Source organism: Mesoplodon bidens (assembly GCF_964165515.1).
Source record: "Mesoplodon bidens genome assembly, chromosome: 9".
Taxonomy (NCBI): domain Eukaryota; kingdom Metazoa; phylum Chordata; class Mammalia; order Artiodactyla; family Ziphiidae; genus Mesoplodon; species Mesoplodon bidens.
The window spans coordinates 6,070,594-6,214,772 of record NC_138166.1 but is presented as its reverse complement, the minus strand read 5'-3'; the positions used below and the strand labels follow the sequence as shown (position 1 = coordinate 6,214,772).

General features: G+C 38.1%; 1 protein-coding gene across 3 annotated transcripts; it reads left to right on the top strand.

Moving 5' to 3' along the window:
• Positions 1-50,907: 50,907 nt before the first annotated feature.
• GNAI1 (G protein subunit alpha i1) lies at positions 50,908-141,399 on the top strand. Of its 3 annotated transcripts, none has more exons than XM_081243986.1 (9): positions 50,908-51,029; positions 51,541-51,705; positions 105,763-105,805; positions 105,900-106,041; positions 115,612-115,769; positions 119,241-119,369; positions 125,691-125,820; positions 126,870-127,023; positions 139,323-141,399. In XM_081243986.1, the coding sequence occupies exons 2-9, from the start codon at positions 51,588-51,590 to the stop codon at positions 139,511-139,513; spliced, it is 1,065 nt and encodes a 354-aa protein (XP_081100112.1). In that variant the 5' UTR covers positions 50,908-51,029; positions 51,541-51,587; the 3' UTR covers positions 139,514-141,399. The 3 variants fall into 3 exon arrangements, with proteins under 3 accessions (XP_081100112.1, XP_081100113.1, XP_081100111.1); XM_081243987.1 differs by lacking the exon at positions 50,908-51,029 and adding an exon at positions 51,298-51,437; XM_081243985.1 differs by lacking the exon at positions 50,908-51,029 and having other exon boundaries at positions 51,299-51,705.
• Positions 141,400-144,179: the final 2,780 nt, after the last annotated feature.

The window sequence follows — 144,179 nt, the reverse complement described above, 5'->3', positions numbered from 1 at the left end:
CTGCAGAAATGACTCCGCCTCTGCTCTGGATCAAGCTTCTCCCTCTCCACATGCTCTGAGTTTTCACTCCATCCGTTTGTTTTCTCCCTCTAGGACCTTCAGTCTCTGCCTCTCCTGACTTTTCCTCAAGAGGTAGTGGTTAAACGTGATGACTCTTGAGTCAAACTGCCTGGGTTTGAATCCTGGCTCTAACTCTTTCTAGTCAGTTAATTTAGGCAAGTGTCTTAAACTTTCTGTACTTTCCGTGGCTTCTGTCAATAACAAAGGTAGTTATATCTCATCGATGTTTCGTGTTTGTAAAGTGCTAGCACAACGTCTGATAAATAGTTAGTCCTTGATAAAAATTGTAAATAAAATAATATTTAGGGTTCTCTTACCTAAAAATATGAAATGTCCCCAACCTTATATTTCCCTTCAAAAATCAAGCTTTTTTTTTTTTTCCAGAGGTAATTACTCCTGATTTGGGGGTCCTTATTTCCATTCTATGCATTTGAATGGGATAATTCTCTGCGTGCTGCTTTGTAACTTTTTATATTTATTAATATTTTATGAATGTTCTGAATGTCTGAATATTCTTAAACATTCTATGTAATATATAATATAAAGAACATTTTAATGGATGCATATTATTTTATCTCATGGATATACTATAAATTATTTAAACAAAGCCATATTGTTAAACATTTTGGGTTGTTCTTTTTTTTTTTTTTTTGGCTGGGTTGGGTCTTCGTTGCTGCACACGGGCTTTCTCCAGTTGCATCCAGTGGGGGCTACTCTTAGTTGTGGTGCACGGGCTTCTCACTGCAGTGGCTTCTCTTGTTGCAGAGCATGGGCTCTAGGCATGCAGGCTTCAGTAGTTGTGGCGCATGGGCTCAGTAGTTGCGGCATGAGGGCTCTAGGGTTCACAGGCTTCAGTAGTTGTGGCTCACAGGCTCTAGAGTGCAGGCTCAGTAGTTGTGGCTCATGGGCTTAGTTGCTCTGAGTCACGTGGGATCTTCCCGGACTAGGGATCGAACCCATGTCCCCTGCATTGGCAGGTGTATTCTTAACCACTGCACCACCAGGGAAGTCCTTGTTGTTGTTATTCTTAAGCAAGATTGATGTAACGAACCACCATGTACCCATGACCCAGCTACAACAATGATCAACTCATGGTCAGTCTTATTTCATCCATACTCTCACTCATTCTCCAATCTACCTTTAAAAACTTTAAAAGATAAGAGCTTTTTTTTTTTATTAATTAATTTATTCAGTTTTTTGGCTGTGTTGGGTCTTCGTTTTGTGCAAAGGCTTTCTCCAGTTGTGGAAAGCGGGGGCCATTCTTCATCGTGGTGCGCGGGCCTCTCACTATCGCGGCCTCTCTTGCTGTGGAGCACAGGCTCCAGACACACAGGCTCAGTAGTTGTGGCTCACGGGCCCAGTTGCTCCGCGGCATGTGGGATCTTCCCAGACCAGGGCTCGAACCCGTGTCCCCTGCACTGGCAGGCAGATTCTCAACCACTGCACCACCAGGGAAGCCCCAGGGAAGCCCGATAAGAGCTTTTTTAAAAGCATAATCACAATTATATTATCACACCTCAAAAAATTTAAAGTAATTCTTTCATATCATCAAATATCTAAGCAATGTTCAAATATCCTTGATATTCTCCCTTTCTCTCTCCCACTTCCTCTCCCTCCTCCTCCTCCTCTTCTCCTCCCCCTTTCCCTCTCTTCAAATTGTTCACATCAACATCCATATAAGATCCATACACAGCAAATAATCAGTAAGTCTCTTTTAATCAATAGATTCCTCTCCATTTCTCTTTTTATTTATTCCTTTGCAATTTATTTGTTGGGGAAAGAAAGACAAAGAAAATAATAGGTCAATGGATCTACAGTATTTCTCATGTCCTGGATTTGCTGATTGCATCATTATTGGTGCCACTTAACATGTTCTTCTATCAACTGTAAATAAGTACTTAGATCTAGAATTTGTTCAGATTGTTTCCATGTTTTGACAGTAATATCTCACAGGTGGTACAGTGTGCTGTTCTCATATGGTACATAAAATTAGATTGTCTGTCTTTTTTCTGATGTTATCAGCCATTGATGATCAATGCCTACATCTATTAATTTATCAGCATTATAAAATGATGATATACTAATTACAGCAGTTTTGCTAATATAAATAGTATACAGTAGCTAAAACCTCACAGTTAAGTATTTGTTCACATCAGTGTGCTTTTTTAATATTTAAGAAAAAATTCTAAAAATTAAATACCTGAATCAAAATAAATTTACATTTGAAAATTTACATTACATACATATTTATTTTTTTATTTTTTATTTTTTGTTTATTTTTGACTGTGTTGTGTCTTCGTTGCTGCACACGAGCTTTCTCTAGTTGCGCCGAGTGGGGGCTACTCTTTGTTGTGGTGCACAGGCTTCTTATTATGGTGGCTTCTCTTGTTGCGGAGCATGGGCTCTAGGCTCGTGGGCTTCAGTAGTTGTGGCTCGTGGGCTCTAGAGTGCAGGCTCAGTAGTTGTGGCACACGGGCTTAGTTGCTCCGCGGCATGTGGGATCTTCCCGGACCAGGGCTCGAACCTGTGTCGCCTGCATTGGTAGACGTATTCTTAACCACTGCACCACCAGGGAAGTCCTACATTTACCATACATATTGCCCAATTACCCTCCAGGAAAGTTATACTGACTTGCCTCCCAATGTTGGGTTATCATTGTATTAAACATTTCTATTCATTGTTTGCTAAAAATGAGAAATTCATTGTGGTTTACTTTATAATATTTTGCTTACCAATAGGATTAAGCATTCTTTCCTTAAATTTATTTATTTAGTTGGTTAGTTTATGTATTTTATTTTCTTTTTATTTTTTGGCTGCGTTGGGTCTTCTTTGCTGCACGTGGGCTTTCTCTAGTTGGCGGCGAGCGGGGGCTACTCTTCGTTGTGGTGCACAGGCTTCTCATTGCAGTGGCTTCTCTTGTTATGGAGCATAGGCTCTAGGCACGTGGGCTTCAATAGTTGTGGCTTGAGGGCTCAGTAGTTGTGGCTCACGGGCTGTAGAGCACAGGCTCAGTAGTTGTGGCACACAGGCTTAGTTGCTCTGCGGCATGTGGGATCTTCCCAGACCAGAGCTCAAACCCGTGTCCCCTGCATTGGCAGGCGGATTCTTAATCACTGCGCCACCAGGGAAGCCTGCTTTCCTTAAATTTAAATTTGTATTTCTTCTTTTGTGAATTTTCAGCTCTTGTTCTTTGACCATTTTTCTGATGGATGTCTATCTTTTCTTTTTTCCTTGTTTCTTCAATATATTTAGTTAAGTATTATGGAAACGTGATCTCTGATGAGTAACCCTACTGTAATAAATAGTCACCACATATGTGTAACATCCAACTGTTTACTCTTTTGCAGAAGTGGTCCTAATAAATTCCAATACTCTTTTTTGCCTCCACCATTCCAATGAACTGCTTCTCACCAGGGCCTCTGATGACCTAATTTTCAATGCCAAGGAAAATAGTTCAATTCTTACATTTCTTGAGTGTATTGCTGCATTTTTCCCCGTGAATTATTAAATCCACCTGAAACTCTATTCTCTCATACTATTTGTGCAAATAATATATTTTGATTTTTCTTCTCCTCTTTGATTAGTCTCGGTAGCCTTTGTTGTTGTCGGTCTCCTAGGTCCTTTTGCTTCTGTCAAAGATTGTTGGGGCTTCCCTGGTGGTGCAGTGGTTGAGAGTCTGCCTGTGGTTGCAGGGGACACAGGTTTGTGCCCCGGTCCGGGAGGATCCCACATGCCACGGAGCGGCTGGGCCCGTGAGCCATGGCCACTGAGCCTGCACGTCTGGAGCCTGTGCTCCGCAACGGGAGAGGCCACAACAGTGAGAGGCCCGTGTACCGAAAAAAAAAAAAAAAAAGATTGTTATTGTCCAAATTTCTGTCTAGGTTCTCTTCTCTTATCATTCTTTTCCCTGTGACTGAAATCTTAGGTGAATGACTCTAACTATATATCTGCATCCGGAGTATGTATCTTTTGATCTTGGGAGTTGCATGTACAAATGCCTTCTGTACATATCTAACTGGATAAGTCACAAGTACCTCAAACTCATCATATGCAGAAGTCTACTCGTCACCTTTTACCTCCACCAATTTTGCATGCCTTTATTAATGGTCCCATCATTTATCTAAATGGTCATGTCAGAAATCTGATAGGCCTATTGTTGCTTTCATAATTTTGGAGGAACTATGGTAGAAGGAAAAGTGTATACTTTGCAGCCAAAACAACCTGGCTTAATTCTAGCCCTTCCACTACTTAGTTGGTAATCTTTGGGCATGTAAAAAATATTCTTTGATCTTCACGTTTCTCTTCTGTCAAAATGGGGGCAACACTAGATTCTCAGATTTGTAGGTGTGAGTAAATGGTAACATATGTAAAAGTACCTAGCATGAAACACATAGTAGACCTTCAAAAAGTACTGATTTTCCCTTCCTCTCTCTTCATTCACCACACATCCAATTCATCACTTCCTCAATCTCCTCCCTATATCTTTTCAAATCCATTCCTTCTTTTCCATATTTATTACCACTGCCTCAGATTAGTCTTTCATTGTTGCTTGCTTGGATTGGCAATATCTTCAACTAGTCTTCCAATTTCCAGTCTAAACGTTCTCCAGTTTATTTTCTGACCAGAATGTGCTTTGGAAAATTTATGCCTGATTATATCATGCCATTGCTTTAAAATCATCAATAGTCCCTGATAACCTTCAGTAAAGTAAATCCAAGCCTTCTTACCATGCAATTGAAGACATATTATATATTTTTTTCTTTTCCATTATGGTTTATTATAGGATATTGAATATAGTTCCCTGGGCTATACAGTAGGACCTTGTTGTTTATCCATGCTTTATTTAATAGTTTGCAAGAGCTAATCCCAAACTCCCAATCCATCCCCCAACCCCCTGCACACCCTGCCCCTTGGCGATCACAAGTCTGTTTTCTGTTCCATAGATAAGTTCATTTGTATCATATTTTAGATTCCACATATAAGTGATATCATATGGTATTTGTCTTTCTCTTTCTGACTTACTTCACTCAGTATGATAATCTCTAGGTCTATCCATGTAGTTGCAAATGGCATTATTTCATTCTTTTTTATAGCTTTTTTATGGCCAAGAAGTATTCCATTGTATATATAAACTGCTTCTTCTTTATCCATTCCTCTGTCGATGGACATTTAGGTTGTTTCCATATCTCGGCTATTGTGAATAGTGCTGCTATGAAGACATATGATATTTTAGTCTCTGCTTATTTCTTCTGTCTCACCTCTTGCCACAACCTGCTCCCAATCTGTGCCCCCCACCTCCAGCTTTCCCTATTTTTTGCACTAATCATAGCCCTGAAATGCATATTCCTAAATCTAAATAAAACTACTTAACCTATAAAGCAGTATTCTCACAGGGTGGGAGAAAATTATCTTCAGAATCGAGGATACTCCTCTGAGAGGAGGAATCTTTTCCAGCTGACCCCTCCCCACTTGGAGATTATGTTTCATTGCCTATAGGATGACACATCATCCCACACACTTAAATGAGAATCATCATAATAGAAAACCACTGCCATAGAAAGAGAATGCATTGCATCCTTCAAATGAGCTGGGGCAGAAAATAGTGTGAGAACCATTAAGATGAAGATTCAATATCAAATTGAGTTAACCTATCTTAACCTCTCCACCCTCTTAGATCCTTTTACGTACCTCCATCATGTCATAGCGGAAATGAAATTATCTTTTAAAGTGTTATCTTTTGTTAGATTGTGAGTTTCTGGAGTGTAAACCAGCTTATGGCCCAGTGCCTAGTATATGATGGATACTTAATATCAATTTCAGAAGTGAAAGTTGACTCCAATAGACATATTTATCAAAAGTTCAGTCAAAACTAATTGAAATTATAATAAATCCTGGTATGATAAATTCTAAAAGATATTGTGAATTTTCACTAAATCATACTTTCATTCTAGTTCCATTGCTATAGTCATAATGAAGATCTCCCAGGAATGGGAGCAAAAGAGAGTGCCCGCCCAACTTCCCAGACTTTTTGCAGATGAAAATAGTAACCGCATGTAATAGAGAAAAAGGAGAGCTTGTTAAATTCATGACACAAACAAGTTCCTGGTTCTTATGTGAGTATTGTTCTTTCCATGGACCTCCTTCAGGAGTAGTCAAGAAGGAGCTCATGTACTTGAAGACTCTTCCTCTGTAGTTTGCCCTTGACAATGGTCAAAGGATGCTGGATGCCCTGTGCTCAAGGTAGGACTGCTTCACTGCCCAGCAGCAGGCTTCCTTCTACAGAATTCAAGAGGGATAGATTGCCCTGGGAGGAAGACCCTAGTCTGCAGAGCTCTGTGCTTCCATGTCAGGAGTAAAATGGGAGCCCAGAAGTAGCCATAGTCCTCCTAAGACCGTCCACCCTCCAACTCCTTCCACTCACGGCCTGGCTGACACTCTCTGCCTTGGAAATATTAGGACTAAAGTCATTACTTTTCTTATACCAGTTGATGTCAATCACCAGAAGAAACCTAAGATTCCTAGATTACCTGGGTTATAATACGGCCCATACGGTGCCTTTTCTGACCCCATATTCCACTCTTTGCATCTTTTCTCACTGTGGCCACTGAAACTCATGCTAGGTTATTAATAAAGCCTCTTCTGTGAGGCTTCATTGTATCCTGTTGCTTTAATGGAAACCTGTTTTCTTCCTGAGGACTTTCCCTTTTTATAGCCTTCTCAAATGATGACTGATTTCTTTTCCACTCTCTTCTTAAAGTAGGGCTAGAAAAGTAGTTGGTATCTTCCTCACTCTTTGCTGCTTCCAGCCCATTTCCCTGTTTTCTTCCCTAAAAGTTCCCAGCTTTCAAACTTGTGTCATCAGTTTGTGTTTCCCACTATCTGTCCTTTGTGCAGTCATCTCTAACTCCCAAGGTCAGCTCATCCTCCCCTTATCTTAAATAAAGATCATTGGCTGTTTAGATCATTGTCAAGCTCTCCAGCATTACTTCTGTCAGTTTTTTTGTTGATTGCAACATCCATGCAGATAATCCTTTCCATTCCCTGGCCTTTTAATTCCTGGACCTTCTCTCAGCCAGTGGTCTCTTGCACCCTCCTCAGCCACTCACTACTATGACTTTATCAATACCAATAATTACAACCTCCTATAGGTAATCTTTACCCCTCCCTCCAATATTACCCCAAATCTTTCCTGATCACTCCCTAAACACCAACATTATTTTCATACTGAGAATACCACCCTCTCACTCTTCTTCTCCCACCTCCCGTGTGTCTTTACTCCTCTTATTTACCTAGCTTAAATCTTATGTTCGTTCATTATAATTACTCCCTTGACTATATTCAATTCTCTATCCCTTTCTCATTTGTTTTACTTGTATGGCTAATCCATACCCCTAGTTAAAACCAATGATCTGTCTACTCCTTGCATGTAATTCCGTAGCTGAGCATAACTAGAGAAAAATATACAGTCATACTTACATGTGTCATTTCAAATTCATGAACACTAACCCAAATCATTTTTAATGCCGATGATTACTATATCATCAATTCATAGACCATTCATTCTCTTATTCGCCTAGACACTGTTCCTTCCTTTCTGCTCTATTCTCAAACTTTCAGCAATTCTTTTTTGATTCTTGCTCTCAACTATTGATTTGACTTCCTATTTAATTAAGAAAATAGAAGCAACCAGAAAAGATGGAGCATAGGCTCACAAGACTAAAGTATAAAGCTATCTGAATCTTTGAATTCATTCCTATTACTATGGGTGAACTGTTCAGTTAGTTATTATGGGCCAGTTTTCAATTGTCCACTAGATACCATCTCCTCTCATGCCCTCAAGGGCATTGCACTGACAGTTCTCCTCTTTCTCCCTTGAATCATCCATGTTTCCTTCTCTTCTGGATCATTCCCTTCAGTATAAAACCATACTATTCTTTCAAAGTTATCTTTGGAAAAAAAATTCTCCCGTAACCTCATTGTCTCCTCCTGCTGCCATCTCATTTCTTTCTTTTCCTCTGTATCAAAATCTCTTCAATGAGCTGTCTATACACCCACATTTCCTCCTCCCATATTCTCTTGAATCTATTCTAATCAACTTTTCATTCCCTTCACTGTATCCAATCTGTATTCTCAGTTCTTTTTTTTTTCCCTTGACTTGTCAATATAATTTAACCCATTAGCTGACTTTCTCCCCCTTGAAACGTTCTTTTTTTCTCTTAACATCCAAAACATCACACTCTCTGAGTTTTTCTCCTACCTCTCTGGACAATTTCTCAGTCTCTTTGCTGTTCTCTCTTTATTTCCTGACCTCCAGATGTAGGAATTTTCTAGGGTTTGTTCCTTTGGGATCATCTGCCTATATCAATGTTCAGTCCTTAGGAAACCTCATCCAATCTCATCGTGTGATATACCATCTATATGCTACAATTCCCACATTTATACCTCCATCCTGGACCTCTCTTCCAAATTCCAGACTTATGACCAACAGCCTTCTCTTTATCCCTACTTGGGTATCCAATAGTCACCTCAAATTTAAATGTTCAAAACTAAACTACTAATATTTCTCCTCCATCACCACCAAAACAAAAAATGTTTTCCACAGACTTTCTATCCCCCCAAATGCTAACTCTATGAAGGTAATTTGAAGAATGTGGAGGTTGCCTTGTAGATGTAGTTAAATATTAAAGCTATAGCTATTCCATTTCACTATTAAAGATATCATTTTTATGGATTAAATTTAATAATACATTATTTCCTTATATAACTTGAACTCAAGGAAACCCTGTCTAAGTTTGGGTCCTTTAAAGAAGAAAAAAAAAAAAAAAAGCCTGAGAGAATACCCTCATGTTAATTAGTTAGGAGTACAATCCCAGGGCACCAAGAGTGAGAGGAAAAGGAAGTGAGGTAAAGAGAGTTGGAAAGGAAATGCAGGTGAGCCTTGAAAAGACGTGCATGGAAAGCCTGTGTAATGGAACAGTCCATTTGCAGGAAGAATAGAGAGCAAATGTATCTGCTGTTGTCTCTGTGTCTCTTGCCAACCGTTGGTCAAAGTTTTCCCCATGAGAAAACTTTACCCTGCACTTCTGTGTTGTGTTACCTGGTCTCTATGACGGCCTCTAGGGCAGGCTGATCCCGTATTTTGCAGTGCTGGCTGTGGGTGGGGCAAGCAGCCCAGGCTCTGAAAGCTTGGTAAGGCCAGGAAACTCAGAGGAGAAGTGTGAAAAGTGTTTGATAAACCCCATATAACTGCATCAGTAAATTTGATAGTTAGTGTCCCCTAAACACCCGTACCATCTATGCGTCAATACTTTAGAGTAATTTTAGGTAATTTTTTAATTAAAAGAGGGTAAGCCATATAGCAGTACTATCTTAGTTATTTTAAAAATGACTGACGAATTTATATGTGGCTTATAATTGTGAAATAGTTTGAAAATAAATAGGCATTTCAGATTATCAGCTTATCATTTTATGAATATTTACAGCTCAGAGTTCTTTAATTATTTCCTAAAATATTTTTCCCAAATTACTATATTTTCTTCTAATTATACCTCTCAATCTGTTTGATGTTTAGAATGTTGATGACTAAAATGAATTATGTGACTTTTTAATATTTAATCATAAAGCAATATTTTCCTCATAAAGTTTTCAGTTTGAACTCCTCCAGCTCCAGCAAGGATTCTTTTCATTTCTATCTTTTCTATTTTTGGTACCAACTGCACAAAATAATATTTTTATATGAATTAGTTGTGAGATCTGCAGATTTACAAATAAAATATTACTATTAAAGAAACTTATTTTGGCTACTACTGAGTGGTAATGTTAACTTGCTTAAAGGTACCTCAAGAATAAATGAACCTATCTAAGTAATTTAAAACCTCAAACTTTGGTCACAATCTAGTGTTAACTAAATAAATAATTCTAAATCCTAGGGATGGGTTAATGTTAAAAGATCTATAAGTTATTTTCCATGTAAATAATTGAGTTATTCTCCTTAAGTAAAGTATAAAAATAAACATTAAATATCTTTTTAAATTATATTGATAAGGAAAATTTGATATTAATTTAAAAAAGAGATTGCAATAATTCTTTTAATTAAAAAATTGGCCTCCATTAGGCCTGCAAGTTTCAAACAATACTCACACTGTCAAGAACTTTCCTAAAAAACATGATCCATTTTCAGCTCCCTTAGTTTTTTTAATGTAAATTTTATTTGTATATAATATGTGTTATACATAATTGCATATACAAATCATAAGTATAGAGCTCAATGAATTTACACCAAGTGTAACTAGCCTCCAGATCAAGAAAGAGAATATTACAGAGTCCCTCCTTGTTTTGTAAAGTAAACGTGAAACTAGATGCAAATCTGAATTTGTTTAAATTAACAGTTGCCATCTAACTGCTTCTGAGTTTATTTCCAGTCAGAATTATTTAAAATCATTTTTATAGTTAGAGCACAGTGATAGTGAGATCTGAGTTTCACATGTAATGGTCATATGAGTGAACAGACGTTCTCAAACAAAAATGGAACACCTGCATTTAAAAGCATATATGTGCGGGCTTCCCTGGTAGCGCAGTGGTTGGGAGTCCGCCTGCCAATGCAGGGGACATGGGTTCGTGCCCCGATCCGGGAGGATCCCACATGCCGTGGAGCGGCTGGGCCGTGGGCCATGGCCGCTGGGCCTGCGCGTCCGGAGCCTGTGCTCCGCAGCGGGAGAGGCCACAGAGGTGAGAGGCCCGCGTACTGCAAAAAAAAAAAAAAAAAAAGCATATATGTGAGTATGTGTGTGTGTGTTTGTGTCACTTTGATAGAAAAACATATACTATTCTTATTCATTGATTTATTTACATAAAGAAGACAGTATTTTATTTGTCTTTTCTAAATCAACTTGGTGTACACCATACTTGGTCGTAATAAATAGAAGATAATGACATCTTTCTTCTGAAGAATATTCGAGAAAGTTCAAAACACAGACATGTTGTGGTCAGGTTTACAGACTGCTAGGCAATAGGTGAAAGAATATTTATTATATATTAATACAAAGTGGCGATAAAATAGCTTACATTACTCTTTTCTGCTATAGAAATAGAGAGGCAAATTTTATAACTTCCAAAGGTGAATCTCTTTTTATAGCTCTTTGTAATAAGGTAGTCTTTTGTTTGATGTTTCAAAAGTAAGTTATCTGTTTTAAGTAGCAGTAAGTCATTACCACCATCTACATATAAAGCTCTATATTAGAATAACTTCTTTAGTAAGAAAAATAGCACTGTGGACATTAGGCTAAGCACCCAACTGCTAAATAAAAGATTGATTTAATATTGCAAAGGTTTGAATCTGTAAAGCAGGTGATCTTCAGTAAACCTCAATGGCAATTGAACCATTAGGCAACTAATGCGAGATGTAAACTAATAACAAAGACAAGTTAGAAGCAGCTATGAGGAGCACTTGTATAGCCACTAGGTGCCAGTGTTTTGTGGAAAACTCATTAAATGATATAACTGATTTCTAATTTATTCCTTTCTTTTTTTTTAAGTCACATATTGAATTGGGCTATTGGCATATCATATTTCTAAAATGAGTATATTTCTTTGTCTTGGATTAGTCAAACTCACACCAAAATAAAATAATGCAATATTTGAAAGAAGTGATAAAGCAAAAAAAATTACCATTATCAATATAAATCTTTGGCTGTTAGAACTGAATCATCATTGATCAATAATCAAAGGTTTTATGAACTGAAAACTTAAGTAATTTGAATATATGTGATAAGATAGCTGCATAAGAATTTTTAAACTGAGACATATTGCTTGGTTCCAAAATACTTTCTTTTCCTACATGATAGCTTACAGAAAATTAGAAATGGGATCACGTATAAGTTAATGTAGGAAAATTATTTTTAAGGAAACTCTCCTTAATCTATCAATTGGCATTGACCCAAAGTTGGATATAAATAGGCCCACATCAAAACTAAAAAAGGTAGAGATTATCTTCAGAAGTAACCAACTCATTGATAGCCAAATACAGAAGACCTTTTTCTTATAAATATGCTGTTATAAGGGCTGATTCTATTTGTTCCTCAAAATATACCTAAATAAAATCACTACTGTAATCCCTTAGTGTCAGGTAGAGTTGGTGCCCCTTTGCTTTGGCATAGAACATGGTATTTGAATATATATTGAAGTTTGGTGGAAAGTTGTAAATAGATGAGTTTTTTATACTTTCCGAATAACTCTAAAGTCCAGTCTAAGATATAGATCAAGTGTGTCTTAAAGTTACTTAAAGGTTTTCCAAAACTGATGTTAACTATTAAGCTATCATCTGATTATTAGACAACTAATTTAATTTTTGAATATTCAAGGTAATATTGTCCAAGGCAAGGATAATGATTTCATGGTGTCTATAAAGAGAAACAGTGAGTTGATTCTGTCATTGTATGTTCATACTATCCAGGCAGTTTCCTTTACTAACAGAAGTAAATAGGTGACTTAGGATATAATAGCTTAATGACATTGTTTCTGAAATTACTCAACTCTCTCTACCATGACTCTATATTACATACAAATAATAATCTTGGCAAAGTGATGGTCTATTTCAAGCCTATCTAAATATATGCCTTTTATCTGAATAATACTAAAATTCCTACTGAAAGCTCTTAAAATGAGTGTTTATCAGCTTTATTTCTTAGTAAACTAGAATGTGAGGGAGATCTGGCTGTGTTATCCTTTGTTTTGTGATTAATTCCATTGATTGGAATGTTTTTCACCCTTTGGGGGGTGCCTTCCCAAGCTGTAACCTGGATGGAAGCAGATAATATTTCCAGAATGTGCCAATTAAAACTTCTATTTTTTTCCTCTCTGGTTATTCATATGAAATAATTTCCTCAAATCCTAATAATCTCTGAGTAACCTGATAAAATTGTGACTTTGGCATATAATAGATACACAATAGCTCTGTGGAATGACTGACTAAACATGCAAACCTGAGGACCAATTTAACCTTACATACCCAGCTTCCATATCTTTTAAAGGACCTTTACCATCCTTTTAAAAACATCCTCTATGCTTTTTGTTTGTTTGAGAGTTGCTATAATTTTAGAGGATATCTCACTTTCTTTCTTTCTTTTGTTCTTTCTTTCTTTCTCTCTTTCTTTCTTTTATATAGCAGGTTCTTATTAGTCATCAATTTTATACACATCAGTGTACACATGTCAATCCTAATCGCCCAATTCATCCCACCACCACCACAACCTCCCTGGCCCCTTTTCCCCCCTTGGTGTCCATACGTTTATTTGCTACATCTTTGTCTTTATTTCTGCCCTGCAAACTGGTTCATCTGTAACATTTTTCTAGGTTCCACATATATGCATTAATATACGATATTCGTTTTTCTCTTTCTCACTTACTTCACTCTGTATGACAGTCTCTAGGTCCATCCATGTCTCAACAAATAACCCAATTTCATTCCTTTTTAGGGTGAGTAATATTCCACTGTATATATGTACCACATCTTCTTTATCCATCCGTCTGCTGATGGGCATTTAGGTTGCTTCCATGACCTGGCTATAGTAAATAGTGCTGCAATGAACATTGGGGTGCATGTGTCTTTTTGAATGATGGTTTTCTCTGGGTATATGCCCAGTAGTGGGATTGCTGGATCATATGGTAATTCTATTTTTAGTTTTTTAAGGAACCTCCATACTGTTCTCCATAATGGCTGTGTCAATTTACATTCCCACCAACAGTGCAAGAGGGTTCCCTTTTCTCCACACCCTCTCCAGCATTTGTTGTTTGTAGATATTCTGAAGATGCCCATTCTAACTGGTGTGAGGTGATAACCTCATTGTAGTTTTGATTTGCATTTCTCTAATAATTAGTGATGTTGAGCAGCTTTTCATGTACTTCTTGGCCATTTGTATGCCTTCTTTGGAGAAATGTCTATTTAGGTCTTCTGCCCATTTTTGGATTGGGTTGTTTGTTTTTTTAATATTGAGCTGCATGAACTGTTTATATATTTTGGAGATTAATCCTTTGTCCGTTGATTTGTTTGCAAATATTTTCTCCCATTCTGAGGGTTGTCTTTTCATCTCGTTTATGGTTTCCTTTGCTGTGCAAAAGCTTTTAAGTTTCATTAGGTCCCATTTGTTTATTTTTGCTTTTATTTCCATTACTTTAGGAGGTGGATCAAAAAATATCTTGCTATGGGGGCTTCCCTGGTGGCGCAGTGGTTGAGAGTCCACCTGCAGGGGACACGGTTTCGTGCCCCGGTCCAGGAAGATCCCACATGCCGCGGAGCGGCTGGGCCCGTGAGCCATGGCCGCTGAGCCTGCGCGTCTGGAGCCTGTGCTCCACAATGGGAGAGGCCACAACAGTGAGAGGCCCGCGTACCACAAAAAAAAAAAAAAAAAAAAAAACCCAAAAAATATCTTGCTATGATTTATGTCAAAGAGTATGCTTCCTATGTTTTCTTCTAAGAGTTTTGTACTGTCCGGTCTTACGTTTAGGTCTCTAATCCATTTTGAGTTTATTTTTGTGTATGGTGTTAGGGAGTGTTCTAATTTCATTCTTTTACATGTAGCTGTCCAGTTTTCCCAGCATCACTTATTGAAGAGACTGTCTTTTCTCCATTGTATATCCTTGCCTCCTTTGTCATAGATTAGCTGACCATAGGTGTGTGGGTTTATCTCTGGGCTTTATATCTTGTTCCATTGATCTATGTTTCTCTTTTTGTGCCAGTAGCATATTGTCTTGATTACTGTAGCTTTGTAGTATTGTCTGAAGTGAGGGAGTCTGATTCTTCCAGCTTCGCTTTTTTCCCTCAAGACTGCTTTGGCTATTTGGGGTCTCTTGTGTCTCCATACAGAGTTTAAGATTTTTTGTTCTAGTTCCATAAAAAATGCCATTGGTAGTTTGATAGGGATTGCACTGAATCTGTAGATTGCTTTGGGTAGTATAGTCATTTTCACAATGACTTGTGAAAATGATTGATTCTTCCAATCCAAGAACATGGTATATCTCTCCATCTGTTGGTATCATCCTTAATTTCTTTCATCAGTGTCTTACAGTTTTCCGCATACAGGTCTTTTTTCTCCCTAGGTAGGTTTATTCCTAGGTATTTTATTCTTTTTCTTGCAATGGTAAATGGGAGTGTTTCCTTAATTTCTCTTTCAGATTTTTCTTCATTAGTATATAGGAATGCAAGAGATTTCTGTGCATTAATTTTGTGTCCTGCAACTTTACCAGATTCACTGATTAGCTCTAGTTGTTTTCTGGTGGCATCTTTAGGATTCTCTATGTATAGTATCATGTCATCTGCAAACAGTGACAGTTTTACTTCTTCTTTTTCAATTTGTATTCCTTTTATTTCTTTTTCTTCTTTGATTGCCATGCCTAGGACTTCCAAAACTATGTTGAATAAACGTGGTGAGAGTGGATATCCTTGTCTTGTTCCTGATCTTAGGGGAAATGCTTTCAGTTTTTCACCATTGAGAATGATGTTTGCTGTGTGTTTGTTGTATATGGCCTTTATTATGTTCAGGTAGGTTCCCTCTATGCCCACACTCTGGAGAGTTTTTATCAGAAATGGGTGTTGAATTTTGTCAAAAGCTTTTTCTGCACCTATTGAGATGATCATATGGTTTTTATTCTTCAATTTGTTAATATGGTGTATCACATTGATTGACTTGCATATATTGAAGAATCCTTGCATCCCTGGGATAAATCCCACTTGATCATGGTCCAAGGATTATAATCCTTTTAATGTGTTGTTGGATTCTGTTTGCTAGCATGTTTTTGAGGATTTTTGCATCTATATTCATCAGTGATATTGGTCTGTGATTTTCTTTTTTTGTAGTAACTTTGTCCGGTTTTGGTATCAGGGTGATGGTGGCCTCATAGAATGAGTTTGGGAGTGTTCCTTCCTGTGCACTTTTTTGGAAGAGTTTGAGAAGGATGGGTGTTAGCTTTTCTCTAAATGTTTGATAGAATTCACCTGTGAAGCCATCTGGTCCTGGACTTTTGTTTGTTGGAAGATTTTTAATCACAGTTTCAATGTCATTACTTGTGATTGGTCTGTTCATATTTTCGATTTCTTCCTGGTTCAGTCTTGTAAGGTTATACCTTTCTAAGAATTTGTCCATTGCTTCCAGGTTGTCGATTTTATTGGCATAGAGTTGCTTGTAGTAGTCTCTTAGGATGCTTTGTATTTCTGTGGTGTCTTTTGTGACTTCTCCTTTTTCATTTCTAATTATATTGATTTGAGTCCTCTCCCTCGTTTTCTTGATGAGTCTGGCTAATGGTTTATCAATTTTGTTTATCTTCTCAAAGAACCACCTTTTAGTTTTATTGATCTTTGCTATTGTTTCTATTTCATTTATTTCTGCTCTGATCTTTATGATTTCTTTCCTTCTGCTAACTTTGGGTTTTGTTTGTTCTTCTTTCTCTAGTTCCTTTAGGTGTAAGGTTAGATTGTTTATTTGTGATTTTTCTTGTTTCTTGAGTTAGGCTTGTATAGCTATAAACTTCCCTCTTAGAACTGCTTTTGCTACATCCCATAGGTTTTGGATCATTGTGTTTTTGTTGTCATTTGTCCCTAGGTGGTTTTTGATTTCCTCTTTGATTTCTTCAGTGATCTCTTGGTTATTCAGTAAGTATTGTTCGGCCTCCATGTGTTTGTGTTTCTTATGTTTTTCTCCCTGTAATTCATTTCTAATCTCATAGCATTGTGGTCAGAAAAGATGCTTGATATGATTTCAATTTTCTTAAATTTACTGAGGCTTGATGTGTGATCCAAGATGTGATCTATCCTGGAGAATGTTCTGTGTGCACTTGAGAAGGAAGTGTAATCTGCTGATTTGGGATGGAATGTCCTATAAATATCAATTAAATCTATCTGGTCTATTGTGTAATTTAAAGCTTCTGTTTCCTTCTTTATTTTCGTTGTGGATGATCTGTCCGTTTGTGTAAGTGAGGTGTTAAAGTCCCCCACTATTATTGTGTTACTGTCGATTTCCTCTTTTACAGCTGTTAGCAGTTGCCTTATGTATTGAGGTGCTCCTATGTTGGGTGCATATATATTTAGAATTGTTATATCTTCTTCTTGGGTTGATCCCTTGATCATTATGTAGTGTCCTTCCTTGTCTCTTATAACATTCTTTATTTTAAAGTCTATTTTATCTGACATGAGAATTGCTACTCCAGCTTTGTTTTGATTTCCATTTGCATGGAATATCTTTTTCCATCCCCTCACTTTCAGTCTGTTTGTATCCCTAGGTCTGAAGTGGGTCTGTTGTAGATAGCATATATATGGGTCTTGTTTTTGTATCCATTCAGCAAGCCTATGTCTTTCTGTTGAAGCCTTTAATCCATTCACGTTTAAGGTAAAAAAAATATGTATGTTCCTATGAACATTTTCTTAATTGTTTTGGGTTTGTTTTTGTACGTCCTTTTCTTCTATTGTGCTTCCAAGTTAGAGAAGTTCCTTTAGCATTTGTTGTAGAGCTGGTTTGGTGGTGCTGAATTCTCTTAGCTTTTGCTTGTCTGTAAAGCTTTTGATTTCTTCATCAAGTCTGAATGAGATCCTTGCCGGGTGGAGTAATCTTGGTTGTAGGTTCTTCCCTTTCATCATTTTAAATATATCATGCCACTCCCTTCTGGCTTGTAGTGTTTCTGCTGAGAAATCAGCTGATAACCTTATGGGAGTTCCCTTGTATATTATTTGTCATTTTCCCCTTGCTGCTTTCAATAATTTTTCTTTGTCTTAACTTTTGCCAATTTGATTATTATGTGTCTTGGCGTGTTTCTCCTTGAGTTTATCCTGTATGGGACTCTCTGCGCTTCCTGGACTTGGGTGGCTATTTCCTTTCCCATGTTAGGAAGTTTTCGACTATAATCTCTTCAAATATTTTCTCTGGTCCTCTCTCTCTCTCCTCCTTCTGGGACCCCTATAATGTGAACGTTGTTTTATTTAATGTTGTCCCAGAGGTCTCTTAGGCTGTCTTCATTTCTTTTCATTCTTTTTTCTTTATTCTGTTCCACAGCAGTGAATTCCACCATTCTGTCTTCCAGGTCACTTATCTGTTCTTCTGCCTCAGTTATTCTGCTATTGATTCCTTGTCATATAGTTTTCATTTCAGTTATTGTATTTTTCATCTCTGTTTGTTTGTTCTTTAATTCTTCTAGGTCTTTGTTAAACATTTCTTGCATCTTCTCGATCTTTGCCTCCATTCTTTTTCCAAGGTCCTGGAACATGTTCACTATCATTATTCTGAATTCTTTTTCTGGAAGGTTGCCTAGCTCCACTTCATTTAGTTGTTTTTCTGGGGTTTTATCTTGTTCCTTCATCTGGTACATAGCCCTCTGCCTTTTCATCTTGTCTTTCCGTTAATGTGGTTTTTGTTCCACAGGCTGCAGGTTTGTTGTTCTTCTTGCTTCTGCTGTCTGCCCTCTCAAGGATATCTTACTTTAAATATCTAGTTTTCCCAGTAGCCCTTCTAGCACACAGTATGAATATGGGAGGTGTGGGGGGTAGTTCTGTGGCTTCCCATGGAGAGGTATAGGCCTAAAGGGATGACATTTGAACCTACTAGATAATGTAACTTGTTTCCTGGTGGTTATAAATTTCATAGAACTAAACTGGTTAAGGGTGAGAGAGACCAGCACTGTCCCTGTGGTCCTTGCTGCCTTTGTCTAAGCCAGTTATGGCAGGTTTGTACCCAAAGTTAGCAAATTCTAGCCAGGTTCAGACCAGAGCTAGGATATCAGAATCAGACTAGTGAGGCAAAACACAGTGGAAGAGACAGAATTTACAAAGACAAATTTTTAAAAAAGGAGACAGTGGGGAGTGAGGGGGATATGAATGAAGCTGTGCTAATTATACACAGGAAAAACACGTACACATAAAGAGGGCTGCCCTACTTTTGTGTGTGTGTATGTGTAAGTTTCAGGTATAAAGCATTACAGGTCAACATCTGTATATAATCCAGAGTGATCAACACCATAAATCTAGTTACCATCTATCACCACACAGTTGACCTTTATCCATTTTGCTCACCTCCAGCCCCCTTCCCTTCTGGTAACCACTAATCGGTTCTCTGTATCTATGTGTTTGTTTTTGTTTTATTTTATTTGTTCCTTTGTTTTCTTTTGTTCGATTCCACACACGAATAAAATCATATGGTATTTGTCTTTCTCTATCTGACTGGTTAAGATCTATTTCTTTGTCTTCGAGTTTGCTGATTTGTGTTCCTACTTCATCCCTTCTGCTGTTGAACCCCCTCTAGTGCATTTTTCAGTTCACTTATATTCTCTTTTTGGTACTTTATTATAGTTTGTCTCTACTGAAGTTCTCACTATGTTCATCCGTTCTTCTCCTATGATTGGTGAGCATGGTTACGACATTAATTTAAACTCTTTATCAGGTAGGTTATTTATCTCCATAGGTCTTTTTTTCTGGGAATTTGTTATATTCCTCCATCTCCTCATTTTATCTGACTCTCTGTGTTTTTCTATATATATTAAGCAAAACATCTACCTTTCCGAGTCTTGAAGGAGTAGTCTGGAAGTGTAGGAGTGTAGGAGATGATCTGTGATGGCTGGAAGTGCTGTCTTCCCTGCCCTCCAGAGCCAGGTGCTCAAGAGGAATCCCTTTGTGGACTGTCCTGTGGCCTCAGCTGCTGCATAGGGAGGGCAGGGTGTGATGCAGTCTCCCTGTGCAGATGTGGCATGGCTGTGGCACAGGGAAGTTAGAGTACAGTCTGCATACCTGGCCTTGTTGTGGTATGGCTGCTGTGCCAGGTGGGTTGGGTGCAGGGTGCTTGCCCAGCTGCAGCCCTGCTAGTGTGTGGGGAGGGCAGGGCATGGTGCACTTGCCCAGTTTTGTTGTGTCATGGCTGCTGTGTGGGGAGGGTGGGGCATGGAGGATGCCTGCCATGCTAGCAGGTGAGAGGGAGGTACCAAAAATAGCTCCTGCCAGCTCTGTCAACAGCAAGTTAGAATGAGATTGCAAAAATGGTACCCACGAGCATTTTCATCCCTGGAGAAAGTCACTTCAGTTGTCTGCCTCTCTGACAGACACTTTGGGATTAGTAACTGGGTCTCCCTCACATACTGTCTGGGTGTTTTTCAAACTGTTGCTTTTTGATGGATCTCAGGGCAAGTTGGCCTGCGGTTGAGCCCTTTAAGAGTGGGTTCTCGGCAGCTGCGTGGTTGGGTGTTGTGCAGAGAATGCCCACTGGCGCTAGCAGGCTAGAGGGAGGGCTCCAAAAATAATGCCCACTGGCCTTTGTGTCCCCAGAGAAAGTCACTGCACGTTCCTGCCTCTCCAGGGCTACCATTCTTTTGGGAAGAAGGTGGAATCTTTGTGTCATTTCACAGCCACTTCAAGGACTGACAGAGGTACATGCTCCTTCCCTGGCTGTCCTGAAGTTGCCTCCTCTTCTTAGAAGCAACTAGAAAGAGATTATGTCACTATTCACTGTAGGTAAAGACTCTGAAAAGTAAAATTATTTTACTTTGACTGGGTCCCAGGTGATAAACTGACAATATCAGCTTTGAAAAAAATAAGAAGCCACTGAAGAAACTGATATCATTCTCTTCATTATTTTTTAAAATAAAAAAAAAACACAATTAGCAGTATCAAGGGTGATTTCTGAAAACACACACATACCAACACATATAATTTACAGTCCTAATTATGCTGTTGCTGACTATGGGAATATAAATTGTGTAACCAATTTGTAAGCTTCAGTTTCTTCCTCAATGAAGAATGCGTACCTCACAAAGTTACCTTATATATTGTTTCATATTTTATTTTATTTTATATACATTGCATAATATTTTTTCTGTGTGCTTCCATGGAAAACTGTGCATCTTCTGTAGTATACCCTTCTAGGTTATCATATTCCAGCCCTGTTACTTTTCTTTGAGCTAATTTGCAACTCTGTAGGTTGTAGGTAACTGAGAGATAAGTAAATTGTCTTGTCTGGTAGTGATTTAACTGACTTTCTCCCCTCTGTGGAAAACTAATTTTGTCTCCATTTGCAATTCATCTGAACATTCCTCTATTCCTTAATAATTTATGCTGTTCTGACTTTTCCTTTGAACCAAGAACCCCTGACAGTAAGTGTCCATTTTCCTCATCCAGTGTGGACTGGTTGCCCACCAGGCTAGCTGCACAGTACTGGTACTTCCCTTCATTGTCATCCTCAAAAATTTGGTCATTTTTCTAGGTTTTATCCACTGTTGACTGTATACTATATCTGTCTCTTTGCTGAATTTGCATTTGCCTTTGTTCAGAGATATCCTCTAGTAGTAGCTTCCCATTAATGAATGACTGAACAGTGTGTATGTATATATATATATGTGTGTGTGTATGTGTGTATATATTTATCCTTGCATTCCTAAAAATGTCCTCATTTTAATCTCTTTCTCTTTTGTCGCACCATGCGGTTTGCAGGATCTTACTTTCCCAGCCAGGTATTGAACCTATGCCCTGGGCAGTGAGAGCATGGAGTCCTAACCACTGGACCGCCAGGGAATTCCCTTTACTCTCATTCTTGAACATTAGCTTGTCTTGAGTATAGAACTGTTCACTAAATACCATTTTTGTTAAAACTTTTGAAGACATTGCTCCAAAGTGTCTTAACAAGTGGATTCTAAACCCCCATAGACTTATCTACTTATTTTCTTTTCTCTACTTCCTGTCTTTCACTTCTTTGTGTTTTGTTTTACTTTGGGTCCTGGATTTATCTTTCAATTATTTTAGAATGTTATTTATTTCTATTATTTTTGTGCTCTGATTTTTTTCCATTTCATAGCATCCTATTCGTATATCTATTGAAAAATATACACATTGAGAAATAGTATTTCCACATTGAAAAATAGTATTCCCTATGTTATCTCTGTTTCCAGTGGATTTTATCTCTTATGGTATTTTTTTATTGCTTTATTCCTTTACTAGTATTTTAGTAAGGTTTGCAAAGGAAGAAAAGTAACATGTGATCAGTCATTTGGTTAAAAAAAGAAATTCCTTTTTAATTTTCCAGAATACTAATTTTTGGTTTTTTATTTGTATTGGGTTGAATAGTGTCTCTCCAAAACACATGTCGAACCAGTGAATGTGGCCTTATTTGGAAATAGGGTCTTTGCACATGTAATCAACTTAAGATGAGGTCATACTGGGTAGTGTGGGTCCTAAATCCAATGTCTGGTGTCCTTATAAGAAGAGGAACATTTGGGCACAGAGACACACACAGGAGAAAAGGGATGTGAAGACAAGAGGCAGATATTGGACTGATACATGTATGAGCTAGGGACCACCAAGGATTTCTGGCAACCACCAGAAGCTGGAAGAGATAAGAAAGAAAGGATTCTTCCCTAGAGGCTTCAGAGGGAGTATGGCTTGCTGACCCCCTGATTTTGAACTATTGATACTAACCTGTAGAATTATGAGAGAATAAATTTCTGTTAAGTCATCTGGTTTCTGTACTTTGTTACAGCAGCCCTAGAAAACGAATACATCTTTCCCCATTAAGATGAATTTATAATTTAGCAAAAACAGATTAAGTTGCTTTTGAAAAACTTGTCTCAGCTTAGTACCCTTTAAACCTTCCTTTTTGAGAAACAGAACATGCAGACAGTTGAGAATCTAAAACTTCTTCCCTATAATCATACAATGTTCAAGGACTTAGTGTTGATTTTTCCTCCTTAGCGGTTTCTCCTGGTTGGGTCAGCTCAAGCACCCAGTGATAAGTGCATAGAATAAAACAGTTTTTCCTATGCTGATAACTGAAGATAAAATTCCAGTTTTATACATTTAGCTAATTAGAAGTGTAGATGATGACTGCTTTCCATACATAATTTTAGGGCCTGGGCAATTTGATACCTTTTTCTGTACAATGAGATTGGCATTTTTTTTTCTTTTATACCTAAGAATTTGTTAAGCTCTACACATAGTTTTATTTAAATATATTTGGTTCAAGACTAGTGAGAGATAGAAGGAAATGTATAAACAAAAAAGACAAGCCAAGAAAGGGATGTGTTCAAGAAGAGAAGAGTCAACTCTATCGAATGCCACAGACTCCAAGAAAATACCATTGGGAAACTGTTTTGTGCGGAGGAAGTTATTGACATCTTTGGTGCCTTGAGGGGTTCTCTGAGCAGAGACCAAATTGCAGTAAGCTTGTGATTGAATTAGAGGTAAGGAAATGAAGTAGGGAGTGCTCTTTTCTTTTCTATGGAAAAGTTTGGTTTTGCAAGGAAGGGAAAAGGGGGGCATAGGATATTATTTTTAGAACAAGAGACTTGGAGTGTTATATTTAGAAGGGAAAGAGTTTGAAAGGAAAAGCAGCTGGAGCTGAAGAAGTTGAAATACTAGAGAGAGGGAAAGATAGAGATGAGATAGAGATAAGGACAGGGAGGTGGGGGGTGGAGGGGAGAGAGAGAAAGAGAGAGAGAGAGGGAGGGAGAGAGAGAGAGAGAGAGGGAGAGGGAGGGAGGGAGGGAGGGAGGGAGAGAGGTAGAATGAGAGGTCAGGGGAGAAGATAATTATATATTTTCTTGAGCAGAAGGGGACACTAATATCCAGACAACGATATATATTAGCACTAGCTTTGGACATAAGCACAGCCCCTGAGACTAAAAAGAAAAATAATTTGTTTTCAGAGAGTTAAATGGGGGAGGGGACAAGAAATTGAGAGCTCTTGACTTTCTGTGAAGTTAGAAAGCAATATCACGTGCTAAAAATATTTATAGAAAGAAACTAAATTGAATAAGCTAAAATTATTATTTTATTTCAAAGGGGAAATACAAAAAAATGACTACACAAGTGCTCTGAGAGCTCTCTTTAAAACAACGTGGAAGGAGGATCACTGAATAACAAGAGTCCTAAACCCATGGCTTCTTAGGCCATTAACAGAAATTATGGATTTCACACAGCCCATCAACTTTGTATATTTAGTTGATTTACAAAACAATAAATGACAAGTACAGACTGTGGTTTCAGCTAAGAGATGGGTAGGTTCTGCTATTTTATCTCTAAAGGCTCTAAGTGTCCTGTTTCGATTTTAAAAAAAAGTGCTTCCTCTAAAAAACATCCACTGAGGATGTGGCTTTATGACACACTTTGACTTTATTTGCCTAAGTGCTTGCTTCTCAGGGTATAAGGAAAAGCTGCATGGAAATTTTATTTGATTTCATTTGGTAACACTTCCTTATTTTAGGAAAAAAAAAAACTGTTAATTAAATATGTAGCCCCTATAGATAAACTGTAAGTTCCTGACACAAATTTCAAAATCAGTCAAATATAGATAAGTGACTGACTGAAGTATTTTATGCCAATCTGCTTATTTAGAAAAGAAAGCGATTTCATCAGCTAAGCATATAATTTATTCAATTCTCTCAATTAAATGAACACATTCATAATTAAACATGACACAAATGTTTGCTGGAATGCCAAGAGACACGCAGAAAAAGACTCTTGTTTGGAAAAAAAAAAAGTTGTATAGAGATATTTGTGAAGCACACAAACTCAAGGAAAAATTGTGTATGTATTTTAGTATTGCTGTTCACATTCGTGCCTTTTCTCTTTGCTTTTATCATTACGTTTATATAATCTAGACCAAAAAGGAGAGTAATAGCACAGGTATTCTTTCTGTATTCAGCTCAGGCACATGACTGCTTGTAGCTGGTTCCACTTCCAAGTGAAATCACACAGTATTTGGTATGAGCCAGTCCAAACTTGAATGAAAATGATGTCTCTTTCTAGCAAATTAATTAATCCTGCCCTTATGGTGAACTACTTTGTGATGCTTTTCTTCCTGCCCATTGGGTTAATGATGAAAGAGCAGAGAAGCATTGAATGTGGAGCCTGTCTTCTTGGTTTTTACTTTTTTACCAAAGATTTTTTTTTCTGAATGGATTTTAGTTTTGCAAATTATAGCACACTGTCGGGTTCAAGAAGATTAAGGAAAGAGAAAAAATACAGAATTATGGAAATGGTCCTAGCCACACTTAAAAACGTTTATTGTACTCATGTAAATGAGACTTCTTTAACTCAAAAATCAGATAGAAATTGAGGGTTCTGATTACTATAGAAATAGAATAACTGAGTTCGTTTAGTGCCTCTTTTCTTAATACAGCAAGGCATTTCAAGGTTTACTGAGAGGTAGAAGAAACAGTATGTCGTCAGAAAGATCTTATATATACTTCATTCAACATATAATTAATTGATAATAAAACATTACATTCATGATATTTTATATTTTGTACTTGTATACTGGATTTGTTATTTTCCTATGAAATGATGAAAGTTATTTTTTTAAAAACATTTATGTTATACAATAGAAATTTTCTTTTAAATATACAATAATTCAACCAAGGGGGAAAGTAACAAATATTAATAATGATATGTTAAATAGTTTGTAATAGAATAAGAGCACACACATAGGATGTGAATAATGCTCTTTTTCTCAAATTCTTGATTATTTTTCATGTTTAAAAAAGTTTCCACAAGTATGGTGTGCAAACTGAGTTTTGTGTTTGCAGCTAAGAAACCGAGACAAGCTATAAATTTGTCAGTTTTACTGATTAACCTAAATCAGTGCATACCTAAATATTAACCTAAATTGTACATGCCTAAATATCTGATAATACATAGAATGATTAACTTACTGGTTTGTAGTAATTTGGGTGAACTCTCAGTTTTTAAAACAAAAAGCTCATTTCTATGGTTCTGCATCTCTGGACGTTGCTGGGCCTAAGGCTTAGACCCTCAGGACACACCAGTGTATATTACCAAGATTGTTTATCATAATTTGCATATGTTTTTATTTGTAAGAATTCTCTTTATAAAACATTGCAAGTTATTTGTATCTTGGTCTGTCTTTTAGGGCCTTATTATTCAAATGTGGTCCCTGGGATCAGCAGTATCCACGTCTCCTGGAAATTTGTCAGAAATGTAGATGCTCAGGCTCCACCTCAGACCTGCTGAATCAGAATTTTAATTTAATGAGATTCTCAGATGCTTTGCATGCACATTAGAATTTGAGCAGAATGCTTGAGGGAGTAAAAACCTAGTATGCTGGAAGGTTTAAAGGTCCCAGGTGGTGTGGAAAGAAAATACATTTCAAAGAAATGTAGCTCAAATCATATTCAACTTTACTATTTCACATCTTGGGTTTTCTTTATAATCAATAAATTATAAGTGAGCCATTGAAATGAGTCCGTTTAAACAAATGGGTATAGTTCAGAATTGAGTAGAAACAAGAGATTTTATTTGCATAGTACTCTAAGTTGGAAACTTTTTTAAAAAATAGAAAAACATATCAAGTAATTATTAGTGATATATTTTTCTGGCTAATTTCTTCATTATTTTAAATGATAATTTCAATAATATTTAATATGTCACTGAACTAAATATAAATATCCTTAAGTAGTCAAGTGATTGAGCATTCTGTTCACTTTCCTTGCATGACTTGAAAAGATTTCCAAATCTAAAGAAGCTGTAATAGGGAAAGTGCACCTGACTTGGTCCTGTTTTAACAGTTCACTAAATGGATAGCTAGAAGGATTCCTCCCTTTGCACTGAGCCCTCTACAAACATTTGTTGAATGAATGAATCAGTGTTAGAGACAAAGACTATTCTTTCAAGAATAGACTGTACCAGAAAAGGATATAGGGCAATATCCAAAAGGAAGATACATTCAAAGTGTTTTTGTTTGACTGTTTACAAAAGCAGAAAAGCAATTTGTTAAAGATAAGAATTACATTATCAAGAAGAAAGGATACCCACGTGTGCTGATCAGCACATTCTCTTCCTGGGACGACTATGTGTGGGAAGCAATATTATAATCAGAAAGTTATTGTGAGCCAAAGACATTAGATGGGTGATTACAGTGGCTTGTGCCATCAAGCCTGAAAAACGGATACATAGTTTTTTACCATTAGAATATACTAAACCCACAGAATGGATATGTGATTGTCTGGGTTCGGGTTAAATCATCATCTGATTAGTACAAGGGACACTTTATTACTATTTGCCCTGCCTATTCTTCCTTTTCTTCTTTTCTTTCTTTTGGAGAAATGCTTTGAATGGCAGGAAGAGTGGATTGAGGGAACCCAGTCCTATTAGGAACCCATTGACCCACTGTATGTGTGTTTACGTGTGTATGTGTGCATCTCTGTCCCAGTTTGGCTGGAACAGGCCTCATTTACACCTACTTGGCATTTGTTCAGAACTTTTTATTTTTCTTAAAGTATTAGTATTTATATTAAAATAATCAGGGATGAGTTTGTTAGATCTACTCTTTGTGTTTCCAGGTCTGTCATTGTCTGTCAGGAACATGGTTATACCTGTACAATAACTTTTAATAACCACCTACCTTTTCCTGAGTCTGTTCAGATTCAGTATAACAAGCCCCTCCCTTTCAAGAAGAGCATACAGTATGCACACTGATAAAACCAAGTACACTTGGGCATGAAAGGCTAGGGGTAGTTAACTTTTCAGTTTCAGGTCCTGACAGGAGATGGTTTTGAAGTTGCAGCCTCTGCCAGACATTTGGTAAACTAGTCAACTGTTTGGTGGCACGTGTCACAGTCTGGCAGATCCATGAAGCCACCAGTCAATAGGGTCAGTGGGAAATATGGAATATTAAAGGTTAGATGCATACAGTACTTCTGCAGTATAGTGTACTTTAAAATCTCTTAAGGTAGTAGTTTGGTCATTTATTAAATGCTGTAAATTACAAATATTTATTTTATTGTTTGGTAAAGCTTTTTAAATTTTGCAATAGTCTCTGGGCAACAATGAACTCAAAATATGAAGAGCATGTTTAATGAAAACTTTAGTACTAAACATCTACTTTTCAAACAAGTAGATATAATGTGAACTTGCACAGAAAGCTTATCAATGGATACCATTCATCCCAGGAACCAGAGTAAATCTAATACTCACTACAAAGCAAGAAAACACAATCTCTGAAGAAACATCATCTATTTGAAAAGTTAATACTTATTTTAAGAAGAATGTTCCCAAAGACAACAATTTAATATGTACAGCTAATACATTTCATTCTTGAGAAGCATGAGTTTTCATTTGGATCAAATGAGTATCCTTCTAAATAGCTGAATTTATTTTCAATCCCAATTCTTCTTGGACACATGTGTAAAGTGAAGCAGTAGCTCTGATGTCAGTTTCATATGTGTCATTATATGCTTCAAATAAGAATCCATTTAAGTTAATTCCAATAATGCTTCAGATTTTTTCCACCAGCTCATGCAAGCAAAGGAAAAATCTTGGAGGTAAAACATCTGACATTTACAACATTACATAAAAGTTGTAAATTCAATTAAAAAGTTCAACATTTAAGATACAATTATTTATTTGTACAATGATAAAATGAATACAAATTTTGGTGGAGCAAGCATTGTGATAGAAACAATGTTGTGGCTAATTTAAGAAACCTATTTTATCAATTGGCTATTGCCACATTAATGCTGCTTAATAAATCATCCCAAAATTCAGTGGCTTAAAACAAAAATTATTTATTTGCATGGATATATGATTAGCTGACTGTAAGAAGACCAGCTAATAGATGAATTCAGTAATCAAGAGTGAGATGATGGTGGCTCAGGCTAGGATGATAGGAGTGAGGACTTCGGGAGTGATAAGAAGTGACTGAATTTAAATACATGGGTCAGCTTTGCGTCAACTGATCTGGGCTATACTCAGCTGCCACTTTATTCTATGTCTGTCTCATCCTTCCTGTGGACCCAATGGAATAGACAAGGACCTGTTCTTCCCATGGTTATGGCAAAAGCCCTGGAGAGCAAGCAGAAATGCTGCAGACTTCTTAAAGCCAGAGGTCAGAACTAGCACACTATCAAGTCTATCCACATGCCGCTGGCCAAAATAAGCCAAGGGGTGGGAAGTAGATTCTGCTCAGGATGATAAGGGTGTGGATACAAAAAAGGATGCAAAGATTTGGGCCAGTCATTCAATCTACAAACCCTTTTGGGAGCAATAACTCTTAAACAGATAAGCTTGGAATTGGCTGTGCTCATACATAATTGACTGCATCCCATAAAGTACTGTGCTCTATAGTCAAAACAGGATGTAGATGTCAGAATTTACACCTTTTAATATGTTTGCAGAGTAAACTACAAAATTTGGAGGAATAAAGCTGATGTTAAATAAACAAACACACTTCGGCTTTGAAATATGTGCTTTCTCTCTTCGCTGCTCATCATCAATTTGATTTTTAAAAGTATCTGAGACTTGGAAGACACAGTTTTGTAAAACAACCTAAAAGGCTTACAGTGGAATTGAACTTCTTAAAAAAAAATGAGGCTTGTAAATTGTGGTTGCATTTTGTTGAAACAAAATTTTTTTTTTAATTTATGTATTTTAGTCTGTGTTGGGTCTTTGTTGCTGCACACTGGCTTTCTCTAGTTGTGGTGAGCGGGGGCTATTCTTCGTTGCAGTGCCTGGGCTTCTCATTGTGGTGGCTTCTCTCGTGGAGCACAGGCTCTAGGCGCGCGGGCTTCAGTAGTTGCGGCACGCGGGCTCAGTAGTTGTGGCTCACGGGCTCTAGAACGCACGCTCAGTAGTTGTGGCACATGGGCTTAGTTGCTCCGCGGCATGTGGGATCTTCCCAGACCAGGGAGCGAACCCGTGTCCCCAGCATTAGCAGGCAGATTCTTAACCAATGTGCCACCAGGGAAGCCCTTGTTCAAAATTAAAGTTGAAAATGTTTAACCAAAATTTTCTGCAAATGAAACAATAAAAAACTTACTTTTAGAAAAGAAAAATTATTTAAAACAATGCTAAAATCAGGAAGGCATTAAAATATATCTGTTTAAAAGCAAAGGAGAAATTGAATAAATTAAAGGATGAGAGCTCCAACGGGGTACACAATCTAATTTTTGAATTCTAAAATTGCACTTTGGAATATCGCAAGTTGTGGGATGAATCTTTTGACAGAGGCCTTATTTTTAATGGATAAATTTATAATTTCCACAAAAATTGAATAAAAGACCTACAATTATAAATATGGTAAAACATCAAAAAATAATAGAAAGAGATAACTGACAGGTTTTTTTTCTTATAAAATATACATCAAAGAAAGGTTTCCTCAATGGAGGCAAAAAGAAAGCATGTCAAAATATTTAGGTGAAATATTTGCACAGCTGAATGGCAAAAAGAAGAACTGACAATATCATCCTTTTAGCAAAATTTGCTCAGATCTTACCAGACATCTTAACATCTATAGAGAGATTGTTTATTTAATTAAAAATACAGTGGTCCACAGAGGAATATTTATATAAATTGTCAACAATTTCAAATGTAGTAAACATAAAATACAACCTCAAAGAATATTGCAGGTAATTGTATGAAAACAAAATAATTAAGACATTTTTAAGAAAAAATGTTGAAAAAATACATTCTTAAGAAAAGCACCAGGGCTTCCCTGGTGGCGCAGTGGTTGAGAGTCCGCCTGCCGATGCAGGGGACACGGGTTCGTGCCCCGGTCTGGGAAGATCCCACATGCCGCAGAGCGGCTGGGCCCGTGAGCCATGGCTGCTGAGCCTGCGCATCCGGAGCCTGTGCTCTGCAAGGGGAGAGGCCACAACAGTGAGAGGCCCGCCTACCGCAAAAAAAAAAAAAAAAAAAAAAAAAAAAAGAAAAGCACCAGTGACCTTATGTAAAAAACCGATTAAAGAACATGAATAAGTGCCAAAATCAATTATTCTGCTTATATTTTTTAAAGTTTATATAATCAATATAAATAATTGTTAAAATTTTTGCTTTGATGAACATGGATATATGCTACTTTTATTTTTAGAAATCTTTGCATAGTTTCAGCATTATAATAAACTAATTTGAGGAGTAAAGAGATAAACATTTCAAAAAACAATGTAATTTTTTTGTGTCTCTAGTTAAATTCTTTTTTTAAAATTTTATTGATGTATAGTTGATTTACAATGTTACATTAGTTTCAGGTTTTTATAGCAAAGTGATTCAGTTATACATCTACATATATTCATTCTCTTTCAGATTTTTTTTTCTCATATAAGTTATTATGGAGTATTGAGTAGTGTTCCCTGTGCTATACAGTAGGTCCTTGTTGGTTATCTATTTTATATGTTGTAGTGTGTGTGTGTTAATCCCAAACTTCTGATTTCTCTCTCCCTGCCATGTTTCCCCTTTGTTAACCATAAGTTTGTTTTTGATATCTGTGAGTCTGTTTCTGTTTTGTAAATAAGTTCATTTTTATCATTTTTTAAAATTAGATTCCACATATGAGTGATATTATATGATATTTGTCTTTGACTTACTTCACTTAGTATGATCATCTCCAGGTCCATCCATATTGCTACAAATGGCATTATTTCATTCTTTTTTATGGCTGAGTAATATTCCATCATATATATGTACCACATCTTTATCCATTCCAGGGTTGATAGACATTTAGGTTGCTTCCATGTCTTGGCTACTGTAAATAGTGCTGCAAGGAACATTGGGGTCCACGTATCTTTTCGAATTATGGTTTTCTCCAGATATATGCCTAGGAGTAGGATTGCTGGATCAATCATATGGTAGCTCTATTCTTAGTTTTTGAAGGAACTTCCCTACTCTTCTCCATAGTGGCTGTTACCAATTTACATTCCCACCAACAGTGCAAGAGGGTTCCCTTTTCTCCACAGCCACTCCAGCATTTATTGTTTGTAGACTCTTTGATAGTCGCCATTCTGACCCTTGTAAGGTGATACCTCACTGTAGTCTTGATTTGCATTTCTCTGATAATTAGTGATGTTGAGCATCTTTTCATATGCTTTTTGGCCACCTGTATGTCTTCTTTGGAGAAATGTCTATTTAGACCTTCTGCCTGCTTTTCGATTGAGTTGTTTGTTTTTTTGACATAGCTGCATGAGCTCTTTGTATATTTTGGAGATTAATCCCTTGTCGGTCACTTCATTTGCAAATATTTTCTCCCATTCTATGGGTTGTCTTCTCATTTTAAAACTATGTAATGTAATTTGACTCTTTCATTCTCAAAATTATCCCAGACTGAAATTTAAAGCAAATAGTCAAAACTATATGTCAGTAGTATAGGCATGACTACGTAGATGGTAGTTGCCAGAGAGAAATGTGGATAGAGTTTAATTATATTTAATTAAAATTAATAGGAGCTGAAGTAGACATCTCTAGGTTGTATATTGTGATTAGTGGAACTAGTTAGTATAGTTAGTTGTTTAGTGGAAGTCATCTGTTAATAGATGGTATTGACCTTCATGGGATTAAAAAAAAAGAAAAGATAAAGATACAGTTTGGTAGGAGACTGTTTTCAAGTAGGGAGGATCAAGAGACATTGGGTCTCTCTTTTTTTTTTTTTTTTTTCTTTTTGCGGTATGCGGGCCTCTCACTGTTGTGGCCTCTCCCATTGCGGAGCACAGGCTCCGGATGCGCAGGCCCAGCGGCCATGGCTCACGGGCCCAGCCGCTCCGTGGCATATGGGATCCTCCCAGACCGGGGCACGAACCCGCATCCCCTGCATCGGCAGGCGGACTCTCAACCACTGCGCCACCAGGGAGGCCCGACATTGGGTCTCTTGATGGTGGGCTGAAGCCTCGGACATGAGGTTTTGATACAAACTGAAGGGCAATATCTTTCCTAATGACCATATCAAAGGCATGTCTCCTACCAAAGGTACTGAGTTTTGTTCATTTGAAGCCTCTGAATGTAGTTATTTTAGGTGTTTTAAAACAGTATTAGGATAAAAAAAATACATTTTCTGTATTTACGTTGGTATGACAGACTACTCACAAGTTAATAAACATGAAAGAAAAAAATACTGTTGTTACATATTAATTTTGTGTGAGACCTAGTCAAATCAATTGAGTCCAGTAAGATAATATAGAGAAAGGTAATTTTATATTTTCATTTACCCAGTAAACACAATGCATAATTCAATAAAAAATAAATCTATTGGAGTTCAGTGCACTAAGGAAATTAAAAATTAAAATATTTACATTCTCTATTGATTTATTTTACTACTCGTGAAAAAAATAGTTTTGCTATGTACAAATGTACATGCACATACATATACTGAATCACAACTCATATACTACCCCAGTTGAAAATGTACAGATACATAAAAAGATGGGGCAATTTGGTGTTTTAAAGTGTTAAAAAAGACTATTTTAAATTTTAATCTGGTTAATTTGTCTGATTATTAAGATACTAGATATTGCTTTAGTTTGTATTCGATTTTTTATTTATGTAATCTTATTATGGTTACTAAAATCCATGTTTTTGTGATTTCTGTCCTTTAGTATCTCAGATTATTTTATAGTTTATCTTATTCATTTATTTGAATATTTTTAAAGGAATTTTCATGTGTGTGCATATGTACATATTTTAGAAAATCCTTGTGGAAAATAGGATATAGAATTCTTCAATAATATAAAATATGATGTAGAATCCTTCAATAATACTACACTAAATGGTAGTTCTAAGACTTGTCATTACATCTCAGGGACTCTATTTAAACATCACTCTATTGAAGACAGACGTTTAGTCTGGTCAGGTGTCAGTAAATACAGATAATCAAGTGCTTCCCAGATCACTAAAAATGGAACAGAAAATAAGTCACCTAAATGGAGACAGAATTAATTGATTCTAACAAATATTAGAAAGCTAATGCTAAAATTTACATGGGACCTTATTTTCCTGAACCTTTAAAAACATGTCAGTCATATTACTTGATGCACTCATCCTTCATGTCTTGAAAAGTAACCCATTCATTATGACATTAAAACGCAACAGAAACATCCCCTCCTTAATGAGAATGCTGCCTCCTCACCCCACCCCCAGTTCACTGTTCCTCGCGTTGTCCATTTCCTTGGTACTTGCCTTCCCTCTCCCACAGTCTTTAACTCTCAGCTGATGCACACCCCACCCCATCATTCACTGAGAAAAGTTACTGCAGAGGAACTCCCTCACGTTCCCAGCAGCAAATCTATTCATTTTCTCTGCACTCCTACTTAGAGTAGGAACGAGTGTCCTATCAAGTCTATTCTTGCATGCACTGGCCTCCATGCCCTCTTGCCTTATCAAGAACTTCACTCCTCAGCCATGCCTCCTCTCCCCTACCTCCTCAATCTGTTCATCTCTCCATCATCAGTCTCTTCCTCTGTATTGGCATAATTCTATCAGCATACAGATATTCTCTACTAGTTCTATTTTAAAATCCCTAACGTAACCCCTCATTTCCTCCTGTTACTGTTCTATTTTTCTACTCCTCTTCCCAGAAAACATTCTTTATTTAGCGGCTTTACTGACTCTCCCCAACTTCATTTCTCCAACTCATACATCAAACTACACATATATGACTTCATTCTCTTTTCAACTGACTCTATTCTTTTCAAGGTCACCAACTACTTCCGAGTTGCCAATTCCAAGAGGAATTTCTCTGTGTTTAACCTACTTGGCCTCTTGACGGTATTCACCATGTTGGAAATGTTGTTCCTCTAGAAACCGTCCCTTCTGGATTCCTTGACCTAATAGTTTCAGGCTTTTCCTCCTACCTCACAGTCTTCTCAAAGTCTGTTTCTGATTTAGATCTTCCTAAATGCCTTCCTAGTATGCCTCCTTCTCTTTATTATCCACATCTTCTTCCTAGGTTGCCTTTTCTTTCTCATAGCTTTAGATACTATTCCTGTTCTCCCACATTCCATGTCTATTTCTCCATGTCAGACCTATCCTCTAGGTCTGAATCCTGGCTCATGAAGTCGAGACTCATGTATTCACCTGCCTATCTGACATCATCTCTCAGATACCTAATTGGTAAGAAATGTTCAAACATAGCTGATTATTCTCTCCACTAACCTATTTATTTCCCTATTTTCCCATGTTATGCAATGGCTCTGCCAGTTACTCAAGACAAAAACAAACAAACAAATCTAAAAATCATGCTTGATTCCTTTCTGTTCTACACCATCATCCCTAAATCCAATTGATCATCAAGTCCTCCTGGTCTAATTAATTCTAAAATATGTCTTGACTTTATCTAAAAGATGTCAATTGTGATTCTGAACTGCACCAGCCCTGTTCTAAGTTATCTTCCCTGTGTTGCCTAAAATATTACAAAAACTTCTTAATTATAATCCCTGCTCTCATGAACAATTCTTCCATTCTCCAAACTATATTAAGAGTGATGTTCTAAAATAAATAAGATCATATCACTTATCTGTTTATTCTCCTCTAATTGTTCCCCATGGAGTCTTTCCATCATCAAGCTCCTATGTACCTCTGCAAATACAGGTCCTCTGTGTCACCTCTGCCTTACATTCCATTCTTCAGCCACCTGGTCTTCATACTGCCCTTCCTGTATCCACGTTGCCTTTCTCTGCTTGAAATGATCTTCCTCCCACTCCTACCTTCATCTGGCTCATTCTCATCCTTTATATTTCAGCTCAAATGTCTCCTTTTTGCAGTCCTCCTCTCTACCCAAACCATTTAAAGTAGCTTCTGCCTACGACTCTTTATCTTCTCACTCTGTTTACTTTGCCCTACACCTATCTAACACCACCTGAAAACATCCGACTTTTTGGCCGCCCTGTACAGCATGCGGGATCTTAGTTCCCTGACTAGGGATCAGATCTGCACCCCCTGCATTGGGAGTGCGGAGTCTTAACCACTGGACCACCAGGGAAGTCCCCTGATTTGGTTTCTTGCTCACTCTTTATCCATTTGAATGCTCACTTGAATGGAAGCTTCTGGAGAACAGGGACATTATCTCTCTGGATCAGTTTTTGTTTTTTTTTAAAGCCCAGGCCAACGTCTGCCCTGTATAGCACTTGATAGGTAATTGTTGAATAAATATATGACTAAATGAATAGATTATTTATAAAGTATGTTTATTATATGAAAAAGGTCAAGGAGTGTGAAATTGGATGACATCACAATCTAACCCAAACTAAGTGGTCAATACCCTCAGTTGTCTAGAAAATTCAGAAAATGTAAATAATCCAAGAACATATGGAGCAACAGTACAGCTGAGAGAACAAAAAATAAACATACTAAGTTTAAAGGGACACATTTTTCCTTTTTGAAAAGTTACAAAGAAATGTATATATAATTGCATAAATCTTAGAAAATATTATAAGGAAAAATAATCTAGGAATACCTGCTATCCTATCAACTGGTCAAAACCTCAATTAATGTTTTATTACATAATTTCCAGATTTTTCCCATGGAGATCTACATATGGTCATTGAGCACTTGAAACATGGCTAGTGCAAATGAGGAACTGAATTTTTAGTTTACTTATTTACTTATTTATTTTTAATAAAACTAAAATTAAAATTGAGGCAGTATAAAATATTTTTTTCCAAACACCACTTTATTATTTGGCATGACTACATTTTGCTTTATTGAAAATACAATGTCTGAATTGAGATGTGCTGTAAATGTGAAATATACACTGCATTTAAAAGACAATATAAAAACTCCAAAAATCTTAGTAATAACTCTTTTATGGATTACATGTTGAAATGTTAATATTTTGGATACAGTGGGTTAAGCAGAATTTTTTTTTTTTTTTCAGTACGCGGGCCTCTCACTGCTGTGGCCTCTCCCGTTGCGGAGCACAGGCTCCGGACGCGCAGGCTCAGCGGCCATGGCTCACGGGCCTAGCTGCTCCGCGGCATGTGGGATCTTCCCGGACCGGGGCACGAACCCATGTCCCCTGCATCGGCAGGCGGACTCTCAACCACTGCACCACCAGGGAAGCCCTAGTGCTAAATTTTAAAGCAATTAAAGAAGGCAAGGAGAAATTTTTCAATAATCATTGAAGTAATGAAAGTAATGGAAAACAAAAGTAGTGGATTCCTATGCATAATTGTGAAAGAATGGATGGAGAATCAGTCACAGTGGGTTCCAGGAGGAACACAAGTGGTGGCAAGAAGAGTTTTCAATGGCAGTGGGAGCAGTAACAAGCAGAAGACAGAAGTGGCTAAAATCAAGGGCATCAAGGGTATCTGAATACATTTGGTCCAAATGACCTTACCCAACTCCTACACATATTGTTCTAATAGAATCATGTCCCTACAAATAAAAAATAAGAGATTTTATATGTTTCATACCTTCTGCTTATTAAGACAGAAAGTAAATAACATGAAGATTTCTATCAACAACAGTTAAATTCTTTTTTTAAATTCTATTTAAGACAGTTCTAATTTTCGGGAAAAATATGTTATATGATGATTTCATCTCTCTGAGAACACTTTAAAAAATAATTTTAGATAAATGATATACTGCTATTTTTAAAAACAGAATACAAGCTCATGGATATAAGAGGCTGAATGCTCTGGCCGATATCTGTGATTTTTGCCTGACTCTAGAAGATGCTGTGAGTACAACGTCAGAAGACAAAGAGCCTGCATGGACAGGTACTCTGGTCCAGCCCTCCTGAGAACACATCAGAATTTACCCATCTAGGCCAACCTCAGGGGTTTGCCAAGGGATGTGGAATGGAATGGTTCTCAGACCACTTCAGGGAGGCCTTTATCCTTTGGGCTCCAAAATGTCAGATCAGCTCCAGGTGTCCAGAATAGGTAACAATATTGTCTCCAGAGAACTTCTAATGCATTCCACATTAGGGGAGATAAACAGAGTAGGACTGTCTTGATTTTCCAAGAGGTTTGAGTCCAGTATATGCTCAGTGTTTCAGTATTGTGTGAGTTACAAATTCCAGTGTTGTCAGGCCACTGGTAGGTTCCTAGACAGAAAAGATTGAAATTTAATATAGAGAAAATTACAGATACAGAAGAAAAAATATTTTATGGTATTATATGGAAATAAAATATAATACCATATTTAGCATTGCTAGAAAAAGTCTCTTAAAATTTGAATCTGTTATGCTACTTACCCCATAAATAAAATCATAGGACTTTCTTGGTTAAGAGCAGTACAATTGAGTCTTTTTCATCCATTTATTTCAGCAGTAAGGGTTTTGCCTCCTATGTCCCACATTTCACGCAAGTTAAATAGATAATATGTAGGACCTAGACATTGTTAAATTTCTAACAGTTACACCTTTTATATAAACACATTGTAATTCAGTTAGGAGCCACTCCTCTCTGCATCATTCCTATAGTGTCATAGAAGCACCAGAAAGAAGGTCTGTCCTCTATTTCTGGCTCTGCCAGTTACTGATTTTTAGCAAGGGTAGGTCAGTTAATCTCTGAAAGTTAATTTCCTCATATATAATATGGGGACAGTACATCTTGTGCTACCTACTTCACAGGGTTGTCATGAGAATCAAATGAGGTAAAACATAAATACATTTTGTAAACAAAAAGAGACATTATTCTTGGAAGCTTAGAAAAATTTCATTAGTAATAACAATGACAAGTCCTCATTTTGTAAGTATTTCTTTTATTAGGAATCTTCTGATTGCAAGCAAAAGAAATCAACTCAAAGAAGTTTAAGGGGGGCAAAACATGAAGAGAGGTTTGTAATATAAGGATGCAAAATCACCTCTTGGTATATGAAACCAGGAGCACATCAAGATCTTAGGAAAAAAACTGAAACCAGCTACTTCTCTCTTCTCTTCTATTTGCCTGAAGCTTTTTTTTTTTAATCTAAAGATAGATTTCTTCTGCTTTTCCATGAATGAAAATGTGGCTACCCACAGATCCAGAGCATATATTTTACAGATCCAGCCACCTAAAGACACTGATCTCTTTCATTTCCAACTACAAATTCATGGGGAATCTGGTTATGCTTGGATGACGTGCCCATCCATGCCCTATATTGTGAGCAATGATCAAGGACAAGACAAACGATATGGCTGTTCAGTGAATACTGCTATTCTCCAATAGACTGGAAAGATAGACCCTTTTTCCTTCCCTAGAAAAGGGGCTGTCAGACATCAAATCCCTTAGGTATCCACTATTCCCCTTTACTTTTGAAAGCATTTTTGCATGTGAGTGAGGTGAAAAAATGTCTTAATACACAACAGATAGAATTCTCTGAGGGATGAAACTATTTTTGTTGAGGAGAAAAAAATACTTTGGCAAGCTATTCGAAAGAAATGTGAGATCTTGAGGGTGTGGTTACCACCTGAGTCCCAAGAACAAAAGAGTGGTTGAGGGTTCTCTGTTCCAGAAAATGAAAGGCATCGGATTCAGCTCTTAAGGCAACTGGGGAGGAAAAAGAAGAAAGGAGACAGCGAGGCCAAGAGTCCAAGAAATGCTGTGCATCAAAGCAGCATGGAGTAAAGAAGTTGTAAAAATCTCCCTGGTGGTAGAATAAGCCTCAGCCTCCATCTAACCCAAAAAAGCCCTTTAAGGAGGAAAATAACTCAGTGTGGTTTTTAATTGATTCTGTGTAATTTGGGTTATATGTCTGCTCTGTAGACATTATGTAAATGAGGTAAGTGTGTGTGTGTGTGTGTGTGTAACTTAAGTTTGTCTGGACCAAATCAGTAAGGAAGAGAAGAAATGTATGCAGAAACGAAAAGCCCCTTGCTTATGAGAGGCACAGCATACACCACCCAGGATCTCAAGGGCAGCGAGGCAACAGCTGAGTAAGGGCTATACATGTATTATTCCCTATGATCTGCCCAACAACATGTCAAGTAGTTAAAACACATCATTAGTGTTTGACAGATGAGGAAACTAAAACTCATTTACCCAGAGTCTTATGGCCAATTCGTCTTAGAGCAGGACCGAAGCCTCTATGTTTCCTCACTCCTGGGCTCATGTTACTGCACTCAATTTTCTTTATTTCCTTCAAATGTTACGACTCTGATAGAACAGGGGTAGCATACCTTAGTGGCAAGAATCAAGACGACATTGCTTTTCACACAATGCTTTTACTGTTTTCTAAAGGCTTTTAATGAAACCACTAAGATTACCTCTTATTCATTCATCTACTCATTTAATATATATTTGTTGAATTCCTATTCTGTGACCAGCACTGTAGTAGGTGACAGCCCCTTGCTTCTGAGCAAGAATAGTTTGACCAAAGTGAATCTTAAAATTGTAAAACAAAAAGACTAAATAGTAATGGAGGACCATGCAGTTCACGGTGTTCCTGATTTTTTTTAAGTACTCTTTGAAATCGCAGTGTCACACAAAGCCTGATCCGGTTTCAGCAGCGGAACTGAATAGTTAAGATTCTGAAACTAACCTCATCAACCTTCATACATTGCTGGTGGGAATGTAATGGTGCAGACACTTTGGAAAACAGCTTGGCACATCCTCAAAAAATTAAACATAGAGTTACCATATGACCCGGCAATTCCACTCCTAGTATATGCCCAAGATAAATGAAAACATGTATTCAAACAAATACTTATGCACAAATGTTCATATCAGCACTATTCACAATAGCCCCAAAGTGGAAACAACCCAAATGTCTACCAACTGATGAATGGAAAAACAAAATGTGGCATATCCATACAATGGAATAATATTATCAGCAATAAAAAGAAAGGAAGACTCATACAGGCTACACCATGGATGAAACTTAAAAACAATATGCTAAATAAAAGAAGCCAGACACAAAGGGCCATATATAGTATGAATCCATTTACATGAAATGTCTAGAATAGGCAAATCCATAGAGTCAAAAAGTAGATTAGTAGTTGCCAAGGGCTGGGGTGGGTAGGGAGTTGGGAATGATTGCTAAAGTGTATGAGATCTCTTTTTTGGAGTGATAAAAGTGTCTTGGAATTAGTGGTAATGGTTGCACAATCTTATAAATTTATTAAAAATCATTGAATTGTACACTTTAAAATGGTGAATTTTATACATGGATTATATCCCAATTTAAAAAAAACTAACAACATCACATTTCTAATTGTGTATAAATTCAGGATAATAAAATCATTCTGAAAATGAACACTAACTCCACTGCAATCGCTACTTCCATTGCTACATTTTCCTTTTCATTGTTTTCCTATGCTCGCCAAAATTCTCTCAACCACTATATGTTAAAAAGGAGTCTGAATAATCTGATGAACTTCTGAAAAAGAGCCAGTGCCCTTTTTTACCTTACCTTCCTCAATATTCTGGCTCTGTTTTGTGATTTTTAGATACTGTTCTCAGCATAAACTTCTTGTTGTTGAAAAAGCAATTGCTAGTGACTCAACATAGGATAGATCAGTTGTCTCTCTGCTTTGAGAATTTTAGAAGCTAAGGGTAAAGCTTTGATAATTATTTAAAATTTTACTTTCTAGGACCAAGAAGGGCCTGGAAGGTGCTCCACCAACATGGACACTCTTGCTCACCCAGGTCTTCGAAAGGAGCTGTTTAGGAAAGGAACAGGAGCACATTGTGAATCAGAGCACCACTCTGTCGGCAGCTGTGCAGCACCAGGTGTCTGAAGCAGAGCTTTGGTAAAAGGATGAGGGTGAACTTGTGGCTGAAGCCTGAGGGCTAAGCAGCACTTCCCAGTCAACACATATGAAACATTTGTGGGCCAACACACTCAGCATGCTTGTGAAAAACAGTGTACCCCAGGCAGGCCTTGAGCCCATGCACCTACCCAGAGCGCATCAAAGGGCAGAGAGAAGCTCCTCCGAGGCCAGGCCTCCGTCTGCTCACCCCACGGGAATTAGAAGCAGGATATGCAAGGAGAGCATGGATCCCAGGCGGAAACCAATGTATGTACCAGCACCCATGCCATGTTCCTGAGTTATTGAATTGCTCTAACTGGGTGTTAAGGGTAGAGTACGAGTGAGCTGGGAATAGAGGGCGCAAGGATAGGCCAGGCCCAGGGCAGGGTGACCAGAGATTTTCTGCCAATACATACATTTTACCCCAGTCGCTATTCTCATAGAAGATTTAAGGTCTGCTCTTCAGCATTTGACTGATTGACTCTCTATTTTCCTGTGGTTGAGTAAAATAGTCAATTAGTGGTTTAGGACTGTGGTTCTTTTTCAAGGAAAACCTTGAAAATTTCATGCCTTGAAGTTCCTCATACGGGGTTTTTTTTCCCCATTCAGTGACCCTGAACTCTTACAAAGAACTCATTTCTTAATAACTGAATATAAAACATAATTCTGTCCCTTTTAGCCCCTAATCCATACATAGACTAATAAGGTGTTGATAATCAACAAATGCTTGCTAAACTCCTTACTACCATGATCTGGAATAATATTGCCAATACTGGTAATTAGGACAGAAAAGCAGAAAGTGCTTCCCTGAATTCCCTTGGCCTGAATCCTAATTCCAGTCCTTATCAGCCCTTCTGTTGCAGTTCCTGCTGAGCTGAACAAGAGACGCACATGCCAGTTTCCCAGTTTAAAGAGAGAGCTACAGAAGAACAGCTGAGCCAGCAGGAAGCATAAACGGCGGGGAAGGTGTCAATATACCTATTTTTTTAAATCCAGTGTAGTAAATAAACACATAGACTTTAATAAAGCCAGGTAGCTCTTTCCCTGAGAAGTTAGCTTATGCTTCAAGCTCGGCCCAAGGTTTGCTTGATCCTTTTTTGGAACAGCGTTTTGAAATTTTGGCAAGGTCAAACAAATAAATGGGAGGAAAAAAAAAAAAAAAGACATGACCTTATTCTTAGGCTTATTCCCTCACAAAGAGAAGCAGGATGTTTAAGAACCAGGAAAAGAGAAGGTAACTAGGAATCCCAAAAACATTCAAAATTTTTAGCGTTGTCCATCACGATACAAATAGATAGTATATCATCAATTTGACTATTACGTAATTTCTCCTCTCTGGATCTTATCCAAACCCTTCATCTTGGCCCTCAGTGCCCTTAGTTGTCCTCTTCACCTTAATCTCTTCTCTCTCCTATTTTGCGTAAAAGTAACATACTTAAACTCTTGGATCTGACGAAGCAGAAAGAAAAAGTGCTATAATTAGGAGCACATGATGTGCCAGGAACTGTGTTACACTTGATGTTATTTAATCATGCAAACGCATCTGCTGAGATATCCAGTTTTGTAGAAGAAACTGAGGCTTACACCTTCCAATTTAGCATAAAGTTAGAATAAATTCTGAGCACCTGAGGATGGCCTGCCCGGCTCTACAGGGTCTGCCCCGCCTCCCTGGCAGCCCTCTCCTTTCTCATTCCCACCACCCTCTTCTTCACTATTACGCTTCAGCCAGACCAACCTGCGGGTTCCCTGATTAGGCCAACCTCAGTTCTATCCTGGGGACTTGGCACCAGCACTTTGCAATGAGAGAGATTGGAATCCTCTGCCCCCACATCTGGTTCCTTCTTCTCCTCCAATTCTCAGTTCAAAAGTGTCCCCTCCTCAGCCTGATCTCCCTGAATCCTCAGTTGAAAGCAATTCTTCCCTCAGAGTAACTCCCTGTTGTAGCCGTGAAAGCGTTTCACTACGATCCCACTTTAGGGGAGTGTAGTTGGCTGACCGCCTCCAACTGCCCCGTCTTTAGATCCACGGCAGTGTTCACATCTGAGGCTGCCCAGAGTCCACCACTGAGCATCATGGGGGTACTAGACCCAGGCCGTTTCTGCCCAAGGCAGGACCCGTCTAATGAGCAGTATTTCCTCAGGAGTCAGGGAAGGGAGCCCGATTGGCCCGGCCAAGACTTTCTCAGAGTCGTACCAGAGTCTGAGACTCTTCCTTAGCCAATTCTTCTTTCCTCCTCTCCTCCCCCAGGTGTCAGAGCTTCGTCCCCTTGGAAGGTCCTCCCCATCTCTCCCTGCTCTCATCTATCCTTCACAGGCATTTCCCCCAATAAACCTCTTGCACGTCTAATTCTGTCTTGGGGTTTGCTTCTCAGAAGACGTGAACTGGTACACTCTTTTTGTAAAACTCTTTATCTTCATAGCACTTACAACTATTTTTAATTGTATCCTGTTTAATGGATCCACTTACCTGCTTATTTAACATCTCTCTTCTACCACTGCTGCATCCCAACAAAGTAAGTCTTATTCACCCCCTCATTTCCAGTGCTAAGAACATGGCCTGACTCATGTCAGGTCTTTAATTAATATTGTTGAATGAATGAATGAATGGTATGGAAGACTAGATTTATATTCTAAATCCAGCTCCTTCCCTTTATTTATTTAATATGGGTATCGACTGTGCTAGCGATTGGAGATAAAACAGTAAACAAAAGAGACAAATTCTCTGCTCGTTTGAATTTATGTTCAAGCGAGCGAAGACAGGCAGTAAACAAATCACAAAAATAAGTGTGTGATATGATAAGAGTTATAAAGAAATGGCAGCGCATAGTAAGGGAATGAAGGGTGACATGTGGGTGGTTAAGCAATATACGTCCCTGATAAGGTGGCATTTAACTGAGATGTTGTAACAGAGTCAACCAAGCAGCTATCTGGAGGAAGAGTGTTCCAGGCAGGGAGAACATAAGTACAAAGGTCCCATGACAAGCATGTCGGGCAAGTTCAAAGAAGAGCATGCAGGTCAGTGAGGCTGAACCACTGAGAGCAAGGAGAATGGTAGGAAGTAATATTTAGGGTGAAAGAAGTGAACTTGGTAAACCAGGTAAATCCTTGTATGTCATCGTAAGAACTTTAGGTGGGGTTTTTCTCTAAGTAAGATGGAAAGTAAATGGATATGTAGTTCTTAGTCAAGGGGTGACAATTCTAAAAGGATGACTCTGGTTGCCAGATAGAAAATAGGAGGGGATAATGGTGGAGACAGAGGGACAAGACAGCAGGCTATTGTGATATTCCATCAATATCTCAAACTAGGATATATCAATGGATGGTGATATTTGGCCAAATTCTGAATATATCTGAAGGCAGAGTGAACAGGATTTCCTCAAGGGGTTGAGGGAAAGGGAGGAATCAAAGAGGATGCCAGCTTTCTGGCCTGAGCAAATGGAAGGATAGAATTACTGAGTACTGTGTTTTCCTCCGGTCAAGCTCAGTTTTACAGGTTCAGACACAGATAGGCCAAGAGTTGATTTAACCAAATTTGAGGTTTTTCTGTTGAATACAATGGTGGGGATGTTTTGAGGGTATCTGCAAAAGAATGATTATCCTGGTACAAGATGCATAAGTTGCTTAAGGAGAGAGATTATCACATGACAGGGCATGAGGGACAGGGAAAAGGCATATGGTCAATGGATGGAAGATCTCTGTGGATTGAAGAATTGATGGTGATGAGGTTTCAGAGGGTGTGAGATGGAAAAATCAGAGGTAGAGGTCAGAGAGTGGGGCAGCCATGTTCTTTCCTTAGCATAATAACAACTTCCTTTTCTACCCCTGCCTAATACTTGGGAAGAAGAGTCATGGCTAAAATGAAACAACAACAAATCCCAAACCCACTTCTCCGTCTGCCATCCCATGTGTCTACCACTTTCCATGGTTAAAAATTCTAGAAAATTTCCTCATTAATCTCTGCATGCTCAGCACTTACTTACTCCTTAATTTTACATGGTATGGCTTCCATTCACAGCAGTATATCAAAGTTCTTTGGTATATTTGCCAACCATCTACTGTTTTTTTTTTCTTTTTTTTTTCCAAAGTTCTTAATAAATACATAGAGCAAAGTGGTTTTTAAACATTTTTTTATTTTAAACATTTTATCAAGAAGGCACTTTTTTTTATACAGCAGGTTCTTATTAGTCATCAATTTTATACACATCAGTGTACACACGTCAATCCCAATCGCCCAATTCTTCACCCCCCCCCACCGCCCACGGCTTTCCCCCTTTGGTGTCCATACATTTGTTCTCTACATCTGTGTCTCAATTTCTGCCCTGCAAACCAGTTCATCTGTACCAACCATCTACTGTTGACATGACAGACTCAAAGGAATTCAGAATTATTGGGATCTTGCCGATGATCTAATTCAACACACTTTTATAGGTAGGGATATTGCAGTTTATATAAGTTAAGGGACTTTCAAAGACAGATATGCAGTTGAAAATAGAGCTTTGAATTGCTCCAAGGTTATTTGATTACCTGCTTAGAGCTTCTTCTACCATAATACTATTTCCAATTCTCTTTTGTTTATACTTGTCCCTGGGAGTATTTTTGATGCGTTTGAAATAATATATTACCTTTTTTTTTTCTTAAACATCTCCCTCCTTTACTTATGTACTGTTATATTCCTCAATGCCCCCTGGCCTCATGGACAATGACTTCAAGATTTACCTGCTTCAGCAGGAAATTGGCATCATATTCACATGAGCTCGCAAACCAGTCTGATGGTTGAAGTCACTGCCTAATACTTTACATGTTTTTCCTCTTCTTTTCCAGTTCTCTTCTGTCATGGCTGCTGTCTGTGAAGCTAAATGAGGGAGACTGAGCATTGCCAGGGGTGCAGTGTCCATCAGGAGCATGTAAGTGTCCATACTCAAGGGCTGTCTCTGTATGTTTTCAGTCCACCAGCATGCTGGTGCCTGGGTGGTGGTATGCTCCATGCAGAGATGATGGCCTTTATGTTATCTCTGCCCCACAGTGTTGTAACTTGCAAACCAAAGGGTGCTGCTTGTCTTTTAAAGTCTTTCAGTAATAATTCAATGAGCTTTTGTATTTCAACCTTTGCCCAGAATCTCACAACATCTCTAATAAAAATGGTTTTGGTTTGGGACCTTTCTAACTATAGACAGGTACGGATGCCATGCTAGCCCCGCTATTCTCCAATTATTTATAGGCTCTCCCCAAACCAGACTCTCTCCTTCTTACTTAGAGAGCAAAACCCTCAATGTAGACAATGGAAAGGTGTCCGCATGTTACATCTGCTCCCAACTTAGCCAAAGACACACACTGCCCATCGGTTGTCTCTCTGTGTGCGTGTGTACACGTCTGGTTGTCCTGACTCTCTCTTCTCTGGTTCATCCTTATCCCCACACTAATCCATCAATACACCAAGCCAACCACGTCTCACGTAAACTCTCCTTTCCCACTTCTGCTTGTATATCTCATAGCAGGATGAGTAAGAAAAGGGTTGAAGACCAGAAGGAGTTTCTGGATTTTAATATCATTTCTCACACTAATCCCATTTGGCTTCTGACTGATATAGAATCTCAAGGTTGTAAGGGATCCCAAAAGTTCATCGATCTCTAGATCCTTCCCAATATATGATCATCCAGTCCAGAGTTTTACAACTTAGTCAAGAATAAACGAGTTTCTGAGGTTCCCTATTTCCTTCGGGGGAAATTGTACACTTTTTTTTTTTTCACTTCAAGGTAAAATTTGTTGGCTATAGCTTTCTTCCAATAGGTCTGAAATCCACCACCTTGAATCCAGACAGAAGATGTCTATTCCCTCTGATTTATGATATCTCTTCAACCATTTATAAATAGCTATCATGTCACTTTGTATCTTCTCATTCCTGCATTAAATATCCCTAGTTTCTTCAATTATTCCTTATGACATGGTTTGGAGTTACTTTAAGACCTAGATGCTCTCAGCTGAATGTGTCTCAATTTGTCTTTTAACATGTCTCTAACTTTCTTAACATATGATGCTCAGTATTATTCAGCAGCAAAAAGAAACGAAGTACTATATGTGCCACAACATGGATGAACCTTGAAAATTCTACGCTAAGTGAAAGAAGGCATAGACAAAAGACCACATACATGGTTCCTTTTATATAAAATGTCCAGAATGCGTAAATCTATAGAGACAGAAAGTAGGTTATTGGTTGCCTAGGACTGGGCGTAGCAGGGAAGGTGGAAAGATTGGGGGAATAATGGCTATAGGGTATGGGGTTTCTTTTGCAGGTAATGATAATGTTCGAGAATTGATTGTTGTGATGGTCACACAACTCTGTGAATATACTAGAAACCATTGAATTTTATACTTTCAATGGATAAATAATATGGTATGTGAATTATATCTCAATATAGTTGCTTAAAACATATCATGTCCAGAAGGGAAAACAGTACTCTGAGGTAGATTGCTTCAACATCTGTATATCAATTTCACTCTCTATAAAATAGATGAGTTAATACTATTTTTTCCACCTGCTTAACAAGGTTGTTGAATCATATCTTTCAACATCATAATTATGTAAATTGTTAATTATTTGAATGATTCTCACCACCTCATATCTGGACTATTAACACAATCCACTTGCTGGTAACACCACTTGTTCTGTTGGGTAAAAGCTTTTTTTTTTTACATCTATTACCCAGCTCAGGAGAATGTAGGGAACACTTAGTGCCTGTTGTAAAAACAAATCCACCTCTTCACCTTAACATTTAAAGCTCTCTTTCAACTTTGTGCCATACTTCCTATCATTCTTTACAACCAAACTACATTTTGATTATAAAACTGTTATTTCCATCATGTACTTTGCTTTTAACCCTTTTAGCTGGTTATTCCTCTTAAAATATACCCTGTTATGAAGTGAATGTTTGTGCCCCCCTCCCAACCCCATTCATTTGTTGAAGCCCTCACTCCAGTATGATGGAATTTGGAGGTGGGGCCTTTGGCAGGTAATTAGGTTTGGATGAGGTTATGACGGTGGGGCCCCCATGATGGCATTAGTGTCCTTATAAGAAGAGTGAGAGAGATTAGAGCTCTTTCTCTCCACACAGTGAGAGCACATCGAGAAGGTAGCCATCTGAAAGCCAGGAGGAGAGTCCTCACTGGGAAACTAAATTGGCTCATACTTTGATCTTGGACTTCTCAGCATCCAGAACTGTGAGAAATAAATTCCTATTGTTTAAGTCACCCAGCCTGTGGTATTTGTTATGGCAGCCTGAGTTGACCAACACAAAGTCCTGGAAACTCCCCATCAATCCCCACTCATGGCTTCCTTCTAAAGTTTTTTCAAAACTTTCTCCTCTTGTAATTTCCCCTCAAACTGCTCACTCCATTATTCTGCATCCTCTCAGAAGTTTAGCTTCATAATAAAGCTAATTTTCAGTTCTTATTCATCCATACATTGTATTTTAACTCCTCACCTTCTTGACAAATGAGAGGGGTAATGTGTTATCATTCTGTTCAGCTTTCTTTTCTCCAAAACAAGTTTTGTAGTCATCTCCACTAGTACTCAGTCATGATTGCTTGCTCTTTTCTTGCAATTGGTGGTCCCATACTCCATATGGCGTGAAAGCTTATAGGAAAGACTCACAGATAATCCAAAGTGGTAATATGTAAACACTATGTTGAAAGCTCACTCTGTCAAGTTTAATTCCAGAGTTTCTGATGAACATCAGCATTTAGACTGCCAAGAAATACAAAGAGGGTAGGAGGTGATTAAATACAATTTAAAGCTTGTTCCTTTTTGTTGGTATATTACAAAAGGCCATAGGAAAAGTTGAGGCAGTTCTTGAAATTGCAGCTCTTGAGCCCAGCAGGTTTGACTATTGCAGGAGAACAGGAAAGGGCATGTCCAGTAAGGAGGAAACTGGCAACCTCTGCTAGCCCACAGGCCTTGCTTAGGAGACCCACTCTAAGGCTGTTCTTCCTGGAGCATCAGCTCAGCCTTACCTTCTTGGAAAACTCAAGCCCAGTTTTTACGAATGTTTTTTTAGAAAATAAGACTTCCAGATGGTTGCTCTTTGGTTTCCATCAGAGCAATTTCCTAATTTTTGAACACATCAAAGAAGGTGTTTTTCTTTGCTACCAACCCCATCTTATAATCAGTCAACATTTCCTGCGATGTCTATAAGGGAAAAGTGTAGTCGTACAAGCGACAGGGAGAGACCAGACCCTATGCTCATTCATATTGTGCTGGGTGAAATGCCAACAAGGGCCACAGAAGTTATTTCCCCCAGACCAGGTAGAGCTGGAAGGATGGAGGATGGTCTGGATCAACTCCATCTCATTTCATGGGTGAGGAAGCCAAGGCCTGCAATAAGGAATGACATGCCCAGTGGCTTATGATTTACTAACATGGTCATAAATATTGGTTCAGAACTTGGCCTGGAAGCTTCCATGTCGCCCCAGAGGAGGTCAGTTAAGGTGTGGAGATTTGTTTGTGTGGGTGTGTTGTTTGGTCTTACTCAAAAATATGCTCTTTTTTAAAGCTTATCCATTCGAAAATATAATTACCCTGGTACTGTAGAGAAAGTAAAACGTTTCTATTGTTTCAATCCTTTAAGGGTTGATTTTGTTTAATGCAAGTAAGAAATATCCGAGGGCAATCTAGCAGTACACTTTGATGCCTCTGCGTTTCTGAATTCTCAGCCAATGAAAACATGTAAGCCAGGAATATGTCTGAATCTGTGGCAGGAGGGAATAGGTAGCAGCTGTGAAATGTGCGTAGTATGGAGAGGTTGGGCTAAGTGACGATTATGGTCTCTTCTAATGTTAAGTGGCGTTCTTTCAAATACTTTGTCAACATATATCTGTTATTTAAGAAAAAAATTATCGTACTTTTCACACTGCTTTAAAAATTCTATTTCATTTAAAATATAAATATCTCTCCTCTATCATTAAATATTATTCTATAATATAACTTTTAATGCTGTAGAGTATCTCATCATTTTGGCAATCCTTGGACATTTTGTGGATAATTTTGAAAGTGGCATGAATGGACACAGTATGGAAAAGACTTTCTGAATAAAACTTATGGCACATAAAATTGCATGGATAGGAGAAAAAAATATGCTCTTTGATCCTTTATCTTACATTTTCTCGGGTTTGAGGAAATCCTTCAAAATGTTCTTTGCTTGTGGAAAGGGACGTGAGAGTGGATGGAAGGAGGGAGGAGAGAAGGGAAAAAGAAAAAAGCGTAAGAAAGTTGACCTCCTATCCTCCCCAGACTTTTCGGTTCCCCACTTTACCCTCACTGCTTTCTCCACGGTTCCATTCCCGGCCCCAGCTCCCTCTATTTCCCTCACCCCTGAAGGCCAGCTGACACGCGTTTACATTTGGAAAACCCTTGCGCGCCTGCCCGAGCTGGGCATGCTCAAACGCCCAGGACTGGCTTTTTTCGGTTTCCAACTTTGGCAGCTCTCCCACCCGCACCCCTAAGGGGCAGGTCCGAACACATCCCTGGGTGTGAGTAAACGGGAAGAAATTATCACACTCTCGCGGAGGAAGCAAGGTAGGGGGGCTCGCCGCGACGTTTGGCCTTCCGGGGGCGCTCCCCAAGGGCGCGCGCGGCGGCCGGCCCGCTGGGGCTGTGGGGCGCCGGTGTCCGCGGCAGCGTGGGCGCGCGCACCCGTCCGAGGGGGTGATGTCCGAGGGCTCGTGCTCGGGCGCGCGCTCTGGGAGTGGTCGCCGGGCGGCGGGAGGGGCGAGCAGGGGCGGGGCCGCGGCGGCGCGCGGACGCCGAGCAGCGCCGGGCTTCTAGAGGTTGCGGCGCGGCCACCAGCAGGAGGCCACCGGTAGCTGTACCCAGAGCCTGGAAACGCAAGACTTCGGGGCCGCGGAGGGAGGCGAGGCGCGGAGCCCGGCTGTAGGCAAGAGCCGCGCGGTGCTGCTAGCTCGTTTGCAGACAGCGCTTCCCTAGGTCCGTTTCGGAAGTGGGTGTGGGTGGGGGTGGCGTGGCGGCGTCGGGAGGAATTCGAACGCCCGCATCCAGGAAGAAAGAATTCACCTGTGTTTCGAGGCAGCGCGCCGGACTTGAAGGGAGCGGCGGCCAGCTCTCGCTCCTGGCACAATGGGCTGTACGCTGAGCGCCGAGGACAAGGCGGCGGTGGAGCGGAGTAAGATGATCGACCGGAACCTCCGCGAGGATGGCGAGAAGGCGGCGCGCGAGGTCAAGCTGTTGCTGCTCGGTAAGGGCGGCCGGGCCGGGCCGGGTTGGCGGGCGGGGGCCCCCGGCGGGTCTGGGGCCAGGGAGTCTGGCGGGTGTGCTGGCCGCGGGCTCCTCGGCATTGGGAAGCCCGGAGGGGACGTGCCGAAGCGCGGAGGGCGCGTCTTGTAGCGCCCGAGGATGCTTTCGGAGCGCGAGCTTGTGCGGCGCGGCGCGGCGCAGAGCCGAGGCGGGTGCCCCTCTCCCCGGTCCCCTTCCTCTCTGTTCCCTTGGCCGGGGGGAACTCGCCCACGGCGGGGCAGGGGCTTCACTCGCGTGCCTCGGTGTGGACCCCGCCAGGAGCCGAGGAGCGGGTCGCGAGGATTTTCTCTGAAGTTAGCTCAGCTTTGTGAAGATGAAAGGGCACTGGCTACAAGGAAATAAAAGCACATCCCACCCTCCACCCCTCCCCCGCGCGAAAACCCTTCTTACAAGGTGTCGTATCGCGGTTGTGGTTTCTTCATGTCACGAGTGCCACGTTTTGTGAAATCAGTGCACCTTTTGTGGGGTCTCCGTAGGGTTGAATTGTGTCTTTCCGTTGAACTTCCTGTGGCGACTCAGTAAGTGTTAGGGGAGCACTGATTATATTTATCTTGCGTAAGGAAGTAGGCTATGCTGGACGCTGGATTTTTATTACAGTGGGGACATGGAAACCATCAAAGTTAGGTAACACTGAATTCAGAAAGATACTCGAGCGGTGAAAACCGATGTGAAAGGTGTGAGTGGGTCACATTGGACAACAGGATTCTCTTCTCTGCTGTTACGGCTTCAGATGAATGAGATTTGCCAGGTACACGCAAGGCTCTTATTTGTTCTTAGTATTGTTCTCCTGGTGAAACGCTCTGTGGAGGTCTTTTGCAGTTGTTTGAAGGGAGGGAACGTAAAAAGAGTAAGCCAGGATTTTGATTAAGGGATGCATTAGGAAAATACTCGCAGCTTAAGATTTGTTGATGTGTGAGTTAGGGTTTTCTTTTGTTTGCATCCCCATACCCCCCAAACACACACCCTGTAGGCAGTGAAGTAGGTGAAAGATTTCTCAGAATCTTTATTTGCACTCCCAGGGACTGCTTTTATTTTTGTAACGGTTACAATAAAATAGAAATACTATCACACAAAACCTGTTTTCGGTAAGCTTCTGTTTCATTGGTTTAATGACTGCAGGAAAAATGGTGGGTTTTTTCTCCATTACTAGTAGGCTTAGAAGCAGCAAACTTGGCATGACTAAAAGTAATAATGATCTGAGTCATTCTGCAAGTAACTGTGAAATAACTTTGCATTTTAAAGACCTGGTGGTTTTCTGCACCCCCGCGCCCCAACGTAAATCTTTCTCAGTTAATACTGTTTACTTAGGTTTTTACATTAATGAGAAATATTGTCTTTTGAGGAAGTCAGTGTATTTTAGTGTATTGAGCACAGAAGAGACACACCTTTGTATGGAAACGTGTAGGTCCTCCTCTTTTGAATTCAATGTGCTTGCGACAAAAATGGAAAACGGGTTGAAAAGTTCTTTTCCTGCAGTTTCGGCACTCCTGCTCTGTTATATTATTTCAGTGTATTGTGTGACTCTGAGTTTGAGTCAGCCATCCACCATATTTAAAGCATTGGGAAATGAGTCCTCTGGTGTTGTTTTATGCTTTAAATAGATGTCTGTTAGAGAGAGATGGACTAGGATCAAGGTCCGACAAGTTGGCTTTTGCTTATATTCATAAGAGATCAGTGTTTCTCAACTTGAGCACTGTTGACGTTTTGGGTGGAATAATTGTTTGTTGTGCGGGCTGTCTTGTGCATTGTAGGATGTTGAGCAGAATCTTTGGCACCCACCTTTTAGATGCCAGGAGCAGCCCCCTTCCACTCGTGACCCAGAAGAGTCTCCAGATATCCCCCAAACGTCCCCTGGGAGCAAAATTTAATCTTGGCTGAGAATCACTGTTCTAGACTAACAATTAAATGTACTTCAATGTGTAACATAGAACCCAAAGTTGCATCTCTACCACGAACTGTAGTGAGAGCCGTGAGAAAGGTGTAGCAGAGTTGAGATTTTCACAAGTTAGGGAATTTTTGTTTCTCCATACCAATAACATTAGAAAACTTTCACAGTGATTTCAAAATCTTCAGGTAACTGAATTTCTTCAGCTCTCTTTTCTAGCTTTAGTCTCTTGCTGTTCCCTACACCTTTTCTCTGTAGAAATCCCCGTCACAGCATCCCTGTCTTGTTGGCCCAGCACTCCTCCTCTTTGTCTGTCTTACTCCCATTCTGCTCTACCCTTTTGCCCAGAATTCCAGCATTCTAGTTCCTATAAACAGAATGTTGGCTTATTCTTGGAATGTTTGAAAACATTTTTCTTTTTCGTAGTTTGACTTTAGCAGTGGAGGGTTGACCTTGGGTTCCTTTTTGGAGGTTTAAAGTTATACGTGTAAGGAGCTAAGTGAAATCAGTCCTTGTAAAACATGGCAGCTGAATCAGTTAGAAATGTGAAATGGTCTCTAGGTAACCTATAACCAATGTCAATTCTGTTTACATCAGATTTTCCTCCTCTTCACTTATTTTGTTTTTCTAATCAAATGATTTTTTTTTCATTTAAGGTATACAGCACATTTAAGATGGTAGAGTAAATAGTTCATTGTATTTCATTTTTCTTAAGGCATGTGTTGTCATTTTAGACATTTGGGTTGAGAGATTCGGGTATAAGACACATACAAAGATTTGGGCACTGGATGTCTATTTTATACATATATGTGTATATATACTATATATGTATATATATATTATGTGTGTGTGTATATATATATATATATATATTTTTTTTTTTTTTTAAACTCAGAGGTATTTCACTATCCTTATTAGGAGCAGTGAATTAGGCCTTCAAAAAAAAGAGAGGACCTAGTCTAATCCTTGACCTAAAGGAAATCAGGTCAGGGTTTGAGCTAAATCTAAAGATTTAGCTTTCAGGCTTTAGTATTAGAACAATAATCCTAAATAATGAAACTTATTTTAATAATTAAAGTTTTCTTTCCATTGTATATGGCTGATTGTCTCAAGAGAAAGCATCATTTATTGTTATATCTTTGAGGATGTTACAACTTATCCTTTTAAGGGTATAGAATTAGGCCTAGGTTGTTGTTTCAGTGAGACTACGTTGTACTGTACATATGGGTACTTATTAAATATCTTACGATAATTTTCAAAGATATATGAGGGTAGAGTACATACAAGTAAAATTTTTATGAATTAATTGTTCTTAAATTATTTCACTCTGGAGTTTCTTTTTTTAGTTTTTGAAATTTATTTAATTAATTTATTTATTTATGGTTGCATTGGGTCTTCGTTGCTATGCGTGGGCTTTCTCTAGTTGCGGCAAACGGGGACTACTCTTCGTCGTGGTGCGCAGGCTTCTCACTGCAGTGGCTTCTCATTGCCGAGCACGGGCTCTAGGTATGCAGGCTTCAGTAGTTGTGGCAAGTGGGCTCAGTAGTTATGGCTCGCGGGCTCTAGACCGCAGGCTCAGTAGTTGTGGCGCAGGGGCTTAGGTGCTCCGCGGCATGTGGGATCCTCCACGGCATGTGGGATCTTCCCGGACCGGGGCTCGAACCCATGTTCCCTGCATTGGCAGGCGGATTCTTAACCACTGCGCCACCAGGGAAGTCCCTTCACTTTGAAGTTTTGAGCTTGTATTCTCCTTCACTCCTCGCATTATCCTTCCCTCCACTGAACTCATCCCCACAAACAAACAAACAAATACAAATCCATACCCTTTATCTCTTTAACTTCTTAAAATGAGGTGAGGGACTGGATCTCTTCTGCTTGGTGAATATTTTTACATTGCTACCACCACCAGCTATTTGAGAAACTAAACCGTTCATCTTTTTGGCTTTCTTTAAACTTGCCCTGTGACTTCCCTAGTTGAGAAATTCTGGCATTGCAGAACTTTTGATTTTGCATAGCTTTAGCCGTTTCCTTAGAGTTGGCTCAGGATCTTAGATGTCAGAAGGCCCCTTTCCTTAAGTGAGTGAATGGATATGGTATTTCTACAGGGGTTTTGTGCTTCTCTCTCCCTCACCTACTTTGTATTAGCATTACTTTACTAGAAGCCACAGGTGGTGTTAACATGTTTTGCAAGTGCTGATTTTTCTGTATCTTTTGTTTTTCCTTCTCACTTTTATAGTTCGAGTTCTCCTCTGCCTCTGGCAGCCTAGTTCCAGTAGACTTTCCTGCTTCTGGTCTTTGCCTCTAGCCTGCAGTAGGTATCATGCTAATGCCTTGCTCGGAAAACCATTCTTGACTTCTCCATTGCCTGCAGAATAAAAACTTTCTTCTAGACCTGGCTTCCCTCTAGCCTCATACTCTTTTCCTCAGGGCACCGTTCTTCTCCAAACAGGAGTAGTTGGCATATGGCAGAGCACATTTGCACTCTGGTTTCTAGTGTGATTTAGCTTTATGCCCCGCCTGCTTCCCGCACTAGTGTGAGACTTCAGGGGCAGGATCTTTGTAGGTCGTTGTAACAACCCTTTCCTTTTGTCATGAGCACATTTAGTTCTTAATTATGTTAATATCTTGTGTAGGATTAGGGTTTACCTAGAATATAAACCTTATACTTTGCCATTTTCAGTATTGATGGGAATGTAAACAAAAAGGGAACAGTAAAAGTAAATGACAACCAAAGTAAGCGCACAGTATCTAAAAGTAAGTTGTTTGGTTTAAGAATTTTTTTCATATTTATAAGAACTTTTCACAGTCGTTATATTTATTTGACAGGTTAGATAAATTCAAGAAAATGACAGTGGATATTCATTGTCCATTGAGTGGGAGGAAGGTCTTCTGTGTTGTTATAGTGTTATGGTGCAGTGTTAGTCCTTAAAATCATTTCTTTTGGTAAGGATAGATCTCAGGTTTTTTTTTTTTTACTCTTTATTTTCGACCTCTTAGCTATAAAGAGCATGAATCTTGTTAACTTATCAATGATAGGAAATACAGTACCTACATTATAGGATTTAGTCGAAGATGTTATTTAAACCTGAAAAAGATCACTGTAATTTTTAAGACAGAAATTGAGTATACAACCACGATCTTAATTTGTATTTTCTTCTGCATTTCTCTCTGCCTTGGAAAATTCAAGATACCACAGATTCACATGGGAGGACCTGATGTATCTGTCACATTTCTAGGACACATAAATCTCTTGGTCACACGTTCTGGCACGCAGTTACCCAATGTCGGACTTCCCGGAGCGTGACATTGGTGAAGCTCAGATCCCGGATGGCATTTGAGCTGAATGAGCTAAAGGTCAACTGCACCTAATCCTGTAGCGCTTAGGCTGCTCTCTGTCATGATTTGTTAAATACTAATTAAAAACTTTAACAGAGGGCTTCCCTGGTGGCGCAGTGGTTGAGAATCTGCCTGCCGATGCAGGGGACACGGGTTCGAGCCCTGGTCTGGGAAGACCCCACATGCCGCGGAGCAACTGGACCCGTGAGCCACAACTACTGAGCCTGTGCATCTAGAGCCTGTGCTCCACAACGAGAGGGCGCGATAGTGAGAGGCCCGTGCACCGCGATGAAGAGTGGCCCCCAGTCGCCGCAACTAGAGAAAGCCCTTGCACAGAAACGAAGACCCAACACAGCTAAAAATAAATAAATAAATGTATTAAAAAAAAAAAAAAAAAACTTTAACAGAAATAGGGTTAAAAATCTTAACAGAAATGGGGCAAAAATAATTTTAAAACGAATGCTCATTACCATAACTTAGTGGCTTAAAACGATGCACACTTTATTAACTTTACATTTCTGTAGGTCAGAAGATTACACCAAGCTAAAATCAAGGTGTCAGCCGGGCCGCTTTTCTTTTGCAGGTTGTAGAAGAGAATCCGTGTATTTGCTTTTTCCAACCTCTGTCTAGAGTAGCGGTCCCCAACCTAACCTCTTTGGAACCAGGGACCAGTTTTGTGGAAGACAGTTTTTCCACGGGCATTGCGGGGCGGCGGGGAGGTGATTCAGGCGGTAATGTGATCATTGGGGAGCGGCAGGTGGAGCTTCCCTCGCTTGCCTGCTGCTCATCTCCTGCTGTGTGGCCGGGTTCCTGACAGGCCTCAGACCGTTCTCTTGGTCTGTGGCCTGGGGGTTGGGGACCCCTCGTCTGGAGGCTACCTGCTTTCATTGGCTCCTGGCCTCTTCTTCATCTGCAAAGCTAGCAATGGCTAGTGGTGTCTTTCTCACGTAGCATTACTCTCCTGTCTCCCTCCTTCACTTCTAAGGGCCTTTGTCATTACGTTGGGCACACCCAGATAATCCAGGATAACAGACTCATCTCAGGATCCTTATCTGAATCACATCCGCAAAGTTCCTTTGCCATGTAGGATAACGTGCTCACAGGGACGGGGGGCATGGGCATCTTTGGGGGCTATTATTCTGTCTACTTTAGTCTGCCCTCATGGAAAGTGCACTTATCCTGTCCCAACAGCTCCCAACGTCTCATCGCCTTACAGCATCAACTCAACATCCAAAATCTCATCCAGATCTCAGAATCTAACTCTGGTATGGGTGAGATTCTCCATATCATCCATACTGGGACCACATTTCTTTCTGTGAACCTGTGAAGCTAGAAAACACATTACCTGCTCCTAGACTACAGTAGGAGGGCACAGTGATAGAGCAGGCATAGGATACCCGTTATAGTCACTCCTGTTCAGAAAGGGAGAAAGTGGAAAGAAAAAGGAGTGAGTATTCAGTCCCACGCACTTGCCAAACTACTTTAGGTTTCAAGGCCTACAGATAACCTTGGGGACTCTGCTTGACTTTCTGGCCTCTGGACTCTTCCTTTTCAATCAAAGGTAGCACATGTTTGCAGAGGAGTAATGTTAACAGCCTGTTTCTTGCCTGTGTGATGGTGATCTGACGGCATTCTTTCATTTTGTACCTTTTTTTTTGAGTTTTACTTTTTATACAGCACGTTCTTATTAGTTACCTATTTTATACACATTAGTGTAGACATGTCTATCCCACTCTCCCAATCCATCACACCGCCACCACCGCATTATGTACTCTTTTAATTTATCGTTTCCTCTCCCATTTTACTATAACGGGTAAGAAAAAATCAGGCCACAACTTGAAGAATTTGCTTGGAAATCTCCTTGTCTAAATATTCAAATTTATAGTTTACAAGTTCTGCTTTCCACATAACTGCAGGACATAATTCACTTCTGCTTTGCCACAGAATAACAAGGATCCTCTTTCCTCTAGTTTCTAATAATATGTTCCTCCTTTCCATCCAAGTCCTCACATGTAAAGTCCACATATCTATCAACAGTCTGTTCATGACCGTATTTAGTTTTCTCTGCCATGTTCCTCACTTTCTTTTGAGCTCTCACCAGGGGAGCCGTTAACATCTGTGTTTTTAACAGCGTGTCAAGGCAATCTAGGCTTTTTCTATCATGGCCCTCAAAATTCTTTCAGCTTCTACCCATTGCGTAATTCTAAAGCCATTTCCACGTTTTTAGTGTTTGTTGTGGCAACACCCTACTTCCAGATACCCTCACTGATACCTCATCTGTAACTTCAGGGAATGCATAATGATGGTAATTTTATATTCTTTGGTCCCTTAGACTTTATGTGACTGTTACGGTAATCGCAAAACCACCAGTTTCTGGTGTTTCTTATTGAACTCATGGTATTTCACTTGAGGATTAGTGTGAACGAAGAAGACTTTGCTTTGTTTGCCTCCTCTTCAGTGAAGTTTTTCCTGACCGTCCAGTCTAAATTAGTCTTCTTTGCGCTCCCTTCCAAATTAGACTGTTTTGAAATCATCTTGTGCGTTTACTTTTTTATTGTCTGTTGCATCTCTCCATGGGGATTGGCTCGTCAGACCACGAATCCTGTCCAACTTGTTTATCACCTAATGAGGTGGCACGTACTAGTCTTTTCATAAATGTTAATTAAATGAGTGACTAATCAAATGATTCATTTTGAGTAATAGTTTTTTCTTAATTTTGTTTTTTAAATTTATTTAATGTATTTTTATTTTTGGCTGCGTTGGGTCTTCGCTGCTGTGCGCAGGCTTTCTCTAGTTGCAGCGAGCTGGGGCTACTCTTCATTGCAGTGCGCGGGCTTCTCATGGCGGTGGCTTCTCTTGTTGCGGAGCACGGGCTCCAGGCACACGGGCCTCAGTAGCTGTGGCACGCAGGCTCAGTAGTTGTGGCTTGTGGGCTCTAGAGCACAGGCTCAGTAGTTGTGGCGCACGGGCTTAGTTGCTCCGCGGCATGTGGCATCTTCCCGGACCAGGGCTCGAACCCGTGTCCCCTGCGTTGGCAGGCGGATTCTTAACCACTGCCCGACCAGGGAGGTCCTTGCCTGTCCTTGTGTGGTGAGAATTGCCATTGGTGGCATTAGTAAAGTGCCTTTCATGTTTTTGTTATCCAGTTATGCCTTAAGTTTACTAAATCCTTAGGAGAATTTACAGTCTACTTAGGGAAAGAAAATGTGTACATAAAGATAACTCCTTATAAGGGAAAATGGGGAAGAAGTGGTATAAACAGATACCCGGGGACATGAGCTGTAATATCGGAGCGTGCATTGTTGCTCTTGTGGGATGAGGGTGCAGGTAGCATGCCTGTCAGAAATCACAGCAGTTAAGGATCTGTCCATTGCCATCATGTATTTCTCTCTCTCTTTTTTTTTTTTGGCTGTGCCTCGCGGCATGCGGGATCTTAGCTCCCCGACCAGGGATCCAACCCGCACCTCCTGCAGTGGGAGCGTGGAGTCTTAACCACTGGACCGCCAGGGAAACCCCTTCATGTATTTCTGAGCAGACTTTTGGATCCTGATTGGCTGTAAGCTCTGTATTATACAGAAACCTGCAATCTAGAGGAGACTTTGCCATCTATAGTTTAGTTTTCTTACTTTTTTCCACGTATAAGGAACTTGGGCTGTAAAATGTTTTCCTTAAGACCTTGGGCAAGTTATCCAGTTCTCTAAGCCTCAGTTTTCTATAAATTCCAGATAATAAATGCACCCACCCTATAGGGCTGGGGACAAGGTAAGCTAATGTATCTACAGTACTTAGAGCAGTTGTACATGGCTCAAGTTTTTATTAAATATAAGCTGTTATTATAAATACTTTAGAGACTCTGCGATCAGCCCTCCCTCCCTGCCTCCTTGTGGGTAGATCCATTTATGGTCATAGACATTAAATCCTTTAGTTGGCTCTTCTTAGCAGAGGGTATGCACATAGCAAAGATTTCAAGAAGTATAAAATCAAGTGTAATTACTAGTTTCTGACCCCACCACAGCTTCCTTCTGGGGCTTGGATTTCTGTTAAGAGACTCCCCACTGGGAATAGACCAGGTAAATATCTGTGCTAGGTTAAGAATTCTATAGAGCATGAATTTTGAGTAATTAGAAAACTTTGCAAATGATTTAAAAGTAATTTCTCTCCATTTTATTACCCATCTTTAGAATAAATGCGGTAATTTCCTGCAAACTTTCCTTTTATCTTTCTTGAAAATAAAACACAGCTGTTGATATAAATTACGAAACTTTGAGTTGACTCAAATGAATGTGCCATTTATCAGGGGAGTTTATGATTATTTCCTACAAATTTTAAAACTTTTCTGAAACTCCCTGTACTGATAACTCAAAGAGATTACTAATAAAACTCCAGAATTACAATGAATTTACTTTTAAAAGAGAAGCAACATCTCTTGAAAAGTGGTCATAACCTTGAAATAGAAACAAGCATTGAATCTGTGACAGTATTTATGCCTTTTAATAATTTTTCAAAGGAGTCACTTCAGACTTAGCCTTGAATTACCTGGAATTCCTCTGTTTACCTTGCCTTTCTAAGGTACCCTCCAGATTCTTTTGTTTTGGTAATATATTTATCTAATGTACATTATATTTTTTCTTGCTTGGGCACATGCCTTTTATTTGATAGTGTTTCATGTATTTAAGAAGCATGCAACCTCTAAGGAGACCACATTTAAAATTAATATAATATAATAGGAGTTAGAAGAAAACTGCCTTCTGATCGGTAGTTCTGAAGCTAATCTTTTGAAGCATAACATATTTCTATGCAGTTTGAAAACTGATCTACTGAGTTTTCACAAACTGAGCACATCAATGTCATCAGCAACCAGGTCAAGACCTGCCTGCAGGAGATGTGTTGTGACAGTACAAAGCGGTGATGCCGGGCAGTTGAGTTGCTGGAACTGATGAGAAGGTGCCCCCCCCCCCCGACTCTAGGCCAGCGCTCCGTACTCACCCCCACTCCTTCATCCCTTCTTACCCTCAGGACCTTCCCATCCTCCGTGATTCTCTCTACCATCTTCACGCTTCTTTAAAGACTCCTGTGTCCTGCTCCGTAAGCATTCTCAAGACATGCCCAGCATTAAAAGTAATGAAATCCAGACAAAAATGTTCTTACCCTCCTTAAATAATTCTTCATCCCACATTTTGTCATCTGAACTTTTCAAAATATTAGGCTGCATTCCCATCCTTTTCACCTTCCATTCAGTCTTTAAACTGCTTTTTATTTTAAAATTGTGGACTTTTCCAGTGGTACAGAAGTATTGGGAAATATCACAGACACTCATGGAACACGCATCAATATATTTTTTTAAAGAGATAGTATCTTGTGACTTTTCTCTCTCCACTGGAGTTTCTTTTATAATTAGTTTGGGCTTCTCATTCTAACTTCTCTCTCTCTCTCAACCTCTCTCCTCTCTCCTGCTTTATATCTCCCTATTTTTTGTGTGCTACTTAGATATCTCCTAATTTACTTTCTCTCTTCAGTAATCAACTAATGTGCCTTTTAACATAATTGAGTCTTTATTTTTAATGGTGACATTTTTATTTCTAGAAACTATTTCTAATCTTTTAAAAATAGTTTATTGTATTTTCTATCTTCTTTAAAAAGTAACTTTGATTAATACTACACTTACTTCATAGTCTCTTTGCAAATTGATTTTTTGAAAAAAAAAATCTTGTTGTTCAGCTACTTGTAGGGTCTTGACTGTATCTCATGGTAAGTAGATTGTATCCTCTTGTAATTTTTTTTGTGAGCATATATTAACCAACACGTGGCCTGTGTGAATCCTGGGCACCCTGGACTGGCTGCAGTTTTCCTTTCAGTCTTGCAGGTGGAGGGTGGAGGGCAGGTTTATTTCTCATTTACCTAACATGGTGTTCCAAAATGAAGGCATCATCTCTCACCCACTTATTTACACTTTCTCCTTCTTCCTGTTTTCTTCTTCTTAGCTCCCGGCACCACCAGTCCTTGACTTCTTATTTGTCTTCACACCGCATTAGTCAAAAATCTCCATTGACTTTATTTTCTAAATATTTTAGTTTTTTTAATTTTTGGTTTTTTTAATCTGTGGTTTTTTTGATCTTTTGCATGTACATGAATAAGGGGAAAGAGGCAGACAGGGTACCTCAGTGTCATCTAGATACAAGTGGATGAATACAAGTGGTGTACTCTCCAGACGTCACATGGCAAGACGGTAACCCTGGCAGCCTTAAGGCAGGGGAATAACTAAAATATTTAGAAAATAAAGTCAATGGAGATTTTGACTAATGCGGTGTGAAGACATAAGAAGTCAAGGACTGGTGGTGCCGGGAGCTAAGAAAAAGAAAACAGGAAGAACTTCTTATCATCCAGCAGCACTGAACTTATTTATTCCTGTGCTGTTTTTTTGCCTCCCTCCACCCTTTGCTCACGTGGTCTCTGCTTAGGTTGAGAAGGGTGTGTGTGTGTGTGTGTGTGTGTCCGTCCGTCCCCGTCCGTGTGCGAGCACGGTGGGGAGGGTCTTCTGGGGATCCTTGTCTACTCGCATCGTGCCCGTGACCCTGGCAGCCAGCTGCTTTCTTGTCTACTGGCACCCACTGCTTAAGTGTGGACATCCTTGTTGGTCCGTGATGTCTCGTTTTGATCATAGCCGGGAGCATCTGTCTCACTGTCGTGGCCCTCCTCGGTCTCTCGCGGAGGCTGTGGGCCTCCTGATCTCGCTCCTCCCCAGGCGGCTCTTTGCTGCAGAGCCAGCACGTGGTAGCCAGGCTCTTAGCCCCCTGAACGCTCTGCTTTCTCCAGCCACCTCAAGCACGTTGCGGGTTCTGAGTTGCATCGGTTCTGGGGTGGTGCCACGGTGCTGGGGGAGATGAGCTCAGGTGTTCTCTGGGCAGAACTGCACGTCTCCGCCGGGCTGCGTGGTTGTGTTGCTGCCTAGGCGACTTTCTTCTCCCGGATCCCAAATAGGCCCCTCTGCCTTTAGCCATCTCCTCATCCTCTCTCACGTACCATTCACCCCTGAAACTTTGGCCCAAAGAGGAGATCAGGATAGAGGTGACTCCCTGCCTCCTTCATCTGCCTTCTGCAGTTTGCTTCTAGGCCACTGGGTCCCTTGTGGCCGCCAGGGTTACAGTCTTGCCATGTGACGTCTGGAGAGTACACCACTTGTATTCATCCATTTGTATCTAGATGACACTGAGGTACCCTGTCTGCCTCTTTCCCCTTATTCATGTACATGCAAAAGATTAAAAACACCACAGTAATTTCCAAAGTATTTCTCGCATTACATTCTCTCTTTTCCTTTACATTCCTGCTCCGAAGTTGGTTTTTTCCACAGTTGTATGTTTTTGCTGCTCCATATGTGCTCACCTCATTTTCCTAAAGCAGCTCTTCTTAAACTTAAACTTTAGTACACATAGAAATAAGTTGGCATCTTTTAAAACACCGGTTCTCATTCAGTAGGTCTGGGACGGGGCCTGAGTTTCTGCATTCCTCACAAGCTCAGAGGGGATGCCTTGGCTGCTACCCACAGTCCAGTCCATACTTCCAGAAGCAAAGTCCTAGAGGTGATCCTCCTGGATCTTTTCCATTTATCCATTTTGTAAGCATTTTTCAAGACTTATCCGGTCTTTGCCACATTCATGAAGCCTCCCATAACCTTATGAATAAAGTATTTAAAACAGTGCCTTGCACGAAGTAAGCACTCATTATGTTTTATACATTCACATGTATGTACACACATATATAATGCCTACCCACTTAGTATTATATAGTTAACTTCTGATGTTAATCTGGAACCTTGTTTTAGTAGTGCATTTTGAGAAAAAACTATTTGATGTTTTCTTGCACGGAAACATGCGCTTCCTGGAAAGTGATCAAAAACTGTAATTAGTGATAATGAATCTTCTGTGTATTTAGTAAGAATTTTTACAGTGGATTGCTTCTTGTGATGATATGATTATTCAGGTCAAGTTGAATGTGACCTTATAATAATGTTTTTATGGACATTTTCATCTGGTAAAGTTCATGATGAAATTCCTTTGTTAGAAGTAAGTAAAAGATGGTTGCAAATTCTGAGCAAGTTTATAGCCATTGCTATTTGTATATAATCTCAGCTCTCCTAATCTATATGCACACACAACACATTTTTCACTGCCCTTAGAAGGGAATTCTGATCTTAGAAAACTATCCGTCACATTAATATTTACTGACAGGTACCTACAAAATGTGATTAAATATAGCATAAATGTTCTATAACTTCTGCTTTCATCATAGTATCTATCATTTGTTGGTTGGGCTTACTTAAGTTAGTTATGACATCTGGTTCTTATGAAATGTGTAAATTCATTCAACAAGTATTTATGGAATGCCAACCCTATGGCCTGCATTTAGGTATCTGGGAATGGAAAAATCTTTGGGAAGCGGAAATTAATTAGAGAAAGTAGTCTTTAAGCATTTTACCATTAGATGAAAACAATATGGTTATTTTGGCTTGTTTAGTTATAAGTTTAAGTATAAAATAATGGGTTCTGGGTTTCTTCCACTCTGCCATTTGTCTTAGTAAGCCTTTGTGGTAGATCATTTTAACTTTGCTTTGGATGATTGCGTTTTATATGTCAAGTTGAATTTTATTGCTTTTTGCCAAAAGCTATTAAAAACTTTCAGAGCAGAGAATAAGTAATGAGCTCCACAGTAACTTATACTGTGCACATAGTGATGCTTAGTATAATTTCAGAACAAACTTCCTGAAAAGTTATCAGTCAACAAATGTAGCCCATTTTAGTTTTAGCAGTCACATCTGAAATAGCTTAAGCTCTAATCTAAGAAGTATACAAGGAGTGTTTATATGAAACTCTAAACAGAGGCTTCCTAGTGGCTACCTTTTGAGAGTCAGCTGAACTTATGCTTTATAATTCACAGACTTGTGTAGATTTTGAATTTGTTTGGGGGGGTGTGGATGTTTTTGTTCGTTGTGGACAAATGTTATTTTAAAAAACAGAAACATTAGAAAATTCAAAGATAATGAGTCTGTCAGATATGCAACTTATTTTTTCTGAATAAAGATAGCAAATGCCATGAGGAATTTCTAGAATGGATCCATGTACATGGGGGAATAAATTGAGAGTTGAACTTTAGTATTTTAAGAATCATATGGTGTTCTCAAAAATAATTTGGTATAATGGTTTCATCTGGATTCTGAAAGTTAAGATTAGGTATTCAGATTTTATGACAGTTTTAATCATTAACTATTATGTGGATAAGTTTGCAACCAAGAAAGTCACCTTATTTGATAGAACGTTTTGAGTACAAATATAGAGGTATAATTACTTGTCATGTGTTTCCCATATAAGTAGTCTGTGATTGAAGAAAAGTTGGTTTTTAGTAATGTATATATCATTTACATTTGTTGCATTTTCACAGTTTACTATAAAGTTTCTAAAACTTGATGTATATGTCTTAAATTGAAGCAGTCAGCCAGAGCACTTGAGTTGTTAAAAGTACTCTTTGAATACCTTTCTTCTGCTAATAATGGATTATATAATATAGATCCAAGATTATTTCATACTTTAATGCAGTCTACTTTTATAATTTCAGTATTGAGATTTTATAAAAGATACATTCTTCAACTTTCTTGGGTGTAAAACATCCATAAAGTGTTTTTCTTCCTTCCTAGCTGTTTCTCTAATGTTATATTTAATGTTTATATATCATTCTCTTAAAAATAAATTGGCATCTGTGCTGATAGGTATAGTAAATATCTGACATGATAAGTGTGTGAAGAATACTTCTGTTTTTAGGTGGGTCTCTTTATGGGCTAGGAAGTGATACTCCTCAAACCAGCTCTTGCAAAGAAGGCATCATTATCACAGAAGACTCAGAGGAAGCCCAAGGCTCAAACTCTTTAAAGCTGGTGTGTCAGGAACCAAGACTGGTGACTTTGGTTCTGGATCTGCATGACATTGCCTCAGTGATTTCCATCCAGCCTTTGGTTTCCTTATTCCATGAGCTTTAAATTCAGCTCACACCACTCACTGCCTCAGACCCTTAATCAGTTTTCCAAAATCAGACAGATCACCTGCCCATCTCAACTTTTGCCCCAAGCTATGGATTCATAGGTCTTTGGTAGGTGAATATTGGGCTACCTTTCGGTCAAGTGCTCATTCTTCTCTGGTCTAGGCAGCTGTGTTGTGAGAGTAGTGCAGGGTCATTGAGCCTGCTTCTCAGTAAAGCCAAGGAAGGGGCTGGGCTGTCAGACTCTGTCTAAAAAGAAGAAGAAAAAAAAAAAAGCATGGTGTGTGCTTCCAAATCCTTTATATGTGCACTTTGGACATTTGGGAAAATAAACCTTTGAGAAAGTTTCTTCTCTTGGTGCACCTTTTAATTAAATTAATTAATTAATTAATTGGCTGCATTGGGTCTTCGTTGCAGCGTGCGGGCTTCTCATTGCGGTGGCTTCTCGTGATGCAGAGCACAGGCTCTAGGGCGCACGGGCTTCAGTAGTTGTGGTGTGTGGGCTCAGTAGTTGTGGCTCACGGGCTCTAGAGCGCAGGCTCAGTAGTTGTGGTGCACGGGCTTAATTGCTCCACGGCATGTGGGATCTTCGCGGACCAGGGCTCGAACCTGTTTCCCCTGCAATGGCAGGCGGATTCTTAACCGCTGTGCCACCAGGGAAGTCCTCTTGATGCATTTTAAACAGCTGACATAATTGTGTGTGTGTGTGTGTGTGTGTGTGTGTGTGTGTGTATAAAAAACTGTTTTGTTTACCTGTCATTAAATGTTTTCTGTAAATTTCAAGTGCACTGGCTACATAATAATCCATTTTATAGATCTGCTATGATTTATTTAATCACACTAATCTTGAAAATTGAGATCTTTGAGTTTTATGATCAGATATTATGCTGAGATGATCATATTTTATGCATATATCATTGCCTGTATTCCTGATTATTTCCTTAAATTACTGGCTTAAAAGGTTTGAACTGCTTAAAGGCTTTATGTATACAGGTAAATTGCTTTCCCCAGTTGTTCAGGTTTGTACCCCTACAGGTGGTATGTGAGGCTGCTGTTTCACCTCACACTCATTATTAGCATTGAGTATTCTTATAAATACTAAAGTACTAAATTGAATAAAAATGGCTTCACATTGTTACTTTAATCTGCAATCTTGGATTTACTAAAGGGCAGTAGAAGGGCTTTCTGTTCTAAAGAAGTTAATGTGGTCCATTTTGAGATTCGTCAAAACCTGTCCTGTAACACTGCATACTTTTGCATAGATTTTTCCCCACTTGTGTGCTTCTTTCTCGATTTTGCTTTTTGACATATATTTCTTGTCTTACTTCAAGTTAAATAAAAAGATTGAGAAGTGTTTAAATTGTTAGACCATATAATTATGCCTTGTTTTTTGTTTTTTGTTTTTTTCTGGTACGCGGGCCTCCCACCGTTGTGGCCTCTCCCGTTGCGGAGCACAGGCTCTGGACGCACAGTCTCAGCGGCCATGGCTCATGGGCCCAGCCGCTCCGCAGCATGTGGGATTCTCCCGGACCGGGGCACGAACCCGTGTCCCCTGCATCGGCAGGCGGACTCCCAACCACTGCGCCACCAGGGAAGCCCTGCCTTGATATTTTTATATTCACTTAGTTATATATGCCTTCAGGATATACAACCTAAGAACTTTTTCTTATACTATACTTAGTATAAGTATACTTATACCAAGAAAAATATTCTCTGCAATATTGTTAGTAGTAAAAGCAAAATTTGGAAATACCAGAATTTACTCATCTTCAGGAGTGAATAAATAAATGAGCAGGAATGAATAAATACGAGTATATATTAAAAATGAAATATATACAGCTATACAAATGAAATACTGTCCAGAGAAAGTGAACGTATGATGCATCTCAGTGATAATGTTAAGTTACATATGCAGCGTGTAAAATGATATGCTGTGTGGCACATCCATGTAAAGTTAAATAAAATCTTCAGAACGATACCATATGTTTATAGGTACACACGTATATAGCAAAGTATGAAGACATGCACGGGGAGGATAAATAGCACCTTCAGAGTGCTGGTGATTTCTGAGAAGCGAGAGAGGAAGGTGGATGTAAGAGAGGTATGTAGTGCTTTACGTCTCCGGCAGCATGCCGGAGACACTACACAGGTGTTGATTCTCTTATTTTCCAGGTACTTGCGTATGACTGAAATATCTCCCAAGTGCGCAGAAGTGTTGGGCTGAGTCACGCCACGTTTGGCGTCCTCTTGTTCTGTGCTTTCACAGCTGTTATTTCCCAAGCCTTGTTCCTCTCATTTCCATCGCCTTGTCCATCATCTTCTTTTTTCCATTTTCATACAACTTAATCTGTTGTAACTCCTTCCTACCTGGACTTCCTACTCACACACTTTCTGCCTTTCGTTCTAAATCAGTCCTCGTGAATGACAGCTTTCATCTTAGCAGTAACTGCTCAGAAGTCTTCAGTAGTTGCGATTACTTACAGAATATCCCCCTGTTTATTACTTTGGTAATCAAGAGCCTCTGTGGTTGGGCTTCCACCCTGCCTTTCCATATTTCCCGTGATGATCCCTTGCCAGTCTCTGAGCACTTCACATGCTTTCCCATGTTGATACCCTTCCTCATGCTGGTCTTCTTTCTAGGGATACCCTTCCATCCTTACCTATTTCCAGTCCTGCCCATGCATGTTCATGAGTAGAGTTTGGGTCAACTTTTGTCAAAATTGAGTAATATCTGGATCCTTAACAAAGAGGAAACAGTTCTTATAGATTTCTAATATTCCTAGTTCTATATTCTTACAGATTCCTAACAATTCTTATAGATTCCTGATTTAAATGTATTGCAATATCACTTAAATATATACAGTTGTGCAAACATGTAATCAGGTGTAAAAAATCATGTTTCTTACTCTTAAGCAACCACAAAGCCAAAAAAACTACAAACAAAACTTCGTATACAATTGTCATGAACATTATTTGTTCTGTGCTGGTTGTGGTATGAGTCAGGTGTATATTGCCTTTGCATTTGGCATGCCTGTGCTACCAGATGCCACAAAATGTCCCAGTTCTCTCCTCCCCTTTCTGTAATTGAATTATTGGAAAACTCTCATTTCGGTGGTGCTCTCACCTTCATTGGTATAAATGCTTCGTTGAGGCATCATCATCTGTGATATCATGAATCATAAGGCTCAGTAGTGTTCCCACCAAGTGGCCTAATTTTGTATGTGAAAAAAAGTATATCTAGACTTAAATCCAGGTATCACCAATAAATATTAAATTAGCTACTCTCTGCTATGGGCTGTGTCAAGTGTGTGGATCCATACACACATCAGACATGGATCCTGCCCTCAAGGAGTTTAGTGGTAATATAAAGCAAAAGGAAACATTATTTATAGGAGGAATAAATGCTGGGTATTTGAACATACATAGGGGGACACCTGGATTTCAAATTCAGAGCTGTTCATTTAATAGCCCTTAAGCTATTAAACGATACAAGCAAAAATATTAGGTCAATGTGTTTATTTTGAGTTGATTTCTCTACTTTCATATTTATGTTCTTCATTCTCCTTTCATTGCCTCTCTTCATTTCTTTTTCATGGACCTATTTCCTTCAGTTTTCTAGAACTAAGAAAGGTAATTTTAACCTCATGTTACAAAGTAGGAAATTGAGGCTTATACTCGTATGTAATCTGCCCAAGGATATACAACAAGTAAGTAGCCAGGCTGGGTCTTGGATATCTCTTGATCACATTCCAGGTTCTTAACACTCTTCATATACTGCCTGTCAGTACTTTCTTAGCTTAGATCTAAAGTAAACTACTGTTCTGTTATTTCATGTGGGTTTTTGCGTTTGTGAAATTAGAGGGTATATTAGGGGGACAGGGCTTGGTAAAGAGCAGACCTTTAGTAAATGTTGGTTGAATAAATTAACAATTATGTCTTATGTTGAAAGAATTAATAACTATAATTTAAAACACCAATATTAACTGATATGCAGAATGAGATGTTTTAGCTAGATATTTGTTAAGGGGAGACTAAATCTTACATGTTCATTAAAATAGTGTCAATGTTGATTTGAGTATGAGAAACCAACCTCTGGATCTAATCTCGGGTTAGTGTAGATTCAGTCTCATCTCTTCCGTCTCCAAATCTAGAGCTGAAGTATTTCAAATGAAAAATGAAATTTATTATTTTTAAAAAACTGATAGGGCTTCCCTGGTGGCGCAGTGGTTGAGAGTCCGCCTGCCGATGCAGGGGACACGGGTTCGTGCCCCGGTCCGGGAGGATCCCACATGCCGCGGAGCGGCTGGGCCCGTGGGCCATGGCCGCTGAGCCTGCGCGTCCGGAGCCTGTGCTCCGCAACGGGAGAGGCCACGGTAGTGAGAGGCCCGCGTACCGCAAACAAACAAACAAACAAACAAACCAAAACTGATAAAACCAAATATCCTGAATCTTTGAAGAGAGACTTAATTATACTTACTATACTATATTTACTAATTTTACTATACCATAGAAAAATTATGGGCTATTTTATTTTAGAACGACTTTTTTCTACATCAGTGACTTTCCCATTAACCAAGGTAACTAAAATTTAAGAATATGCCACAGTGTAAAAATACCCATCTCATTGACACGTGGCCCCTGCTTGATAATGATGGAGACTCTAAGAGGGCCGATTGAGTTAACCAAGCCTGTCATGTCTAATGTCCACCTCAAGAAGAATCAAAGTATTCATTTTAACTTTGAGTTCCTTTGTTCTTTGACATAGGCATAATACACAGTTTCACATTTTTGGTTTAAGGTTTTGGTTATAAAATGTATATCTTAAAAATTGGTAAGCGTAGTTCATGCTTGTATTTTTCTAACTTTGTAAGTATACTTTGAACACTGGTATGTTTAATTATCAAATGGGAATGAAACCCATTTCCATTTCTGCAGGTTAACCAGGAATACGTTGGGGGTATTTTTGCTCTGATTCTGTACAAGAAAAACAGTGAGATGATTAGTAAGTCAGAAGTTCTAGGGCTAGGGTGCTTATTCCCTGCAGGATGCTAAAATACTGTAAATATATAAAGGAGTGTTTCTGGTGAGCTTATTTTGAGGGGTCCTATTAGTTAATGGCCTTAACATTCTGAAGTACGGCCCTAGATACTTTACTCCAGAAACCATCAAAAAAAGAGATACATCCTTTGTTCCGTGGTCGAGGAGAGGAAAACATTTTTAATGAGCTGAAAATAATACATTTTTTTCCCCTCGCATTTAGAAGATTGTCTAGTTTTCTTACTCTCAATCTTTCGTGACTTCTATTTTGTTTCCGTTAGTATAATTCCTAGAAATATTTCAAGGAGCCAACTTACAAAGTCTCTGTGGAAATCAGGTTTATATACTCAACTACTTTGATTTTTTAAGGAAAAATGGTGAGGTGTACCTTTATTTTAATTGTTATTTTTATGGTTATAATGGCTTGTGTTTGAGTTCTGGGTTGTAAATGTTTTGTTAAGATTATACTTTAAAGCCTCTATGCAAATATGGTGAATTTTGTATTTGGTGCAGTTATGGTAAACTAGGATTGCATTCTTTGCGCAGGGGTTTCAGAAATAAAGCCCTATTTCAGGGCAGGGTTGGGGTGACAGAACCTGATGCTGTGAACTCTTGTAGACATTACTTTCCAGACTAAGTCATCTGAGCTTTCATCTTTTATTTGGGTACTTCTTAGATAAATAATCTTGTACCATAATTTATATTCTTTACCAGAGCAACTTTATATAGGTTCATGGTGGACAAATAATACATTTCAGTTATATCATTAAGGTCGTTTTCTTTGTTATAATAAAGCAAATGATGGGTACATTTTACATTTAAGAGAAAACTATAAAGTATCTCTTGAAAATGGTGTTTTCTCCAAGTTGCAAGAACTTAGAAAGATTTCGATTATTGTAACTACAGCTTTGGCCTCAGCAATAGCTTTCTGGCCTGTGTTCCAGAATTATACGTGGAGTCTAACTGTGAAAGACTTGGACTTATTTATTAGGTTACAGATACAATATTTTTTAAAGTAGATTATTTTTTATAAAATATTGTTTCATCTTTAATGAGATGTACTGCTACAGAAGAAATACCTATTACATGTTATGGGGAAAATAAAATAATGTGCTGGTTATTCTTTATTCAGTTTTAGCCTGCTTTTGAATTCATTTTTAAGTGGATTGCCTCTGAATGTTGTATTTGTAACTAAAGTGCAGAGATTTTCCAAAATTATTGATTCAATAAGTGGGATTATCCAACTTTTGAATTATTGAGCTTTTCTTGGTAAAAGGAAAAGTTTAATGTTTTTAATAGAATTTCCTTAACATGAATAAGGATAAAGCATTCCGAGAGTTGATATTAATCAAGCACATGAATTGTTTTGTTTTTGAATATCTTAATCATGATTGAATTGCTTTTTACTGCATAAAAAAGGAAACAAAATTTTCTTTGCTAGTATTGTAAATTTCAAATAATTTCTAATTCTGTATTTCTATCAGACAATACATGTATAAAGCATAAAAATGATTTTTTTTTTTTTTTTGGTGTGTGCCAGGTCTATAATAGTTAAAGATTTTAGTGATTTCAGAATTTGGTTGTTGGGGTGTTGTTTTTGTTCTGAGTCATATGATTTCATCAAGGTTAAACAAAAAGTCGTATGTGCTTACCTTCCTTAAATATATTTTATGTAGTCTAGTTTTCAAGACTTTGCACTCTCAGTCATTAAGATGTCAAAGACAGTGAGTAGGCTGGTGTCTTTATTATTAAAGATCAGTGATTATAATTGAGGTTTTGAAATTTTAAGTAGCAATGGCATTGCAGAAAGAATGGTAACAGAGTTATTCAGCTCGATGTTTAAGAGAACAGAATCCAGTGTGTCACTGAGCAGACTATTAGAAAGCAAATGTACATATGAGCAGGCACGTTTGCCTCTTTTCCCAGTGACATTAAAATCAGAGCTGTTGGAACAGTCTTTAGTTGTCGAGGATGCCATGCTCCTTTGCATAATTCTCCCAAACACTCTTCCTCTGTCTTAAATAAATATGCTGTATCAGTAAGCGCTTACTGTGGGCTTATCATGTGCCATGCGTACTGTTGGCAGAAGTGAAAGAAAACAAGGGAAGAGAAGGCTCTTGTACCCTGGATCTAGTGGTAAGAGATTTAGATATCCTTTTAGGTGAAACAGACCCCCAGGTATAAGTATACTGATTCTAAAGAAGGGCTTTTGAATACTGAAATGAAATCATTTTCCTTCAAATTCCAGGACTCTTAATGAGGTGTTTGCATGCTTAATCAGTATACTAATATTTAACAATGTTTCTAGATACGTAATTAAACTTTTCTTTTCCTAAGAGTGACATTTAAATAAAAAGTCACAGTGCAAATGGCAAAACACTGTATTCTCAGTTTGCACCAAGCTACTCTTGCCAGCCTCAGGAAGTCCATCCCTTTTCAATTCCTCCAGGTCCGTCCTGAGATTCGTTAGGGAGAATCAAATCTGCTGTGTCTTTGCTCTTGGCTTCCACGCGAACTCTGTTGTTGCCCAGCTCTTTTGCTGTGGCTCACAGTGGTGATGTCATCTAAATATCTGTTGAGGTCAGAGGCAGCCTAGCTTTTGCCACTGCTTACTGCCCACCCAGACGTGCTGGTACTGTTGGTGCCCAGGCTTGAGTTTGCTTTGTCTGTCCCAAGGTCTCCCCAAGTCTCTTGTGATGTTTCCCTCGTCAAGTTGAGAGTACTGTCCTGGGCCACAGCTGCTGGCACAGGTTCTGGAGCCTTGTGCTCTCACATGCCCACAGAGACTTCTGCGAAGGAGTTCTGTTTAAGTTTTACTTGCTTGTTTACTGCAGAGCCCTTGTGCCCTATTCAGGCCCAAGTTCAGATGGTCTTGGCTGTGTGACATCATGCTAAGAACCATAGCTCTGAGGCTCCATAATTCTTTGTTTTTCAGCAAACTGTTTAACATTTTAAATTATGCTTTGTTTCCTGTTTGGGTGGCTGAGGATCTTCAGCTGTGATTGTCTCCAGGTCGATTTTCTCCATTTCACTTTTCTGTGCTAAAAGATCCTAGTTTTCAAGCAAGCAGAATTCAGTTTGAATCTCGACTTCAACACTTTCACTTGGGCTGACCATGACACATTTCTACATTTCTGGGGAACATAATCTCCTCATCTGTGAAGTTGTAAGAAAATATCTGTCTCATAGGGTTTGTTATGAGGATTAGATATGCGTCAAGTGCTATGCACATGCTGGATGCTTACGTCATAGCTAATGTTGACCTTCCTGAGTTGGTTGGATTGCTCATTAATCTTCAGTAAATAAATGAATTCCTCCTGTTACTTTGCTTCATAGATCTGAGCTGAGAGGCAGCTCTATTGCAAATCAGTTCCCTGCAGCTTCTCTGGAAGATGACTGCTCCTTGTTTAAATGATCCCACCAACCACCCCAGAAGTGACTTTTATATATTATGTATTGGTAGCTCACTGCAGACAATTTTCCTTTCAAATGTGGCGGGAAACATTAGAACTGTTTGCACATGATGTGAGCATGTTACGGTCAGCAGAGTCTAGATTAAAACACAGCAGCTCACAGAGCCCAGCTTCTCTGTAGTTCTCTAGACCTCAGTCTGGTTATTTTAAACAATAGGAGGAATGAACCAGGTGATCTTTGAAGAACTTTTCCATGCTATAAAAAAAAAAAATTGTTATTCTGTAAGACAAGATCTACTGTGCTCAACTTTGTATTTTAGGCAGGTGGTTTGCACATAAGTAAGATGTATTCTGGTGTTCCCATCCTGGAATAAGGAAGTATCCAGGAGAAACCTAATACCAGTCAGAGTTTGGAAATTGATCCAACAGCATCCGACCCCTTTTGGTTGTTGCCTTTGAAGGTTTTCATTAAATTTTAAAAATGGATAGTACTTATGATATCCATTTGCAAATCAGAGACTTTATTTCAAGTTATTTGCCAATATATTATCTGGAGTGATTTTACCAGTTAAAGAAGAATATTACCTTGAATTGTTAGAGCATATTCTTGAGAGCAATGTGAAAATCTGTTAAAGGAGATATTTTGATAAAATAATTTGAGTATTTTCTAAGGAAGACAGGAAATATATATTTTTTATATTCCTTACATTTACTAATATGGTTTTTCAGAAAAAAAATGTTTTGATAGCTAACATCATAGTTGATATCATATAGTATATCTTGGAACAGTTTTCTGAATTTCCATAAATCAAATAAAATGGTTTCTCAGTTAATTACCTCTAAGAAGTACAGAGTTAGAGTTAACAGACTTTAAAATGTAGGGCTTCGGGTTTCCCTGGTGGTGCAGTGGTTGAGAGTCCGCCTGCCGATGCAAGGGACACGGGTTCGTGCCCCAGTCCGGGAGGATCCCACATGCCGCGGAGCGGCTGGGCCCGTGAGCCGTGGCCGCTGAGCCTGCGCGTCCGGAGCCTGTGCTCCGCAGCGGGAGAGGCCACAACAGTGAGAGGCCCGCGTACCGCAAAAAAAAAAAAAAAAAAACAGATAAAATGTGGGACACTTCTGAGGCTTTAATATGCTAATGTGCATTGTGTATATCCTCAAAAAGTAGGTATAGTACGCACCTTATACTATACAGCCTGGTTATCACAGAACACCTACGGGCATTCTTCATAATATTAGTGTTCCAAGGATATAGTTTGTGAGAAGCTCAGTCATGTAGTTCTTAGCAGTTTATAAAAGTACTGTTGCGTTATTACCTCCTTTGATTTTCACAACCCTGTTAGGTATTGTTTTACTAGTCAGGTACATGAATGTTGGAGAAACTGTGGCTGTGTTATAAAGGCACGTATTTACTTAGCTGGAGATTTATGTTGAGAAGGAAATTTGATCTTAAATCAGCAATAGCGTGTTGTTTTGAGAAGTATTTTAGCAGTTAATTGAGTACAGCTTTCGTGATTAAAAGGAAATCTGTTAGAAGACATTGATTTAGAGAATGAGGGTTTAAGAATGTCAGCTATTTACCACTGGGCACACAAGTGAAAATTTCCACTCCTTAATTACGTTTGTGTCAACAAGAAGGAATTTCTTTAAATGTTGTATGTTTTTAAAAGGACATTATGGCTCTGCAATATAAGCTCTTCGGATTCTTATTAAATTTAAAAATACATGTTAATGTATAATGTTACTGTTTGCTAAGGGAGACTGTATTTGTTTCTAAAGTGTGAACCCCACAATCCAAAACAGTGAATCCTAGACCGATAGGAAGTTGAGTTCAAAGAGATTTTCGATGTCCCTTAGTCCATCTCCCTTTTCTAAAAACTGAAATTATCCCTGCAACATTCCTACTGGATCATGGAATTGTATAGCATGATTGAAAGTCACTGGAAAGGTGCTCAGTTTTATTTATTAGCAGATGCTTATACATTGCTTAGCATTTTCCAGACAGTGTCCCAGGGGATCTGTAAATATCAGCTTATTTCATTAATAGTTATCGAGTGTCTGCTAATATGCCAGGTAGTTTGCCTGGATCTTTAAGGTATTTTATTAAATCCTACAGCAACTGGCTGAGGAAGTTTGTATTATTATACTCGTTCTATAGATGAGGAAACAGATACTCTTCTCATGCATCTCAGACTGAGACTACAGACCTGAATACCAAGGTTAATACCAAAGGCAGGAAAAGAACTCTGCTACCTCTTCTGGACTTGGCTTTGTTGATACACAAGCAAAATCAGCAGAATTGTCTTCAGTTTCATGTTTTCAAAGAGATCTTGCTCTTGGAGCTATTATTTCAGTAGCAGTGGTAAATCTCTCCACCTAGAAAAGAAACCCTTCTTTGGTTGAAGGAGTACTTTGAACAGCTCCTCGAGTTTGGGGGAGAGATGTTAACATAACTGGGAGAAATAATAAATGGTCCTTGTTCAGCCACAGACTTCGGATTTGCGGTGGCTGAGCATGGTGGCTGGATTTTGAGAAAGCATATGAGAAGGGAGTGGGAGAGGGTTGCGGTGACTTTCAGTGAAGAGAAACGGGAAGGAAGAATGGATGGTTTCAGGTATGCGTTGTGTGATGCAAATCTTATTCCTTGGCTCCCCACAGAATCTTTATTAAACTTTTAAAAAATAGTGTGTGAACCTGGATTTGTTTTTTAGGCCAAGTACTGACTGCAGTTTCATGGGAGACTCAGAGCTGACTGGCTGAGATGACCCAAGGGAGGCTGACACATCTAGGTTCCATGTGTGTCTGTGGTCCTTGTATTCATTTCCCTCTGGCAGTATATGTATCACTTCTCTTTTATATAGCATCTGAAGGGGTTTTAGATGTTTAAAGGACAGAATGGTCCCTACCCTAAAACCTCTCAATATTTTGTTCAAATAATTTTCATCTGTAATCATCATTATCACATCACCCCCAGACACACTGGCATCCTAATAGCCCTTCTGTAGGCGGGCGCACACCTATTTGCAAACCCCAGATATATTTGTACAGTAGGAAGTACTTAGACCCTGCTCGGTCTCTACAGATCCTCTAGTAATATGGTCTGTTTAGGGTAGATTGTCCATCACTGTATTTTGTGCTTAGCAAACTCTTCGCTGTTAACACGTTAATTGTATTCCACTAAAATTCATTACGTAACTACTTAGTTCAAACCTGTAACACATGTTTGAAAAATTGGACATTTTGAGGCTAAGTTCTGTATTTTACATCCATTTTAACATATGTGAAGACAATTTGTTCTAGTGCTTTATTACTGAATTTTGAGATACTAAGAGATACTGGTTTTCCTTCTATTTTTTCCCTACCTCGTGATTAAAGTATAAATTTTATAACACATTATTCACAAATAATAATTCATTAATCAACATTCTTTAAATAGATACCAGATACAAACCCACCTAAATGAACTAGAGTCAAGCACTGTATTCTTGTATTGAGCACAAGAATATTATGGGACATTTGTTAAAGCCTTTCTGAAACTAAAGCTACTCTTGGGCTCAAATGTAGTCATGCCTTTTTCTCTGTCTAATAATCTCATCAATACAGGACCGACTTTTTTTTCAGTGAACCTGTGCTGCTTCCTCATGTCAGGGATTTCTGTTCTGAGTGCTCACAATTTACCTTTCAGTGAATTGTCTTCAAAATCGTCAGAAATTGATTCCAGGCTTATTTAATTTCTCCACTCCTCCTTGCCCATTTCTCCTCTTCTCTAGCATTCTCCATGATTTCTCAGCTTTCATTTGATGACTTTACAAAGATACCAGCCATTGGAGGAGCAAGAATCATGGCTTAATAACAGCGGGTTGACATTTTAGAGCATGAGAAGCCACCTGCCTCCTCACTTGGCCTTTTAAGAGGCATGGAGAGGGATAAGAGAAAAGGATTTATAACAGGTTAGAAAATAAAGCCTATGAGACGAAGCTAAAGGTGGCATATCTGTCCCCCCAAAAGAGAAAGCTGAAAACTTTACTTGTAGTGTGATGGCCAGCTGTTTTGCACATTCCACGAAGACCGAACAAAAGGAAATGGATTTAAGCTGGATTATTCAAAGATTTATATTGAGTATAAATAGAGATTTTATGATTCTAAATAAGTTGTTCATCTCTAAAGTGACTTTTTAGAGGAAGTAGGATTTTTTTCCCTCCCCAGGTCTCTAAAAATAACAGATTTTCATCTCTTAGTAATGGTGCAGCCTTATAGTGCTTCCCAAGGCTAACAGAGATACTGGCTGACGTTTACAAGTCCTTTCTGGCCCAGTGATTCTGTCTTTTGACAAATCTCACCTCACATCTAGAGATCTGATGCCTTAGAGCCACTCCTATTCTTTCTCTTTCTGTCAATTAAAGTGCTGTTAACATTCCATCATGAATCTGCTAATGGAAAAGTGACTATGCGGTTTAGCGTAGTATTCTGTATAAAAATAAAACTCAATATGTTTATGTAAAATATAAATGCTTCATATAATATTTCAATAATTTAAATGGCAGGAGATACTTGAAAATTGTTTTTAATGACAATCTTTATTTTTCAATTCACCTTAAGAGTTTTGGCTGAACATTTTTCTGTCTGTTGTGAAATTGAATATGCCATACATTTATTTTTAGTTCATCTTTCAAATATTTCATTAGTAGGTAGTTTTTTTTAGCTAAATTATTCTACAACTGGAGGTATTTTTCACTATAGTACTTTTAGAAACTAGATTACTCTTAAGCTGGTCATATTATCTATCTTAAAAGAACAAATCCCAATTTTTTTCTGGTTTGGAAATAAAATAAATAATAAATATAGTCAAAATATCAAAGTAAATCCATAAAATATTTTCATAACAGTTACTGCACCATTTAGACAGGAAGTGTCATCCCACTTGACTTTCATTACTTTGTACTTCATTGAGAATTAAAAACAGAGAATTAAAGACAGAGAATTAATATAAAACCTTTGACTTCTGGATCTCTACTTACAAGTGGTGTGACCTTGGGCAATTGGTTTAATCTTTGTTAAGCTTCAGTTTTACCATTTATAATATAACATGGTAATGGCTCAGTGCTTATTAAGATTGATGAAAAAATGAATGCAAAATGCTTAGCATAGTGCTTGTCACAGACAATTCCATTGTGAATATTTGCATATTGATGTTAATTTAGTATTCTGGGTTGACTTTATGATTACTCAGATTGAGTCTCCATTCTAATTTTGTTGCTTTAACTCTATTATAATTTAATTTTAGTCTTTTCAAACTATGTGGGAGTTTGACAGTAATATATATATTCATAAATTTATTTTTAGTTTCATCCCCCCTGCCCCCATTCTTTTTTTTTTTAATAAATTTATTTATTTATTTATTTTTCGCTGAGTTGGGGTCTTTGTTGCTGCGTGCGGGCTTTCTCTAGTTGCGGCGAGCGGGGGGCTACTCTTCATTGCAGTGTGCGGGCTTCTCATTGCTGTGGCTTCTCTTGATGCACAGCATGGGCTCTAGGCACGCAGGCTTAGTAGTTGTGGCTCACGGGCTCTAGAGCGCAGGCACAGTAGTTGTGGCGCACGGGCTTAGCTGCTCCGCGGCATGTGGGATCTTGCCGGACCAGGGCTCGAACCCGTGTCCCCTGCATTGACAGGCAGATTCTTAACCACTGTGCCACCAGGGAAGCCCCCCCCCCCATTCTTAATGTCATTGGTTGGGGATAAAAATGGATCTTCTTCTACACATTATCCTCTATAAAATATATACCTGTGGTTTTTAAAAATGATGTGCTACAGTTCCCAAAGCAGGTTCCAAATGGTCTTTCCTTTTCAGTCTTCCGGTTTATAGGTTGACAAGATCTATAAAGGTTGTCATGACAGGTTGATTTGCAGTCGTTGGGATGTATCACCTGGGGCAGTATGTTGCCTGTGAGAGAGCCTTCGTAGGACATTTGGTCCTATTTAAAATATCCATGAGTGTATTCGGTCCATGCCACATGGTTTTGGACAGGACCAAATATCAAGGACCTTTTGGCATGGACCAAATAAATGTCTGATGCACTTTTTGGACTAGGACTAAATGTTCCTACAAATATCAAGGACGTTTTGGCATAGATCAAATGTCTTATGAACCAAATGTCTTACGGATGTTTTGGACAGGACCAGATGTCTGCTAACCATGGGAGTTGATGAAGTGGTTGACATCTTATAAACAAAAACCATTGAGAGTGGGTAGGCTAATGGCTTGCTGTGTCCTGGGGTTCAGTGACCTAAAATCACCTTAGAATCATTGGGAGTTTCACAGACTTCTTGGAGTTAGAAAGAAACTTGGAGTTGACCCTTGTCCTGCCTTCAGCTATTGTAGGAATGACCTTCATCATTCTGCATCTGTGGTTGGTGGGCATTCTGCCTCTGAGCACTGTACATGGATGGATGGAAGGAAGAAAAGAAAGTTCTTCCTTGCAGTGCTTGGCGTTCTGTGGAAAACAGACACTTACAGTGTCCTTAATGTGCAGCTAGAGTCACATGGAGTCTAGCTTCTCTTTTCTGTACTTGAGACAGGGGTCAGTGTTCTGAAGTGAAGAGGGAGTCCGGTGTCTGACAAAGGAAAAGAGGTCTATATTTTACTTGCTCTAGAGCAGTGGTTCCCATCCTTATCAGACTCAATGCCCCCTTTCGTGGCAAATAATTTTAATGTGCCTCATAATATTCTGAAACAAAATTTGTAGACAATAATAACCTATATTTATATACTTACTAAAAAACAATCCGTATAACACTCTTAACTATAAATGTATTAAGAGAAACAAAGTAATTTATACTATGTTTTTCAGTATGTGACTCAGCCACACTGCAAGTGATTATAAAAGTCAGATACTTGTTTCTGCGTGTAGAATCATTTGTAGTTTGCTACGCTTGCAAAGTGCAGTATGTGTGCCGCTGATACATGAGATTGTCAGAAATGGAGCTCAACTTCCCTGAAATTTCTAAATGATAAGGACTTGTTCTCTCCATTTATGCAGTAGTTGCTTTCCTGGAAACATTCAATATGTATTAAAACCATGCGAAAAGGCCTTTGTGTTTATATGAGCGATGGGATTAGGTTCTAGACTCAGATTATGAACCTTTTTTTTTAAGTTCAAGATATCTTTGTGTTTCTTTTTTTCTTAGTACCTGTTTTATTAAGGTTATACACTTAATATGATCCAGTTACTTGTGTTAATTTTTTCTGTGTGGATATGTTGTCAGTCAATATACAGATAAGCTCACTTGCTTCTCTTTTGTGTTGAATTTTGAAAATATATCAGTGGAGACACATGTACAGTTATTTGCCTCAGAACTATCAACATAATAATTTATATTAATAGATTTCTTAACACTGGGTCATTCGTTGATCCCCAGAATAAATATTGTTTGGCCATGATGACTTATTTTCTTAACATTTTATTGGAGGTTTCCAGTCTTCTGCCTTGTATATTGTGTTGTTTGCCTTCTTTTTTTTTCTTTTCTTTTTAAATTTTTATTGGAGTATAGTTGATTGACAATGGTATGTTAGTTTCAGGTGTACAGCAAAGTGAATCAGTTATACATATACATATATCCACTCTTTTTAGATTCTTTTCCCATGTAGGCCATTACACAGTGTTGAGTAGAGTTTTTTTTGTTTTTGAGCAACAGGGATGTCCAGAAGTTCATTAGAAAATTATGCAGAACACAGGACAATGCGTCATTGATAGGATTGTTTTGTATATTGCAGTAATACACCCAGCTACTCCAATAACCAAAAATGCTCTCATAAATTTCCTTTACAATGCCCTCATAAATTTCCTTTACAATGCCCATGAGGCCGCACCATCCTTTTGAGAATCTCTGCCCTGTGCTGATTCCAGTATAACTTTACCAGCACCTTGAAGCCCTGGGAACTTCCTTAGGTCAAAAAATTTACATGAACCTGTGCATGTAAAATGTGCTGTAGAAATCTTTAGTCTTTATTTAACCCCTTTTCACTAATTTACTAGATTTTATTTTTAAATTACTTAGAAATATATTAGAAACAAGCCCCCATGCATAGGAAAACACACCTAGAACACCAGGTACTACTTTTTAAATTTCTTTTTTTAATTATGGTAAAATACACAGAGCATAAAATTCATTATTTAACCATGTTTAAGTGTGCAATTCGGTAGCATTAAGTGTAGTCACATTGTTCAGCCATCACCACTGTCCATCTTTGGAACCTTTACATATCCCAAACTGAAACTCCGTACTTATTAAACAATAACTCCACATTCCAGCCCTTGGCAACCATTATCCTACTTTCTGTCTCTATGAATTTGTCTATTCTGTATACCTTATATAATTGGAATCATGCAATAATTGTCTTTTCTGTCCGGCTTATTTCACTTAGCAAAATGTCTTCAAGGTCTATCCATTTTGTTGTACGTATCAGAATCTTCTTCTTATTTAAGGCTGAATAAGATTCGATTGTTTTTATATACTACAGTTTATTCATTTGTTGATAAACATTTCAGCTGTTGAGTCTTTTGTCTATTGTGCATAATGCTGCTGTGAACATGGGTGTATAAATACCTCTTTGAGACGCTACATTTAATTCTTTTTGGATATATACCCAGAAGTGGAATTGCTGGATCATATGGTAATTCTATTTTTTATTTTCATGTTTTAGAATCAAAAACTTATATTTTTTAAGTTTAAACTGCCATAACATTTTCCATAGTAGCTGCACCATTTCATATTCCCATGACATCCTTCCCAACACTTGTTAATTATGGATTTTTGATAAGTACCTGTCCTAATGGGTGTGAGATGGTATCCCGTGGCTGTTTTGATTTGCATTTCCCTAAAGATTAGTGACGTGGAGCATCTCTTCATGTGTGTATTGGCTATTTGTATATCTTCTTTGGAGAAAAGTCTATTCAAGTCCTTTGTCCATTTTTTAATTGGGTTATTTGTCTTTTTGTTGTTGAGTTGTAGGAGTTCTCTATATATTCTGGATATATATTAATCCTTTATCAGATACTTAATCTGAAAATATTTTCTCCCATTCTGTGGGCTGTCTTTTCTTTTTACTGTCTATTAATGCACATTTTAAAGTATGATGAAGTCCCATTTAGCTATTTTTTCTTCTGCTACTTGTACTTTTGGTGTCTTATCCAAGAAATCGTTATCAAAGCCAATGCCATGAAGCTTTCCCCTGTGTTTTCTTCTAAGAGTTTTATGGTTTTATCCCTTATGTTTAGACCTTTTATGCATTTTGAGTTAACTTTTTTATATGGTACAAGGTAAGGATCCAACTTCATTCTTTTTTTTTTTTTTAGCTGCACCCTGCAGCTTGTGGGATCTTAGTTCCCTGACCAGGGATCAAACCCTGGCTCTTGGCAGTAAGAGTGCAGAGTCGTAACCACTGGACTGCCAGGGAACTCCCCCAACTTCATTCTTTTACATGTTTTGGGGGGTTTTGTGTGTGTGTGCTTTGTTTTGTTTTGGCCGCACTGCAAGGCTTGCGGGATCTCAGTTCCTCTACCAGGGATTGAACCCAGGCCACAGCAGTGAAAGCCTGGAATCCTAACCACTAGGCCACCAGGGAACTCCTTAATTTACCAGATTTTAAACTTTTCACTTTCAGAATTGTTAGCTATCTCACTGCTATAATATCAATCTCCTTTCACATATAACATTTTTCTACTTAATTTTTTAAAATATTTTACTTATTTTCTAATTTGTGTTATGCAGTCATTTTTATTCTTAAATATAAGCACATTCTTTTTAAATTTTGAAATTATTTTAGCTTTGTCTTCTTTTTCAGTCTTTCTTATTTTTAACCATGATATGTCTTATCTCTTTTTGCACTCGCCCACTTGATATATTATTTACTTGGTTTGAATGCTATTTTTCGAATATTATTTTTATTATAAAGTGATATGTGATTATTATAAAAAGAATTACCAAAGAAGATATGTAAATTAGAAAATGAAAAGCATTCATAATCCTAGTCTCAAGAGATAATAACAATTTTGTGTATATCCTTCTAGATACTGATTGTGTATGTGTGTATTCATACACACATATTTAATCTATCCATACACTCTTACATCCTGCTTTTTTTCACATAATGTATCCTGAACATTTTTCTATGTTGACTCATATAGAGCCATCATGTTTTTAATGCTTTTATAAAAATAAATTTATATGGCTATAGCATGATTTGTTTACTCAGCTTCCTGTTACTGGACATTTGAGTATATTCTTTTCATATTGTTAAAATGTATAAATATGTTTAGGACAGATCTCTAAAGAGGATCATGGTGTTTGGATTAGGGTATTTATTGAGGCTTTTGAAATATATAGTCTGTTGCCCTCCAAAAGGTTTCAACAGTTCTACTCTCAGGAATAGTATGTGAGTGTACTTACACTCCCACACCATTTCTTACAATTTAGCATACTGATTTGGCTAAAAATATTTTATTACTTTTCTTTTTGGTGATTAGTGAGATTGATTATCTTTTTAAGTTTACAGGGCTTCTATATTTCCTCTGTTGCCATTCTTGTGCTTTATTTTTTGTTTCTTTATTGTTGCTTACTCTGTATTAGTTTGTTGGTTTCATCTTGTTTCAGTATTTTAAATAATAGTTTTCTCATTACCCTCTTTCTGTAGTTCTTTTCCTGATTCTTGTAGTTTTAACTATTTTGTCTTGTCAGAATTGAAAAAATAATTATTTCTATCTTTTTAAATATGCCTGGATTTAAAAGAGGGAGCAAGAATCATGACTTAAAGATGACAGTTTTAGGAAGATCCCATATCCTGTCCTACATCTGGTACTCGGGGTGGCTTTTTCCATCCACTTGCCCCTGTAGGAGCCCTCTGGCTCTCCTTAATGAAGCTCTAAAATGACTGTTTAATGGTCTAAAAGCATTTAACTTTTGCAAGTCTAGAGACTTTACAGACTAAGATTTCCTCCTCAGGGAGTATTTTGCTAGTACTAGATTAAGACTAAAGTAGTAGAAATACATCATTCTCTCATAACAGACACCACTAATCTGCTAGGTATAAAATCTTTGGATTTCTGCTTTAGATAAAATCACTAGTCTTTTAGCAAACTGTGGTCAGAAATGCTACGCGATAGAAGGAAAGGTACAACAAAGTTTCCGTTTAGAAAAGATTTGGTCTCCTGTGACCAGGGAACCAAGTGTTAGTCAATATTCAAGACAGTTTCATAGGAAGGAGGTAAATGGAACGTCTGTAATCTGGTTTTTAAAATATTCTTTTTTAAAAAAATTTTATTGGAGTATAGTTGATTTACAATGTTGTGTTAGTTTTTGCTGTACAGCAAAGTGAATCAGTTAGGCATATATCCACTCTTTTTTAGATTCTTTTCCCTTATAGGTCATTACAGAGTATGGAGAAGACTTCCCTGTCCTATATACAGTAGGTTCTCATTAGTTATCTATTTTATATATAGTTGTCTGTTTATATCAATCCCAATCTCCCAGTTAATCCCCCCCTCCCGCCCCCCAGCTTTCCCCCCTGGTAGTCATAAGTTTGTTTTCTACTAAAGTATTCTTAAAATTATCTTTTTAATTATAATTATTGACTATCAAATTTTTACTAACTTTTAAAATATCTTTATTGAGATATAATTCCCCAACCATACAATTTGCCCTTTTTAAGTGTAGAATTCAGTGTTTTTTAGTATATTCACATTGTAGTGCAGCCATTACTGTAATCAATTTTAGAACATTTTCATAACCTCCAAAAGAAACCTGTATCCTTGGGCAGTCACCTCCAATTTCCTCCCCACCCACACCCCCCATCCCCAGGCTTAAGCAGCCACTAATCTACTTCTGTTTCTGTTTGACATTTCTGGGCATTTCATATAAATAGAGTCATACACTCTGTGGTCCTTTTGTTTGACCTCTATCACTTAGCGTGATAATGTTTGTAGCCTCTATCAGTACTTCATTCCTTATATGCCCAATAATATTCCATGGTATGGATATGCTGCATTTTGTTTATCCATTAATCAATTGATGGATATTTGGGTTGTTTCCATCTTTTGGCTGTTACAAATAATGCTGCTTTGACCATTGATTTACAGCTTTTTGCATGGACTTATGTTTCATTTCTCTTGGGTACATATTTAGGAGTGGAAATATTAAATCAAATGGTAACTGTTTAACTTTTTGAACTGTCAGCGTGTTTTCAGAAGTCGGTGTGCCATTTTATATTCCCACCACCAGTGTATGGGGGTTCTGATTTATTCACATACTCACCAACACTTGTTATTATCTGACCTTTAGATTCTAGCCATCCTGGTACCCACTATGTCAGGGGTCCCCAACCCCCGAGTCATGGACTGGTTCTGGTCCGCAGCCTGTTAGAAACTGGGCGGCACAGCAGGAGGTGAGCGGTGGGCGAGCAGAGCTTCATCTGCCGCTCCCCATCGATCACATTACCACCTGAGCCCCCTACGCCCATCCGTGGAAAAATTGTCTTCCACGAAGCCCATCCCTGGTGCCATAAAGGTTGGGGACCGCTGTGCTATATGGCAGGCATCCTGGTGTGAAGTAGTATCCTGTTGTGGTTGGTTGGTTTGTTTGTTTGTTTTTTGCGGTACACGGGCCTCTCACTGTTGTGGCCTCTCCCGTTGCGGAGCACAGGCTCCGGACGCGCAGGCTCAGCGGCCATGGCTCACGGGGCCCAGCTGCTCTGTGGCATGTGGGATCTTCCCGGATCGGGGCACGAACCCGTGTCCCCTGCATCGGCAGGTGGACTCTCAACCACTGCGCCACCAGGGAAGCCCCTCCTGCTGTGGTTTTGATTTGCATTTCCCTGATGACAACAACTGATGTATCAGTAGTATCTTTTCATGTTTATTAACTCTTACTTAACTCTTAATATTTAAGTATACTAAATCCCTAATGGAAGCCCTAATCTGGCATTTACATCCATTAGAGAGGATGAATCAAGACATGTATTTCATTAATTATACACGTGTTTCACATTTAACATACAGAAGTTAGCACATCTTATAGTAACTGTAACATGGCTATAATAAAGACAATTTGAAAAGAAAACCCAGTCGGCATTTAAGAACTTTACTGTTTCTGGTTCCATAGTCCGGTTCAACTAGAAACTAAAGGGTTCTCAAATTAGCATCAAGTAATTCCTTCTCTTACGGATAACCAGACTAAATTTTTAAGTGATGTGAAGCCTCTTTGCTTAAATAAATCTTTTCTGATTAGTGTGACAATACTTGCCAACCTATTTTATGTCCTAGCCAGTCATGAGGGATTTGATGCATTGTTTATTCTCATTTTTACTTAAAAATATTTCCTTATTTCCTTGCAAAAATTAATTTATTGGATATTTACTGAAGACTTTTTTTCTGTTACTTATAAACTTTAGGTTTCTGTGTGTCAGTTTGCATGGAGTGGGGTATTTAGTTAAAGCTGCCCCGTCATTTGATAGTTGTTAGACTCACTCTTGTTTGGTGGAGAGAGCTGATGAGAAAAAGCAGTGAAAGCTTTTCTTTTCTTCATCTCCATGGGACTTTGACCTCACACAGAAACTGGCTATGGCCAGAATGTATGAATTCAACATAATCCTTTATTATTGTTGTTTGTATGAAACCTACACTTTAAACACAACTGCATAAATCAAGGTGGTCCAAGTAATTTTGAAGATTTCCGGTAGTGTAATCCAGAGCTCTGTATTGCCCATTCCTTCCACACACACACCCCCTTTTATTGTGGTAAGAATACCTTAAATGAGATCTACCCTCTTAACAAACTGTTAAGTGTATAATATTTTTAACTGTGGGAAATGGGGAGTTGCACCATTTCTTTTTAACTTATATCTTAATGATGTAAAATGGCATCTAACAAAATTTTATATTTTATATATATATATATATATATATATGCCTCCTGCTATAAAGAACTGGGGGGAATAATAATCCTATTGACAGATGATGTGTTTTTATAGATTCTGGCATCACTTTATTAATAGGTTATTCCTTTTACTGAGACAGGTTTGCTTCTGTGTAATTTGTTATTGATCTTAATTCAGCCTTCTTGAGTGTGTCACACAGTATAACTTCTCTTCCCATGAGAGGGCTCTTCAGCTGTGTGTCAGACATCCTGTTGTCTCCTGGTCTTTTTCTAAACATTCCTCTCTCCATCAGCCTTTGCTCAAATGAAGGAGTTTATGGTCCTCTATGCCTCCTCTCTGGACATAATCCTATTAGTGTCCTTCCTAGGAGAGTGGTTAAAGAGGGTATTTTAGACATTATTGGACCAGTGAAAAGTATATGAGGGCTGTGGTTCTTATACTTCGGAATTACTCACTTGTACACGTTTTGTTTGTACTAACTTTTCTGTAACATTTTACGGTCATTTTCTTCCGTTCATTAATTGAGCTCTTCCACTGACTTACTGGATACATCAATTTGTTGAGATATATTAGTAGCAGGTGTTGATATTTTAAGTAAATGATCTGCATGTATCAGTCACCCCCTCTAAGTAGCCTTTCCTGGCCACAAGATCTGAAGTGTTTCCTGCCACCTTTTCCTCCCCCCATGAGATGGGGGCCACCGCTCTTACTCCCACTCACGCTGCCCTCGATGCCCTGAGTTGTGCCGTCACGTGGGTACTTCATATGTGTTTTTTTTTTTTTTTTTTTTTTTTGTGGTACGCAGGCCTCTCACTGCTGTGGCCTCTCCCGTTGCGGAGCACAGGCTCCGGACGCGCAGGCTCAGCGGCCATGGCTCACGGGCCCAGCCGCTCCGTGGCATGTGGGATCTTCCCGGACCGGGGCACGAACCCGTGTCCCCTGCATCGGCAGGCGGACTCTCAACCACTGTGCCACCAGGGAAGCCCCTTCATATGTTTTGAATGAAAGAAAGTATATTGAAATTGTTCATTTTCTTGACTATCTCTTTTGATTCTGGATACAACTTTCTAGAGTCAGGACCCATGATTTATCCAACTTTGACTTGATTGCCTAACATAATCCTTGACACATAGATGCTAGAATTCTGGCTGTATAGGTTAGATTATTTTGAAGACTTACATGGCTAGAGAATGATTGGAGGTGTATAGTATAGAAGACATGAGGCTAAAAGGCATGTGGGTCCAAATCCTAGCATCCTTGCAATGCCATGCTCAGAAGTTTTTGGTTAAACAGTTGATACAAATTTAAACATTTTAGAAAAACAGTTATGGGGGGAGTATAGAAATTGGGAGTAAAGGTAATTAAGTTCTGAATATGTTGATATGCAGGGGGAAGTTTCCTTCGTAGAAATTTTCTGTGCTGATGGGATCAGAATTTACCTGTCTTAAGGGGAAACCCTAAAAAAAACTTTTGCAAATATAACTTGAATATTTTGTTTTAGTTGAAAACATAGGTATAATGCTATTCAGCAATCTTTTGATGTACGATCATGGCCTTTTGGGGGGGAGTATGAATCACTGACTATAATTCACAGCTGTCTTTTTTGCTTATCCAAAATGAACCCCTTATGTCCAGTTTGGTTTTTTCAATTAAACATACTTGCCAAGGAATATGAATGAAGAATCCTTTCAGATTTAATTTTTTTGCTTGTCTCTGTTCGACAATTGCTCACACTTATCTAATTCAGTGGCCTTTTTAAATAGCTTGCTTTATTACATTTTTCCAAGGCATCCAACTTAGTTTTCAGGAGGAAACCAAAACAAATAAAAAACAAAACACAAACCCAACTCTTTCATTTTGTATATATTGACTGGCATAATGTTTCATTTTTAAAGTTTTTGCTTTTTTTTTAACTTAAAGGTGGAACAGATGGCACAAGACAGAAAAGAATACGCTTATGGGCTAAGCAGAGATTGCTGGTTATTCCCCAGTATGCACGGTCCCTCCACATCTATTTTCTAGACACATAGTTACACAGCTAGTGACTGTATTTCCCAGCTATGCTGGTGGCCAAGTGAAGCCAGGAAGCTAGGTTCTGGTCACAGGGATATGAGGAGAAATGAGTGACAACTTCTGGGTTATCCCCTTAAAGAGAAAACACATTCCCTCACTCCCTCTGCTTGTTGTCCCTCCCACTGACTGCAAGTTCATGTGCCAGTGGGATCCTGAACAGATATACCTAGCCTGAGTCGGAAGCCATGTCATGAAGGTGGCAGTGCAATAAGAGAGAAGGTGCTTGGGTCTCTCACGGTATCGAGCTGACCGCAAGCCCTGGACTGCTTCGTGAAAGAGCGATGAGATTCTTTCTCTCGTGTTTAGACCACTTCCACTGCCTGAACCCGAATCCTAATGAAAACTTCAAGGTACGTGTATACTTGCCAAAAGCTTGACACCACACGGAATTTACTTTTTCTGAGTTGGTGAAAGTAGAAAAGGGAATGTGCATCGGATTACGTACTGAAGGGAAGTGTTCCAAGTGGTGAAAGGATGATGTCAGCTCACATCAGATAGGAAACATGTGGTCATCCAAGTCTGGTTTAATAATTCCTCTGAACAGGCTATGGAGATAGTGTGTAAAATTTGGGATGTTTGATAGGGGAAAGTATAATATCCTTGTCTTTTAAAAAATATGCTTAAAAATCATGGCCTGTATATTAATAGTGAGGGTTACAAGAGTTGATTCACACTATTTCAATTTTAATTTAGCCTAAAATCAATTTACTTCCTGCTGATTAGCAGGGAAAATTACAAAATGTTCAGTGTTGCTTAAGCCCTGGTCCAATCTGATGATTTAAACAGTCTACTTCTGTGGTGTTCGGATAAAAGTGTTTCATCCCTTGACATCCTTGCTTCCTGCTGTTCTCCCTAATTGGTGTGGGGCACTGTGAGTGGGCAGGGAGGAACGAGGGACTTTCTTGAGCTCATTGCAGCGGGAACAGGGTCTAGTCCCTTAGATGTAATGCCCTCTTCCTCCTCTGATCGTGGAGGTAATGGCTCTCACCTAGGTGCTCCTGGTATCACCGTTGAAGTCTCTGGTGCCGTAACTCATGGCCTGCTTAGAGCCTGCCTGCTTGAGCTGCCTCAAGGTGCAGGCCTTGGAATCTCTCATCTGAGTCTCTGTATGGCTGCGGGCTGGGTGGTTTTCTCACCTGCCATACTGGGCCATGTAGCAGGCCTGGTGTGTGTCTGCTCAGTTTTCACTGTCCCTGAGAACTGGACGTGCCTTGGTTGGGAAAATTCAATCCCAGATGCTCCCTGCCTGAACATGGTGTGGTCCTTTGTAGTGCCGATGTTGATAAGGGCTCCACTTGGGAGAAAGTATGGGGGAGGAATGGAGGCGGGGATGATCGTGAAACTTTGAAAGTAAAAGTAATTTGCTGTGATCAGAATGTGAGATTTATGTGCATGAGTGATAAGATGGGAACGTGGGTTGAAACAAATGAGATTAAAGAAGATGATCTTATTCAACTTTAATCATTGGAGAGATATGACCAAATTTTTATAAATAAATTGCATAATTTTGATTCAGTCTTACAGTTTAAAAATTTGGAATTACACAAATGTTTGAGGCATAAAATTGCATTAGTCAGATACAAACACTTTTCAGTGTATATCTTTCAAGGTACTTTTTTTAGTATGAAGATATATATATCTGTATACAGTTTAAAACTACTGTATCTGTTTTTCCTCTATGAATTGTGTTTATGTCTTTTGTTATTTAGAGTACTGGTGTTTTTCTTGTCAGTTAATGTTAATTCATTATGAGTTTTAAAAATATACATTTTTTGTGTGGTATCTTTGTGTGGTTTTGGTATCAGGATGATGGTGGCCTCATAGAATGAGTTTGGGAGTTTTCTTTCCTCTGAAATTTTTTGGAACAGTTTCAGAAAGATGGGTGTTAACTCTTCTTTAAATGTTTGATAGAATTCGCCTGTGAAGCCATCTGGTCCTGGAGTTTTGTTTGTGTGGAGTTTTTTAAATCACAGTTTCAATTTCAGTACTTGTGATTGGTTTGGTCTGTTAATATTTTCTGTTTCTTCCTGGTTCAGTCTTAGGAGATTGTACCTTTCTAAGAATTTGTCTATTTCTTCCAGGTTGTCCATTTTATTGCTCTAGTAGTCTCTTATGATGGTTTGTATTTCTGCGATGTCCGTTTTAACTTCTCCTTTTTCATTTCTAACTTTATTGATTTCGGCCCTCTCTGTTTTTCGTGAGTCTGGCTACAGGTTTATCAATTTTATCGTTTCAAAGAACAAGCTTTTAGGTTCATTGATCTTTTCTATTTTTTTCTTCATCTCTATTTCATTTATTTCTGCTCTGATCTTCATGATTTCCGTTAATTTCACAGTTTGTTCTTCTTTTTCTAGTTGCTTTATGTGTAAGGTTAGGTCATTTATTTGACATTCTTGTTTTCTGAGGTAAGCTTGTATCCCTGTAAACACCCCTTTTAGAACGGCTTTTGCTGCATCCCCTAGGTTTTGGATTGTCATGTTTTGTTTTCATTTGTTTCTAGGTATTTTTAAATTTCCTCTTTGATTTCTTCAGTGATCCATTGGTTGTTAAGTAGCATATTGTTTAGCTTCCATGTATTTGTGGTTTTTACAGTTTTTTCCTTGTAGTTGATTTCTAATATCTTAGAACTGTGGTTGGAAAACATGCTTGATATGATTTCAGTTTTCTTAAATTTACTGATGTTCACTTTGTGGTGCTCACTTTGTGGCCCAGCATGTGATCTGTCTTGGAGAATGCTCCATGTGCACTTGAGAAGAATGTATATTCTGTTGCTTTTGGATGGAATGCTGTATAAGTATCAATTAAGTCCATCTGATCTAATGTGTCATTTAAGGTCTGTGTTTCCTTATCCATTTTCTATCTGGATGATCTATCGATTGATGTAAGTGGGATGTAAAAGTCTCCCATTATTGTGTTACTGTCGATTTCTCCTTTTATGACTGTTAGCATTTTCCTTATATATTGAGGTGCACCTATGTTGGGTGCATATATATTTACAATTGTTATATCATCTTCTTGAATTGATCCCTTGATCATTATGGAGTGTCCTTTTTTTTCTCTTGTGACAGGCTTTATTTTAAAGTTTATTTTATATGATATAAATATTGCTACTCCAGCTTTCTTTTGATTTCCATGTGTGTGAAAACCCTTTTTCCATCCCCTCCCTTTCAGTCTGCATGTGTCTCTAGAACTGAAATGGTTCTCTTGTAGGCAGCATATATATGGGTTCTGTTTTTGTATCAGACTATACTATAAAGCTACAGTAATCAAAACAGTATGGTTCTGGCATAAAAACAGACATATAGATCAGTGGAACAGGATAGAAAGCCCAGAGATAAACCCATGCACTTATGGTCAATTAATCTATGATAAAGGAGGCAAGTATCCAATGGAGAAAAGGCAGTCTCTTCAATAAGTTGTGCTGGGAAAACTGGACAGCTATACACCAGTCAGAATAGTCATCATTAAAAAGTCTACAAACAGTAAATGCTGGAGAGAGTTGGAGAAAAAGGAACCCTTCTGCACTGTTGGTGGAAATGTAAATCGGTGCTGCCACTATGGAAACAGTATGGAGGCTCCTTAAAAAACTAAGAATAGAGCTTCTGTATGATCCAACAATCCCGCTCCTGGGCATATATCTGGAGGAAACTCTAATTCTAAAAGATGCATGCACCCCCAATGTTCACAGCAGCACTGTTTACAATGGCCAAGGCATGGAAGCAACCTAAGTGTCCATTGACGGATGAATGGATAAAGAAGATGTAGTGTGTGTGTGTATATATATATATATATATATATATAGAGAGAGAGAGAGAGAGAGAGAGAGAGAGAGAGAGAGAGCGCAACATGGATGGATCTAGAGATTATCATGTTAAGTGAAATCAGATAAAGACAGGTATCATATGTTATCACATACATAATCTAAAAAGCGATATAAATGAACTTATTTACAAAACAGAAATAGACCCACGGACATAGAAAACACACGATGGTTACCAAAGGGGATAGTGGGGGAGGGGAGAAGTAAATTAGGAGTTTGGTGTTAAGATATGCACACGACTATATATAAAATAAACAAGGGCCTATTGTATAGCCCAGGGAACTATATTCAATATCTTGTAATAACCTATGATGGAAAAGAATCTGAGAAAGCATACACACAGACATAAGTGAGTCATTTTGCTGTGCACTGGAAAAAAAAGAAATCTACATTTTGATACTCATTAATTACTGATAGTTTTCCCTATTCTGTAGTTTGCCTTTCTACTTTACTTATGGTAATTTTTTAAAACATTTGTAGGTTTGGGGACTTTTTAGTTTGTTTTATATTTGCTTGTATATTTAAATCTAGACCACTTTTAAAACAATTGTCAGCATGAAGGCCTAGCTCTGTATCAGAGACACCTAACCTGATCGTGGCCTCAAGAAGACAGGTGTTTATTTCTCTTGTGTAACGGATCTAAGGTGAACTAGAGCTGGCGTGCTCTGCCGCACATGACCATTCAGGGACCTGAGTTCCTGCCTTCTTTCTCATTGCCCTACCGTCCCTGGACATTGTCTTAATTCACATGGTTGGAACAAGACCACAGGGACACCTATTTTCTGGCTCATACATAGGAACAGGAGAGAGAGAGTCCAAGGCTGCATTTTCCTTTTACACACATCATGATTTGGTGAGAAATGGGGTGAAGTGGCTACACCTAGCAGCAAGGCAAGGTAAGCAATGTAGTCTCTAGCTGCCGTGTTCCAAGCCACTACTCTTATTACAGTAGAAGAAGGAGAGAACCTGTTTTGTTGTTGTTGTTGTTGTTGTTGGGTTTGTTTGTTTTGTGTGTGTGTGTGTGTGTCCTGTTTTTAAGGGGCAGTCACAAGCTTCCACCCACTTCTTTGTTTCTTCTGGTCTTCTAACAGAATTCTCCCTTTCCACAATTCATGTAAATATTCAGTTACATTTTCTTACACTTTCTTCATCTTGTATATTCCCCTCCCCTCCCGCTCTCCTCCCTCTCTTCCTGTCATCCAGCTGGTGAATAAGTGTCTTGTGCTCCTGCCATAGGAGTTAGATTTGGGGATATCATGGTGACAGAAACCAGGGGCTCTCTTCCCTCATAGCTCATAGTCCAGTAGGTGAGAAAGACATTAAATCTGGTTTTAGGAGGGATCTGTGGACTCTGGGGGCCCTGAGACCATTTTCATAGTAATACTAAGATGTTGTTTGCCTTTTCTATTGTGTTGTTTGCTCTAATGGTACCAAAGTAATAATGGTCAAACTCCTGAATCATGTCAGTAGCATGAGATTGTACCAGTAGTCATTGTATTCTTCACTACTAAGCACTTGTGATTTAAAAAATGCTGAAGTCATAAGCATGATTATTTTTATTAAATCTTGACCATTAAGTACATATGTCTTTAATATTCTGTGTGACCAAATGCGAAGTACTCCCAAACTACTTTTGCATGTGCCAGAGCACGTTGGTTGTTTTGAGGAAGAGCAGCTGTGTGATTGATTGAGTTGTGAATTGAACTAGTTGCTCTTTTCCTGGAAAACCATTCCATTTTCACTTGAAAGAAAGACTGATAGAAAAATATGGTTAATCTGACTTGGGGATTTGGCAGTTAGTCAGTTGTCACTTCAAGGAAAACAGCAAACAGTATTTGTTGCCAATAATAAAATTTGAGCTTTCAAGCCAAAAAAAAGAAAAAAGAAATTTGAAAACCATGTCCCTACCACTGGGAGCTTGATATCATTTTATGACCTAAAGCTTTTTCTGGTGAAATTATGTATAATATTAAAATGGCAATTTAAAAATAAATGCTCTTTTTTTTTACATTGAAATTATGTCAACATTCAGTTCTCCATAAGTCAGTGAAGTAATTTCCAAATCAGACATGGGTAAGAGATCCATTCCAAGTACAAGATAGACCAATGGATTTTAAGCTACCAAAGTATGAAAAGTTCACAGAAATGCATTATAACCAAACTTTAAGCTACCCTTTTCAAAGTTCAGTATAGAATCAAAGAAGACTATCCACAATTATCTGCAGATGCTATTAAAATGCTCTTTCATTTTCTAACTACATTATTATGTGGAAGTTGATTTTCTTCATTCAACCAAAGTAATACATTGTATCATATTAAATGCAGACATAGATAGGAGAATTAAGCTGTCTTTTAATAAGCTATTTGCAGAAATTTAAAACAATACTACTTGTCTCACTTTCAGGGGGAGGAGGGAAATATAAATATTTCATAAAAATAATGGTTTGTTACAGCTTGTCAGCAACTTAATCACTATAATAATTCTGATCGCAATCAAGAAAAAAGGAGGAGACCTTTCCTCTACCTCCCTTTTCTCAGAATCCCTTGGAGGGATTGTTGTAACACAGACTGCTGGGCCCCACTCCCTGAGTTTGAGTGAGTAAGTTCTGGGTGGGACCTGAGAATGTACATTTCTTAAGTGTTGCTGATACTACTGGTCCTTAGATCATGCTTTGAGAACCACTGTTCTAGCTGTTTCTTTGGGTTTATTGGACAAACCTGATTAAGCTGCCATTTGAGGAAAGATAAGTAGTACAGGTGTAGAGATCATGGCTGGAAGCGTCCTTAGTTGTCAGAAATTTGGGAATTAATTAAAAATTAAGCAGAAGAGCATGTCAAGAATTATTCAGTACCTGAGACTTTACCCTGCTTACAAGCTAACAAGTTAGCTTACCCCAGTTTCTTTTTTCCTTTTTTTTGCGGGGGGGTGGGGAAGGGGCGTACACCACGCGGCTCGCAGGATCTTAGTTCCCCAACCAGGGATTGAACCCGGGCCCATGGCAGTGAGAGCATGGGGTCCTAACCACTGGACTGCTGGAGAACTCCCACCCCAGTTTCATGGTTGCTGGCGGAAGACATGAGAGTCCTGGTTCAGAGACAAAAATGACTTTATTACAGCAATTGCAGTTGTCAGAGTATCAGCCTTTATGGCGACTTACCCAGCCCCAGTTCCCTAAGGGCAACACGAAGAGAGCCATGGCTGCACAAGCAATGGGTTGTGTTGCAGTAGAGGAGCCCTTAAGTTAGGGATCCCCAGTCTTTTTTTCATAACGTGCAGGAAGCCCACCTGATCTTTGTCCCAGAGCGTGTTATCTTTATTATGCTCGACAACAAACAGACCTGCTTGTCTGTTCCAGAGGGAAGCATTATCTCTTGTCTTCTAAGACTATTCTCTATATAAACATCCTTGAAAAGATGGTTGAGAATAAAGGCAGTCGGTGCCTCTGCTCACATATGCTCAGAAATGTGTCAGAGACGCATGGAGAATCGTAGGGCAACATAGGAAAAGTTGAGAGTTTGTATATGTTAATTATTTACTGGTCCTTAATAGTAAACAGCTGAGCAAAAACACGAGAGCAGTTAGACTTGAGTTTTAGACGGTGCAGTGTATGGCCCCCTGATACAGGAAAACCTTTCCCCCCTGTATAGTTCTAAATTATTTTCACAAATGTGTGTAACTGTCATTGGGAACAAAGTTCCTTATGCTTTATAGGTCTTCTATGAACTATAAAAACAAACAGTTTTATAACATAATGTATATGAACATTTAAAAAGTAAAGTCAATATGAATTTAGTAAGACAAATAATGATGGTTGGGCTGGCCAAAAAGTTCGTTCGGGTTTTCCTGTAACGTTGCAGGAAAACCCGAACGAACTTTTTGGCCAACCCAATATAAGTCACAGTAAATTGTACTTACAGTATGACTCTTGGATTAAGGAAGGCATCCCTCTTCTACAGTGGGCTATATAATGACTGATCTTCCCACATCTTTTCTCTGTCTGAACTTCTGTAACTTTCTTTTGTAAAGCATGCAGTAATTATCATTTGACCTTTACTTGCTGCAAATGCATCATTGACCTCCTTTGTTTTTCCTTCATTAGCTAAGGATAATTAAAGTAATACTGTTTGGCACAGGGTTAGTCCAAAACTCTTTTCGGGTTCATGTGACAGAAAGCAAACTCATAACTGACTCATAGCTTGGAAATCAACTTGAAATTGTCTTCAGTTCTGACTAGAGTGATATATTTTCTCCTTTTCCCAGGTCAGTCCTAGTTTATGCTTGTGCCCCCTTTAACTCTCAACAGTGTTTCACTCTGGATGGTCAATTGTAATATGACTCCCTAAATATGACTGTATCTAAAGGCTCAAGGGTTGCTGTCTGGCTTCTCTTATCCTAGTTTTCTCTCAGTGCTACCTCCCTCTGTTTTGGCCCCATCCTTTAATGGTGTTTTCCATGATGTGGTCATGGAAAATGACTTCTGTGGGCCAGATTTCACATTATGCTTTGAGTGCTGTGATTTTTTTTCTTGATAATTTTCACATAAAAGGCCAGGGAAAATAAATCTCTGGCACCTAGATCTCATTCCTTTCTTGGAGAAAGAAAAAAAAAAAAAAGATCAGTGTATTCAAAGTGATTATTTTGTTAAGTTTTTAGTATATTTTGTGTATATTATATATAAATATGTTTACATATATTAATTTGTAAAATGTTCTGTTTGATGGCTTGTATAAGATGTATAAGTATAGGGAATTTTACTCTCCAACACAACTCGGATTGGCCTGCTGGAAACACATGGCCCTTTCTTTGGATAGGGGGTCTAGTGATTGACAGCCAAACCAGATAGAGTGATGGATGGATAGATTCTCAAGCAAGGTACAATGTTTGGCACTTGCTTGAGTATCTCAGGACCTATAAACACAAACTCCAGTATAGATCCTGAAATTCAGTTAGATAGAGTCATTCAGATGACTCAGCATTTCTTAAATTATTCTTGTTATACAAATAAAAACACTGAATTAAAATTTCTTGCAGCAAACTTGTAGACCCCGAGGAGTATACTTGTGCCCCCCAGCCCTCTATTCTTCCTTACCCTCACCGTGTGAGCCTTGAGACTCGACTCGTAGAAACATTGATCTCTCAGTTCAGTTAGTTACTGCTGTGGTCTCTTTGACTAGGCTGCCAGGGAAAAGCTTCCTGTGTTGCCCACAGTTCTCCTTTCTTTTGTCCTACCTGGATGCTAGAGTAGTCTTGTGTGTGTAATCATCCTTGTGCAGTGTAATAGTGTGAGCCCTATCTCAGACATGAATGGCTCGGGGAGTAATTTTATGGGGAGTTAATATTTGGAGAAAGGGGATCATTTGGGGGAATCTAGATTCTGCTGTTTACAGTCATTATTTTTATATCCCAGAATGTCAGATATAGCCTATAAATACGTATATATTTATATAAATGTAAGTCCAGAGCTTCTCACAGCTAAATAATAAAGATTTCTAGACTGTTACCCATGTTGGGGAATTATAATTAAAAACAAAGTCTTCTCCCAACCCAGAAATCATCTTCACAAAGGTAGTGGGGAAAGAAAACATTTTTTTATTGAATGGATTGCATCACAAGCAGTCCATTAAGAGACTGCAAGACAGAAAGGCATGTCACCCACTTCACATAGCCAAGCTGATTCAACCAGTTACGTACATGTTTTCGAGATAGATGACAACTAGTCCCTAAATGAGAGGCTTTACAACACCTTATGTCACACACAGTTCATCCTAACTTTACCTGGTAATTGAGGTAACCATCTTTTAGCTAATTGACCTTATCCAGAAGAGAAACAAACTTATCCTATGACAAGAGGTAGTTTTGCAACTTGGAGCAAGACACCCACCCAAGTTAGACTCCTACCTACCTGCAGAAACCGGAAGATAGGGGTGCTATCTCCTGTGATGTTTACCTTTCAAAAAGATGGTTCTCAGGTCCTTGAGAAAGACATTCTTGATCATAAAGCTGACAAAAAAGGCCTGTTTAGTTTTCAAAAGGGTATACAGTTGTCCCTTGGTATTTGCAGGGAATTGGTTCCAGGACCTGCCACAGATGCAGCTAACCTCAGACTGCGTAGTGCTGTATGAATTTATTGGGGGAAAAAAATCCACCTATATGTGGACCCATGCAGTTCAAACCGAGATTGTTCGAGGGTCAACTGTATATACATTTCAAACAGAGGAGAAAGCACTTATGTTTAAAAATTTTCTGAAGTAAATGTCCTAAGAAAAAGGGAAGGAAATTTTCCTTTACTTTCAAGGGGGATAATTAAGCCTCTTATTTTTAATTAGTATTTGCCCTTGCATCCTCTTTATTTGCGTCTATCTTAAAAACAAGGGCCTTGATCTTACTAATCTTACAGTAGCATTATGATAAACAGAAGCGACTTTAAATGCACTTGTAAATTTGGTTTTATTCCAGTTTAAACTGAACTGTAATTTAGTCTTATCGAACGTAAAAATGGTTTAATTGTACGTAAAAGTTGGGAGTTTTTAAAAGTGGAGTAGTGGTGTCAGGAATTCAGCGTAAGATGACTTTGACTAAATCACCGTTTTAATGCTGAACAGCCTTGATGTTAGGCAGCTGAAACCAGGAAACGAATGATATAAATGTGAACCCAAGCAAAGTTGGATAAAGAATATTCCTGGGCGGGGGGGCGAGTATGTGTTTTCTGAGGTCAGAGGTGTTTTCTTTTTTCTTTTAAACCTCGCCACCGTTAAAATTCCAAATTTCTCTAGACTGCCGCTCACCAAAGATCAGGGGTGAGCACTATTTGATGATCATTTTTATAATGGTAACTTACATAACTCTGTTCTAGCCAAGGGGTTACTTTACTTAGACCTGATTTGTTTTTAGTCTTTCCCCTCCCTCGTCCTTCTCCTTGTCCTCACTTGATATGTTTTACTTTTCCGAGCCCTGTGAATAAGCGGCCCTGTGCGTGTAGCCCGGAGGGAGCCGCAGGTGAGTCCCTGTCCGTGTTACTGTGGTGATGCTCCTTTGCCCTCCCATTATCTGTGTGGTGCATTATCAGGTGCCCAGCTCCACCTCACACACCTGCTGGGCTCAGTATTTACTCTCAGATATGCAGTTTTCCATCCGCCACTTCCTCCTTAAAGAGAGGTCTGGGGGATCCCGCTCAGTGGCTTTATGGTTCCTGGCCCGCTGTGGCGACCCTGCACACATTCTTGCCCTGGGGAGCTACATCGTCCCTTCCCACTACCCTAAAGTCTCGTTCATTTCACAGCGACCAGCTTGTCAACAGTTACTTTACAGGCCACCTAGTCACCTTGACCATCTCAGCTTTGTGACCGCAGCGGTCCCACGCTTTGATCTTTCCTGACTGATACGTGTTACATGTTCCTTGTTTCTTCTTGAAAGAAGGGTACTCTCGCTCTTTTAGTCTTGCCTATGGATTGAACTGAAAAGCAATAGCTTGCCTAGCCGAATACTGCTAGGAAACTTTACCCTTTTCTCCTTTCTCCTGCCTCCACTACCTCTGAGGGGTTTTTTGTTTGTTTGTTTTGGTTTGGTTTTTTTTACACTATTGCTTCCTGTCAGTCTCTCAGACAGGACTGTGCTGACTGAGATTTCTGGAGGACAACCTTTAACTCCTTCCTGTACGCTGTGTGGAAAGAATACCAGTGCTTAGAAGGCTGGAACCATAACTGTGCAGCATTTCTAATTTTCCTATTAGGAGTCTCTGCATGGAAGTAAGAATTGAAAAGTAATTATATAAACTGCTAAATTATGAAAGTTTTTTCCCCAGTATTTCTGTCTTTAGGAAATCTGGTCCACAGAGAGTACCTTGTCTAACTAGCAAAGAAATTAAGTAGAAATCCAGCCAAGAACACTGCCATCTCCACTCCTTAATAGTGAACATATTTCAGGATTTTTGGGGACCGCAAGCCATTAACTAGATGCTCACTGTGGCGTAAGCTCAATGTCTCATGTCACCAACTATTGTATGAGATAGGAAGTGAGTTAGAATTTAAAGATAATGTCTAACATTAGGAAAACTTGCCTTTTTCTCATTAAGATTTAAAAATTCTCATCTGCATACACAGAGTTCAGCTGGTAACCATCTTATTCTTTACTATTTCCGATTTTCCCCTTGTATGGCTCTCAGACCTCACGAGCTTGTATCATGTGAGCCTTTCTCTGAACCTCTGAGCTGTTTCACTAACAGAATGGGCCATGGGTGGCTGTTCATCGAAGCTCACTGTGCATGTGGAATCACCACCCCGTGAACGGATGTTGGGATCTAAAATGTCCTATCAGCAAAACACGGCTGCTGCTGAGTCAACTTGCCGTGCCCTAGAAGCACAGAGGGCCCCCTTGAAGATAGCCCTGCTGGAAACTGCCGAGGGTGTGTTACTTGGGTGGGCTTCTCTTGAATTACAGAAATGTGTGAGCCATAATGCCCACAATTGTGCTTTTCATAGAGCCAAGTATATGGCTTGTTGATTAATATATAATGGGTTGTTTATCTTGGAGTTGTTTGTATTGGCAGATGCCCTGCCAAGATTCAAAGGCTGTCTGTAGATGAATAATGCCCTCGTTGTTTATTCAGCGCCTGCTTTTCTACTTAATATGCAGCTATCTTGGGAAAATTTCTTGAATATCAAATCACAAGTAAAATTTAAGCAGTTTTCCCCCCAGGTTTTCAAATAGGCCATTTAACTATGACTTATTCTCAGATGCCTCTGATGATTTGGATGTGTGTAGCTGGAGGGGGCAGGGGAGAAGGCAGTGAGGCCCAGAAGTTTGCCATCTAACTGATCCGTCACAGATAGCTTGAATACATTCAGGTACATTTCTGGTTGATTGTGTGTCTAGCACAAGTTAGCTGCTGAGCATTCAAGTAGAAAATGTTCAAAGGGATAGGCAACAGGGATCACAGCGGGAGTGGGTCAGGAAAGGCTGAGGAAGGGGGTAGGTTTGGTGGTTGATACAGCATCACCAGTGTAGCTCTAGGAAGCAGAGCAAATTACACTTTGGCAGGAGGAACAGTATGTTTGAAGATTGGTGGCGTCATCAGCAGTAGGTGTTGTCAGTACTGTAAGTTCAGTGACACTGGAACATAGAGCACATAGCAGTGGCTCTGGAAAAATGGGAATATGAGGCCTAGATAATGAAAATCCTGAGCCCTGTCTCTCAGACAGTAATAACAGCTCCATGATCTGTAGCGCTGGTCAAAGATGGTATGAAGCCAAACAATAGACTTGTCATATCTTCCTTGTTTTGTGTCCTGTGCTCAGATGTTCACAGTATCTACAGGGCTCTAATTTTATAAAGGGCCATTTTGTTAGTGATATTTTCGTGTTGTGATGGCGTAATTCTAGAGACTCAAATTGTGAGGAGGTCATGAATATGTAGAGAGTGAAGGAGAGTTTTGAGAATGGGTTTATGACAGGGAATAAAGAAAAACACAGGGGGAGACATTTCTGCCATACCACTGCATCCCCGGTGTTAGCAAAGCACGCCAGCTGTGTGTCACTTGTTCAGTAATGGTGGTTGACTATATAATGTGTGAGATAGCTATTTTACTATAACGTATTATTTAAAAATAATTTTCGTGGTTTCTTGGCACCACTGGGCTGTCCACTTCACATGAGGCAAAGGTTGAAATTATGATAATTGGCCAGACAGATAAACATCTTCCAGTGGGGAGCAAAATCTTGAGTAAGATGTATTTATACTGCTTCAGTGTAAGCTATGGAAGAAAGAATTTTTTTAATACTTCAGGGAATACATAAAAACATCGATGAAAGCATTTTTTTTTAGCTGAGTTTAAGAATTATGATGTAATAAACAGATGGGACTTATTTTTAAGACATTTTCTGTATGTTTGGAAACCAATAAAGATCATTTTGATATAAAAAATTCAATCACAGATGTAAAAAACAAACTTGGGGGAAGTGGGGGGTAGATTGGGAGATTGGGATTGATATATATACACTACTATATATAAAATAAATAAGGGCCTACTGTATAGCACAGGGAACTCTACTCGGTACTCTGTAATGACCTATATGGGAAAAGAATCTAAAAAAGAGTGGATGTATGTATATGTATAACTGATTCACTTTGCTGTACAGCAGAAACTAACACAACAGTGTAAATCAAGTATACTCCAATAAAAATTTTTTTTAATTAACTGTAAGAGGGCTTCCCTGGTGGCGCAGTGGTTGGGAGTCCGCCTGCCGATGCAGGGGACGCGGGTTCGTGCCCTGGTCCGGGAGGATCCCACATGCCGCGGAGCGGCTGGGCCCGTGGGCCATGGCCGCTGAGCCTGCGCGTGCAGAGCCTGTGCTCTGCAACGGGAGAGGCCCACGTGGCCCAAAAAAAAAAAAAAATTAACTGTAAGAGACAGAGAGAGTGTGTGTTGGGAGTTGGATATACATAAGTGATAAAATTAGAAATCCCTCATTTATTTCCCTTTTTTTAGGTGCTGGTGAATCTGGGAAAAGTACAATTGTGAAGCAAATGAAGTAAGTAGATTTAAAACATTAAATTTTTTTATGTTTAAGTGTACTGTTTCATCAAAGGAAGTAAGAGTTACCTTTTCTCTTTTTGTCTTGTTAGAATTATCCACGAAGCTGGTTATTCAGAAGAGGAATGTAAACAGTACAAAGCAGTGGTCTACAGTAACACCATCCAGTCAATTATCGCTATCATTAGGGCCATGGGAAGGTTGAAGATAGACTTCGGTGACGCGGCCCGGGCTGTAAGTTACTAAAGTCCTTGGAGCAGACCCGATGAGTAGAAAAACAACTTGCGTGATTAACACCATATTGTATAACATAGATTTATCAACTGTCTCAGGACCAGAAGGATGGTAGTGAGTGAAGTGGGTCAGAAGCTTTAGAAGTGAGTGAAGTAAGAATACACAGGTTTGCATAATCTTCCCTTTAGAGCTAGAATACTTTCCTTATCCATAAGATGATTGGGACCACTCAATATCCATTGCAGTGTTTTCTATATAACATGGCATATTGGGCACCTCTGTATCTCCATAGCAGTTTTTAGTAGTTACTACTGAGTTTAGTATACTGCCTACACTGGCATTCTTCAGAATTTGTTTTTATGATTTGGAGTGCTGAAATGATCTAATTATTTGCATTCATGCCCAGACGAAAAAGCAGTCTAGTCTCAGATAATGAAAACAGTGTACAAGTTTGCTAATCTTTGGAATCAGAAAATACTGGCTATTAGAAAACATCTTTCAGAATTTCAAAGCTAGGACCTTAGGAGACAAGCTAGTTTCACCTCTTTATTTTATCAGTAAAGAAACTGGAACTCAGGACATTACATGAAGGAAAGATTGCCACACGGTGGTAACCAATGCAGTGTGCCTGTGCTTCCTTGTTTGGCCCAATGTGTAACTTATTTTCAGTTTGATTGGAAGTAGCCCCAGCCAGTCCATAGGGTATTTTCTTTTTCTCCTTTTCCCCCAGTCCCAGTTTGCTTGCTTAATCTGTTTATTTCAAGTTTTATTATTATTTTATTATGGTTATTCTTCACTGATTCTTTTTTTAATAACTGATGTGAAACTTGACCTTCCCAGAAACCTTTAACTGAATCTCTAGATTAATTTTTAATATTTTTGTACAAAGTAGATTTATTATTACTACTACGACTGTTACCCCTTTTTATAGTTCCCTTTTATTTTTACGTGTTCAATATGTGTGTGCTATCTCCCTGATAATACTGTGAAGATTTTTTGCATAGAGACCGTAACTTTTTGTCTTCTTAATCTCTGCTAGGTTTTTATTTTTACACAGAGCCTCAATTTGTGCTTAACAGGAAAAAAAAAAATGAATGAAAGCAACATTAGAGAACATACATTGGAGAAATCTGTAAAGCAAATCTGGTTTATTTTTTATAAGAAGTTAATCTAATATTTCTTTATAAGTTGCTAGGCCATATTAATTTACTAAGCTTTTCCTTTTAAACAAAGATTAAAAAGCTTAGTGTAATGAATTAAAATTTTCAAATAGATTTCAAGATCATTTTTAATAATAATTCATAACATTCTTCTAAATTATCTTATCTGAAATAAGATTTGATCATATCCAGACAATTTTTGCCTTATCAATACTATGCATTCAACTTATTCATTTATCTTTTATTCATTCAGCAATTTTTTTTGAGCTCTTAGTCTTACACAAAAGAGAGCTACCCTATGATAAAGAATTGAATAAATTGTACTCTAATTCCAATTCATGTGTACAGTATTCTGTGTTCAGATCTTACATGTGATTGATTATTAGAGAGAGAGGTTTTTGTAGCCTCCATTGTACAAGGTAATGATGGGTCGATGCAAGCTGCTTTTTATGAGGGCTTTTTATTTTCATATTTTTCTCTCAAGAAATATTGTCATTTTCTGTCCTTTTTGGGGCAGATTTGGGCTGTTTCAGGACTGACTGGAAATAACTGCTCTCTCACCACAAGCTTTTTTTTAAAACTGGTTTTCTGATGCTTTGGAATCTACATGGGGGCCTGCGCTGCTCACTTCTGTTTCACTGGTGCTAGTTTCACCCACTCTTTTTAGGCTCTCTCTAGCTGTCCCCTGGTCCCTTGTTTTCTTCCTACCTTCCGACTGTTACTTCTGTTACCTTTGCCATTGTTACTCTTTCACATAAACATCTTCAGTCTCTCTCATTGGTTCTGATTGGTCTACTCTGTGTCTTTGTTGCCTTGCCTCTACGCAAATCTTATTTTTCTATTTATTTTTTAATAAGTTTATTTATTTATTTATTGGTGGCTGTGTTGGGTCTTTGTTGCTGCTTGCGGGCTTTCTCTAGTTGCGGCAAGTGGGGGCTACTCTTTGTTGTGGTGAGCAGGCTTCTCATTGTGGTGGCTTCTCCTGTGGAGCACGGGCTCTAGGTGTGCAGGCTTCAGTAGTTGTGGCGCATGGGCTCAGTAGTTGTGGCATGCGAGCTCTAGAGCTCAGGCTCAGTAGTTGTGGCACACGGGCTTAGTTGCTCCTCAGCATGTGGGATCTTCCCAGACCAGGGATTGAACCCGTGTCCTCTGCATCGGCAGGCAGGTTCTTAACCACTGTGCCACCAGGGAAGTCTGCAAATTTTAAAATACTATGAGGCTATTGAAATTGTGCTAAGGAATACAAAGATGAATTAAACATGGCTTAGACAGGAGGAGGGGACTTTGAGCTTGGTATTGGAACATGTGTTAAGAGTTTTCTAGACAAAAACAAGGAAAAAGCATTCTAGAAAGAAGAAACAGTATAGATAAAGGCTGAATATATTTCTTTTTCTACAGTATCGATTCCTGGAAGTATTAGCCTTTTAAGTTGAAGGATAACCACATATTTAAGTTTGATAGGGACCATAGTTTTTTCTGCTTTCAGAAAAAACACGAAGTGAATAATCTTTTCTAGCAACCGTGCATCAGTGTCAACTTTCCCAGAGTGTCATTAACTTAGATACATTAACATTTTAATTTTTTAATATCTTAGTGAAAAAATCTTTCTTTTTTAGTTTTTATTTTCCTGATTTGTAGTGACGTTGAGAATCTTGTCTTTTTGTATCTCTTCTGTGGACTCCTCTTAGTATTCTTTACTCAGTTCTGTTAAATTCCTTACCCTTTTCACACTGAATCTCTTTGAATATTAGGGATATTACTTCTTTATGTTTTACAAATGTTTTTATTCAGCATATTTCTTTTACTTTTTTGAAACAGTATTTTTCTTGTTACAGAACTTTAAATTTTCTTCAATCAGTTGTGACTTCTGTGTTTTGTGCCTTGTCAGACATTCTTTAGCTTACAATTATTTTTTAAAAATCATCTTCCTTTTTCTAGGTGGAATCTAAGTATATTTTATAATCTGATCAGCTCTTGCCTACAACCATGTATTAGTACTCCATTCCTGAGTGACTTGAAAATGCTACCCTTAGCATTAAATTGAGTGTTTTTCTGAGCTCCATTTTTTTTTAATTGATATATTCTTTTCTTCCCTAGCTTAGTCACTTATTTTCATAATAAGATGGAAATAATAATAACACCTACCTTACAGGGTTCTGAGAAATAATGACAAGCCTTTACTACATGCCTTGGTCATAATCGATGCTCAGTAAATGTTTGTTATTGCTGTTGTTATTTATAATGATTATACTACTATTATTCTTTTTGTCAGAGTCACATTATTTTAGTTTCTCTTGCTTCATAGGATATTGGTATCTGGTAGGGTAAGTGCACCCATCCCATTGTTCTTTTTTAACCAAAATATAAAGGCTATAATGCATTTCTCTTCCCAATAAACTTGGGAATCAACTGAATTCCTCACATCCCTTTTGAAACAAACAAAAAAAGCCTGTCGGTATCTTGATTGGAATTACATTTTAATATGTAGGTTAACTGGGTGAGAATTGACTAAAAGATGTAAAATTTTAAGAGACAGTGACAATTTGCTGTGGTTTGCTTCGTATTTGGCAGCTACCAGATATGCAAAGCAGATTACACATTAGTTACTTAAAATGAAACAAAATGGTTTTCAGGGCTGGCATAGAGCAATCAAAATTTGTGCCTAATATCCTTTCAAAACTCTCATAATGCGTGTAGTCAATCTGTAGATGACAGTTTATTGATAAATTATTTTTTTTTTTTTTTTTTTTTTTTTTGCGGTTTGCGGGCCTCTCACTGTTGTGGCCTCTCCCGTTGCGGAGCACAGGCTCCGGACGCGCAGGCTCAGCGGCCATGGCTCATGGGGCCAGCTGCTCCACGGCATGTGGGATCTTCCCGGACCGGGGCACGAACCCATGTCCCCCGCATCGGCAGGCGGGCTCTCAACCACTGCGCCACCAGGGAAGCCCAATTATTTTGTTTTTAATAATGTACAGTTAGGGAAGTGTTGAACAGGGGCCTATCAACATGTCACTGCATCACTTAGAGTTGTGCTTCTTAGAGTGTGGTCCATGGACAGTGCCTGCACACAGCCTTGTGCACAGGTGAGTACAGAAGTAAAGGAAGCGATTGGACCAACTTTTACATCAATTGACAGAGTAACTTATATGTTAACTCTGATAGTTTACAAAAATGTATTTATATTTTACGTCATTTAAATGTTATTTTTCCAATAGTATTAGTTTTGAAAGATTGGAAACAAAAGAAAATGAAACAAATAAAACACAAGACTGATCTTTCATCCCAGAAAGCTTGAGAAGCACTTCCTTGGAATAAGCTGGGCTGTAAGGAACAGAAAACCTTGCCTAGAATTGACTTAAGCTCCCTTTCTCCCCCAAACCTCAGCGTGCTTCTGCATAATGGCCACTTTTCTCTTCCTCTAATTTTAAAATTAATTTCATTATTTAGTTATATTATGTCTCTGCCAGACTTGCCAGATTGCTTTTGAGAAAGGCTGTGTCAATTTACTTTCCTAGCAGCAGTGCCTTTTCTTAGCACTCTGGGTAGCCAACATTTGGAGTCTGACATGTTTAAAATATTGGCTAATTTATTAGTAAGTCTTATTTACATTTAACTTGCATTTTCAGTTTTTTAATATAACTATGCAGTTTTCCATTTCTTTATTGACTTTTTATTTCTCTATGTTAGTGGCTTATTTTATCCTTTATTCATCTACGGATTGGAGTCTTGGTGTTTTGATTATGTATTTGTTTGTTTGTATGTACTTGTATATTAACCCTTTGTCCACTAATGCAAATGTTCTCTCACATTTGGCTTATTGCCTTTAATCTTAGGTTGTCATTTTTAAAAACTTCCCCTATTATTTCTTCCATTGTGTTTAAATTTAGAAAATCTTCTCTCAACCAAAGATTTACTGAATATTTGTGCTATTTTAAAAGTTTTTTAGGGGAGTGAATTTCAACATCGTTTCTATGTTCTTTAATCCCTCTGAAACTTTGTTGTATGCATGGAATAAGGATCTGCATTATTTTTTTTTCCTCTTCATATGACTATCTAATTATTCACAAGTGTTTTTTTTAATAATTGTATTCTTTCCTACTGACTTATCTTGCCACCTTTGTCATGTAAGTTCACATTTGGGATTTTCTCCCCCTGTTGATGTTGTGCATTAATACTAGATGTTCTGCATATTGTAGACTTTTAATATCTGATCATTTCAGCCCTCTGTCCCTAGTATTCTTTTTCAAAATGTTTCTAGTTATTTCTACTTATCATTTTTCCAGATGAATGTTTGAATTATTTATAGTAGTAGTCTGGTTTATTGTTGAGAACTAAGATGAAGAAGTTATAATATTATGTTGTTTTTGATTCTGAGAAATACTGATTTGTGACAAATCAGTGATGTGACAAAGTGATACTAACCTTCATTTGAAATGTATTATATGCCTCCAACACAGTATTTTTCTGCTTTGCTCAGTTCATGTATTATTTATTACATGTTTGTCTATCTTTTCACAATAGGTTCTATTGTGCATACAAAGAAGAGTTTAATGTTTATTTTATTAATTTGAAAATTAAAGCTATATAGTTGTAAGATTCATAAAAATATACATTAAAGTTATATTTGTGTAACATACTTATTATAATTTCTCTTCTTGACATAATGAAGTTCATGCTCACTGCAATGTAGTCAAAAATTTTGCCATCTGCAATTTAGTTAAAATTAATTTAGATGATTTTACTTTTATCCCCCACCCCTTCCCCCTTAAGCAGTGTTACGGGGGAAAAAAAGAAAAACAACTTCCTCTTTCCTTGCCTCAGTCATTTTTACTTTGGTTACAGTTGTATTTTTAGAGAAAAAAAGTTTTACATTTGTTTCTTACATTCTTACATTTCTTAAAGCAATTCTTTAACATCTGGGATTAGCACCAGATGCCATGGAGAGGTGTCTTCACTAAAGTTCTCAAGATTTCCTTACCAATACACTAACTTTGGTGAAAGCAGTATAACTGTCTTAAATTTATAGGAGTGATTGTATGCTCTAGAAATGTGGTAGATTAAATATGTCAGTAATTCTCATTGTATGTGGTGTTCGGTATTGTTGCCTAATGTAATTAATGAAATAATTATCCTAAACCATTGAAACAAAGGATTTCTATACCTGTATCAATCATGAGATCAATACATTATCCCTGTGGTCAAAAATTCAAAGGTGCACTATTTTTTTTTGACACTCCTTTATCATATTACTTAGCTTCTATTGTAGAAGGGCTTTCTGATGTTTCTATTGAAACACTCATCTAGCCTTTGCTTAACAATTTCGGTCTCTCACTCTCCCTCCTTTTTTTTGTGTTTTTGGATAGCTTTGGTTGTGAAAAAGTGTTCTTATTGAACTGAAATCTGATATCTTTTGCCCTCAGAATTCTTTTTCTGCTCTGTGCCTAAGCACAAAGTCAGTTCTTTCTTACCTTTGATGATTCCTGATATATCAGAAGACAGCCATCATGGTCCCTCAAAGTCCTCTCTTCCCCATAATTCTCACAAAATAGGTGACAGCTTCAAATAAAATGTGTTGTCACTAACAGGTGCTCCCTGATCATCACTGTGTGAGAAGAGGCTATTACGTGTCTCTTGACAGGATGGCATTTCGTATCTCCTTTCTGAGTTCCCCAAACATGCAGTTATATGAACTAGAATTTACATTCTTTAAACCATCTTATCTTCATTTAGTTCTTAGTCATTTGAAAACATACTAACTCAGCTACATCCAAGGATTTTTTTCCTTGCTACTTGCAAATAATTGCCTGGCAAATTTCTTTTTTTGTTTGTTTTTTTGTTTTGTTTTGCGGTACACGGGCCTCTCACTGTTGTGGCCTGCCCCATTGCAGAGCACAGGCTCCGGACGCGCAGGCCCAGCGGCCATGGCTCACGGGCCCAGCCGCTCCGCGGCATGTGGGATCTTCCCGGACTAGGTCACGAACCTGTGTCCCCTGCATCATCAGGCCTATTCTCAACCACTGCGCCACCAGGGAAACACAATAAATTTCTTTTTAACACTACAAAAAGAGTTCCTATAAACTGCTTTACTTACCTACAGCCCTTTAGTAATCCCTACCCTCTTTCAACACTATGTCATACTGTTTTAGTACACTCAAGTTTGTCTTCCTTTCTTAAATGTTCTTACGTAACATTTTACATGAATCTTGAAAAGACTTCAGTCCATGACAAGATAGGATTATTGTCATCATTCTGCAGTTGTCAAATTTATCTTGACTTAGGCAGTGGCTGCTTAGTAATTGTTGATTAATATGTGGGATTGGGTGACTAATTACCTGTGGAACTTTAAATAAATTGCACAATCTCCCTGTCTCAGGTTCTTTTTAAACAAAACAAAAAATTAGGTAGAATAATTTCTAAAGTACCTTCCTGCTTAAATTTATTACTTCAAGCTCATCTGCAGACATCTGAATGTCCTGCTTATGACATGGAGATGAGTATTCCAGTTCATTTTTTTAAGGAAAAGAGACTTCTTTACATTTTGTGAAGAGGAGACATTTTTGAATGCCGCATTTTATAAATAGAGCTTCCACAGTTTCCCAGGTCTTTTCTTCAGGCTTCTTTCCTGGAAAGTTTTAAGAGAACGTGATCTTATGACCCATACCAGAGGGCATTAGTCTTTTCTGTCAACAAATTTTATGGAAATTGAATAAATATATCATAATGAAAGCTCATTTGAAAGCTCACTTAAGTGAAAAGCGCTTTTCTAAAATGGTTGGAGAAAAGTATGTTTGATGTCACTTAAAAATAAAAATAACCAAATTTAGAAATATCTCATATAAGTCATTATTTGGAAAATTGAATAACTGTTTACTGGAATTAGGTAAATGGTGCTAAAAACGACTTGAAATTGTGTTTTGTTGGGGTTTATTAAGGACATGGTACAAGTGTTACTTGCTTGCATGCATTTCTCTTGTGATTTACTAAAAAGGGAAATATATGCTTGAATAATACGTTCCCATGCTGAGTGACTTAATTATTTCTCACCATGGGTTCCATCTGAAAAGAAAATGTTTCACAAACTGGCGGTAGAATGAACTTATATTGTCAGCTAGTACCCTCTGCTAGCCTGTGTCACCAAATGCGTCCCTTCTGTATGCCTTATCGTAATATGTGCCATCACTTTATAAAGAGCTACTACACCACATTGGAAAAAATGTCCCTAGAGAAAAATTATGGACTGTCTATCCAGTTAACATAAAGCTGCATATCTCAGGCCAGAAAGAATCTTTGCGAAGATGGTAACTTCACATATCCCTTATTTTTGTATTAACTGTGTTATTACCTGAAGACTAGAGTTGTGTTATAGAGCACTGTAGCTACTACCTATATGTGGCTACTGAGTATTTGAAATGTGTCGAATTGAGATGCATTGTCTGTATAAAAGAAACACCACATTTCAAACACTAAATATCTATAATAATATGAAATATCTCAATAAGTTTATATTGATTACATGTTGAAATGATATTTTATATACAGGTCAAATAAAATATATTGTTACAGTTAATTTTACTTTTTTTTTTTTTTACACTTTTTAAAATGTGCTATTAGAAAATTTAGAACTGCGTCAGTGGCTCATATCTCTTTTGGACAACACTGACCTAGTGGAATAACTGTAAATATTGTAACCTCAAAACTTAAGCAAAATTTAATTAAATTTATATGTAGTATTCCTTCATTTAAAAACTTTGCATGCTCTCTTCTATATGTGTCATGAGTATTTCTACTCCAAAGCTGTGCTTATTTTGTTTCCTTGCCTGGATTAGCAAACAGCTATCCCCATCTCCTGGCCCATTGATTTTAAGGTATACCTACTTTAAGGTCTTCTGAAAAATCTCACACCATTCTGTGGAACTATTCTTGCTTTATTCCACATTGATTTCTCCCTTCTCTGAACTTACTTTGCATCTGTGAAGTATATCACAAAGCTAACATTTAATTAGATTCTAAAAATAACCTCTAATGGTGTTAATGTGTTTTTTAGATTAGAAACATTTTGGTAAGGGAGAGGCAAAGCATACATTCCTCTGTTTTCTCAAAAGGGTACAACAGACCGTCAGTGGGTAGTTGGTTAATATATTCTCTCATGAGCTGCAGTGTCGTTATTCTTTCAGCTCCTTAGTGCCTTGATAGCTGTTACTAATACCACAAAACATGGACTCATGATTTAAGATTATGCTTTTTTGATTAAGCCAATTTTTTAAGTGGTGCTTTTAGAGAAATCCAAGTTATGACACCAATAAAAGGCATAAAGGAAATTCACTATTGCACTTTTTGTAATCTATAATATACTTTATCTGTAGTATCTGCCTTTTTACTTTTTAAATAAAAATGGACTTTGAATGTTCAGGATGATGCCCGCCAACTCTTCGTGCTTGCTGGCGCTGCTGAGGAAGGTTTTATGACTGCAGAACTTGCTGGAGTTATAAAGAGATTGTGGAAAGACAGCGGTGTACAAGCCTGCTTCAACAGATCCCGAGAGTACCAGCTTAATGATTCTGCAGCATAGTAAGTAATCATAACTTCAGAGCTACATTATCGTGAATAATTACTTGGAAGTCAGGTATACCTTCAAGTCACTTTTAATGCAGAATTGTCTGACACATTCTTATACAACTCAGGATACTTAGGATGACAGTATTTCAAAACTTCTGTCTTTTGTGTGTGTGTTTGTAGGTAGCCAGGCTCGTATTTCCCTTGTGTTCAAAAGTTGTCTCAAGGGACCCATGTAACTAATTGAAACATGCAGAATGGAGCTGTTCCCAGTATATTTCCAAGAAAGTAATTGGAACTTGCCAAAATTCACTCTGAATTTGGGTGTATCTCTAGTTTACCTGGGGCTAGCCAAAGGGGAGGGTAACTGATTTGTGTGCTTTTTGTTTACTAAGTGCCTGAGAAGTTACTTGTCCAGTGACAGACACCTTGAGTGACAGGCACCCCGTTTAAAGGGGTGCATGGTGATGCCAAGATATTTTCTCACTTATGAAAATAAAATAGCTATACAGTTGAAAGTTGTCAACTGTATGTGCCCTGTTGCATTGGACATTGTTTACAGATATCTAAGTCTATTTTTTTAGAAGAAAAATCTGCCCTGATTTTCCAGATGGTGGCCCCAGAAAAGTCTATAAAGGAAGTTTTGATAAAACCTAATCAGGGAGCTTTCTGTTTGATGATCTGCATAGAATTAAAAAAAAAAATCAAGGATTTGTTTCCGTTACTTGGCACACATACTCAGAAATGTCAAAGATGATATGACTAGAGAAACATGTGCCTTGCACTCATTTTACTTTCCAAAATTACTCAGTTTTCTTGACAGAGCTATTGGCTCTTAGGAACACAAGTGAGGATTAAATAGAAGATGACAGGTATTAGAAGGTCCAGGTAAATACACATACTTTGCCACAGTGGAAAACCAACGGGTATGGCTCCTGAGGACCTTATTATCGTATAGCATGTCATGTATTGCACGTCAGAGTACTCAGTGTTAGGTAAATGATTTAGTGTGAATGAATAAGTAATACAAATTACTGTGTAACCATCACAGTTTTTATAATGCTATATTTCTCAATATGTATTTTTAGTGTTTTACAAGTGTATAAACATATAAATTATTACATACATAGTTTATATATGTATATGTAACATCTTCTTATTGCTATGTAGCCCATCTCTCCAACTGGTGTCCTCACTGCTACAAGGAAATACTCTTTGACTCAGTGAGTAGGCCTTTGACTCCCTGTTAGGTATTCATAATGTGGTGTATTTTTTTCCATACTACTCACAGATTTACATTTATTTTGAGGTGGTTTGACTTATATTGAGACTTTGATTCTTTTTTATCTCTGCCACTGCACTGTAAATTCAGTAAGGTCTGTTTTTCCCCAGTGTTATATCTCCATTGCCTGATACATGGTCATCACGCAATATGCCCTTAAATTAGTAAACCAAACTTTCCAGAAGCTAGAAGAGAAAATTAGAAAAAAAATTCTTAGGGCAAGGACACAGCTCTTAGTCCACCATACTTGCTTTGGCACCACCAGAACCTGCAGAAAGATCTAAGTGGAAGTCACTCACGGTGAGAAGGTTTCTCTGAGCTGAGCCCAGCAAGGGGAACTATTTGAATCATTAAGGGGTGTTTCTTAGGGACAATAGATTGAAGTTCCTTTCCCCCTATCTTTCTGGACCCCCCTCAGTATATTTACCAAGACCCTTTGTCCTGTGCACAGTGCTTGGACACGCTCTGAAAGAAACGTGTCACTTTGGCTCCCCATTATTTCATTACTGGTCATTCTGATCTTAAGATGGCAATAGTGGAGCCATTTTTCAAGAATGAAGGAAATCATAAAAATCTTTTTTCCCCATGGTAGTTACAAGCTCTCTTGATTTCTGAATTCTTGACCGGAGATAGGGGATGCTGCCAAGCTGCCCATTAAGACCATCTGACCACCAATTTACATTTTAAATTTGTGATCTTTTAAAACAATTGGAGTTTTTCACCATGCCTGTTTTCTCTTTTTTGTCTTGTTGAAATATAAATGTGCATTATTTTTAGAGGCTAATAGAACTATAGCAGTTTTAAGCAAAGAAATGTATATAGGAGTAATCAGAGAAAAGCTTAAATAAGAATAGCTCACTATTTCAAAGGGACAATTAGTAAAATCTAGCCATGGCCTGTCTGTTTGTTTTTTAAGTCAGGTTTTCTTACAATAAGGTGAATGTTATATATATGGAACTAAAAACACAGATGAAGTACTAGGGGATTAAATTCAGTAAGTATAATACAGATAACTCAAGCTATCATCTCCATGTATTCTGGTATCAGCATCACATACATAGACTTAACTGTCTAAAACATTTTGATTACTAATTCACAGGATAGCTTTCCAACCCCATCTCCAGAAGTAAAATATTTATTGAGCTCCTTTTGTTTGTAAGACCCCATTCTAAATGGCTAAGGAACAGTTTCAGAGGATAACATCAATTAAAGTTGCAAAAGTTGGTGCCTCTCTATAATAAACCTAGATGTATCCTCTAAATTATCTTGGACTCTTCCACTCTAGTATTAGAAAACACTTCAGTGATGCTCCCCACATTCAACTGACCTTAGGATTAATTCCACGCGTAGCCTACTAGTGGACTTACCTTCTGAGATACAAGATGTGACTCTTCCTACCTCCATACTGTTCTACTGCTTTTCCTGATGTGAATGACATTCCCTTTTATCCGTTGCACCTGTCAGATTTCTATTTACGCCCTTCACTATCCATGAAGCCCTCTTGAACCACTCAGGTTCACCTTAATTTCTCCATACCTGGACTGTAACTATTGATTCTACTACATAAGTGGACACAAAATAAAAGAATTGCATGGTATGACACCACTACATTTTTATAGCACAACGTATTTTGCATCATTGGCAGAAAGTGTTGAATGAGTGACTGAAATCAATGAGAAGTAAAATATGAATATTGATTCATAGAGGCAGTAAAATGTGGAGTACAGGAGCATGTGTCCTGTTTTCCTGTATGTTACTTAAGGTTGGTTGAAAAGGAACAATATTCAATTCAGCCTTTGGCCAGAGGTTTCCTCACTACTTAGGAAGGCTTTCTAATTTCTCAACAAACGAATAATGTCTGGAACATAAACACAGTGCTACATCAAAGAAGTGTAATAAAGAGTTTTAAGGGACAAATTCATGGTGTGCCGTGAGTTTGGATGTTTATGAAGTTATTACTTTGTTTTCTTTTCCAACAAGGAGAATTACTGAAATATTTAAGGAACTTTGTGGCTGGAGAAGTATAAACATTTTCATTTCTGCGAGAGTTGTGTAAGATATACACTTAAAATTACATCATTCCACAGAAATGTAAAAACTTCAGTAATCTGGAGTATCACATGCATCAGAACGTTTTACTCTTTGGTTTAGATGATCTTTATTGACAGTGTTAACTATTAGCATATTGTTGTTTATTTTTTCAGCTATTTGAATGACTTGGACAGAATTGCACAACCAAATTATATCCCAACTCAACAAGATGTTCTCAGAACCCGAGTGAAAACTACAGGAATTGTTGAAACCCATTTTACTTTCAAAGATCTTCATTTTAAGTGAGTATCTTCAAAACATATGATTTATGAATTTAGATACAGAACACATTGTTTAAGGAAAAAAAGGTATACTAATAAAAGTTTTAAAATGTTTAGAGTTTGAAATTACAAAAAATGTTTCACACCTGATTGGACAAAAGAATTTTGGGCTGAAAGAGGTCAAGAAACATTCAGGAGGAATATTTATATTTTTATTTAAGAAAAAATAGCCATGCAAATTCCTTTTGCCTATATTTTTCACAGTGACTTAAATAAAAATAGTTTTTGGCTTTTATTTTTAAAAGAAAGTACTGCTCTAATATTTTGTATTTTGGGAATGTGTTGCCATCCAGTTTTAGGTTTTACGGATAGAATATGTGCTTATTTATGGAAATATTTTTTAAAGTTACCTTTTTAAAAATTTTCACGAAGATTTTTATTTATACAAACTCATGTTTGGACTATTTCATGATGAAAAATGTTCATTTAATTTACAGTGTACTATAACTTAACTGAAGTCTGAACAGAGAAGCACCAAGTGAGCCTTTAGAATGAAAGGGAATCTGGAGTTCATTTTGTCTAGTCCGCTCATTGTGTAATGAACCGGGCTCAGGGAAGTTCATTTAAACATTGCATTCAGATTTACAGAACTATGTTTTTCTTTTTCCAGTAAGTAACAGTTTTCAAAGTATGAGAAAAACTGCTGAATTTTGCTTCAGTTAACTCCAGTGCTCTCCAACAGTATGATAATAAAGCAGAATTTCTGAAACCATCTTAAAGAAAGGCTACTAGTGAGAGATTAAAAACAAATATTCATCAGCTCACCTCGTAAAGAAGCTCAATATTACAAGTTGTGGGGAGCACAGCTAAATATATGCAACTATACCTCTGGTTCTCTCCATAAGTATTTTAAATATAATACATTTGTTACTATCATTTATCACTACATTATCCCACATTCAGTGATTAATGTAGTTAAGTTTTCCAGAAAACTAAAATTTAATTTCAATTTTCCCTGGCAGCTTCCCTCCAAAAAAGCAAACATTGCCCTGCTTTCTTAAACAGAGATATAGATCATAATTAGTTTATCTGACCATGTAACTTTTGGTACTGTAACATGGTACTGTTTTGCATTTGCTTTTAATTTTTTTCTGTTTTCACTTTTTTTTTTTTTTTTTTTTTGCTGTCAGTGGGCTTTTTTTTTTCCTTTCCCTGCTGGTATGATCTCTTATTGAAATCTTATAGTTTGCTTACTATTTGGAGAATATTAAATAACCAAACCGAGGAATATTAAAATAGTATTATTTTAAATAATCTGATCTGTCTTATTTGATAACTGCTGCCAGATGTATTTAAAAATTATAAAGTGATTTTGATTATAAGGAAATTCACTATTAGATTTTAAAAGCTTTATTGGGTCTTTTTTTAATCCTAGTATACCTTAAATTCTGATTTTTTTGGTTTCTATTTACCTTGCTTTAAGACCATATTCTATAGCAAACTTAAATTGTTATGTTCGGATGATGACTTTATTCTAACCATGAAGTTTCAGGAGAAAATGCATAGGGTTAGGGTTAGCAAGTAAGGATTCTGGACATAGGCCCCTGGTTAGGTAAGGGCAAGCTTGTTTAAGATTAACAGACTGTTCCAATCTTGCTCATTGTCAGAGGTTTATACATAAAATGTTTACTGTCTGTAAAAGGAAACGTAGAGGTGTGAGCCTGTAAATGATGGGAAACGGCAAAGGTAAATGTCACATCAATTATTTGGTGCTTTGGGCAATCTAACTATGCAGAATTCAGTTTCGTTCTTCGGTAGATGCGCCCTAAACATTCGCTTCCAGACCATACACTTCACTTCCAGCCTAGGTTTCTCAAAGTTGCCATTTCAACATCAGGAGTTGTCTGTCATCCTGATCCTTCCAGGAAGCCCACTTATCTTGCTCTATTTAGTCTCCTTGGGTGAGGTAAAATTTCACAGGATGTTTTTAGTTACCATTTTCACTTGCTGACTTACAGATAAACATAGGTCTGTCAGGAACTTCAAATAAACTTTGTCTTATTTTGGATTTGAATTCTGTTAAATTGCTATCATTGCTAACATGTGGTTCCAACTTTTTATATATTAAGTGAGCCTCAGAAGAATGAGGGCAAAAATATACTTAGAACAATTCTACTGGAAACTTGAGTGTGCTTATCATTTTGTGTGTTTTGTGGTATAAATTCATTGTCTGATTTTTAACTGCTGATATAAAATTTCAGTTTCACTTATTTTGTGGTATGGGAATTAACAAATTCAAAATGAGGCAATAAGGCATTATAACTTAACAATATATATCATCACCTCTGTGACTAGGCATTTATGGAAAGTATCTGTGAGGATTATTTTGCTTTAAAGAATTAACAGTTTTATCTTGTTATATTTTTGCTGAATATAGAATTAAAGCATCCCTTCTATTAGAAAATCATCATAACATGTTTCTGTTCCTTTTCTTTAGTAATGTAATGTGCAATTGGTTTTGGGGTGGAATGTCATTTATGGGGTTGGTATTTATATATGGTCAACTAGCGTTGTCTCAGTCTTGGTCACAGTGGAATTAGATGACAGCCTGAGAGTAAGACAGCATAGCTCAGGATAGCCAATATATCCCCTTCCATCTTCCCTCCCTCCCCCTGCTCCCTCTAAAAAGAGAAATCTAAGCAAACTCAGTTTCACTCCTTATTTGATACTAGTCAAAAGTCTCAACTTTTCATATGAAGGAGAACATACTATAATCTTGCTTTGTTTTGGGTTAAAGAAATAGAAGTTCAGAATTTGAAGATAATTCTCCTGTGTTTGTGAAATAATGAAAATGCTCTGTGCACAGTCTGATCCTTTGTCATATTAGTTCTTAGTCATTTTTGCTCCTTGACTTATGAATTAGGCCAGTGATTCTCAAAGTGTGGTCCCCAGATCAGCAGCATCAGCTTACCCACCTGGTGATTCTAATGCACACTAAAGTTTGAGAAGCAGTGGCTTAGATTAAAGGTTCTTTATGACCAGTATATGAATGACCCTCATTCATTTCTAAATTAAATAAATTGAAGATTTCTTCTGTATTCATATTACTTGATAATCAAGTTAAAGCGCTTTTATTTTTAACATTCCCACAGCATAACTGGAAGGTCTAGATCTTCAACATGGTAAAACTAACCTATTATTGATCCATTTAGAGTTTATTTTTGTGTATGGTGTTAGACAGTGTTGTAATTTCATTCTTTTACATGTAGCTGTCCAGTTTTCCCAGCCTCACTTATTGAAGAGACTGTCTTTTCTCCATTGTATATTCTTACCTTCTGTGTCATAGATTAATTGACCATAGGTGCGTGGGTTTATCTCTGGGCTTTCTATCCTAGTCCATTGATCCATAGTTCTGTTTTTGTGCCAGTACCATACTGTTTTGATTACTGTAGCTTTGTAGCATAGTCTGAGGTCAGGGAGTCTGATTCCTCCAGCTCTGTTTTTCTTTCTCAAGATTGCTTTGGCAATTCAGGGTCTTTCATGTTTCCAGATAAATTTTAAGTTTTTTGGTCTAGTTCTGTGAAAAATGCCATTGGTAAAAAATAGTCTATTATTGCTTGAAAGTGTTTTAAAATATTCTGTAGACACAGTTCATTCTTTCATTCAACAAATGTTTATGAAGTGCGTGTGTTTGTCCAGTGGAGGGGATATAACATGGCCAAGACAAAGTTTTTGCCTTTGTTGTTTTAGGGATGGGGGAGGAGAGGAGAAGAAATAACTATTTAGTATTCAGGGGGTGATAATTTCTACAAAGAGAAATAAAGCAAGATGGGGGGGATATACTAGTTTCCTAAAGCTGCTGTAACAAATTACCACAAACTAGTGGCGTATAACAATGGAAATTTATTCTTTGATAGTTGAAGCTAGAAGTTTAAAATCAGTTTGTCAGCAGGACTATGCTCCTTCTGAAGGTTCGAGAAAAGAATCCTCCCTTGCCTCGTCTTAGCTTCTGGTGGTTGTCAGCAGTCCTTGGTGTTCCCTGCCTTATGGCCATATCACTCCAGCCCTTGGCCTTCTTCCCTGTGTGGGTCTGGTTCCTCTTTGCTTATTAGTTCACTCCTCAGTTTCTCTCCTTCATCTTGCATTTTACTTTAGCAGCAAGGAGAACCAAGGTTGTACCTTGCATTCTTTGCTTGAAAATTTTCTCAGCTAAATCTAAATACCCAGGTTCATCTCTTACAAGTCCTACCTTACACCCAGCACTAGAATAGTTAAGCCAAGTTTTTGCCACTTTAAAACAAGGATTACCTTTTCTGCAGCGTCCAATAATATACTTCTCATTTCCTTCTGAGACCTCAACAAAAACATCTTTAACATTCATATGTCTTTCACCATTGTGTTCATGATGATATATATTCATTCTCTGAGATAGAAGCTGTTCTACCATGCTCTTCACTTCCATCTAAGTCTCATCAAAATCACCTTTAATATCCGTATTTCTAACCAACCATCTTTCAAGGCATTCTGGGCTTTTTCTGTCAAGTAACTCCAAATTCTTCCAGCCTCTCCCTATTACCCACTTCCAAAGCCACTTCCACAGTTTTGGGAATTTGTTTTACAGCATTACCCCACTCTGGGTACTAAAATTTGTGTCAGTCAGGGTTCTCGCAAGCAGCAGAACCAGTAGGTTCTGTGTATTTCAAGGAACTGGCTTCACGTGACTGTAGGTGCCAGCGAATTGGAAGTTCGTAGTGCGGGACAGCAGGCTCAGATAGAAACCGATGTTACAGTATTGAGGCAGAATTTTTTTTCTTCTGGGAAACTTCAGTTTTTGCTCTGAAGGCCTTTCAACTCATTGCATGAGGTCTGCCCACATTATCAAGGATAATCTCCTTTACTGAAAATCATCTGACTATAGATGTTAATCATAACCAGAAAATACCTTCACAGTGGCACCCAGATTAGTGTTTGATGAAATAGCTGCGTATGATAGCCTAGCTAAATTGACACATAAAACCAGCCATCAACAGAGGGATAATATGGGACAGGGTGGGTTTTGTTGTTATTTTACATGGAGTGGTCAGGAAATATGTGACATTTGATCAGAGAAGTTAGCTAAAATATATTATCTTTTTGGTAAAGTTGTCTTCAAATTGTGTTCCTTGGCAATTTAACAAATGGGTAATCATTTTAATTTCTTTTGTTCTTGTTTGATCTTTATTACCAGCTGTCCTTTTTATATCTTACCCATTTTAGTGTGTAGTAGAATCATTTTGTTATATAGCATACTTAAACTTAATGAACAGTTTACTAGCTACACTAATAGAAAGAATGGCACTTAAATGATGATAAAAGTAACAATACTAGTTATTTTTGTTATGAGTACAGATCTTATGTAGTCGGATTTGGTTTATAGGCCAAAACTATTCTACAGGGAAAATTCTTTTTGCCTGAGAATTAAATAGGGACTATTTTAATTAGTGCAGTATCTAGATAAATGGAGCCTTTAAAAATGTACCAGTTTGCATAGTGTTTCCATTATGTAAGTGGTTATTTCTAGGTTGCATAACGTAATCTATGTGAATTTCAACTTGTGCTTAACTTAAACTCTTACAAGGAAAGGAGGAAAAGATTATTGTTTTTATACTGTTTGTGTTACTACCCTGTACAGTAACCTATAATGGTCTACTGTTGTGTATCATGTAAAAATTGAGTTTTTTCAGTCCTGATTTTCAGACTATTCAGTAGGCCATCCATTTATCTCATTTTTTTTTTTTTCTATACCATGGTTTTACTTTTTAAGTTAGGCAGCCTGTTTGCCCCTGTTTAAGTATGACTTGCTTGCTCAGCTTTTCTTCCCTGGGATGGTTTCTCCCTTACATCGAAGTTCTGCTGTATTGCTTCTGAGAGAAAACATTTTGTAGTTGGATGAGGGGACCATGTTCTCTGCCTCTAATGTTCTGTGACTTGAGCAAATTGAATATATTCTATTATCTCCGCATTCTTATAGCGCTGCCTCTTCTTTTGTATTTGTTTTCATGTTCTGTTCTAAAGTGTTCTCATATGTTAATGAATGTGTTAATTTTTTTTAGGGTATTTTGGGTGTTTTTTTTGTTTGTTTTACTGTGAGATAAAACAAAATGGTTTAAAAACCAGCAGACTTTTTTTCCTTTGTGAAAATCAATTTGTGACATTATTTTCCTCCCATAAAATCCTTTTCTCCTTTCTTCCCATCCCACATTCCCTATGCGATTTGGAGCTTTTTTTGTTGATTTTTATAGAACTCCTCAGAGCCTCTGAACATTCCGCGTGTTGTCAAACTCATTATTTTTCCTCTTACAGAATGTTTGATGTGGGAGGACAGAGATCTGAGAGGAAGAAATGGATTCATTGCTTTGAAGGAGTGACCGCCATCATCTTCTGTGTGGCACTGAGTGACTATGACCTGGTTCTAGCTGAAGATGAAGAAATGGCAAGTAGAACCCCTTTGAAAGATTGAGCATGGCCTATGAAGAGCTGGAGATGTTGCCAAGAATTTTTCTGTGAAAAATTCTTGAAGAATTCTTACTAATGCCTAAATTAATAGAAAGTTCAGGCTCTTTTCTCTAACTTCTCTGTTCAGTATATTTCCCTTTTAGAATGCAAAGAACAGATGGATCCTGAATAAAAGGAAATGACAAAAAGTTAATCTCACCTCAACCCTAGTTGCTTAACTAGGCATTTCTGAGATCTGGTATCTACATACTAAATGCAAATAAAGTTAGTTCCATTATAGTCCAAGGCTTATTTTTCTTAACTTATTACTTCTGCCAGCTCAGTAATCCTTGATCTCTGTTAGACCTTGCTACTGTCATGTAATTTTCAGATGTGTTTCAGTGTACCATTAATCTGGGGGAAATATTTTTAATTAGAAAAAAGCTATAAGTGTCAGTTTCTTTTATTAAAATAAGTTATATGCAATTATCAGGCAGTAGGTGTAGTGCACATGTTCATTTCTGTCATCCTGGCACTATAAAATATATTAGTGCCCTTTTTGAAACCACAGATACTGGAAGGGCAGGAAACAGGAATTGGAGGTTTCCTTCCCTAATATACCATTATATTTAGGGTATTGGGCTAATTGTGTTTCAGCTTTTTCAGTTTAATTTATTAATCTTTAAAAACCTCTACCTATCTTTTAATGGAAACTTCAATTCACTCTGTAATAATGAGGTCTCCTTTGAAACGTTTGCACTTCGCATTTCTAGATCGCAGGGTCCTGCGGCACAGTGACACGCTGCCGGCACTCAGCAAGTACTGGTTGAATGCAAAAAAGTGATGAGTGATGTAGACACTCATCTTGCCTAAAATCAAAGTGTGTGCTTGTTCTTAAATGGCAAAAATATGTTTTTGTGGGACGCTACCTATTTTTCAGCTAAGTTCTATCGTATTACCATACTTTTTTTTTCCACGCTCATTTTTTAAAAGTAATATTTCTCAAAATCCTTGCCATTATGACAAACTGGCTGTATTCTATTACAGAACCGAATGCATGAAAGCATGAAGTTGTTCGACAGCATATGTAACAACAAATGGTTTACAGATACATCTATTATACTTTTTCTAAACAAGAAGGATCTCTTCGAAGAAAAAATCAAAAAGAGCCCTCTCACTATATGCTATCCAGAATATGCAGGTATTTTACTGTCTGTAGATAACTTGTCAGCTCGTATATTTCTAAGTGAACGTTCCCCTAAGGCAAGATTTCAGTTGTTGATTTGAATCTTTTGGCTTAGTAATTCTTAACCTTTAAGAGAAATTATTTATCAGACTGCATTCAAGCACAAGTAGTTCCTTGAGTTGTGGGTGAGGTGATTGAAAATAACATTCATTTTAGGGAAAAGCTGTTAGATAATTTTCTATGATGACTCCAAGTCTTCGTAAACTTACTATATTGATTGGTTCATCCAGTTAACAGATCTTATGTCAGGTATTGTGTGATGCACAATAAATAAAATGTGTGTCTGGTCACTGACTTAATGTCAAAGACAGAGGTACTCCTAAACAACAGTGCAGCACGCGAGTACAAAGGAATATGGATAGTAATTGGAAGGGGGAAAAAATTAGAAAGGAGTCCGTGAGTTAGCTAACTCCTCAGGGGAGTCAGGGAAGGTTTCACAAGAAATCCAGGCTTTGGTAATGAGACTGTTAGTGGTACTTTAATTTTACTACTGTGTAAAATGGTCTGCAGCGAGAAAAGGAGACCTGAGATGCAGTCCTGGCTTTTCCATAATTATCTCTTTGATCTTGAACAAAGCAGTTAATGGGGTCTCACTACCCCATCTGTGAAATCAGAAGTTGGGCTAAAACATTGGTTAAGTTTAGTTCCTTGGAACACTTCCCTGGCTGCTATTGAAAGTGGGTGCAAGGAACAGTGATACTCACCCCCCACCCCCTGACCCCCTCCACACTCAACTTCTCCCTCCCTAAGGCAGAGTAATTTAGCTTTCATCTGTTTTGCATATTGGGTTTCTGAATAAGGCTTTATTTTATTTTAATGAAGAAAGTTCGATGCCTAAAAAAAAAAGTTTGACTACCAATAGTTTATCTGATCTCTAAATCTAAACATTATGAAGCTTGGTTAATTTAGCTAATTGATACAATTGATAATTGATGGAGTGATTACCCTCACTCCATCCTCACTGTTAAAAAAAAAGGTCTCAAGAATTTTTTTTGGTTGAAGAATGTGAAAGTGAAATATTACATTTATTGCATTATTTTTTTAACATCCTTATTGGAGTATAATTGCTTTACAATGTTGTGTTAGTTGCTACTGTATAACAAAGTGAATCAGTTATATGTATACATATATCCCCATATCCCCTCCCTCTTGCGTCTCCCTCCCACCCTCCCTATCCCACCCCACTAGGTGGACACAAAGCACCAAGCTGATCTCCCTGTGCTATGCAGCTGCTTCCCACTAGCTATCTGTTTTACATTTGGTAGTGTATATATGTCCATGCCACTCTCTCACTTCGTCCCAGCTTACCCCTCCCCCTCCCTGTGTCCTCTAGTCCATTCTCTACATCTGCATCTTTATTCCTGTCCTGTCCCCAGGTTCTTCAAAACCACTTTTGTTTTGTTTTGTTTTTTAGATTCCATATATATGTGTTAGCATACAATATTTGTATTTCACTTTCTGACTTACTTCACTCTGTATGACAGACTCTAGGTCCATCCACCTCATTACAGATAACTCACTTCCATTTCTTTTTATGGCTGAGTAATATTCCATTGTATATATGTACCACATCTTCTTTATCCATTCATCTGTCGATGGACACTTAGGTTGCTTCCATGTCTTGGTTATTGTAAGTAGAGCCACAGTGAACATTGTGGTACATGATTCTTTTTGAATTATGGTTTTCTTAGGGTATGTGCCCAGTAGTGGGATTGCTGGGTCGTATGGTAGTCCTATTTTTAGTTTTCTAAGGAACCTCCATACTGTTCTCCATAGTGGCTGCACCAACTTACATTCCCACCAACAGTGCAAAAGGGTTCCCTTTTCTCCACACCCTCTCCAGCATTTATTGTTTGTAGATTTTTTGATGATGGCCATGCTGACTGGGGTGAGGTGATAACTCATTGTAGTTTTGATTTGCGTTTCTCTAATGATTAGTGATGTTGAGCATCCTTTCATGTGTTTGTTGGCAATCTGTATATTTTCTTTGGAGAAATGTCTATTTAGGTCTTCTGCCCATTTTTGGATTGGGTTGTTTGTTTTTTTGATATTGAGCTGCTTGTATATTTTGGAGATTAATCCTTTGCCAGTTGCTTCGTTTGTAAATATTTTCTCCCATTCTGAGGGTTGTCTTTTCATCTTGTTGATGGTCTCCTTTGCTGTGCAAAAGCTTTGAAGTTTCATTAGGTCCCATTTGTTTATTTTTGATTTTATTTCCATTCCTCTAGGAGGTGGGTCAAAAAGGATCTTGCTGTGATTTATGTCATAGAGGGTTCTGTCTATGCTTTCCTCTAAGAGTTTTATAGTGTCTAGCCTTACATTTAGGTAAGGGTTTTTTGGGCATCTTTTGTGTTTCCATACAAATTGTGCAATTTTTTGTTCTACTTCTGTGAATAATGCGATTGGTAGTTTGATAGGGATTGCACTGAATCTGTAGATTGCTTTGGGTAGTGTAGTCATTTTCACAGTGTTGATTCTTCCAATCCAAGAACATGGTATATCTCTCATATCTCTCTGTCTGTCTGTATCATCTTTAATTTCTTTCATCAGTGTCTTATAATTTTCTGCATACAGGTCTTTTTTCTCCTTAGGTAGATTTATTCCTAGGTATTTATTCTTTTTGTTGCAGTGGTAAATGGGAGTGTTTCCTTAATTTCACTTTCAGATTTTTCATCATTAGTGTATAGGCATGCAAGAGATTTCTGTGCATTAATTTTGTATCCTGCTACTTTACCAAATTCATTGCTTAGCTCTAATAGTTTTCTGGTAGCATCTTTAGGATTCTCTATGTATAGTATCATGTCATCTGCAAACAGTGACAGCTTTACTTCTTCTTTTCCGATTTGGATTCCTTTTATTTCCTTTTCTTCTCTGATTGCTGTGGCAAAAACTTCCAAAACTATGTTGAATAAGAGTGGTGAGAGTGGGCAACCTTGTCTTGTTCCTGATCTTAGTGGAAATGGTTTCAGTCTTTCACCATTGAGGACGATGCTGGCTGTGGGTTTGTCATATATGGCCTTTATTATGTTGAGGAAAGTTCCCTCTATGCCTACTTTCTGCAGGGTTTTTATCATAAATGGGTGTTGAATTTTGTCGAAAGCAAAATTTTCTCTGCATCTATTGAGATTATCATATGGTTTTTCTCCTTCAATTTGTTAATATGGTGTATCACATTGATTGACTTGTGTATACTGAAGAATCCTTGCATCTCTGGGATAAATCCCACTTGATCATGGTGTATGATCCTTTTAATATGCTTCTGGATTCTGTTTGCTAGTATTTTGTTGAGGACTTTTGCATCTATGTTCATCAGTGATATTGGCCTGTAGTTTTCTTTCTTTGTGCCATCCTTGCCTGGTTTTGGTATCAGGGTGATGGTGGCCTCATAGAATGAGTTTGGGAGTGTTCCTCCCTTTGCTATATTTTGGAAGAGTTTGAGAGGATAGGTGTTAGCTCTTCTCTAAATGTTTGATAGAATTTGCCTGTGAAGCCATCTGGTCCTGGGCTTTTGTTTGTTGGAAGATTTTTTATCACAATTTCAATTTCAGTGCTTGTGATTGGTCTGTTCATATTTTCTATTTCTTCCTGATTCAGTCTTGGCAGGTTGTGCATTTCTAAGAATTTGTCCATTTCTTCCAGGTTGTCCATTTTATTGGCATAGAGTTGCTTGTAGTAATCTCTCATGATCTTTTGTATTTCTGCAGTGTCAGTTGTTACTTCTCCTTTTTCATTTCTAATTCTATTGATTTGAGTCTTCTCCCTTTTTTTCTTGATGAGTCTGGCTAATGGTTTATCAATTTTGTTTATCTTCTCAAAGAACCAGCTTTTAGTTTTATTGATCTTTCTGTTTCATTTCTTTTTCATTTAAATCTGATCTTTATGATTTCTTTCCTTCTGCTAACTTTGGGGTTTTTTGGTTCTTCTTTCTCTAGTTGCTTTAGGTACAAGGTTAGGTTGTTTATTTGAGATGTTTATTGTTTCTTGAGGTAGGGTTGTATTGCTATAAACCTGTCTCTTAGAACTGCTTTTGCTGCATCCCATAGGTTTTGGGTCGTCATGTTCTCATTGCCATTTGTTTCTAGGTGTTTGTTTGTTTTGCGGTACTCGGGCTTCTCACTGCTGTGGCCTCTCCCGTTGCGGAGCACAGGCTCCGGACGTGCAGGCTCAGCAGCCATGGCTCACAGGCCCAGCCGCTCCGCGGCATGTGGGATTCTGCCGGACCGGGGCACGAACCCGTATCCCCTACACCGGCAGGCGGACTCTCAACCACTGCGCCACCAGGGAAGCCCTCTAGGTGTTTTTTGACTTCAGTGATCTCTTGGTTATTTAGTAGTGTACTGTTTAGCCTCCACGTATTTGTATTTTTTACCGATTTTTTCCTGTAATTGATATCTAGTCTCATAGCATTGTGGTTGGAAAAGATACTTGATACGATTTCAATTTTCTTAAATTTACCAAGGCTTGATTTGTGACCCAGGGTATGATCTATCCTGGAGAATGTTCCATGAGCACTTGAGAAGAAAATGTATTCTGTTTTTGGATGGAATGTCCTAGAAATATCAATTAAGTCCATCTTGTTTAATGTGTCATTTAAAGCTTGTTTCCTTATTTATTTTCATTTTGGATGATCTGGCCATTGGTGAAAGTGGGGTGTTGAAGTCCCCTACTATGATTGTGTTACTGTCGAGTTCCCCTTTTATAGCTGTTAGCATTTGCCTTATGTATTGAGGTGCTCCTGTGTTGGGTGCATAAATATTTACCATTGTTGTATCTTCTTGGATTGATCCCTTGACCATTATGTAGTGTCCTTCTTTGTCTCTTGTAATAGTCTTTGTTTTATAGTCTTTTTTGTCTGATATGAGAATTGCTACTCCAGCTTTCTTTTGATTTCCATTTATGTGGAATATCTTTTTCCATCCCCTCACTTTCAGTCTGTATGTATCCCTAGGTCTGAAGTGGGTCTCTTGTAGACAACATATATACGGGTCTTGTTTTTGTTTCCAGCCAGTCTATGCCTTTTGGTTGGAGCATTTAATCTGCTTACATTTAAGGTAATTATCAATATGTATGTTCCTATTAGCATTTTCTTATTTGTTTTGGGTTTGTTATTGTACATGTTTTCCTTCTCTTGTGTTTCCTGCCTAGAGAAGTTCCTTTAGCATTTGTTTTAAAGCTGATTTGGTTGTGCTGAATTCTCTTAGCTTTTGCTTGTCTTTAAAGGTTTTAATTTCTCCATTGAATCTGAATGAGATCCTTGCTGGCTAGAGTAATCTTGGTTGTAGGCTTTTCCCTTTCATCACTTTAAATATGTCTTGACACTCCCTTCTGGCTTGCAGAGTTTCTGCTGAAAGATCAGCTGTTAACCTTACGGGGATTCCTTTGTATGTTATTTGTTGCTTTTCCCTTGCTGCTTTCAATATTCTTTCTTTGTATTTAATTTTTTATAGTTTGATTAATATGTGTCTTGGCCTGTTTCTACTTGGATTTATCCTGTATGGGACTCTCTGTGCTTCCTGGACTTGATTGACTATTTCCTTTCCCATGTTAGGGAAGTTTTCGAATACCATCTCTTCAAATATTTTCTCAGACCCTTTCTTTTTCTCTTCTTCTGTGACCCCTGTAATTCGAATGTTGGTGCATTTAATGTTGTCCCAGAGGTCTCTGAGACTGTCCTCAATTCTCTTCATTCTTATTTATTCTGCTCTGCAGTAGTTACTTCCACTATGTTATCTTCCAGGTCGCTTATCTGTTCTTCTGCCTCAATTATTCTGCTATTGTTTCCTTCTGGAGTATTTTTAATTTCAGTAATTGTGTTGTTCATCACTGTTTGTTTGCTCTTTAGTTCCTCTAGATCCTTGTTAAATGTTTCTTGTATTTTCTCCATTCTACTTCCAAGATTTTGGATCATCTTTACTATCATTACTCTGAATTCATTTGTTTGGTCTGGTGGGTTTTTACCTTGCTGCTTCATCTGCTGTGTGTTTCTCTGTCTTCTCATTTTGCTTATCTTACTGTGTTTGGGGTCTCCTTTTCGCAGGCTGCAGGTTCATAGTTCCCATTGTTTTTGGTGTTTGCCCCCCACTGGGTAAGGTTGGTTCAGTGGGTTGTGTAGGCTTCCTGGTGGAGGGGACTAGTGCCTGTGTTCTGGTGGGAGGGGCAGTGTACGGTGGTGTGTTTTGGGGTATCTGTGAACTTAGTAGATTTCAGGCAGCCTGTCTGCTAACAGGTGGGGTTGTGTTCCTGTCTTGCTAGTTGATTGGCATGGGTCATCCAGTGCTGGAACTTGCTGGCCGTTGGGTGGAGTTGAGATGGAGATCTCTGGCTTGCTGGCTGTTGGGTGGAGGTGGGTCTTAGCGTTGAGATGGAGATCTCTGGGAGACCTCTCGCTGATTGATGTATTACATTGGGCCAGGATGTCTCTGTGGTCCAATGTCCTGAACTCGGCTCTCCCACCTCAGCAGCTCAGGCCTGACTCCAGGCCCAGGCACCAAGTCCCTGTCAGCCACACGGAGACATATGGCATCTTGATGCTGCGATGCTGAGTGTAGTGCTTGCTGGTGCTACTCCTGCTGCTCTGGGTGACCGCTGCCTCTGTTAACAGCTCCACTAAGCCTGAGGGCCTACAAGCTGCAGGAAGATGAGACCACCCGGGGCAGCCTTCAAGCCGTGATTCTTGCCATGATCCCTGCTGTTGCTGTCATGGAATCCGGCTTCCCCCACTGCTGCCCAAGTCTCAAGAATTTGTTTCATTATAAACAAAATTTGTCAATTTTGTATTCAGTAAATTGTACAGTGAGTATTCACTGCCTTTTTGCAGGCAGTGTTAAAACAACCATATGATATCAGTGCTTTTACATCCCACTTATGTAGGTGAGAGCACTGTGATTTAATGAAGCAATAGAGTCCAAATCCAGACCCAAGTCTGTTGCACTCCTGCATCCAGGACATTAACAACCAGAATACATTTGATTATATATCTTCAATGGAGGCAGAGCGGGAGGGTCTCCAATCAGTATGATCCTCCTGCTTATTACTACAGCCCTTTTTATGTATCGCAAAGTTATACTTTGAAATAATTGCACAGAATTAACTTATTTTAAAAGTTCTGTTTTCTTTTTGAACGTCAGTATCCTAAGTCACCTTATTCAGAAACATTCTTAGTGCTTTGTTAGGAATAAAATTATTTATAGTTCTAATTCCAAGATTGAAGTTACCCAGAATCAAGGTGGCTCCGTTTGGCCTTTACTTTCCTCTGTCTTTCCGTTCATCTTTGTCATTTTCTATTGTGAAGTACCCCTTTTGTGCTAACATTACCAGAGGACCCAAACGAACCCTCAAATATTACATACTTACAGGGATTTTTGGAGCAGCCAAGAAGATGGTTGCTAGCTCTTTTTTTCCCAGGTATGCATTGTGTTCAAAATGTTTCTCATATGTTGTCAAGTTAATAAGAATCACTGATCTCAGGCGTTTTGAGCAAAGAGAGTATTACATACTTCCTTCATAGTCCCAGTGTCAAGACTATAATTAAAACCTTCATTGCACACGCTGAGTATTGATCCTGTCACCTCTTGTCACACCCTCAACTCTTAATCCCTGTGGCTATGTTTGCCATAGGAGAACCCATTGTAGCCTCCAAACTACTCACTTGGTTTATCCCCTACATCTCTCTGCTCCTGTCTTCTCCTCTTCTTATCTATTTACATTTTGGCATTTCATCAGATTCCATCTGCAGTCTTATAATCCTCTAGCACTCCATTCTTTCAGAGTCATATTTATTCTCAGCATGATAAATTCAGTTGTCAACTCTAATTTCTCTGCTGAGACTCAGGCTTGCATTTCCAACTGCTTGTTGAATCTATCCATGTTTTTTAGCACTTGAGACTCCAACTGAATTCACGTTATTTTTTTTTATTCAAATCTCCTTTATCTCCCTTTGAATTATATCACTAGGCACCCAGTTCTCCAGTATTGAACCAGATTATCATCTGTACTTAACCTTTATTCAAGACAGTTCGAGCACGTTAGAAAATATCTGTCACCTTCCCCCTAACCAAGTTGAGGAATGTGTCTTGTAGTTCTAGGGATTCAATAATCTAACTAGCTACCCAGAGTAGATACAGCAAATTGAGCCATGCACTCAGGGCAAGCTGTTTGCTCAAAACATGTTTTTAATTTAGAGGTTGTATTAGCTTCTGTGAGTCAAGAAGACGTTTGTTGCTTTAGAATTTCAGAGTACCAACCTTATTATGATTTAATAACTTAAAATTTGATTTGTAGAGTATATGGTTGTCTGCTAGCAACTTAAGAGATAAAATTTAAACTTATTTTGACAACTTAGAGAAAATGGAAAAATTCATAGAAACATACAAGCTACCAAGTTTGAATCATGAAGAAATAGAAAATCTGAACAGCCTATGTTAGTAAGGAGATTGAATCAGTAATCAAAAACCTCCCAGTAAACAAAGTTCATAACCAGATGGCTTTACTGGTGAATTCTACCAAACACAGAGGAATTAATTGTTAGCGGTCCTTCTTAAACCCTTCCAAAATTGGAAGCATTCTCTCCTTTTCCATAACTCATTTTACCAGGCCACCATTACCCTGTTACCAAAACCAGGCAAGTATGCCACAAGAAAAGAAAATTACAGGCCAATATCCCTGATAAACATAAATGCAAAAATCTTCAACAAAATATTAGCAAACTGAATTCAGCAATACATTAAAAGGATCATTACACCACAACTATGTGAGATTTATTCCGAGGATGCAAGCATATAGTTCACTGTCTGCAAAACAAGATGAAGGATAAAAATCAGATGATCATCTCAACAAATGCAAAAAAAAAAAGCATTTGACAAAATTCAACATCCATGTAGGATAAAAACTCAACAAAATGGGTACAGAGGGAATGTACCTCAATATATAATAAAGGCCTATAGCTGATATCATACTCAACAGTAAAAAGTTGAAAGCTTTTCCTCTAAGATAGGGAATAAGACAAGGTTTCCCAGTCTCACCACTTTCATTCAACATAGTATTTACAAGTCCTGCCAGCCACTGCAGTTTAAGCAAGAAAAAGAAAATGCATCCAAATCAGAAAGCAAGAAGTAAAACTGTCATTATTTGCACAAGACATGGTATTATACATAGAAAATCTCAGATTCACAAAAAACGCATAATCAGTGAATTTAGTAAAGTTGCAGGATACAAAATCAGTATACAAAAATCTGTAACACTAGTAATGAACTATAAGAAAAACTGAAACAGTCAGATTTACAGTTGCATTAAAAGAACAAAATTTCTAGGAATAAATTTAACCAAGGAGAGGAAAGGCCTGTACACTGAAAAGTAAAACATAGATTGAAAGAAATTGAAGATACACATAAATGGAAAGATATTCCATGCCCATGGATTGGAGGAATATAAGTATTGTTAAAAAGGTCCGTACTACCTAAAGTTGTCTAACAGAGTCAGTGCAATCCCTTTCAAAGTTCTAATGGCATTTTTCACAGAAAGAGAATAGTCCTAAAATTCTGAATCACAAAAGACTCCAAAAGCTAAAGCAATCTTGAGAAAGAAGAACAAAGCTGGAGGCACTATGCACCCTGATTTCCAACTATATTACACAGCTACAGTAATGAAAACAGTGGTATTGGCATAAAAAACAGACACATAGATCTGCGGAGCAGAATAGAGATCCCAGAAGTACACCCATGTATACATGGTCAAGTAATTTATGACAGATGACCCAAGAATATACAACGGGGAAAGAAGTCTCTTCAGTAAACGGTGTTAGGAACACTGGACAGCCACATGCTAAAGAATGAAACTGGACTGCTTTCTCCACCATACACAAAAATAAACCCAAACAGATTAAAGACTCGAACGTGAGACCTCAAACCCTTGAACGTAAGACCTGAAACCATAAAACTCCTAGAAGAAAACACAGGCAGTAAGCTTGATAGTTGTGATTTTTTTTTTTAAGTTTGACACCAAAAGCGAAGGCAACAAAAGCAAAAAGAAGCAAGTTGGGTGATATCATCAAACTAAAAAGCTTCTGCACAGCAAAGGAAACCATCAACAAAATAAAAATGCAGCCTAAGGAATGGGAGAAAATACTTGCAAAACATTTAGCTGATAAGGGGTTAATATCCAAAATGTACAGTCATTCCTCAGTATCCTTGGGAGATTGGTTTCAGGACCTGCCATAGATAGCAAAATCTATGGATGCTCAAGTCCCTTACATAAAATGGCATAATACAGTTGGTCCTCCATATTTGCTGGTTATAAACCCACAGATACAGAGGGCCAGCTGTATAAAGAACTCATACAAGTCAGTAACAAAAACACAATTTCACTATTAAAATGGGCAGAGGATCTGAATAGATATTTTTCCAAAGAAGACATACCAGTGGCCGACATGTCCGTGAAAAGGAACTCAACATCACTACCAATCAGGGAAATGCAAATCAAAACCACAATGAGGTATCACCTCACACCCATTAGAGTGGCCAGTATCCTAAAGAAAAGAAATGCCAAACGTTGGTAAAGACGTAGAAAAACGGGAACCCTTGTACCCTATTGCTGGGGATGTAAATTGGTGCAGCCATTATGGAAAACAATATGGAGATTCCTCAATAAATTAAAAAATAGAACTACCATATGATTCAGCAGTTCCACTTCTGGGTATTTATTTGAAGAAAATGAAAACACTTTCTGGAAAAGATACACGCACCTCTCTGTTCACTGCAGCATTACTTAGAGTAGCCAAGCTATGAACACAGCTGGCGAAGCACAGGGGAGGGGAAGCACTGCAGTAACACAGGTGGTCCTTTGAATACAGGTTTCCTCCTGACACGGAGTGAGCCTCACATGTGGAACAGAGGGTCTTAGAATGGCTTTACCAAGCAGGCGGGGTAACAGAGGACCTTGAAGTCCAGGCATATAATTTTGTGTTATTACTGCAAGAGACACAATTAAGTTTTTTTTTCAAAGGAACATTTTAGGTATCATATGTATCATATGTATATATATATAAACTATGTGTCATATGTATATGTATCATATGTATACATATATAAACTATATAGATACAGGATATAGATACATACTTAGCACAAATGTGAAACACTGAATTTTAAAAAGTGAAAACACTGATATATGCACCATTCAGGTCAAGAAATAGAACATTTCCGGGTCCCCAGAAACCCTGTCATGCCCCTCCCAGTCTTAACTGATCAACTTCCATGCACCCACCTACTCACACAAAGTAACCACTATTATGACTTCTGTCTTCATCGATTAATTTTGATTGTTTCCAAACTTGTTTTCTAAACATCAGTTGTTTACAGCATATACTGTTTTGTGTCTGCCTTCATTTGTTCAACAGTATTTGTTTGTGAAGCTCGTCTATAGTATTGTGTGTAGCGGTAGTCCTTTTATTCTCATTTCTCTATGTAGCTCATTGTATGAATATATACCAAGATTTATTAGCCAGTCTACAGTTAATGAACTTTTGGGTTGTTGCCTAAAGTAGAAGTTCTGCTGTTAACAGTCTTTATATGTCTTCTGGTGAACGTATGTATATAGTTCTGTCAAGGACACACCTGGAAAACTGAACTCTTGGGTCACAGAGTATGTGTGGTTATCTTTAGATCCCGCCAAGTATCAAAGTGTTGTACTCAGGAGTCTTCAGTCAATCACCTGAAAGCAGAAGTGTGTCATTCACTTTTTTTCATAGGCATAAACCACAGTGTAGACCCTTGTACAGTTTTTGAATACAAAAACTGAGAAATGCTAATTAATGTATATATAGGAAGGGGAATAAAAGATACCGATCAGCATCGGCCAACATTTCTTGATCCAGCCACTAGGCTAGAAGTGAAATAGTGTGCTGCCATCATCAGGAAACTGAGTGTTTCCGTGTTAGGATGTAGAGTATAAGGGGTTAGAAGAACAGGGACTCTGACAATTGGGGATTGAGGCAGGAACAAAGATCATGGGGAACGTGGAATACCGTGCTTTTTTTTTTTTTTTTTCCCCAAGGGTAACTTATAGTCATTACAGGGTGATTAACATTGGGTATTTTTCACTTAGAAGAAATAGTTTATCTTGTTCTCGAGGGCAAAGACGATTACAGAGTCCACATATTTTACACATAAGAAACTGATTTCAGTATTTTAAGGTCCATGTTGCTTAGTGGTGTACTCATCTTAACTTCGCCTTATGTTTCTTTCCTTTTCCCATATCAGGCTCGAACACATATGAAGAGGCAGCTGCATATATTCAGTGTCAGTTTGAAGACCTCAATAAAAGGAAGGACACGAAGGAAATATACACCCACTTCACATGCGCCACAGATACCAAGAATGTGCAGTTTGTCTTTGATGCTGTAACAGATGTCATCATAAAAAATAATCTAAAAGATTGTGGTCTCTTCTGAGTTTTGCAGTAAATGGTAAAATGCATTTTCAAACCAAATGAGTACTTATATGTGGATCTCTCTACACTAGAGTCTTGCAGCAACACAGAATGTAGTATATGGGAAATGCATCTGGGACCTGACCAAAATTGTTTGTTTGTTTTTTGGGGTTTTTTTTTTTCAACTGGAAGTAATGGAAGGTCCTTTCTTAAATGGGAGAGGTGGTCCTGCAGTGTGAAACTAAGGGCAGTGTTAAAGCTGGACTCTAGTGTATTGATGACTTCTGTGTAAGTGTAAATATGCAAATGTATGTATACATGTATTTATGACTTTAGTTTTCCACATTACTTTTAGGTATTAAGAGTGGCAACTTATGATTTTAGCGTGATGGCTTGGGAAATAACAGAAATATTAAGTACTTTGTACTGAGTGACAGACTATTATGTTTGCCAGTTTTAAACAGCTTTATTTATGTTCATGTCCTGTAAATTTCTAAGTACAGTAATTAATATTAGGACACATTGCAGCCCTTGTCTTGATTATATGTATACTTGTAATCATAAAAATGTTATTTGTACAAACATTGCACAGACTGTTTTAATAACATGATTTGTTCTTTAAATTTAATGTGTTTTATTGAAACGTTCTTGAAGTGGATGAGTATACCTGCCTTTGGATCAGTTAAACATTGTATGCATTTCACTTTTTCTTTTAAGAATGCACGCTAATCTGATTCTACATTAGATTTGGTTTGAAAACAAATTTCAGATTTTTGAGGATATACTTACAGACTTATTATAAATTCTTAATTTTTATTCGGTTGGTCTGTTTTCACTTTGAATTTTAATATTTGGATGGTATTCATGCATTGCCTTAAAGGTGATGCCAGATTTTTATACACTTTAAATAACTACATTTTTATTTATAACTAAGTTTAGGTGGGTGTGAGAGCATTTTTGTGGGTAAAAAATAAGTTAGCATAATGAATTTTGAGACATTCATTTGCGTATTTCCTTTGGGAAATCCCTTGTACCTACTATACATGATAGCTCCTTGTTTAGAAGATAACAAGAAAGATCTTTGAATATTCTGCTGATGGTAAAATGCAAACTTTAAATTCATATATGTAAGTAACTAGTTTCAAATTTAATTATCACGCTATGTTAAAATTAATTTTTTCCCTTAGATTATTCAGATTTCCTCCACTTGCTTGAGTTTGTATTATTTCTTTTTAAACTGTGCTATTATTTCTGAAAATGAAATGGGCAATTACATTTAGAAAATGAGTAACAGTATTTAATTAAGTCAGTGATTGTGTGTATCCTCAAGTAAGTGTTACATTTCTGCTAGATACTGAATTTTGATAGTCATTTTTAATTATTCATGGTGTGTCTCTATGACCTCGTTTCAGCAAAGTGAACAGCATTCCATACCCTACTTCTCTTTTTTACTCATCTTGAAAAAGTTAGTCTTTCAGTAAGCTTCATGGGTAAGTAGTTTCTAAATTTAGTTGTGTGCTGTCATTTTGTTGAAGTCTCTTTGTGGTTGTGTGTGTGTGTGCGTGTGTGTGTATAACCGTTTCATTTTGGGGATTTGTTTTTCTTTTTAATGTAGAGAAATTCAAAAATTTCTTAACAAAATTCTTCAAGTGTGTTAGTTTAGATTCTTTATGTGCCTTTCATGAAAGATATGTTTTCATTAATTTTATGGATGGAAGACCTGTTGTATTCATATTATGAAGCTATGTATGAAGTTCAGCTATCCTGTAAATCAATCCGAATCATGAGAAATAAGTTTAAAATGCCACAAGAAGCACATATTGGTGACCATAATTGATGAATTCCTGAACTTTAGTCTGTGTAATTGTGTTACTAATAAAACCTAATAAATTTGAATTTTTAAAATTTTACAAACCTGTTGGCTAATACATGTTTTGCATTAGCATTTAAGTATCAGTCTATTGTGTGTTCATTTCTTCTTTCTCTGTGTTGTCCTTCTGCAATTTCATCTACTCCAGAAGCTTGAGTTTTCCCTGCCCCAAGTTTCCTCATGGGATGTGGGGCCACATTTGGAATTGCCTGCTTGATATCCCCTTCTGAGGAGTGACTGCCTGCTCCAGTTCAGTATGTGCAAACCAAATTCATCATTTTCCCTGTCAGCCAGTTCTCACCCTCTGACTTTGCCATTGCACCATCGTCATTCATTTAATCCCTCAGTGGGGAATTTTTCAGCCATGTAAGTCACCATTTGCTCACAAGTCTACTTTCCCAGTGCCTCACAAGTGTTTTTTGTTTGTTTTCTCTTTTCCATTCCCACTACCACCTACTGAATTCAGGTCTTTGCTTAACTTCCGCTTAAAATGGCTTATCACATTCCCCACTTCCAGTTTCTCCCTTCTTTAATCCAGGTTACATATCCTAATCTAGAACTCTGGCTGTGTTATTTTCTGTGCATTGGCTCTGACTTGTCAGTAAAGTGAAATCTAACTTAGCCTTCCATTCCAGGCTCTTCATCATCTGAGTCCACTTCACTACGTCCCCTTTCTCTCCCTCACATTCTAATAATACTTTGTGCATAGCCTGGGCTTTCCTTCAAGTATTGTACTACATACCACCTGAAATATGCTTAAAACAATGCCTGGAACATGGGAAATGTTCATTCACGTCTGTTAATGTTATTTTTATTTCTTAGCACTTTTGTTTGTGGTCTCTTTTTTAGATCAACTGGCATCTGTTCTTCAATCTGCCCTCCTGGGAACTGCATGGTTCTGATAGGGCTGCCAATCACAGTTCTCACCTCCCTGGACCACTCCTCGTCCCCATCACTGGGCAAGCATCCCAGCTGAACCAATCACATAGTCCTGGTTCCCATTCCTAAAGTTCCTACAGCTCTTCTGGTTTCTAAAATCCCCTTCCATCTATTTCAGTACCCTTCTAAAAAATACTTTCATGCTTCATCTCATTCATTCAGTTTCAATCTTTTCCAAAAAAAAAAAATCCATACTATAAAATGTGTATGTTCTTACTGAATGCCAGCAGTAACTGTGAGATACATCAAAAAAGGCTCAGAGAGGTTTATGAACGAGCAAGATCAAGGTTTCAAACCTATGACTTCTGACTTCATGCCTATCAGAGAACTCCAAATAATGCTACCTTATTTCCAGAAAATGGCTAAGTAGTCTTTTAACCATTCCCATTCTCACCTTCTGAGTTTATCTGAATCATAATATTTTTAGAATAAATACACGTAAGATAGAACAAAGCTGCACACATCATTCTCCATAATTTGAAACTATATTAGAAAACTAGAGTAAAGCAGTGTTGTACTGGCATAAAAACATACACATAGATCTGAGAAACAGAATAGAGAGCCCAAAGATAAACCCAGGCATATGTGGTCAATTAATTTATGGCAAAGGAACCAAGAATACACAATGGGGAAAGGACAATCTCTTCAACAAATGGTGTTGGGAGAACTGGACGGCACACGCAAAAGAATGAAACTGGATCATTATCTTACACCACACACAAAACTAAAACCCAAAATGGATTAGGGGCTTGAATGTAAGACCTGAAACCATAAAACTCCTAGAAGAAAACATAGGCAGTAAGCTCCTTCACATTGGTCTTGGTGATCATTTTTTAGATTTGACACCAAAACCAAAGGCAATAAAAGCAAAAATAAGTGGGACCTCATCAAACTGAGAAGCTGCTTCTGCACAGCAAAGGAATCCATCAACAAACTGAAAAAGCAGCCTGTGGAATGGGAGAAAAATACTGCAAATCATATATCTTATGTGGGGTTAGTTAATACCCCAAATATACTCATACAACTCAATAGCAAAAAAACAACCTGATTACAAAATGGCCTGAGAATATGAAGATAGTTTTTCCAAAAAAGACATAAAGTTGGCCAACAGGTTCATAATAAGTTGCCCAACATCACTAAGTATCAGGGAAATGCAAACTAAAGCCACAACGAGCTATCACCTCACACCTGTTAGAATGGCTGTTCTCAAAAGACAAGAAGTAACAAGTGTTGGTAAGGATGTGGCGAAACAGGAACCCTTGTGCCCTATTGGTGAGAATGTAAATTGGGGCAGTCACTATGGAAAACAGGATGAAGGTTCCCCCAAATATTAAAAATAGAAGTACCATATGATTCAGAACTTGTACTTCTGGGTACTTATCCAAAGAAAGTAAAAACACTGACTTAAAAAGACATGAACCCTCATGTTCATGGCAGCGTTACTTACAATAACCAAGACAGGGAGACAACCTAAATGTCTATCCATGAATGGATGGATAAAGAAAACGTGATACATATGCAGAGGAACATCAGCCATAAAACAAAATGAAATCTTGCCATTTTCGGCCACATGGATGGACCTTGAAGAGGACATTATGCTAGGTGAAATAACTCAGAGAAAAAAATATCGTGTGATACCACCTGTATATGAATCGAAAAAAAAAAAAAATTCAGCTCATAGGTTCAGAGAACAGATTGGTACTTGCCAGAGGTGGTGTGTGGGTGGGCAAAATGGGTGAAGAAAGTCAAAACTACAAAATTCCAGCTATGAAATAAGTCATGGGCATATAACATACAGCATGGTGACTATAGTTAATAACTGGGTAGCATATTTGGGAGTTGCTAAGAGTAAATTTTAAAAGTTCTCATCCATCACAAG

What these genes read in the sequence shown, in the direction of transcription:
- GNAI1 (XM_081243986.1), top strand. Translation starts at nt 51,588, where the DNA reads ATGGGCTGTACGCTGAGCGCCGAGGACAAGGCGGCGGTGGAGCGGAGT. An exon ending in CTTAATGATTCTGCAGCATA is followed by an intron (nt 115,770 to 119,240) that starts GTAAGTAATCAT and finishes TTATTTTTTCAG; the next exon opens with CTATTTGAATGACTTGGACA. An exon ending in TTCAAAGATCTTCATTTTAA is followed by an intron (nt 119,370 to 125,690) that starts GTGAGTATCTTC and finishes TTCCTCTTACAG; the next exon opens with AATGTTTGATGTGGGAGGAC.